The 103,515-nt window shown below is 35.9% G+C and overlaps 6 protein-coding genes across 16 annotated transcripts; 5 read left to right on the top strand and 1 right to left on the bottom strand.

The window, feature by feature from the left end:
• Positions 1–2,388: 2,388 nt before the first annotated feature.
• On the bottom strand, positions 2,389–21,314 carry LOC108996360 (callose synthase 5). Its single transcript, XM_035695447.1, has 44 exons — positions 21,257–21,314; positions 21,020–21,111; positions 20,194–20,437; positions 19,888–19,988; positions 17,050–17,171; positions 16,849–16,945; positions 16,606–16,716; positions 16,384–16,512; positions 16,174–16,266; positions 15,736–15,827; positions 15,512–15,638; positions 15,254–15,391; positions 15,099–15,175; positions 14,914–14,992; positions 14,709–14,834; positions 14,490–14,604; positions 12,237–12,571; positions 11,334–11,386; positions 11,160–11,220; positions 10,984–11,065; positions 10,852–10,901; positions 10,637–10,723; positions 9,700–9,822; positions 9,498–9,592; positions 9,323–9,407; positions 9,088–9,248; positions 8,784–8,907; positions 8,588–8,682; positions 8,350–8,467; positions 8,094–8,245; positions 7,467–7,576; positions 7,223–7,348; positions 7,077–7,145; positions 6,659–6,848; positions 6,434–6,545; positions 6,231–6,350; positions 6,027–6,142; positions 5,847–5,930; positions 5,260–5,372; positions 4,964–5,193; positions 3,952–4,749; positions 3,441–3,491; positions 3,155–3,340; positions 2,389–2,942 (listed from the first exon to the last, which is right to left on the bottom strand). The coding sequence occupies exons 3-44, from the start codon at positions 20,375–20,377 to the stop codon at positions 2,712–2,714; spliced, it is 5,748 nt and encodes a 1,915-aa protein (XP_035551340.1). The 5' UTR covers positions 20,378–20,437; positions 21,020–21,111; positions 21,257–21,314; the 3' UTR covers positions 2,389–2,711.
• An 11,875-nt stretch (positions 21,315–33,189) lies between these two features.
• LOC108996281 (mitogen-activated protein kinase kinase kinase 3-like) lies at positions 33,190–39,712 on the top strand. The gene is made up of 11 exons (XM_018972080.2): positions 33,190–33,884; positions 34,892–35,209; positions 36,138–36,225; positions 36,292–36,354; positions 36,565–36,725; positions 36,802–36,877; positions 37,436–37,495; positions 37,640–37,747; positions 37,856–38,092; positions 38,920–39,023; positions 39,116–39,712. Exons 1-11 carry the CDS (start codon positions 33,442–33,444, stop codon positions 39,381–39,383), a joined length of 1,926 nt encoding a protein of 641 aa, XP_018827625.1. The 5' UTR covers positions 33,190–33,441; the 3' UTR covers positions 39,384–39,712.
• Positions 39,713–42,771: 3,059 nt separating this feature from the next.
• On the top strand, positions 42,772–46,465 carry LOC108996087 (5' exonuclease Apollo). Of its 4 annotated transcripts, none has more exons than XM_018971849.2 (4): positions 42,772–43,070; positions 43,165–43,270; positions 43,797–44,008; positions 44,930–46,433. In XM_018971849.2, the coding sequence occupies exons 1-4, from the start codon at positions 42,882–42,884 to the stop codon at positions 46,064–46,066; spliced, it is 1,644 nt and encodes a 547-aa protein (XP_018827394.1). In that variant the 5' UTR covers positions 42,772–42,881; the 3' UTR covers positions 46,067–46,433. The 4 variants fall into 4 exon arrangements, with proteins under 4 accessions (XP_018827394.1, XP_018827395.1, XP_018827396.1 ...); XM_018971850.2 differs by having other exon boundaries at positions 42,992–43,070; positions 43,760–44,008; positions 44,930–46,465; XM_018971851.2 differs by lacking the exon at positions 42,772–43,070 and having other exon boundaries at positions 43,199–43,270; positions 43,743–44,008.
• A 4,091-nt stretch (positions 46,466–50,556) lies between these two features.
• LOC108996145 (protein FAR1-RELATED SEQUENCE 5-like) lies at positions 50,557–53,251 on the top strand. The gene is made up of 4 exons (XM_018971910.1): positions 50,557–50,868; positions 51,401–52,917; positions 53,003–53,057; positions 53,165–53,251. The coding sequence occupies exons 1-4, from the start codon at positions 50,557–50,559 to the stop codon at positions 53,249–53,251; spliced, it is 1,971 nt and encodes a 656-aa protein (XP_018827455.1).
• Positions 53,252–55,791: 2,540 nt separating this feature from the next.
• On the top strand, positions 55,792–65,727 carry LOC108996286 (GDP-mannose transporter GONST1). 4 transcript variants are annotated; one of them, XM_018972089.2, is made up of 10 exons: positions 55,794–56,116; positions 58,327–58,487; positions 60,091–60,322; positions 60,486–60,625; positions 60,728–60,857; positions 61,842–61,940; positions 62,989–63,143; positions 64,745–64,861; positions 65,084–65,181; positions 65,304–65,727. In XM_018972089.2, the coding sequence occupies exons 3-10, from the start codon at positions 60,104–60,106 to the stop codon at positions 65,360–65,362; spliced, it is 1,017 nt and encodes a 338-aa protein (XP_018827634.1). In that variant the 5' UTR covers positions 55,794–56,116; positions 58,327–58,487; positions 60,091–60,103; the 3' UTR covers positions 65,363–65,727. The 4 variants fall into 4 exon arrangements, with proteins under 4 accessions (XP_018827632.1, XP_018827634.1, XP_018827633.1 ...); XM_018972088.2 differs by having other exon boundaries at positions 58,324–58,487; XM_018972087.2 differs by lacking the exon at positions 58,327–58,487 and having other exon boundaries at positions 55,792–56,116.
• A 639-nt stretch (positions 65,728–66,366) lies between these two features.
• Positions 66,367–68,888, top strand: LOC108996287 (probable gamma-secretase subunit PEN-2). Of its 5 annotated transcripts, none has more exons than XR_001996986.2 (3): positions 66,367–66,779; positions 67,074–68,354; positions 68,496–68,888. XR_001996986.2 is itself a non-coding variant. In XM_018972094.2 (2 exons), exons 1-2 carry the CDS (start codon positions 66,428–66,430, stop codon positions 68,654–68,656), a joined length of 513 nt encoding a protein of 170 aa, XP_018827639.1. In that variant the 5' UTR covers positions 66,367–66,427; the 3' UTR covers positions 68,657–68,888. The 5 variants fall into 5 exon arrangements, 1 of the variants encoding a protein (XP_018827639.1); XR_001996989.1 differs by having other exon boundaries at positions 66,667–66,779; positions 67,074–67,376; positions 68,496–68,578; XR_001996987.2 differs by having other exon boundaries at positions 66,667–66,779; positions 67,074–67,393; positions 68,496–68,551.
• Positions 68,889–103,515: the final 34,627 nt, after the last annotated feature.

Here is a 103,515-nt window from a genome sequence, read left to right as displayed (position 1 = left end):
TAAGGAATTGAAGATGGAATGGCAATTCCTTAAATCAAGGGATTGGATTGGGATGAAGTCAATGATTCCTAAAGTATAAGAATGACCTTAATGGGACTTTGGGATTTCGGCTAGGGTTTATGGGGAATGAAAGAAGGCTAATTATGGTAAGTGGAAATATGGAATATTGGTTTTGGCGTGGGGAAGGATTAATGGTTGTTTGTTTGGTGAGAAAACTCAAGAAAATATAAGAACAATGCAAATAAAAGAAAAATGAATGATGGAAGAACAATAGAAAACAAGAGAATGAATGAATAATACTCAAAAGATTGGATAACTTGAATCACACATATTCAAGAATTGCAAGGTGTAATTCTCTTTTTGGGATTCACGAATTGAACCCAAAAGAGCCCAAATGCAAATGCATCGAAATAGACCTCAAGAACAATCATAAGTGTTCCAAAAGAAAATTTTCAAAAGGTGAAAATGAAATGGCTAAGTGCCTTATTTATAACAAAAGCATAAGAGGAAACCCTAAAGTGGTTCCTTGAAAATGATGGCTTGGGTGGGCCCCACTTGGCCCTTGGTATGCCTTTGCCCATGGTGGCCTAGGTTGGCCCACGACATGGGCAATATGCTGGTTGGCCTAACTTGGACTAGGTTGGCATGGCACTGCCCAGGCTGGGGGGCTGGGCGTTGGCCTGTTGCTGCTGGTGTTGGCCTGGCATGGCCCAAGCAGGGGCCTGGGCATGGGCATGCTGCTGATGGCACTGCATGGCCCGGCATGGTCCTAGGCATTGACACCAGTGTTTTAAATTTCGTATCGTACCGGCCGGTACGGTCAAAAATTTTCGTTTCGGCCGTCCGGTCGGTACAGGTATTATATCTGTTCCGTACCGGTTAAAATACCGGCCGGTACCGGCCATTTTGGACTAATTTCGGCCTGTACCGACCTATATTTCGGCCGATACCGGTCGGTACCGGCCGATATTTCGGCCTGTATGTTTTTTTTTTTTTTTTTCGTTTTTTCAAACTACAAACTTATTTTTTAACCCCTAATTTAGATTAGACTATTTATAATTTATATATATATATGTATTTATATATAATTTATTTATATATAGACTATTATTTTGAAATGAAACGTTATCCTGAAACGCTATTCCGAAACGGTACCGGTACCGAAATATTTCGTTCTAGTGCCTTGACCGGTACGACGTTCGGTACGGTATTCAAAACATTGATTGACACGGTCTGTGTGCCCTGCCTGGGGCGCTAGCATGGCATGCGCATGGGCGTGCACAGGGGCTTGCACATGTTGGGCTATACTAGGCTGTGCATGGTCATTAACCTTGCTAGGCATGCGCATGTTGAGCTGGGCGCAACCAATAGCCTCGTTGGGCACCATGTGCATGTCAAGGCATGGGCCACGACACGCATGTGGGTTGGTCGTGGGGCTATCTAGGTACGTCAATGGCAATGTCAAGGGCTTGTCTTGGCATGTCCTTGACATGGCCAAGACATGGGCTGCTCGGCCATGGGCTACTTTTCTTGGGGTCTTGACACGCTACCACTTGGAGGTTTCATGCAAAGTTACAAGATTGATCTCCCACTACTAATGAATATACAATTACAATCTATAACTAAAGAAGTGGGTCTTCTTGACATCCCTTGCATCATGCCGTAGCAACTGTGACCCATCTAACTGTTACTCAATTTGGGGAGTAAACAAGCCTGACCTGTCTTGCTCTCTAATTGTTAGTGCAAAAATGTAAGTCCCTTTTTATTTTAATTCTCTAATTTGCACCTCTGGGTTTTAGGAAATATAGTGACTTATGAAAATTAGTGTTCGTGGCCATAAGCTTTATTGATGAAGATCAATGAATTTGATAGCGATTTCCAGTTCCCTTTTTTTTTTTTTTTTTTTTTTTTTTACCCTTCCTGAAGTTCTGTCTTGTAATGGTTATAAAGCATTGCTACCATTTTAAAGTCAAATGATTAGCTATGTGAAATGTCGTCAGTTCTTTAATTTTCATTCTCTCCCCAATCTATTTTATGTTATCAAATGATGTTTCATTAGTTACTACATACTGCAAATATGATTCAAATTTGTGTTAAACATAATATCCTCGTTTATGCTTTCATAAAAGAGAAATGTTCATGCTTTCATTTTTTTATTGGCACTAGGTGTCCAGGAACATCATTCCGACTAATCCCGAAGGTGCACAAGCCCTTAGTAAGGTGTTTTCTGCAAGTGTACCTCGGTAATTCAAGGGAAAAATGCCCCTAGAAATTGTTTACACCCAAGAGGATTTGAATTTTAGACTTGGGGGAGCATAACCCAAGCTGCCTTACCACTTGAGCCAACCTAGGGGTTGAAATGTTCATGCTTTCATTTGGATAACGAAAGAAAGAATGATACCAAGTGGATATACATTTTAATTGCATATTGTTCACAATTCACGTACCAAGTAACAAGGATTTGTAAACTTTGGATTGAAGCCTTTATTGTCGAGTGTGAGGACCTCACAAGGACCAAAAAGACAGTTACTTCCCGCAAGATGTAAAGATGTGTCCCGAGCAGGAGATGGAGATACCACACTAGATAAAGCATGCTGCGTTTTCATTTCCTGATTATTCTCTCTAACGGCGAAAACTTCCTGGAAAAAAGCCCCTATCTCCTTTTTTCTCATCTCTTCTGGGGAGATCATGTTGATGCTGCATGGGTGGTTTTACTTGTTCTTCTTGCCACCAGCCAGAATTCGTTGAATCTGAAGGCCTCTGCTGAAAGCTTGGTTGAATAACAGCCTGGTCTGGAACTCTGAGACGAATGGGAACCAGGCCAGCATGGCCACGGGCGCAAAGATTACTAACCCCATAATGTATTCATAACCTCTTGCTAGAGCTTTCACTGATCCCCACATTCCAATGCCCTTTACGAACGGCCTGCATGCCTGTGATATCTGTCGTACAAAGCCAACACTTCAATGACTAGTTAAAAACAGACTGCTTGTTTCTCTAAAATGCTTTCAACTCAGAGAAACTAGAAAGTGCAAAATTCATTCTGACGTGGTTTCAAACCAAAGATGCAAGAATATAGAGAAACTATGCGGACTGCAGAGAATGGTTTATAGGAAAATAAAAGAAAAAGAAAAAAAATAAATGAGTCATGTACCTGCAGAAGTGCCCATCCTGTTGGCAAGAATGCCAGCAGGCTCGCAAAGATGTCTCCGACTGTGAGATTAACCACAGTAAATAGCACAAAAACGGTGAATACGCATCCGATAAAAAGGACTAACTTCATCAGACGGAACATCAGCTGGAAATCTGCACTGAATAGCTTGCTTCCCATCGACACGATCTGCAGTCCAATATTTACCATCCAATGAAATATAAGTCCAAGCCATGACCAGAGACAAACTCTTTTAATTCAGATGAAGTTCTTGGAGGTTGAGACAAACCTTTAAGATGACCACGACTGCTACAATGACCAGCCAGGACAGACCATAAACCTGCAACAACATAAAAATAAGTAAATAAATAAATAAATCGTAGGAAGAAATTTTCTTTACTGGGAAACTATTTTTATGAATTTTCAAATCCTCAAGTTCACAAGATCTTTTAACCCATTCCAAAACAATTTTTTCGTTTGATCTCATCTATGGTGGAGAAAAGCAGATGGCAGCAGTTACTTATTCTATCTATCCAAAGAGTCCGAGTTTTGTCCATGAGCTGTAACCAGGTGCTTCCTCTTTATGTACCGTAGTGCATCTATCATAGCAGCACTTGGATCCTAATTTTATTATTTTACTGGCACTTTACAGACATTGTTGCAAGGAAATTGTCAAAATTTTAAACCAAGAGCAAGAGCTTAGTATACAGAAGGATTGAAGTTTTTAGTGTAACAATCTTGCATCTTTTCGTGGAACAAAATTCATGGAAATATGAACTAAATGTCGATAGCCAACTTACTTTAATGCTTGTGTCTTCTCCTACTGCATGTAGATGATATACAATTCCATACTGAAAGACAAAGAAGCGCAGAGCAAGAACAATATCCCAGAACCGACCAAAAAATCCAGTATACAGCAGATGTTCCTGTTCCTCATCCCACCAGGATTCCCAGCTCTTGTTTGCTGGCACACCAATTCCGCCTCGGCTCGTTATCCACTTTGTCCAATCATCCCAATCTTCCACTATCTTCTGCCATTCAAAGCCTGAAGGGTTGAAGAGGAAAGGAGCAAACAACCAAGAAGCCACTAAAAACCACATGGAAAATGTGAGGAGGGTATAAGATGAAGAATCAGGAGCAGCTGAACCATACATCCTATAAACTATAAGCAATATCATAAGCTCCAACCCTTTCACAAAGTGGCTCCTTGAATACAGCCTATAGTTCTCTGCAAACTTCTCGTGACGAACCACAAAACCACGCCCAGTTGCTCTGTACTTTGCCCCACCATGCAGAATGGTGCGCCCAAAGTAATGGACCTTTGTTCCAAGTGAGAACGTGAAGAAAACTGCAGCTAGCTGCATCTGCATGATTATTATGTCACCTAATGCAGTTCCAAACCCTCTCTCCAGTCCAATCTCCATGACCATGGGCAAGGCCATCAAAAGACCTATTTGAACAAGAGATTGCGAAGCCATTGCTGCCATTAAAGGATCATCTCCCTTTTTCCTGGCAAACCTAACCATTTCCTTCTCCAATCCACTCAATGACAGGTAAAGTTTGCCATATAAGTAAACATAGACTGTAATGACAACCATCTGCATAACAAGAAGAAAGTGTCCTTTTTAGCAGATGAAAAATTGGTTAACTTTCTAAATGAAAATCTAAGCACTTAGCGATGAGTTCTCCTTCATATTCATGCTTGTCCTTTACATATTAAATTGATGTAAATGGTACACAACCTAATTTCACAAAAACAGGACGGATTTGGTCACCTATATCCAATTTAAATTTACTTTCTGTGGTTATTACCATAGCACTGACGTAGAATCCTACTGTCGTGAAGTAAAACGACAGCATGCGAAAAAAGTCAAAACGATGCCCTAATCGATAGATATCCCTGCTCAGCGTCTGCTCTCCATTACCACAGGCCACTTTTGCTTCAAAGAGTGAGATTTGGTTGAGCCCGACATCTCTACCCTTTCCAACTTGGATATATTCATGATGAGTAACATTCCCTCGTCTTAAAGTTGAATTGAAACCTGCATAGGTAAAGCACATGTTAAGAAGTATTATCTCTGAGAAAATGAAAGTTTTGAGGACGCTACCAGCAAATATGTCTTCGCTCAGGTTGATGCCACGAGAAGCCTTGCTGATGCCACCACGAGTAATGTGGAATATTCTATCAAATACGTCCGGATGACCATAGTGGAACCGAACCCTACGAACAACGAATACAGTAAAGCCAAATATAAAATTTTGTTGCACCATATTTATTTAGATGATTTTCATGACAATGGCAACAACAAGTTAGTTTCCCATTCCAATATATCTTGTATACTAAAAACTGTCCAAATATTGATAGTAGCATGGTCTTGGGGGAAAATGTGAATTCCAAACATTGAAAGAGTGAGTGGATGGGTGGGTGTGTGTGTGTGTGTGTGTGTGAGAGAGAGAGAGAGAGAGAGAGAGAGAGAGAGAGAGAATTTTGAGCATCCATGACAAGCTTTTCAAGTAATCTATGGGTATAATATACAATTACAATCACCATTCATTCATCCCAACTCTGTTCTCACTATGGAAAATGTCAAATGAATTCTGGCTTGCTGTTCAAGATGAGGCAAAAACTTTAAAAAGTAATTGCCTTGGGAACCTTAATTAATAAAAAAAAGAAAAGACAAGAGAGAGAACATACTTCAAAGGTCTTGCAAGCACTCTTTGGCCTATGGTAACAAATGACGTTTCTTGGTTTGACATAAACCAAGCCAATGAAGATACACTGCAGTGCAGATGCTAGAATGTTTAGAAATAATGTTGTATTGGATCTAAATATTAAGATTAAAAAAAAGCTCTGGATAAATGGACTTCATCCAACCTTCCAGTAAAGATATGCTCACGAACACCCAAAATCGTAGGTGGACGCACTCCATGGTCCTCATTAAACTCTTCCAGAAGGTTACGCATCTTAAAAGCTTCTTCCAAGTAATTATCCTATGAGAAATTGACAAAGTAAATGATCACAGTTGGCCCAAATAATAGATAGTGGAACCATGATGACTTCAAAATTCTATTGACTAACCTGGTTCATATCGATGGTCTGGACAGCTTCCCCTCTAGTAAAAATTATAGCATGGTTCTGATTTTCAGGCTTCCCTTCTCCTATCTTTGCCGATCCTGGCAATTTTATCCGATAGATTTCCTTTACACAAGATACAACAATGGTCAGTATTGTGATTGTAAATCAAAACAGTGGTTTTGTTCAGTGTTTGAAAGAGTAATCACCTGATCTAGGTGATCAACACCTTTGACCAATACAGAGTAGTAAACCTTCTGTACCTTTCCGCCTTCTCTCTCCTCAACTTCGTCTATATATGCCACACGAAGAGAGGGATTACTGTACAAAGAAGGACCAAGAATCATATTCTTGAACACAATGAATGCAGCATCAAAATCCTCAAAGAATTCAAATTGCATAACACTATCAGCTTCATCAGATGGAGAACATACTTAACCATCAAATTAAGAATATCTGTTGCACGGCGATCTCCACTGCGCTTCTGATTCCCATAATTCTGACATGTAGCAACATATGTGAATTTCATGTCAGCCACAGCCTCTAATTGTGCATATAGCGATCTCTGACTTTTCTTATCTTCCTCTGATGGAATTGTGACAGCCTTGTAGCCTTCAAGTATCTCTGATTGTGAAGAAAAGAAAAAAAGAGTTACATGCCAACATAATTACCTCCAAAAGACAACATACTAAAGTAGACAATATGCTGCATCTGAGGAGAAAAAAATTAAGTTATAAACACACATCAACAAAAAGCAGAGGCCACAGGTACAGGCATCAGGAAGCCCATGCTTCACACATGATTATCACTCTTAGCCAGATGTTAAAAAAGAAAAAGCTAATATACACTAACCTTTTTCACTAGCCATGTCGAGAAAAGCCTGAAGCTTCAAAGCCCGTCGGTAGTACATCATCCCCCTAACTGCAATGCTAAAATATACTTAGACTGAAGACCAAAACCAGTAGATGTAATTAATTGAGAGAATAAAGCATAAATACCTGTTCTGCACAGAGTTTGTCCCCTTAAAGAGACCCAGTGACGAAGATGCAATATGTTCTCTTCATTTTCCCATATCTCACTATTGTTTTTGCAATTCAGTCGCTCCATGAAGTTATTCCACTCATCTAATCAAGTCACAATATGATTTCTAAATTAGTAAGACCAAGCAAAACGAATTCACTTTAAACATAGTTCAGGTACACCATTAAACAGTGTTAGAGTGCATATTCACATATCACAAACCTGGGAAAATCTTTTGAAGGTAATATATGACTGATACACCATCTTCATTTTCCATCTCAAGGTCAGCTTTAGAATAGACAGTTTCCTCGCTATAGTATGGAGTCAAGACACTTTCAATGGCAAGAAAAATGATTTAGCAACCATGTGACAAGGCTAATAATATAATCAAAAGATTAATGGCTTCATCTGCAATTCATGAAACAATTTATTGGAAACTCAAAAGTAATTGCAGTATCATAAAGAATAAGTTATGACACATTCGCTAGGCATTTGTAATTGCATCTAATATGGCAAGCAAAATTTACAGAAACTAACACAGGTGGGTACCAATAATTGATATAGACGCACAAGTAAAACTCATAGGAGTACTAATAATTTTTGGCAAGTATAATTCTGTCCCTTGATAATTAACCCACTAGTTGGTAACTTTCAGCAAGTATACTTCTGTCCCGTAAAAGTTGTTATTTTTCTATGAGCACATGTCTAGAAGCAATACTTCAAATGTCTGATTTTTTCAGAAAGAACCAACCAAGACAGAGTAGCCAAATATTTGAAGCCATCATTTGAAATATATATCAGACCTGAATGACAAATATTTGAAGCCATCATTTGAAATATATACGAGACCTGAATGAGAGCATTTTACGAACTCGTGGAGCACGTGGCATATCCATGAACAATGAATTTGTGAAAAACGCAATCCTTCTGCGTGCTTCAAGATTTGTTGGTACATCAAGGGCTGATTCCTTCACCGTCAATAGTATATAGAGGCGTCTTATCTACAAACAGTGGCATGCAACAAAATTGTGTAATGTCTACAAAAAATCAAATGTAGAATTTATACTTCCATTACTATTAGTAATAGTAACTTTTAATAATTTACCTGTTCTTCCCATTGTGCAGTGACTATAGGAGGGAACACTATAGCAGGTTTGGCATCAGTGCCAGCAAAAAGTTGCCTTCCAGAATCCTTGGTGCTATGACCAACTTCTACCAGTTCACTGAATGACATATATTATATGAGAGAAAGCAAGCACCATAATATACGAATATATCCAGATTTTACCATTAAACTTCTAACATAATTTCCAAACAGACTGATTGCAACAAAGTTAACCAACCGGATCTCATTCACCATCATATCACGAGTAACTACTTCCAGCATATCTTGCAGCAACAACACCACTGTATCTTTCTTGGATGGATCGCTGTCTTTCTGCAAAAGGAAAGGAAGACAGGAGTTTCAATTATATGATGGTCATGCATACACAAACACAACCACAGGCTATGACGAGTAGTTTTTCTCCAAAAACTCACCAAGATCCCCACAAGCTCCACAAATGTCTTGCAAAGAGTAGGCAAAGGGCCCATTCTGAAATTTACAAGAAGTGCATTCTTTGAAATGTTACTTTCAACTTCTTTGAAGATGATGCCCATTATCCTGTTAATTATTATGCATTAGTGTCAGCCAGGTGGAAGAAAATTGGAAATCTTGAAATATAACTAGGATATACACTTTATAGGAATCACATAAATTAAATTTGTTTATTTTGGGTATAGAATCTAGGATTGGTTGAATATATACTTTACAAATTAGTAAACAAGAGGTGGCAATAACAACCTTTTTTCAGTTTCGCCAACCACCAAGGCATTCAGAACATGCTTGAAAGATTCATAGCATTCAATCACAGCACATTTCATATATTCATCCGCACATATGCGCCTCCAAAGATCAGAGTCCTTGGATCGAAATTGAGCAGCCATATCCAATGCTATTGGGATCTTCAATGTAGACAAACAGTCAAAATAAAAAGCAGTGACAGATACAGTATATTTTGAAGAAGGATTACACTAACCTTGCTGGCAAGCAAAAAAGGTGGCCACTGAATTATTTTCAGGCTTGGATCCGATGAATAAGGAACTATCAAAAGATCCATTTCCCTGCATTTAAAAGGAGCCACTCAGTTTAACTGCATGATGAATAAAACGATAGTATAGGTGAAAAACAGAAAACTGGTTCAAGGGCCTTTCCTGTCACTCAGTAGATCTTCCTCACGGAAACTACATATTACTTCATTCCATAACTGAGCAAATTTGGCAGCTTCACTTCTCCTGCTTGTCGTGATCTATAAAAGAATAAGATTTTAATTAAACATGAAGAGTACACACATATGTCTCTACTCAACTTAGGGTAATTAATAATATACAAAAGTTTTGAAGGCACAAGTGCAACCTCAGCAAAACGCTTAGATAAAGAGAATCCCCTTTTCTGTGACCTATCAGAAGGCACCAAATATGTGTTGAATGCGCCAGGTAAGGACTGGAACCTTGACCTTAGCATGCCAAGAGTTCGAATCTGTAAAAAGAAAAAAAGAAAATAACATAAACTGGCCTCAAAGCTCAAGTCAAAATAGTTGGTCACAAGTCTACAAGCCATGGAGTTGTTGCTATGCCACTATCATATTTTATCTCATTGATCACATAAAATTAAATCAATCCAAGGGTTTCCTCAGTAACATAAGTGAGATGCATCAATAGCCAAATGATACGACTGGAAGACTAAGCTATTCACTTGAATTAAAAGAAAATGATGGCCGTATGTTAATATTTCTTAATTCTGGAAAGAGTGTGCCTGTTAAAATTGGAGAGAGAGAGAGAGAGAGAGTTTAATGAAGCCTGGAATACCAACCTAATAATTCACTGACAATGTAGCCATCAAGCAGCATATAGTTTACCAAGATGTAGAGATAAATATAGAATGTCATGTAGTCTTGATATGATACATCTCCCACTTCTAGAAATTCTCTTATGCCTCCTTGACAGTTTAATGTGGGAGGTAAATAACAATGACTTCAGTAAAACTCAAAATGAACAACCCGAAAGTCCACATTTCGATTCTGTAATCCTTGATCCAACTATCAAGAGCACCAATATTGAGTTATGCTACCCAGGTATTGTTGGAAAATAAAAAAGGGCCCAATTAACCTAGCTTTGGCCAATCTTTTGTGCTTACAAACAAAAAATAGAGAAGTATGAACGCAAAACAAAATGGGCAGATAATTCACCTTAAAGGATGCATGATGATCCATCAAGTAATACGATAAAATATGTCATGAATAATTTAGGACAGAAAAAAATACAAAGAAAAAAAGATCATTCTAATGGGTCACCTCTCCTAGACGATCAAAGGCCCCCAGAACACCACCATATAAAGTCGAGCAAATAGCATACCAAAGTTGAGTGTCCATGAAATAGACCTGCATTGAACTTACAATGTGATATGAGATGCATTGCCAAAGGACACTGTAGGACGTGTCATCCCTGACAAACTGAACAAAGTAACAAAATATCAGACTGAAAATCGGAAAGATATAGTAACACATACCAATATCACTGGTACCCAGAGTGCCACAAGTGCTCCATAATTCTTTTTTGCTGCATTGACAACAGAACCTTAGCATAAACTGGCCCCTAAGTTGGAAAACATGAAAAGAATGAAGAAACAGCATATAGATACCTTCAGGGAAAAATTCATGCCAGTCATAGTCAATACGATGAATATTCATTATGTCATGTGTCGGCTTCACCAACGGTTTTATCTAGACAAAAAGAGACAAAGTGCTTAACTTAAAATCCAACCACCTCACATATCTCTTTTACATAGAAAGATTAAGAATCACCGCCGACCAATACCTGGACAAAATAGCTGAATGCAAACTTGGAACTCAGAAGTACCAACCAAAAAATGGTATACCTGAAATCAGAAAATTATCTACACAAATGAAGCAAACTTCTACCCAACAAAAACTGAAAAACCGAACTGTAAATCATTGGATAAAGATTAGTGTGTTTCCACGTCATACGCACTTTATCAGGGCGAATTGACTTTCATGCATTCCCCTCCCAACATATATTCTTGGCTGCATAAAAGTAAGAAAGCGATATAACAGTATTTATTATGGCCTGGGGATGCTGAAAACAAAAGAAAAAGTAAAAGACACACAAACACACACACACATATATATATGGTGCTCTGCAACCAGGATCATTAGAGTAGCTTCAGATTAACTTAGTAAAACTAGATCTGTGTTTTTCCAATTGGTATTCCAAATAAGGGAATTTTTAAGTGAATTTAAGTTCAACCTGTTATGTTTGAAGCCTCAGCCAGGAAAAATTTATTTCTAATCCAATGGTGTCAGTATAAAACATGACAAAAATCTGTGAAAAACAGAGACACAGAAAAAAGAAGGAAAAATTAAATTAAATTGAAAAGAATGCAACATTACTTGATTCTCAATACGTTGCCCTTTGAAGTACGAATTTAACTATAAGAGTACACTCAACAGATTTTAACCCATCTCCTCTATTAGTTATCTTTGTTGACCCGCAACATACAAGAAAACCTAAAGGTCCTATGTTCACGTGCTAAGGACTTTTTTGAATGTGTTTTTAGTCAAACATCTACTTGATGGGGAGCAAGTTAATTGCTTCACAACATAACCAACATAAGCGCATAGATTCCACTCTCCCACGCGCACAAAACTTTTGAAACACTGTCTGCAGTTGTGAACAAGGCAGAATATATTTTTTCCCAATTTCATACAATATTTACTACAGTAGATTTCCCAGCTACTTTCATCTTATAGTCTCTTGCAACTGGCTTGCTTAACAAACGCCCAACCAGTTAAGAACTTGGGCAAGCCTAAGGAATGATGATACAAGACATGCAAGAAAACATAGGATATAAGAAGCGCAGAGCAACAGAATTACCTGTGACCACCACAAGAGGAACCTAATGATATGCCAATCTGAGTTTTCAATCCAACGACGGAACATCGGGAAGACGAACAAAGCAGCTGTCAGTAAATTTGGGAGCAAATAGATGGCTACAGCCATGATATATAGAGGGGAAATGCCTTTCACTTCACCAAGAAATGACAACATATCTTTAATGTTTTTAGGAGCCATTTTAGATGAGTGCAGATAAAAAACCGGAAGAATGATGGCCCATGCAAGACTAACGATTATTTTGAGAATATTTCTCAACACATCAGTGAACCTCCACCTATGATATCCTGGGAAGTTCAGAAAAAGGTCCAAATTACCTAAAACAAAATAAAAGAAACAGATGAGAAAAACTGTCAGCTGCAAAATTGAAGTGGCATAAAATGCTGTAACTTGCTTCAAATACAAATACCATCTCAGCTGAAAACAATAGCAGATATAGGAGTAAAGCAATGATCCAACAGCTACATAGAAACTAAATAATTCTCCCTATAGTGGGAGGTGGTAGTGCATTTGTGAGATTATTATTTTCGTTGGCTCCCATGCTAACAACTTTCTTTTGTGGAGAGTCCTAACTATACAAAGCTCATATCAAGTCCCATGCCTGAGCAATTTGGGATCCTAACCCTCCTCCTTTGTGTCCCAATCAAAAAGAAAAACAAAAACAGGTGAGTTCAACCTTCCCAGTTGATGCAATTAAAGTAGCAAATGGACTTAATGTGAAATCTAAGCACCTATAGATTAAAGAAGGTGATCAACGGAGACTAGTGCTTTTGCTGTTGTCTCTGCCACAGCAGCCTTTGCTGGTTTGTTTGGATGCTTGGAATAAAGAAAAGGGACTAATGTGATTTGGCAACAATGGCTTATCTATAATAGACAGTCTCAGAGGTACATCTTTCTCGTTGGCCAACATGCTATTAGAAAATCGAATATAAATTGATCACATGTTAAATGTATACGTAAGCATATAGATGAGTCCTATAATTTATCCCTATGAACTGACACCATGAATTCCACATATACATCACTCACATGGTCTACCCAAATTGTTTTTCACTTTCCAACAGGATCCAAATAGGTCCAACTTGGAGAAATTAAGGAAAATCTACCTTATTTGAATCTTTACTTTGCAAAAGTTCTCAACTACAACAGATAGCCACAACATCCCATAATTTATAACTCATGAGAAATATATTTGAAAAACAAGGGGAAACCCCAATTTCCACTTTCAAAATATAAAGTATTTTACACTTGGCACCTAAACAACCAAAACGAGCACATTGCACCCTTAAACGAACAAAAAGTTGCAATGCCCACCCTTTGTTAAGATCCAATCATCAAGATTGTGGCACACTGCCTATTTTTACCTATTTTGCATCCACCTTAACAGCCAAAATGGGACAAGGTTGCTATCAGTTTCTAGTAGTTAGAGGGTGTATTGTGTCACATGTGGTAGTTTGGAGTGCGAAGTGTAAAACAACCATGGTTCGAGGGTGGAAACTGTACTTTGTCCAAGAAACAAGAACTGTCAGTTTTGTGAAAAAGACATTATAAGTTCACAAATTTGTCAAAATAAGTGGGAAAGTCTTTGAAAATCAATGAAAGAGGCCAGGTAACTTCCTTTTGAATGCACATTCTGCCTTATCTAAGGATGCATCTTCTTTTACATATTTATCAAAGAAAGTATCTTGTTTTACAAAGTGAGATTAAAATAACAAGGCTCCAGAATAATGCAATAGCCACAAAATGCAGAAATGAAAAATAAATCAGGTTAGTATCCGGTCCTCAAGAGCATTTATTTTATAGATAACATCTAAAACATTTGCAACTATATAAGTACATTTGGAAACTGGATATTATTTGAAAATATTTCTTATGTGGAAATCCTGCTCATAAGTACTGCTACGTATTGAAGAGATCTTATTCCAAGAATCAATTAAATTTCTCTCCTTCCTTCTTTTTGCCAACGTATATTATCTACTTTTAGACGCTGATTCAAACATGATTGACAGAATTATTCATAACCGGAATTCATGTTTATTTTAAAGTACTAGGATAAATTACAGAGTTCTCTCCAAGTTTAAGTAAACGTTGTCGCTAGCACTAACTAACTACTTTACAGTATAAGATGCTTAGAAAGAGAGATACAAGCAGCATATATTCAAAGTGGCTATTTATAATGAATTAATAATAATTGAATATAAATGAGCATTGCATATGTAAGTGAGCATAACATACATTGAAGGAAACGAAGAACGGCTGCAGTGATGAATATCGTGGATAGATCGAATAGGACTTTTGCTTGAAATATATCTGCTAGTTTAATCTTTTTCCAGGCAATGATGATCATTCCCTGTAATACATATCAAAAACATTGAGTATAGATACATGCATACTAAATATGAGCCAACAAAAGAAACTTCAGCCTAGTATTTCCAATCTGTAGCAATAAAGTACCTGTAGAGCCAGAATATAAAAGGTCCACAATCTATCAAAACTTCGAAAAATGTGCCAAAACGTTCTGGTCTCAACAAAGTATGATTTGCCTGTGGTTCCAGCTTTTTCCCTAGAACACTTCATTCCCTGTATAGTAGTTATTCTAAGATGAAGCCACAAACTAATTTCAGAAATGTGGTAGGAACTTCTCAGAGGATTAGAATACCTGTACTATATCACGTGTTGATTTAAAAAAATCACCATCATCACGCATAGGCCAACCAAGAGAGAAGCAATGAGACGACCTAGAAAAATGCAAGGAAAAATAAAATCTTCAAAAAGGAGAGAGACCCAAACAAGCAATAAAATCTCAATATTCAATCAGCAACTTGATATCAAGCCCATACGAACCAGAAGTACTCATTCAAATCATCATAATTGCACCAGGCAGTGTGAGAAGCTCTACCATTTCTGCTCTTCTCGGCTTCCTGGCATCAGCAGCATTCTCATATCAAAAATAAAGAACTGAAGTTTGAACCAGCAGATATGATTTTGCAAGAACATACCTTTTCTATTACACGATACAGGGGTGTTATAACCTTCCGCAGGAATGCCTCATCATCACCACCATAAGAAGGCTTAATATTTTCACCAGTGACAATGCTAACATTTCCAGCCAATAGGCCATGGAGTTCGTAAGCCATCTGAAAGTAAAGTCTCCATCATTATCAAAAATGTAATAATCTATAATGAATACAATGGATGGAAAAATCAGATGAAAAATTACCAAGAAAGGAATTCACACAGATGAGAGCAGTACTCACATTATGAAATATATAGCATAGACATTCTGGCATGAAGCGAATGTTAGCTGCTTCTCCCCAAATAAGAAGATATAATCCCATGTATAGCAACTTTCTCTGCTGAATCTCTTGCTGACCTTGAGGAAGCCTATAGGGAATGGGATTTGTCTATTTTAGCATTAAGTTCCACATCATGCATAAGAGCTCAAGTTGAACCTGTAAAAATGTAGATATGGTTATCTCACCGTAAACTGTGTTTTCGTCCCAAAAACTTGCACCATGTTTTGTAATTCTTGAAGAGCTTGTTCATAACTGCATCAACAGCACGTTCATCAAGCTGCATAAAAATTCAAAGAAATATCAGAAAGGTTTAGCCACGGCCAATATTTTAAAATCATACGTAAGGCAGGCTAGCCATATAAGACAGCGCTCGGGGTTTATGATCGTGAGCCAAAATAAAGCAGAAAATCTCATGAAACACTGTTCAGATTGTCAGTAAAGTAACTAGCAGATGCATACGCACATATCCCACTTCAGTTCTAAACTTCAAAGTTGCTCAAGCGTTTAAATGCACGAACAGCCATATCACCGTCCATCATCAAAGGGACAAAAGAAACTACAATTGCTGGGGCATAAAAAGTGTAGACAAAACTAGAATTCAAAAATGAGAAATTGAGGCATGCCTTGTTAAGAGGTTCAGGCTTGGGATGAAGCCTTATATGAGCATTAGCAAGTAGCAAAATCAAATTCTCCCTCTGGTTCCTGACATTGTCTCTCTGTAGTCAGAAAAAATAAACCAAATGCATTAGACACTTGTTGAAGATCTTAAAGTGACTCCTAGGCCTATCCAACCATCGTATCTATCTTTTTCTCTCTTCTCGGTTAAAACATGCCTGGAACCCGAACATGGCCCTCAGCCAATCAAGTAGGTCTAAATCTCCTGCTTTCTGTCTGTGTTGCTCAAACGCACTGGGCCAGCTCAAGCCACGAGTGTTCCACAGTGCAGCCACAGCAGCCTTAACCTGGTATAAACAGAAAGCAGAAAACTTGAATGCCACCTCAACTAAGCATAAAAAAACAAGACGCTGTCGACATTAATCACAACAGGGGAATACCTCTTCAAGCTGCATGATAGACTGTGAAGCCCCGGCGGAATCCAAAGGAAGAATATTATACGGTGCATAAATTTCTGTCTTTTCTTGGACATCTCTGGCGGCCGCGATAATCTGCTCATAGAGACATTGTTGCAAACAAGCTTATGCCATCGGATAGTGGGCGTTTCAAAAAAGACTGACGCGGGCAGAAAATCACCCGATTTCAGGACAACATCAAAATAAAATGACAATTAATTAGTCTACCTCAGGAGCAACTTCTTCAACTTTCTCAGTTTTATTAACAGCACAAAGCACTTCAAATAGCACTCCAGCTGTCTGGTAAGCTTTTCCGAGTTGAGCTCTGTCGAGAATTGGAATATAATAAGTATATTACAGGAGCTTTCAGTCCTCCACAAACAAACGAGAAAAATAACAAGAGCAGAAGTATAGCAATTGTTTAAATACCTGTCTGCCTGTTCCCCTTGGTCCAGAGCACTAACATAGTGTTTATAGTATTGCTGATAAAAGCTTTCAATTTCCCTTGCATCCGTCTTCTTCACCCGAGAGGCAAGACTAGAAGCATTGTCCTGAGTCAAAAAAGTCGAACCAATTCTCCTTACGCTTCAAATGGACTGTGAGAAAAGATTAACTCCAAATTTCTACATTCAAACTCTTCACTTCTGATGGGATGTAATATTTTCCCAGCTAGTTTGACAAAAAATGGTGTATTGTACTAGATCAAAAAATAAAATGGTATTCATCGTCGAGCTCAGATGAAAAAAATGGTAGTCACCCATAATTATACTAATTGTACTATAACTACGGCCTCAAGACTATACTCCTAACAACCCAATTGAAATCTGCTTTTAGAAAATGTCGAGAGAAAGGAAGGGAGGGTCATTCTGGCAGAAAAATGCACGGTGAAATTATTATTTACCTCCCAGTTATCCTTTTACAAGGTATCAAATTATCGCTTCAATTCGAAACATAGTATAATCATGCCTTCAATCTGGTGGAATAATGAAGTTTACAATTTTCCATAAAATTTCACTCAATAATGAAATAGTATCGGTTAACTGGGAGAAGGGGAAAAAAACATGGTAAAACACTTGTGAACCGAGCCCATTCTCAAACCCATAAGAAAACCACGGACCTGTTATTTTCATGAGAGCGGGTAAAACCGTAAACGTCCCCAGTTTGCCAAAACCCCTTGTTGCAAGTTGCAACAGGTGGATCCGGATGGACGCTTGTTGGATATGGATAGTTCGATGAGATAAAAGAATTTTATAAATAGTAATAAGATAGTTTATGTGTAGTAGTGAAATAGTTTAACATTTTATGAGATTTTGGAATAGAAAAGACAAAAAATTGAATAAAAAATATTATAAAATTAAAATATTGTTAGAAAATAATTTTTTAATATTAGTTTTGTTTGGATATTTAAAAAAGTTGAATTATTATTTATTTTTTGTTTGAAAGTTTAAAAAAGTTGTAAGGATTAATTTGAAAAAAATGTAATAATTAATTTAAAAGTAATTGTATTTGTGTGACGTTTGGAAAGTAGAAGAGATCAGAATTTTGTAGTTGAAACTTTTTCCAAACAAATCCCTAATAGATATGATCATAAAATAGTTTATGATCTGGTAAAAAAAATGAAAAATTATATTTATCATCTCCACATACTATATTTTTTTTTTCTCTTATCAAATGTGTGGTAAATAGATGATTAGTGGAAAATTTTAATTAGTTTAAATAGAATAAAAATTAAAAAATAAGTGTGATATATAGTGTATGAGAATGATAAGTAGCAAAACTCATAAAAGTCCTCATAACTAACTCAAAGATTTAATCTAGTCTATAGTTAACAGCTAATCATCGGCATAAATCTACAGGAAGCTGAAAATTTTCAATAGTTGTGTTTAATATTAAATGAGGAAGAAAGAATAGATTAATCAACTCTCATATAATAGGTTAATTAAGTTTAATACTTAGCTATAGGGGTGTATATCGACCTATCTAACTGGGTAAAAAATAACGGATCATAACTTGAGAATCAAAATCTTTGCTCCTAATGATCTACTGGATGAATGCACGCTCGTCCCTGACCTTCATTCATCAAGTATTTGAAATGGAAAATATTAGTGGACTCTCTTAAAATTATTGTTCAAAACTACCGTTCAAATATTTTAATTTTCTTATTTAATAATTAAAAAAATAACTATTACTAAAGTTGTATATTTTTTTTAATAATTCAAAATATTAAAAAAATTGAAATGAAGTGGTATGCCCAACAGTAACCGCTAGGCGCCCACTAGCATGATACATTTAGAAATTAGAATTAGTAAAAAAATTTATAAAGTATTAGATTTATAAAAATAAATTTATAAAATAGCATGGTGCAGAGATATACTTTATCGTAAAATAAAATTTAAATCTGATATATAATTTTATAAGACGCCATCCCTCTCCCCGGCGTTGAGACGTAGGACCGCTCGCGCTTCGGGTTGCAATCACTGTTGCCTTCATAAACATCACGGTCCTCTTTTCCTAAGCATCCGAACACGTTACATACTCCCAAGTACTAATTTATGAAAAAATCTATTCATCTTTTTTTTTTTTTTAATCTTTTTATTATTTTATAATATAATATTAAATAATAAATATTTTATAATGTAATATTAAATGATAGATTTACAAGTAAAATATAATAAATAGTTTCTAATTATCTAATATCACATTATAAAATTAAAAAAAAATGAGGAGATTTGAAATAATAAATAGCATTACCTACTCTATAGGGCTTATGTTAGATCACTTTCATTGGCTTGGTTAAAATCTAATTTAAATTAAATTTAGCTAATAAGACATTTAAAACACCTCCACATTGAATTAGGCATGTCTATATAAATTTAGACATTAACTACAGTAGCTCACCAGATATGTGGGTGTACATGAGTAACTTAGCCAAACACTATAATATTTATTTTTTACTGTTCTTATCAAATATGTAAGTGTTTTTTATAATTAAGAAATTTGATTTGATTTATTAGTATTAAGTATAAAATGTGATAAAAATAAATTAATAATATTTTATTATTATATAGAAAGTAAATAATAATACAATATTGAAGCTGAATTTAAATAAAATAGCTAAATACAAATTTATATTATATTAGTTAAATTTTAAATATGCATTTGCCAAGGAGGATGCTATTAATTCCGAAAACAGATTTTTTTTAAATGAACTTAACTTTTCAGATCAATCAAATTTAATTTTGAGAAAAAGGCCAGAGAAGTCAGTACCCTTTCTAACCGTTGCAGGAGCCCTGTCTTAAACTGCCTCACGCCACGCCCGCTTGAGCTTTGATCCAACCTGTGCGCCTTCTCAAACGCATAGAATCGACCTTCCACAATAACCAACCAGAAATGTACTTTCAGAAAAGCTGGCAAAAACATACACTTGCAGTCTTGCAGAAATCACTTTCGGCACACTCGCAGTGTCACACAACCGAATTCACAACATCCACATTCACCAAAACCCTAGTTACAAACACGTGCATGCATACATACAGACGTACAGATAGATCAGGGAGATATAGAGAACTTTACAGAGATAAGAAACTCGAGGTCGCTCGCTTTCGATCTCGTTAGCGACTCGGAGGATGGGAGCAATAGAGGCAAGGGACGAGGGGACGACCTCGTTGTCGAAGACCTCCATGGAGAAGGTGGTCATGGCAGCGCTGCGAGATGGCTTCCTCGCCAGGGCCTGTAGGACCGACTCGGAAGTCGACATTGCTGTCACCTCCTCAGTCGGGGAAGGAATTCACGTGTTTCCCTCTGTTTTAATCTCTACCTGCCAAACCACAACAAGAAACAAAATCAGAACTAAAACGTTTATGCGTTTGTATATATAACTCGATAATTGAACCCTAGCTAGCCGCACGAAAAATCAAGCGCTCTCACGATAAATATTTTTGAAAAAATGAGATTCGAAAAATGCTCCATTTGGCAGCAGAGAAACGTAGGAAAGCAGAAGAAAATTTGGACGGTACTGGTTGACAGTAACTCGAAAACGAGGATGTTAACAAGTAATCAGTATAAAAATTAAAAAAACGGTCGTCATATATTTAACTTGGATTTTATAGTACGGGAGAGAAAAAGGAGATGCTCAAGATAACGACCACAATCTAGGTCCCCGAAAATCTTCAGGAGAATTGAAAGAACGAGGTCTATTTTGAGAGATCCTGAACATTACAAAATCATATATAATCCATGATCAGATTCAGGACCGGATCAGATCAATTACACGAAAACGAAAAGCAAAACACGGAACGTCCAATTCTTTCCATGTGCGATAAAGACAGCACGAAAGATGGAGCAAAAACTGAACTGAATATTTTTCCTCAATCGCAGACCGGGTGATAAAGCAGCTTACGTTTGATTAGCAGGTGCAATTAAAATGATGATCCAGCTGATGCTAAATAGTGCCTTCGTCTTTAATCCATGCAGGAGCCATGCATGCATGCACTAAGAAAAGCAGAGTGAGATCAACAAGGAAAATCAAAGACGAAAACTTAGTGGTAATGATGAGTTAATTAATTCTCTTGGACGAGAAATGAAGCGAATTAAGAAAAGCAGAGTGAGATCAGGGGGAGACCGATGGTAAACCTACCGGTGGATGGAGTTTCGACGAGGCAAATTAAAATGTCTTGCTGATCAGCCAAATCAAGTCGTTAGAAAATAAATGGAGAGAGAAATCGAGAGAGAGAGAGAGGTTTTAGTGGGAGTCCGTACGGTTGGCTGGGGGACAGATGGAGGAAGGGGAGAGTTGAAAGAAAGGAAGGAAGGAAGGAAGAAAAAAAGAAAGTGCGAGGGTGGACGGACACCGATATTGGAGGCACGTAAATCGTTTTGAATTTGAACGCTTCTCCGTCTCTCTTGCCTCTGCTAGTTACAGACATACATACATACAGAGATATATATGTGTGTGTGTGATTGGAGGTCCGTTTTTCTCTTACTCTCTCTCTCTCTCTCTCTCTTTTTTAATTTTTAATTTGTTAGGGATCCGTAATTTGCAGATTGCTTGTACGCTGTAAGTTACAACAGTCTGTCTCCCTTGCTTGTACGCTGTAGTTAGGTTATAACAGTCTGGACATACGCACCAATTAAGGTCAATTTTACAAGTACCAGCTTTCTCTTCCATATTATTAACCACCTCGCGCGCGCTTCTACTCAACCGTTTAGGTGCGCGCGGTGCCAAGTGGGCCGGAGGGAAGAGAGCTGGCACGGGACCACCCCGTACGTGTACCCACATCCTCACGTGCAATGCAAGCTGAACGTACAATATCCATCCATCGCTAAATTATTACAATATATGCACATATATATAAGTATAGATTACATAATTATGTAGTGTATACGTTTGGAACTGATAGCTTGAATGTATGCCATATACCATACTATACGAATTATGAGTCGTATTAACGTCTTTTCGTTATAATTTACCAATTTGACATTTTTTAAGTAAATTTTTATGTTAATCATTAATTTTAAATAAAGAATTATTTAAATTTAATTAATTTATAATTACTATTATGAGATTTTAAAAAAAAATTAATCTCTTCCACTCCACGCCAGATTATATGTCGGTTTTTAAAAAAAAAAAAAAATTATTTACCAAACAATAATTAAAAATTATTTCCTTCAGTGGCTTGAAAGTTGGACTCGCTTTGGGCCGTGCCCATCCCTTGTAAGTTCTAATTAAGCTGAACTTGCTTTGGGCCACGCCCATCCATTTTGAGCTATATATATGGACCTACTATCATCAGTTTTACACTCCTCTAAATCTCAATAATTCGTTAAATGGAAATGAGCACACATGATCATTGGGCTTAATTTCATGTAACTAGTTGTAATTGATATATATGGAGCCCATTTAAATATCATATTCGTCGAGAACTAGAGATCAGGTTAGAGAAAAGTACTATATATATATATATATATTAAAAAACATTTTAATAATATTTTATTCAATTTTCATTTAAAATCATCTTATTTCACTATCGAAATCTCAGCTTAATCATGAAGTTAGGGGCAGAGATATTCTTGCGGCCATCATCTGGAATATATTTGCCAAACTTCTCCTCCTTCAACTCCTTGCACCCAAAAGGGGGAAGAAAAGCTCAGGTACCAAATTGATTCCAAGGGAATTGACATGTATATGTGTGTATGTTATATATAAATGCTACTGCCACATAAAAGATTACATAAAGATAAATTTATAAATCGATATGATTTCATATGATACATTAAATTTACTTTACAATAAAATAATTTTACAATCTAATATATTACGTCCAACCACATCAATTTTTAAGTTTGTTTTTGTGAATGTAGCATTATATATATAAACAGATAAACTATTGTAGCGCTCAAATGTACAAGATATATATTATTAATATTTCTAAAGGATATATCACTATTATGTCGTCTAGGTCATTGACATGAGATTTAGGTCTCATTTATTTTTACAAAATTTCATATCTCATATTATATAATTATTATAATTTTTTTAAATTTTTATATAAAATAAAATAAACAATTCAAAATTTTTAAATTTTAAATTTTTAACTTTAATCACAATTCATTTTTATCTCATCTTTGAAAAACAAATGAGGCCAGCTGTATTTTTATCACACGTTAATATTATATTGGGTTGTTAAAGAATTAATATGCTTTCTTTAAACTTTTAGTGTGATGATCAATGCTCATGTACTTACCTCCGATCATTACACGTACGTATCCACGTAATTTAGATTGATTTAAGAATCTACATATATTTGTTTAATAATCCCGTTGGAATTATTCTTATGATCATGAGTTTATTGGTACTTTGCTGCTATCTTCTAATTATTACATCATATATTGAGTCATTCAATTAACTTGAGCTCCCATTTTGGAAGTTTTGAAGAGAAAGCAAACCAAGCAAATTCTATGGAAAAAAGCTCTTTAAGGCAATCGAGTCACCCTAAACAAAGAAATTCTAGACACAGAACCCAAACTCATCACGCACGTTTTTCTTTTCCTCTCTGACCTATAACCAAGTATAGATTATTTATTTGACTCGGAATTTTTGTTTTTCCGAGCAAATTCCGGATATAATGTATAATCGTTGAAAAAAATTAACATTAAATACAGTATTAAGATGTATAAATTTGCCGCACTTATTTTAAAAAAATAAAATTTATTATTAAAAATTAATTTTTTATGTGAATTTTAAATTTATTCATTATTTTTAAAATGAATGAGCGATACTAATTCGATACCTTATGATTATAAAGATAAATTATATTCGATAATCAAACAATACACGTCTACTTTTATATTTTTATTTGTTTTCTCTGTATGGTATAGAGCTGTTGACTAGAAGAATTCATTTACAAATATCATTAAAAATCTCTCGAAGTCTATAAATTAGGACACGAATTAGCTAAATCGGTCACATTCTTGTAAAAGTGCTATCCCGATTTATGAAATGTTCCGTCCAATAAACATTCATAATTTGATGGAGTCTTTTTATTGGAAAGGGTTTGGGCGCGTTAAATCATGTTTGAAATGTTTATTATATTTTATATAAAAATTTAAAATAATTATAATAATAAATTAAATTAAATTAAAATAAATTTTCAATCCAAACCGAAACTAAGGTCCGAGAAATTCTAGGTGCATCATTTGTTCTAGTAATGCCTACTACTGTTCCATTTATTTTATTATTTTCCAATTTTATCCTGTGGAGAAAAAAGAAAGAAGAAATACGTAAGCTTTATAATTTGTTTGACAAGGAAAATATCGAGTAGTCCAAGTTACGACAGTTTCCAAAGCAGCTGCTTGCTCAATGGGACTACGTCAACCATCGGGGTCAATTAATTGCCCCCATGCAAGTGTACGGAAATCATGCCCCCCCTGGTCTCTGAACAAGTCTTTAATTAATTTCCTTGTTCTTACAGACCTGGTTGTAGATAAGAAGACGACTCTTTCTCAGGATTGAACAGTTCATCAGGGTTACAAACTTACATTTTTTCAGATTTTTTTAGATTTTTTGAGAATAAATATGTTCTAAATCTCAAACAAAATATATAAATATAAAAATTAATAAATTTTAAAAATCTAAATTATTCAGTTTCTTCAAAAAAATAATGTTTAATATCAAAATTGACTATTTTGAAGAAATCGATGACTTCGGAAAATAATGAGAAACTGATAATACAGAAGAGATTGGAATTTGGACTGCTCGGCTAGCAATGTTGGCCAGCGAGGGGAAAGGAAAGCCACACGTAAAAAGGGAAAGCCGTCGGTGACTACAAATTCCAATTGGGAAAAGAAAAGATAAAGTCAAACGTCCTCGTCTCCTCGATTCATCCCTTCCTTACAAGTTACAAGTTACAACCAACAATTTTATGGATAACGTTGGATAGTCCGCCTTCTGTTTAGAAAAAAATAATAATGTTGAACAAATCTCGAGATTGTATGATCGAGAGATAAAATTTTTTTTAAAAATTATATATTTATCTATTTTTTTTTGAAGAGGCTACACAGATACAAATCATTTTCCTAATTTTAACACGTACAAGCTTTTATTTACATTTTACGTACCAAGATAATTAAAATAAACATTCAAAAGTCTATCTATCTTAAGTTGTAGTTGAAATTATTATTTGAACCCCTTGAGTAATCGTAGAGTATATGCGTGCAAAATATATGAAGAACAAAATTTAATTAAATTAATAATGAATTTAAGGTCGATGTATATACAAGAGTTTAATTAATTAAGAAGTAATACTATATACAATCATCGGTTATATAAGTTTCACGTTTTTTTTTTGAAAAATAGTGAATAAATTATTATTTTTATTTTTATATAAATATTATATATACTCGCTTTTTTCATAAAGAGTGCACGATACTTACGCTATTTATAACTGTAAATATTATATTTTCTAAGTAGATTTTATATTTTAAAAAAAATATGCGACGCTTACGCTATTTATGATTATAAATATTATTTTTTTAAAATATAGATATTCAGTGAATTAATTTCTAGATCAGGATGTCCACCTCCATCCTCAACAATTTTAGTCCATGAAAACATGGAATTAATGCCATGACGTTTTTGATTGGTGAAAAGGATGCTCCAATTTAATTAGCTAGCTAGCTTGTTCGGAGTTGTAATTTTCTATTTATATTTTTGTCGTGTTTTTGTTGATATTTTGTCTTCTTCCTTGAAAGAACCTTCTTTACATGAACCTAGACATGTTTCTAGAAATCAAATAAAATAATAAAAAAAAGGATGGATTGCGTTGCTCGCAAGGTAGTCGTATAATAATGCTAATACATAATCAAGTGTGCAATAAGGTGTAGCTGACTTTTTTAACCCATGGCTCCTTCCTGGCCCATTCCTAGATACCATGAAATTGACGTTAATTTGCTACATGTAATGTCAATTACATGAATCCAAATCAATTCCGGTAATTAAGACAAAAATGAATGTGCATCAGAATGGCTTGAAAATGACATTTGACAATCCTCTATCTACCTAGGAGAGTTGAACTTGAACTTAAGATCTATATAAGGATCCTTAATTAGAGAGAGAGAGAGAGAGACATCATCGATCTTAATGTTTGGATAGAATTTGAAGATTTCAAATGAAAGAAAAATAAACACATCAAATATATTTTATAACATTTATTACGACCGGTGTTAATTTTTCGATTGTATTTATTTGAGAGAATCTTAACCTATTTTTTGTTTAGATATTATACAATATGCTGAGAACTGAGGACGTATAACTTTCGTGCTTTCCTATTATTTTGTATTGCATGAGTTTATATTATTTATACTTATTCTCAAAATGAATTCATTCTACTTGAGTGAATGGACCTTTCAATAATGAAAAGCCTCTCTTGGTTTAAGTTAAAATAGTATTTGGAGTAGTTATGGTTTCAATTTTATTATACATGATGAAGGCTAGGAAGTATTTATAGCTAGCTAGGATATTATCATTGGATTAATTATATATTTCCTTTAATTAAATTCCGTCGGGCCAATTGTTATTTTTTTTTTTCTAATCAAGCATGCATACTATATATAAAAAAGAAAAACAATAAAGTTTAGAGAGGGTCTTTCCCACTATCAATATACAAAATATTAGAGGAAATATTCGCTACTGGTATGCTACCGAAAATTGAGTTGGTAGCTGCCCATTGCGCCACTGAGTGCGCGAATCGATTTTGAGATCGATCAATTTTTTTAATGCTCCAGTCTCTATGAACTTCCAAGATATTTGCAATATCTTCAATGATGGAGGTGATTTGCCAGTCTGTTAAGACTCCATGGATTGAGGATATCACCAATTGTGCATCTCTTTCTAATAATGTTGACGATGAATTTTGATGTTCAGCCATTTTTATGGCTAGCTTTGCTGCCAAAGCTTCCGCAATCACTGGGATTGTGGTAATGTTTTCTTTTGTCTAGATCTCGATTGCTTGCCCTTCTGAATTTCTACTGACTGTTGAGGCTATAGAAAAGGTGCTTCTTACTGCAGCATCAAAAGAGATGCTGATCTAACCGATGGTGGGATTTTACCATTTCAAGTCTCTTTTTGACAAAGATTTTTCTTTCCAAGCATGCAAATATTCTTGATAAGAGTGATTCAGTTGCTCCTTTGCATTGTGGAAGGAAAGACTAACTTTGTTGTGGACCATATCATTTCTTAGGCGCCAGATAAAATCCAAAATCAGAGTAGCAAAAATTTGGAAATGATGAACCTCAAGAGGAGTAAGGCCTAATTTTGACATTGGATTTATGATGAAAAGTAGCCAATCCTTCATAAAAGATATGGCCAAAGAGGAGAGATTAGTCGTTTGGATTCGCAAGTCATCTCAGCTCATCTCAACTCATCTCACTACTATTCATTACTATTCAGCAACTTTAACTCACAAATCTCACTATTATTCACAACTCATCTCATTACTATTCACAATCCATCTCAACTCATCTCAGCTCATCTCAAGTCATCTTCGAATCCAAACGTCTCCTAGTGGCCAAGTACTTTTGACTCCAGAGTATTCTCGTGACTGGACACTCGATAAAAATGTGGAGAAGAGTTTCTTCTTGCTCTTCACATAGAGGACAGCTGAGAGAAATATTTGGGATGAATCTTCTAATACGATTTTTTGTTGGCAAAATATCCCAAACAATTTTCCAGATGAGGAGCTTGTGGCGATAATGGATTTTTAGCTTCCAAATTTTCTCTATTGGGAAGCCAAAGAGATTTTTCCGAAAAGAACTACCAATATTTGCAGCCAGATGGTAAGCAGTTTTAACAGAGAAATTCCCATTTTGATTTTTGGTCCAGATCATGCTATCCATTCTTTGATTGGAAAAAGGCAAGATGATTTTTTGAATTTCCATTATGCCATCAAACTGGAACAAGGTGTGCAATTTTTGGCGATCCCATGTAAAGAAACCTGAAGCTTCGATAATCAAATCAGAAACTTTGAGCATTGGTGAAAGATTAGTGATATGGTTTAGAGGCTTTGGCTTGAAATTTTCTAAGGTTGGTATCCATGGGTCTAACCAGACTTTCACTGATGAACCATTAGAAATCTAGAAGCACATACCTTTTTCAAGTAGAGGTCTTGTCTTTAGTAAACCTTTCTAGAAGCTTGAGTCTTCCATTTTTACCGTTGCTTGCCAAAAAGAAGTAGATAGCAGGTATTTCTTTGTTAGTAGCTTGTGCCACAAGCTGATAGTTGTATGGCTCATTTCTCATCCTATTTTTGCTAACAAAACTAAATTTATATCTTCCATTAGCCGAAGACCCAGACCTCCTTCTTTTATTGGTTGGCATATGGATTTTTAAGATTTCAGGCACAGCTTGCGCTTCTGATCATTTATCGTTCCCCACCAAAAGTTTTTGAAATTGGTGTTTATAGACTTCCATACTTTTTTTTTGAGTAAACATGTGTCAATCTTCATTAAGAAAGGACTTATAAAGTTGATTTAAAAAACAAATCAGTTACAATCGTTAATGACTCCCCAGTACACTTTCGTGACTGACATGGTCTAGTCCAGACAGTAAATCTCTAAAGACCTAAATCTTTAGAGAAAATATCCTCTCTGTCCACGACAGAGATTACAAAGCCCCATACCCTGACTAAGCAGGGTAGGGTATCCCAAACCCCAACAACTCCGTCAACGCGGAGGGGGGACTAATACTCCATTCGGACCAAAGTTCGAAGGTACTAATTTTTTTGGATTTTTATTTAACCTAGAGACTACATTACATAAAGAAAACTACAAAGAAAAAACACTGCAACAAAACAGAACACAGGGGTTGCTGTGGCTCGTGCAGCACACGCGCCACTCTGGGGAGGGAACCGCCAGTCAACCATGGAGGTCCCGGACTCACAGACTCCAGAAACGCCACACGTGGTGTTGGCAGAGGGCTCCCGGGTGGTGCGTGGAGGCCACGCGCCGGACGTCGCCGAAACTTCGAGCCGCGCGTGCGGGCTACTCGCCGCTCCGTTCGGTGCCGTATTCGGTGGTCTTTAAGATCGGCGGCAGGGCATCACCATGAAGGGGCGCGTGCTGGCTTGTGGCGGCGGGAAGACCCAGAACGGCGATTCACACTTATTTCTCCTGAAAAAACACAAAACAAAAACTACATAGAAGAGAAGGGAATGAGGAGGAGGAGGAGGAAGGGAGCCGAAGCTCCCACCCCTCAAGCCGGATCTATGAACGAGTTCTTGGTTTCGGCAAAACGAGAGAGCGCAGAGCTGGGTTTAGAAACATGTGTATTGTCATTTGATATGTGGGAATTGAGCTTGCTACTGATCTGATAAGCATTATTCTACCTGTTTGTAATAATAATTTGGATCTCCATCCTTCAAGCTTTTTATCTATTCTTTTCGGCAGTTCTTTGTATTCTTTTTTCTTAGATCTATTAAAAGTAGTTGGAATTTTCAAGTATTTTATTTTGGCTGTTGATTCTTTGAAAGGCATCGTGTTCTGGATTATCATCCGTCGTTATCATCCAGCAGGGCAGCAATCCTGTCCCATTTTCCTCCAATGAGACGCCAAAAAAATAAGAGATTATTCCCCATCTTCAATGCTTCTCATCTACATCCATAAACAAGATATTTTTTAGAGATAAAGACGGTGGTCTCTCTCTCCATGCCAGCACAATTAATGCATATATATATTATATTATTTTTTAATATATATATATATATAAGAAGTAATATGGTTTTATTTTAAAAAGATTCTATAAAATTAAATCTATAAATTAATATAATTTAAATTTATTTTATAATAAAAATAATTTTATAATTTAATATATCATATTAAATTATGTTAATTTATAAATTTATTTTTATAAAATTTATTTGTGACTAAAAGACTTATATATATAAGTATAAATTACACGAAATTATAGAAAGTGTGTAAATTTGTTACTTTATTTGTGTTGATTATCTTTCCACTTATACTCAGCATTCAAAATCTTCTATCTTAGCACGTACGCACGTTTTTTAATTGAGTAATACTATTTATTATTTTTATTTTTATTTTATGATATATCATTAAGAGATGTTTAGATTTGAAGATGACTTGAGATGAGCTGAGATGAGTTGAGATGGATTGTGAATAGTAATGAGATGAGTTGTGAATAGTAGTGAGATTTGTGAGTTAAAGTTGCTGAATAGTAATGAATAGTAGTGAGATGAGTTGAGATGAGTTGAGATAACTTGTGAATCCAAACAAAATGAATTGAAAATTATTTATTATATTCTATTTATAAATTTATTATTTAATATCATATCATAAGATGATAAAAAAATAATAAAAATTAAGATGACAAATAAATTTTTTCTTTTCAATTTCCTTCCGACTAACACATGTTTCTGGTCATGTTGAAAGACACTGGCATGCATTTTATTCCCACCAAATATTACAATAAATATAGCAGCAGCAGCAGCAAACACCATTTCATTTCTTCTTAATAGATCATTAATAAAACCTGCTCCTAGCCAGGAGTCTCTTGTTTGCCACGATGGATTGCATTTATGACACAAAGAAATTTGTCAGATTCTTTTTGTTTTTAGACGCATCTGGAAAAAATTGTACGCGAAGTAATAGGACCCACAGATTCTATATTTGTTTACTTGTGACTAACCAAGATGGATGATATTGCAGCCAGACAGATCATCATGGGTATTGTTTTCTTTCATAAACGTGGTCGTTTTAGAATAATGCTGCAGTGGGGCTTTGTTTAGTTAAGTGTACTATCATGCATGGCAATAGTGGGGGAGGTTTAATTAGATTAGTAGTTGATGATCTAATTATAGATGGCAAGGAGATTAATAAATTGCATAAGGAAACTAATCCATCTCCATCAACCTAACCACCCTCCTAAGTACCTGCCAAATGACCTCATTAAACGTGAGCATATTGTCATTAAGAGATAATTATTTTTTTAAAAAATAAATTATATTGCATATAGTTGTTTGTAAATACCATATGGAGTAGTCTCAACCTCAACAACTTAAGACTCCCCACCCATTTCATGTACATTTTCTCTTCATCCATCTCATCATGTGTTGTCCTTAATGAAGTCACTAGTTCCATGTTAATTCTCTCACTATTATGAATTGAGATTGGATTATCTTTAATTCTTTGTAAATTGAATGGCCACATTTCAGAAGAGAAATATTAAGATCTGATTTGGATAGTGAGATGAGATAAAATAATTTATAAATAATAGTGAAATGGTTTGAGTTGAGATGTTTTACGAGATTATAAAAAAATAGAGACAAAAAGTTAAATAAAAATATTATAATTTTAAAATATTGTTAAAAATATAATTTTTTTAATATAATTTTTGTTTTGAAATTTAAAAAAATTGATTTTTTTTTTTTTTTTTTGTTGTGTGTGTTTAGTTGATATACATACATACCATGATATTCTTCTTTTGTTGCTTAATTTTATAATATCGTAAGGATGATAGTGGGGTATGATACGGATTATAAGACTTCAAATCCAAGCTTAGACGCAAGAATTTACAAGTAGCTCTGTATATCATTGTCAACTAGAAGGTTAAAGAGATGCAAGTCCCATCAGAGAAAGAAAGAAAAATAAAATAGAAAACTCTTTAAGGCCAAATAAATATTCTTTTTAAGTAATTATATTTCTAGAATTGTGAATTCTGATGTAAAGCTGGAAATTTAGGATCGTTTAGATAATGATATGAAATGGTTTGAGATTATTTAAATAAAATATTAGTAAAATATTTTTTTTAATATTATTATTATTTTAAAATTAAAAAAAATTAAATTATTTATTATTTTATATGAAAATTTAAGAAAATTATAATGAGAAAAAAAAATTGATTGAGAATGTTTCTGTATACAAATGAGAACTTAAGTGATGATTAGCGATGCACTGCAGGTGATAATAGCAGAATCAAAATTTTTGTTTTGTTTTAACAAGTGTAATATTTAATCAAAATAAATACATAAAATTGATATTTTTTAACCCTTTTAAGAAATCAAATCTCATTTTTTTCTCAAATAAGTGAAAAAATGAGATTTAAAAAAAAATATCATGAAAATTGTGATGATCACATTGAAATAGTATGCACAAGGATATGAGGTATCTCAATGCAAATGTGTTCCTAATTTTAATAGTTTTTTTTTTCTAGGATCATTAATTAAATTGGATATATTTATTAATCTTGTTTATCCTAAGATCTTGTTGAGTTAAAAAGATATAAAATGAAAGTTTTGTCAGGAATTAAATAAAATATTATTATAATATTATTTTTATTTTAAAATTTAAAATTTAAATTATTTATTATATTTTATATAAAACATTTTAAAAAATTATAATAATTATATAAGATAAAATGAAATATTTTTATTTTATATAATTAAACCTTTATACTTATTTTTTTTGATTTTGAATCCATCAAAATTCAATTTATTTAATTATTTATTTTTAATGTTTAGATAACGATTGGACATCTTGAAGACATGAGCCAAAACCCAGGTGGAGGAACTTGAGAAACGAGTAAAAAGCAATCTCGATATCGATCGTTTGTACTGCGCAGGGGCGCTCAAAAGGCCAGCACGACAGGCTCCAGCAGTGCACACTCGCACGGCCCGTAAAAATCACACGGTTTTGTTTGGTTTTCAATCTCTTTCCTTTTCTCTCTCCGCGGCCATGACTCATGAGCGAGAGAGCGTGATGCGTGAGTGCGAGTGCGAGTGCGAGTGCGTGATTGCTGGCTGCTGCCGCACAATCATCAAGGTAGATTCTCTTTTTCTCGTTTTCTTTTTCTTTCTATTCTCTCTCTGTTTTGTTTTTATGAATCATCGTCGACGTTTATCATCTCGACAGCCAAGAAACCGTACAAAAACGCACAGAGACAAAAAAAATTAAAAAAGAATTAAACACGTAAACTGGGGAAGTAATCAGAATACGCACGCACGCAAGCACTCACTGACACAAACACATATATACACAGTTTCTCTCTCTAGCAAAGGAAATATCCACGTCATTTCCAACCACCGCCTGCCGAACCCATTCTCTCTCTTGCTCTATCTCATCCTATCTTACCCCTTCCTCACTGTAGCTCGTTGGCCCCTTCCTTACCCACCCTCTCGATTCTTCTTCTTCTGCTTCTTCTCCGTATAAATTACCTCTACAAACTCCTGATCCGAAGTTTATTCTCTTTTGAGAGTCTTCTCCTCCTCTTCTAGACTCTGTCTTTCTTCTTTGCTAGATCAGCACCTAAACAAAATGCCTGCTTGGTGGGGAAGAAAGGGCAGCAAGAACAAAGGACAGAAACCACAATCGCAGCAGCAGCAGCAGCAGCAGAAAGTTGTATACCAAAACCCAGTCAGCAGCCACCTCAATCTGTCCAAATTGTCGATCAAGAATGAAAACACAAAGGGCAAGGATACGGAAAAGCCCAAGAGCTTCGACGAGTTATTGCCGCGTAATTCGCCGCGTACCAGCAGGGATTTTGGCGGCTTGTCTGGGTTCTCGGGTTTTGATTCGGACAGCGGCGAGAGGAAATGCCATCCGCTGCCTCTGCCGTCGACTTCGTCCGGGAACGATCATATCCATGGGGTTGTGCTGGGGTTGGGATCCGGGTCGGGTTCGGTTTCGAGTGTGAGCTCCTCTGGGTCCTCCGAGGATCAGTCAGTTGCTCAGGAAAATGGTCAATTCGGTAATTTCAGGTTGGTTTTGGGGGCGTCGATTTCTAGTTTTGGAGCTTTGGATGGTTAGGTTTTTCGTTGTATTTGGATTTTTAATTCCAGGCGTTTGATTCATTAAATTGATCGTCTCTGGTGTTATTGATGATGTATTTACTTCGATTGTTTTGAGCAATTTAGCAACTTTAATTCAATTGATTTTGTGACAGAGGCACTCTGTCTCTAGAGGTTTGTCTGCTTGCATATTGGGGGGTTTTTCTGGTTTGTTAAAAAAAAAAAAAGAAAGGGCGTACAGGTTTGCCGTCGGTTATGCTCTGTCAGCCTTTTAAACCGAGTTTTGTTTCTGCTGCTAAAATTTTTCCTTGTCAGATCTTGATAGCTGTGTAATGAGGCTTCGATCTTTACAACTGACATACACCGCGTGGATCTACTGTCGGTTTTTTGCTCTGAGCTTTCGAACTTAGTTCAGTTGTCCATTCCTGTATTTTCTCTGGATGTCATCCCGACAACCTAGCTAAGTATTTGCCTTTTCTTGGTTCCCCGGGTAAACAGATGCGTATCCCTGAAAAATGATTGCGCGTTGTGGCGAGAAATGAGGCTGTAGCTTTTGCAAACTCTTTTTTATGTTGGACAATCTTGATCGCGTGCGTTTTCTGCTTGAAGCCAAGTACTGCCCATTGTTATTCTTCGTTGCTTCTTAAATTATCATTCGTTTCAGTTCGTATCTTCCATGTTACACTGACTCCATTAACTTCTCCCCATGAAGAAAGATGGCCAGAATTTGAAGATAATGGAGTTCACTTTGTCTTAGAATTGGCTTATCAAAAAGCTGTCTCTTAGATTTGAGAAATTAATCAACATTTAACAGTGGCCTTCTATCCTATACATCTTTTCTCTATAAAAGTGAAGGTCTAGGGTTGGCTTGTCATTGATTTGGAATTAGATGGTTAGTGATTATTCTATTGTCTAACTTGAAAGCTGAACAAATAGTTTCAATTATGCTTCTTTAATTAACGCTATTTTGATTGTAGAGGACAAGGTGATACTAAGTTGAACATGAGGTCGAGAAGCCCTGGTCCGGGGTGTAGGGGGCCTACAAGCCCCACGTCGCCTCTTCACCCACGATTACGCAGCTTGAGTCTGGAGTCTCCAACAGGAAAGCAAGAAGACGGGAAGAGTCAATGTCATCGTCTGCCTCTTCCTCCAGGTTCTCCTACTAGCCCTTCTGCCTTGCCTAGCACCAGAACAAGTGGAGGCTTGGAAAACACAGTTTTTACAAAGTCCCAGTGGAAGAAAGGAAGGCTACTAGGAAGGGGGACATTTGGGCATGTATACCTCGGGTTTAATAGGTAATTGAAGTGCTTAGTATATGTCGCTCGGTCCTGAAGTAAAATACAATTACACCTCCTTTGATTAATGCAGTTTTATTGACACCCTTGGTTTTCAAGCTCTCGTGGTAGCTACTTTGCAGCCATCTTCTATCAGATTAGTCACATGTGATGCAAGCAAACCCACAATCTCACTCTCACATCTCTCTCTAACCATATACCTCTGATAATCAACCTATTTTTGTATGATTGATTTTTATTAATGGTTCTAATGGGAAGTGAATGAAATTAGGTAATTAGAACAATTGCATACAACAAGGCTTGTGATTAGAGAAATTGAAAAACCCCAGGGTGTCAATAAAACTTTTTCAATTCTTAGGATGTGTGTATATCTTACCCGACAATAATTGAAGTTAATAATGAGTGTTAAAGGGAAAATGCATGCTTATGGTCAGATTCAAAGTCCCTTGACTTCATAAACTAGGCTAAATTTTTTTATATTATGCTGTAACTGTCAATGTTAGCAGAAACTTTTTTCTTATGGAAACCACACACACATGCCTCTTAGTATGTTTCCTTTATTATGGAAATAAGAAGGGAAAATCTAAGGTGTTATTAACAACAAAAAGAAACCATATCACCGATTCACCAGATAAATAACAGAAGAAGACTTATTTAGCTTTATATATTTTGTCGAACAACTCTATATGTTAAGCATTTTTTGTTCAACAGAAATTCTAGACTCCATGTGAGTTTCTATGCATGTACTGGGGGTGGTCTGTCATGTAACAATCTTTCTTTTTTTGATAAGTTGTAACAATCTTTCTTTTGATATATCCATATGGACATGAAAGGACTCTGCAGCCATGCCAAGGAAAAAAACTCTAGAAAAAGAGTAGCATTTTTACTATTTTCTTACTTCCAATTGATCTGTTTGCAACTATGACAGTGGAAGTGGGCAAATGTGTGCAATAAAAGAAGTTAGGGTTGCCAGTGACGATCACGCATCAAGAGAATGTCTCAAGCAACTGAACCAGGTAACATATTTATTAATTTATTTATTCCTTAGTTCACGTTTTAATCGAATATTTTATTTTCAACAGGAGATAAATTTGCTCAGTCAGCTTTCTCATCCAAACATTGTTCGGTACTATGGAAGCGAAATGGTAAGAGTTGATCTCATAAAGCCGGACACAGTTATGTAAATATATATATATGAGTATATATATATATATATATGTATGTATATGGAGAGAGAGAGAGAGAGAGAGAGAGAGAGAGAGAGAGAGAGAGAGAGATTTCACGTCCAATCTATGTAGTTAATTGTGAATATTGGACCCTACTTTTGTTATAACTCTGGATTATCATGTTCTCAGGGTGAGGAAACACTTTCAGTTTATTTGGAATATGTCTCTGGTGGCTCAATCCACAAATTACTTCAAGAATATGGCCCATTTAAGGAACCTGTTATTCAATATTATACCAGTCAGCTTATATCTGGGCTTGCCTACTTACATGGAAGAAATACAGTACACAGGTACTGGGCGATAATTTAGAAGGTTCAGCTTTGTTAATTTCTTTATGATTATTAAATGATATGTTTTTCCTGGCAGGGACATCAAAGGGGCAAACATTTTAGTGGACCCAAACGGTGAAATCAAGTTGGCAGACTTTGGAATGGCCAAACATGTATATTTATCTTTACCCCCAAACATAAGTTTACTTGTAAAACATTAGGGAGAAAGTCAGACGCCCTTTTATTTCTAAGTCAATTAATCTGTTTTATAATGATCCAATGAAAGCCCAAACCACATTTGGACTCATACTTTGCAAGGACTAGTCAAATTGGAGCCCATTGGAATCATAATAAACCACAAGAATTTCTCCCTCACAAGCAGTGTCGGATATGTTTTATCACACACTCATAATCTAGGGTGTTACATCTCAAAAAATATATTAGTGAAAATTAATCCAAATATTTGAAACTAAAATAGTCATACTATTTAACTGGTCATACTATTTAAGTTCTATGTCTCCCCCCTCCTCTGTGTGTGTGTGTGTGTTTTCTATTGAACCAAGTAGAATGTAGGGAATATAATCTACGATCTGAAGCAAGCATGCAAATTGGTGGGCTACAAACATATTTTTACCGGTGAACTTTAAGAATAGAATGTATTGTGTTCTTTTTGTTATTGCCTTCCACTAGTGGGTAAAAATGATTTCTGATTTTTGGTGGTTCTGATTCAGATGAATACTTGTGCCTCAATGCTTTCTTTCAAGGGAAGTCCTTACTGGATGGCACCTGAGGTATTCTCTTTCTCTCTCTCTCTCTCTCCAAACCCCATCTCTTCTGGTAACAGATGCACATATTATCCAAATTTTTTCCCTTTTAATTTTTTGTGTTACTAAGTCGTGTTCTACTCACGTTCCTATCTTGTTTTCTAATCTCAGGTTGTCATGAATACAAGTGGCTGTGGTCTTGCTGTGGATATTTGGAGCTTGGGATGTACAATTCTTGAAATGGCTACATCCAAACCACCATGGAGCCAGTTCGAAGGGGTGCGGCAAAAGTTATTCAGAAATTACTTTTTTATAGAACTTATTTTGTTACGCCCTTCTTTGAAGTGTTCGTAGGACTGAGCCATTATGTTATGTTGGTTTAAACAGGTGGCTGCAATATTCAAAATCGGAAACAGCAAAGAAATCCCTGAAATTCCTGAATTCCTTTCAAATGATGCAAAGAGTTTTATCAAGCTGTGCTTGCAGCGAGACCCGTCGTTACGGCCAACAGCCTCACAGTTACTTGATCACCCCTTCATTCGAGACCAGGCAACAAGTAGAGTAGCAAATATGAATGTGACCAAGGAGGCCTTCCCTTATATGTTTGATGGAAGCTATACACCGGTAATGGCCTAAGATCCTTTAAATGATGCATGTTTGGAGTTGAATGATTCTCTTTGAATTTATACACCACTGTTGTTAAGAAATTTGTTTAGGAAACTTTCTTTTTTAACTTTGAAATGTGTTTTTATGGTATAAGAGCTGTATTATTGACTCACAAATTAAGCCTCGGTTTGGATTTACAATCCATCTCAACTCATCTCACTACTATTCATCAACTTTAACTCACAAATTTCACTATTATTCACAATCCATCTCACTACTATTCACAACTCATCTCAATTCATCTTCGAATCCAAACGAAATGATTTTTTCAGACTATGGTTTGCAGAGAGAGAGTAGTACATCATCTTCATAATGTTCAGGACTTCCACTGATGAGTGTTTGTGCTTATAAATGGTGTTTATGTCTGTTTAGGCTTTTTGGTAAATTGAACCGGAATGTGCATGCTATGATTGCACTTATATTGAAGACTTTTAACAGTAACTCTTGACGTGTTGGTCTATATGCATATCACCGAAAATCAACAACATTGTTTGTTCAATCTTAGTGCAATTTGTGTGCATGGATCAACATGTAAATTCTATTTGATATGAAACTGAATGCTTTTCGTGATCCTTACGTGATATTGCCATGAGACTTTTAGAGTTATCTTCTGCAATGGACATTTTAGCAAAATAATTTCTAGTTCCACTGTCTTTTCTAAAAGATCAAGAAGTCTTCTGTGGCCACTGACCTCGATGAATACAAGCCTATGCACCTTTAGTTATTTTCATTCATCAAAGTTGGGCTCGAGTTAATCTCTTATTTACTTCAACTTTCATGAGCAGACGGTGTCAGAGCTCCATTCCAATAGGGCAAATACCACTTCGAGTGATAGAAATTATGCGACAATGCCAGTGTTTTCCACTTCAGGAGCTATGAAAAGCCCGAGGTACTAACATCCTCCCGTTTTACCCTCATTCACGCTTCATAATTGAATGGCATTATGAAAATGACATTGCTTTTAAATTTGTGTGTGTGCAGGGATACTATAAAAGCGATTACATCTCTACCTGTGTCCCCCTGTTCAAGCCCCTTACGACAGTATGGACCTGCGCACAAGAGCTGTTTTCTTTCCCCTCCTCATCCATCTTATGCTATGATGGGACAAAGTGGCTATAACTTGAATGAGTACTCCTCGTACACAACGATTAGACCAAACAAAACATTTACTCTTGACCCCTGGCAGGAGATCTCCTTATATAATAGAGTCCGTACCCCTGGTGGATCACCAAGAACAAGACCTCTTTGAATATGTAAATATGAGCAAAAGCATAGAACTTCCCTAGTCTCCCCCGGAATGTTTTATGGATTAGAGCCACACTTTCTGTATTAGGAGGATCTAGTATTCATGCTCCTCTCTTTTTATTCTTTCTGACAGTTCGGCAGTTCAATTTTGCCACCTCTTTTTAGGAGTGAGAGGATGCTTTCAATGTATGGGAAGTTGAAGAAGAGAGCAGTAAGAGCACCAAAATTTCAGTGTATGGGGGGCAGATGATGATGGATGTATTGATGTTGTAACAAATTAACAATATCTTGAAGGTTGTAAATGGACGGTGGTCTCCTTTTTTGTAACATTAATTATATTGTATATATACTTTATTAAAAGAATAACAAATTAACTTAAATGAAATAGAAAGAAAATTATCCTAAATCCAACGGAAGAAATGAAAATAAAAGGAAAAGAAAAACCAACTACATAGAAGAACTTCAAGAAACTAACTATATAAAAAAATAAAAATCTATTTGTAAGCGATTGACGAGGGCCAACCAATCGGCCTACAGCTTGGCCAACTCCATGGTGGCCCTTGGCAAGGCCATCCATAAAGGGGCTCATCGTCAAGGGAGCAACACGGCGTGTTCATCTTCCTTTCGGTTGATATTTTATATTTTGTTAGTTTTTTAACATTATTTTTCTTTTGTATACTTTTTTTATTATAAACTGGTTGACATGATATTGTGCCGTTTGGATTTGAAACTCACATAAACTCATCTCATCTCATCATTACAATTTTTTTAAATTTTCATATAAAATATAATAAACAATTTAACTTTTTTAAATTCTAAAATAATAATAATATTAAAAATAATATTCTAATAATATTTTATTTAACTAATCTAAAATCATCTCAATTTATTTCCGAATCCAAATGAGACCTGAAGAATTTCTCTCTCCTAAACAATAGGGATGTTATACACTTCCAATATACTTCTATAAATAGAATCTCAAGGAAGATTCAAGTCATCCCTAGACATATTTGAAAAAGTCTAGTCTTTTTTTTTTAAAAAAAAAAAAAATTAAGGTCACATATTCAATAATGACCCATTCTCACTTTTATTAAAAAAAATCACTTATGGCTGAGGAATACCCAAAGAACAAGGACCCTGAGATCTTAAACCTCAGGAATAAAAAGTCCCAACATCCCAACAAACAATCTCTCGTAACCAAAATCAAAATCAACATCTAAGAAAAGGAATGCCAAGTTTATCCATATGAATAGTATCCCGAATAGGACCATGCATGAAAGTATCATCACCAAAATCTGAATTAACCCCTCGCGTCCCTTGTTTAGCCAGAAAGTCCGCTGCTATGTTTGCTTCTCTAAAGATGTGTTGAAATCGAATATTGAGCTCCCCAACAATAGTTGTAATTTCCTCTCAAAAATCTCAAAGAAACCAATACTTATACACTCCTGAAGCCAACCACCCAACTATGACCATTGAGTCTGACTCTACCAAAACATCTTTCAACCCCAGTTGCCTGCACAACCGAAGCCAATCAAGGAGAGCTCTACACTCTACAATAGTATTAGTAGCATGACCATAAGAATGAGCAAAACCCGCCACTACTCCACCATGAGAATTTCGAATAATACTCCCCCACCTGAAATACACGGATTCCCGCAAGAACCTCCATCAACGTTCAATTTAACACGTCCTCTCTCCAGTGGTCGCCATGCAATTAATTTAACTTTTCTTGTAACAACCGGAATAATTGGACAACCTAAATCTTCCAAAATCACATGGTCAAGGGAGCCTTGGCACCAAGAATTTTTTATCTTACTTGACATTTCACTAATTAAAATTTTAATAGATCGAATAATAGCAGATGAATTAAAATTCATACCTTCCATTCTAGCTACACATCGAGCTCTCCATAAAGCCCGGGTAATAGCAATAGGTAGAGCTCCCCGAAGCCAGCCAACTTGCGTAGATATGGAAGCTCGCTGCCACCAAAAACTCATCATACCTTCCTAGTTTTGAATCTGTGGAACTCTCATACCACATGTAGTCGCAAAAAATTACTATATTTTTTGAGCTCCTACTCCCTACATAAAATGTGATTCAGTGTCTCCAATTGTGATTGTTCACAACACTCACACTTTGAAAAAGACTAGTAAAAAATACAATTAAATCTTTATTGTTATCATTATAAAAAGTAAGATATTTTATAAGATCCCGTTTAGATAGTGAAAGTATTTTATCTCATCATTACAAATTTCTTAAATTCTCACACAAAATATAATAAACAATTCAACATTTTCAAATATCAAAATAATAATAATATTAAAAAATAGTATTCTAACAATATTTTATTTATTTTTAATTTTTATCTTAACTCATCTCATATCAACTCACTATCTAAATGACATCTACATACCATTTATAAGTAGCCCTTTAATGAAGGTACAAGTCATGTATGAGCCATATTCCAAAAATATTAGTTAAAAGTGTTATTAAAACTATATTAGAATAACTTTTTTTATAAAAGAAAAAGAAACTTCTCCCAAGCAAAGGGAGATCCTACGTACTATTTGTAGTCGTCAAATCAAAAAGAGATTTTCTTTGAAATCAAGGATATAATATGTAAAATCGGAGAAAATAAGAGACTTTTGTAAAAAATTGAAAACTCAAGGACTAAATTACAATTATCTTTTAAGAAGAATTATATTGTTAAGTTGGTATGTAGAGCAAGCCTAGTAAAATATTTATATGATATAATTTGATTTGAAAAATAAATTTTAAAATTTGAATCTTATAAATCAAATATTTTTATGTAAATGATAAGTATGACAAATAGATATGATTTCTAAAAAAGAATTGGAGTCAACTTCAAGCAAATCCTATTGGGACGAACAAACCCTTGAGTCTGTTCGATTATGGGAAAAATGATAAATTAAAAGAGAAATATTTTAGAAAGATTATAAAAAGTAAATTTATAAAATGACGTGATATATTAAATTGTAATATTATTTTTATCATAAAATAAATATAAATATTGTAAATTTATGAATTTGATTTTATATAATAAGTTAACTTTCTTTTTTTTTAGAAGATATGGTCTCGTTTGTATTCGTAACTCATCTCAACCTATCTCAACTCATCTTATCTCATTATTATAACTTTTTTAAATTCTCATATAAAATATAATAAACAATTCAATTTTTTTAAAATTTTAAAATAATTTTTTTAAATTTTTACATAAAATATAATAAATAATTTAACTTTTATTCTACTATCTACATACTATCTCAATCTATGTCAACTCATCTCTAAATTCAAATCACATCATAATTTTGTGTACGTGACTATGCAGGACTTCTCAAATTAGAATTATTGGTTCGGGGACTATGTATCGAACTCCTTTCCCTCGCTCGGATGATATCCAAACCATTTTCCCTCTCGCGAGTCTCCCTTCATCTGCAACCTTTTTAAAGAGCTTTCGAGTCTCCATCGCTAGAAGGGCGAGATGCCGATTGAAATGCCCAAAGGGCTGCCGTTCTCTGTCGACACATGGAGTTATTATTCCCACAGAAAGAGGCACCACTTCTTAACCCATGCCCACAAAGACCACTCCTCCGGGATCTCCACTCACTTCTCTTTTCCTATCTACTCCACCCTTATTACCAAGATCCTCGTCCTTCAGCACTATCCCCAGGTTTCGTTTATCTACCACTTTTTCTCGACATTTCTTTCAGACATGGCCACGTACTTTGTTGTTTGTTTAATTTTGTTTTTTTTTCCTCCCGCAGCTTGATGATTCGCTGTTCGTGCGTATAGAGGTGGGACAATCTGTGGTCGTTTATGATCCTGATGGGGCTTTCACCGTCACGGCATTCGATGCGAATCACTGTCCTGGTAATGATTTTTTTTTTCTAGTTTTGATCATGTGTTTCATTTTTTCGTTTAATTGGTTTGCTAATTGTTTTTGGAAACTTGAGGTTTGTGTCTTATTTTTGCATATTTTTTATCTTGTATGATTTGCTTTATGAGTTTGGTTGATTCAATTTTAGTTTTGAATTTCCATTAGGAGTCTTATTTGAATTTTTCTCCGGGATGGATTTTGTGTAAGTTCCGATTATTCGTTGATATGGTTTGGTAATGGTATCAATTTAAATTATTCACCACAGAGTTATGTTTGTAATTTGAACTAAATTACTCGATCTTTCTCTTGGTGAGAATTAGATTGAAGTTTGATAAGAAGTAGAGAACTTTAATAAAATAGGTAATTGGGATGAAGCTGGGTACTTTTTGTCCTTCTTGTCTGTAGAGAAGGGGGATGATTAGTTTGTTCTTTCTTTAATTTTTATAAAGACTTCAAATGATTCAGGGAAGCTCTATTGACAGATCATCCCTTGTCTGGCATGGATTGTGTATACTTCAGGAGCTGTAATGTTCTTGTTTGAAGGCAATTTTGGTAATATCCTGCATACGGGAGATTGCAGACTCACACCTGAATGTGTACAAAGTTTACCAGAGAAGTATGTTGGCAAGAAAGGAAAAGATCCAAATTGTCGACTTGATTTTGTGTTCCTAGACTGCACATTTGGTAGATGTCATCAAAAATTTCCCAGCAAGCATTCAGCAATCAGACAGGTACCCGTGGTCTTCATTCTGTTATGTTTTTTTTGGTAATCTTTGAGGTGGGCTTTAGTATGCTTCCGTTTGTCTGAATTGTGGCCCCGCTAAGTCCTGTGTACTTATATTTTGATTCTCTTGCTTTAACCCGAAATTTTTCAAAGTGTAAGCTTTTTTCAGCTGTAGATACATATGAGCATTGGGCATAATCAAAATCTATCGTCTATCTTGAAAAAAACTATTCCGGGGTAAAGCAAAAATTCCTGCCTGTAATATTGTCTATCTTGCTCCTATGTAGTTTCTCTGAGAATTTGTGTGAAAACTATTCCGTTGTTTGCATAATCTGTAGTCTTGTGAGTAATGGGCTTTTTGTCCTGTAGGTAACATTCATTTAGGAACCTGATTTTGAATCTCATCAATGATAAAGATTTTCTTGTATAGGCCTATTTTTAGCGAAGTTACTTTATTTCCTCTACACTTTTAACTGTGCAGAAAATCCCCAATTTCATATTGAACTCTGATTAGGTCAATAATAAATTCATGCTGTTCTTCATTCACAATGCATTCTTGTGATGCTTATCAGTCCCTAAAACACCAGTGCCCAGTAAGGTTTAATCAGAATTTGGAAATGCCAGGACACAACATTTATCTAGATTGGCAGTAGCGATCAGTAAGTGCATCTAATTATAAAAGAAAGATTGCTTTTTCAAGTTTCCCTCAATTTATAATCTTGGTTATTTTTAGCCTCACAAAATTGTGTGTTTTATTGTTGTTTCATTTCTTTTTTGGGTTCTTAAAATGTATTTAGGTGTATTCTTTTGTATACTCCCCGTGTACACAGGCGACGCCTATTTCATTTGTATTAATAAAGTTATTTTACCCATAAAAAAATGTTAGCCCCCATTTCATCTGACATTTGTAGTTGTCTCCACAAAACAGGTTATTAATTGTATATGGAAGCATCCAGATGCTCCTGTGGTGTATCTGGCATGTGATCTTCTTGGTCAGGAAGAAATACTGGCAGATGTGTCCCAAACGTTTGGATCCAAGATATATCTTGATAAAGCCAATAATCCAGAATGTTTCCAAAATCTTACACTTACACATCCTGGAATCATCTCTGAAGATCCCTCTTCCCGCTTCCAGGTATTTGATGGATTTCCTAAACTGCATGAAAGGGCAAACGCAAAACTTTTGGAGGCCCGAGCCAACTTTCAACCTGAGCCTCTCATAATCCGGCCATCAACACAGTGGTATGCATGTGAGGACGAGTACTCTGAGAAAGAAAACCAAAAAAAACTGAGATTGAATGGAGCGGTGAGGGACCAGGTTGGTGTTTGGCATGTTTGTTACTCAATTCACTCATCCAAGGAAGAATTAGAATGGGCCCTTCAACTTCTTGCACCAAAGTGGGTTGTTTCAACAACCCCCAGTTGCAGGGCGATGGAGCTGGAATATGTTACAAAACACTGTTTTGCCACTCAATTAGCTTCAAAAGACCCTATCTGGAAGCTTCTCGACATTGCCATGGAAGATTCTGTAGACGTAGATGTATCAATCAAAGCTGTTACTGGTTCTCCAGTGGCTGAAGGGAGCACACAAAATTATGTCGAACCTCAGTTTGAGCCAGTAAAAGTGTCTACTAGCTTGAAAGGACTCATAAAGTTGTCCCCTCAGAGCAACAGTGTGACATTATTTGGAAAGGCAAGACTTTGTCTCCAAGATTTTAGTTTTTCACATGAAGAGCCAAAAGTCGTAACTATTGACAATGGCACTCCACAAATAGCTGCCAACAAATTAGACGAATTCTCTTTCAAAGAGGATGCGGAAGTGAAAAGCCGGAAATCAGAAAACAAGACAGGTATAAATGGAACTGAAGCACAACGTCAGGGGTCAGTGGATAAAGAAACAGAAGATTGTAAGAGTGTTCCATGTTCAACAATTGGATCTTCAAAGAGCTTTAATGAAAGATTTAGAAAGTTGTACAGGTCAATGAATGTCCCTGTGCCTCAGCCTCTTCCCTCCCTAGTGGAACTTATGAAAGCCAACAAGCGAGCCAAGAGGAAGTTCGATTAATGAAACAAACCAATCGACTGTTCTTCACTTTGTCCGGACTGACAGATACAGAATATAAAATACAGAAAGGAAGCCTGAGATTGGTTTACTTTCTCAGTTTCTACCACCCTACAGGCTACAAGGAGGTGGTAAAGGGCAAGAATACATACGACACTAAAAGATTTGGTGCGTAGCCATACGATTAACCCCCATTGTTTTATTCGTGTTGGTAGGGTGAGTGTATTTTAATTTTTTATAGCATTGATTCATCCCCTCTATGAATTAGGATTCATATTGATTGTGGAAAAGGGGCGTCTGGTATTGTACTGTCACAAACGCATACGAAAGCATGTAAGATCTCAACAATAAAAATAATCGGAATAATATACTTTTTGACATTTATTTTTTAACTATGAAAAAGTGTACAATCTATGTTAAATTACGACAATCAAGATGGTTGCTGTCTACTAATTCACCTATTTGTCATTCATCATTACTATAAAAGAAAAAGAAAAAGAAAAAGAAAAGAATCATATGACCTTTTGGATGAACTTACTAAAAGCATCCCTTCATGTCTAGTTTAAGAAAGAAACTACTGAAGATGTCGAACGCTAGCTGGGGAACTGGTAACCAAAGACAATCTGAACTCTAGGACGGACTTTTCACAGCCACCAATAAACCTGAAAAAGCCACTACTTTCCTTTATTGATTGATGTTCTAACTGTGGGTGCCCATTAATAAACATCCACTACACAAACACGTTTCTGATACTTTAGTTGATGGCTAATGCTAACCAAAGTTGTGTGAACAGTCCCATTTAGAAGACCTCTCCAATTTCGTCGACTTTCCTTTTTTTTTTCTTTTTTTTTCATGGCACTGTGGTGGATGTTGGTCTATTTAGTTCTAATGCTGTTCTGACTTTTGTGGGTGGCGAACCATAAATCCATTGAAACCAACTCCAATAATTTTACATCGATCCTTCTCCCCTCGAAGTTGTAAGCTACGCAGGCAACTTGTCAACCACTTTTTTTCTTCCCTTTTTCCCCAGGAATTTTCCCATGACATCTTCTTTTCTCTTCTTTTTTCCTTTCCAACCTCCCAATCACTTTCGGATGCTTATCGTATAGTAAGTACTCCGCAAACAACATTTTTCACAATGCTTGAATGCTTCCAATCACATAAATTAAAAACCTCTCCTTTGGAAATGTCAACACGTACTCTTAATCTCCATCTCTCTTTTCTTTCAAGGGTTGAACTCCGTATCTCTTTAATCTTAAACAATTGAAACTACCACTTGACGATAAAGTATTGTTGTTGTCACCCTCTTTGTAAATTTTCTATTTGAGTTTTGACACCTCAAATAATTAAAATATAACCATCACATAATATTAAATGGTGTGTGGTGGAAAAAATATTACGTTAAATCATATTTGTCTAACAAGCTTAAGCTGATATCTAGAGATGCATTTAGTTTATATTATGATACTGTTAATAAAATGAAATTAGTTATCGATTGACTTGTAATTTAATTAATACCATTTCATTATAATGATAAAGAGAATGGTAAGGTCATAAAATATAAATTTTAATTTCACGGGTACATCTAATTTTTTTTTTTTAAAAAATGAGAAGCTAATATATTATTAATGAAATTAGTGACATTATCAATATTACCTTGCGTGAAGCTACATGTTATAGAAGGAAATGACATATGACTAAAGCAATTTTTAGATAGAGAAAAAGAGTGTTTTTTATTTGAATTATGTTTTCTCTAATCTTATTGTTAGGTCAATACATAATATTTTAAGTAATTTTTAACTTAAAGAGGTTAAAGTATGAAATTATATAAAATAGTTTCTCTATTATTGAAGATAATAAAATCCTGAAAGAAATGTATAATTGCTAAAACAGTTCCTCTTTGGAACAGATCGGGTATTGTTGTCCGTTTAACACCCACCAATCCAAACATGCCACGTTAGCGCATTAGAAGTTAAAGAAATGAGATCGATCACATGGGATTGTTACTGAGAAATCAAAGTGTGAAGCTTATGAATTTCATCTGCTGTTTTTCCCTTCACTCATCTTGTATTAGAAATTTTCCTTGCCTCCAGCCACTGCCAAACGCGGTCGAGCCGCTGCCAGATGCCTCCGATCCTTGCCTAGACGCCGTGCCCGCTGATTCCCTTCCCTTTTGAAATGGTAGATTTAGGAGTGTAAAAAAAAAATAGTAAACTGGTAAACAGGACCGGGATCAAGTTTGGTTTGATCTGGTTCTGATTTTATTTTTCTTAAAATCGGTTAAAATCGATCCGATTTTATTTTATTTTTTTTCTAAAATCCGATTGGATTGGACCGAACCGATTCATATATATTATAATTTTTATATATAATATATAATTATATATAAAATAGTTTTGTATTATATGATAAATTACTAATTAATATAATGTTAAATTTTAAAATCTTATATCATTATAGTCTATTGTATTAATAGTTATATTAATACTATATCACTATATATTATAATATATTATAACATATCACTATATTATATACTATAGTCTATAATACAATTATAATATATTACGATATATAATCACTATAGTATTATATACTATAATATACTATTATATAATGTAGTATATTAAAATCGAAAAATTAGACCGAACCGGACCGGAATCGGTAAAATTGAAAGTACCGGTTTAAGAAATAACCGGTGCGGAATCGATTTTTAAAAATATAAAATCAGTACATATTGATTCGGTTCCAAATTTTATAAAAAACGGAACTAAACTAGACCCGTTATACCTCTAGATTGATTTATTTTATCTCCCTCATTGATTTGTGTAAATTTAAACATCTGTTGAATCTACACCTACCTAGATGGCACATATTGCTCACCAAAAAATTCACGGGGTTGAGTAAAGATGGGGTAGTCGAGGTTCCCGGTGGTCGATGGGATAGAGGGTGAAGAGAGGGGGTCGAGTGCAGGAGAAGACTGATGCGTCGGGATTTCCTTTCGCGTGCGTGTCGCGTTACCACGGTTAGTCTCATGGGTGGCCTACGTGTCAAGACACCATTGGAGGGTGTTATTTGGCCGTAACATTTTCTCATTACTAAATTAGGACAAAAAAACATATTAAATTTCAAATATGATTTCTTGAACAGTTGAACTGAAACCGGTAGCATCAATGTTTAAACAAACAGAGCTTCTTTGGGCAGGTGGCACCGATAATCGGTAATTAACGGAGACGAATCACGAGCTACCACGTATACAGTCAATCAGTAAATCACGGTACACGCATAGCAGGGGATCACTCCCTCTCCCCTTCCCGCTCGACGAAATCGATCAGTCTCGCTCTCTCTGTGCTCTCGCACTCTCTGTGCTCTCTCGGTCTCCGTCACTCTCACTCTCCTTCCCTCTCCGAACTGAGCTTCATAATCTCTCTCTTTCGATCTGTCTTCTCCCTCACGAAAACCCTAAACCGAGCTTTAGAATCTCTGTCTCTCTCCTTCCCTCTCTCCCCTTCAATCTGTCTCACGGAAACCCTAAGAAGAAGTTCAGAATCTCTCTCTCTCTCATTCCCTCTCTCTACCTTCGTTCAAGAACCTGGAACTAAGACCCCGAAACTGTATTGCAACTTCACCGTCGGAAGACCTCACTCAGGTACCAATTTCCTCCAATTTTCTCAGATTCCTAATTTTTTGGCACATGTCTAATTTTTTGTAATCCCTAATTCTAATGGTCTGTGTTTTGTGTGAATTTGTTGTAGGGTTTTTGGCTTTGATTTATCACCATCTGCTCAACGACAAACCAGTCAACCAGTTTTCCATATGGTCTGTGTTTTGTTGTTTTTCTCTAGTTTTCTCTAGTTTCCAATTGTAATCTAGAATGAAATGAAAAATCTGTGTTATGCCTATACACTTTGTCACCATCTGCGCATGCTCCTTTGCCTTGTGCCAATGTATGATGCATGAATCTCGAGCATTACCCATACCCAAAAGCTGCCATTATTGGGCAAAGATAAATATTGGCCGAAATTAAAATCTCATTTGCTAAACATTTAGGTTGATAAATTTGACCATTTCGAACGTTAAAGTTTGTGATTTTAAAGGTAGTGCTTGAAAGAAATGGGAATAGATCACACATGAGTTTCTCAATGATAATCATGAGTCTAAGATAATGTAACTACATGATACGTTAGCTTGGACCCATTATTATTAAGTAATGTGAAAATTGAAGGAAAATAATATGCATGTGATTCGTGATTTTTTTAAAGGTAATGTAAGACTTATTTTTTCAAAATGCATCCCAAGAAACTATCAGATTATCCATGTTAGAGGTCCAATTATAAAAAAAATAAGTTGCAAAACTACTTCCAGTAACACTCTCGGCCACTAGTTGATTGATTACATTGTTTTAGGGATTGATTTAATATTGATTACATTGTTTTATACTCTCTAATTTTTTAGGGATTAATTTAATATTGATTACATTGTTTTATGTTGGGATGAAGGATTTTGGGTGGAGTTCGGATAGTGATGATGTTCAGATGGTAATGACTAGAAACTGTCCACAAGTTGTGAATGAAACTGTTGAGGATGAAACTGTGGATAATCAATGTGATGTGAATTTGGGAGATGGATTGAATATGGGAGATGGCGTGAATTTGGGAGATGGCGTGAATTTGGGAGATGGAGTGAATATGGGAGATGGAGATGGAGTCAATGTCATTTCCACTTCTAGTAGTGGACTTTTTGAACCGTTCATTGGGAAGGAATTTGATGAATTTGAGGATGTCCAAGCATTTTATAAGGCTTATGCAAGACGAAAAAATTTTGCAATTAGGACCAACTATACACAATTATCGAGAGGAGACAAAAAATTAATTGGTGTGCACTATGTTTGTACAAGGGAAGGATTTAGGCGTGAAAGTCTCAAACAAAAAGAAAGACAAATTTCCGAACCAGCTGAAACAAAAATTGGGTTTAAAGCTACCATGTGTATAAAAAAAGATGGTGAAAGGGGGTAGTTTGCAAGTTTTACCCTCAACACAATCATGAGCTACTCACTCCAAGAAGTACCAGTATGCTACGTGGACATAGAGGAGTCACACGCGTGCAAAAAAATCTCATTCAGACATTGAATGAGTCGGGTGTACCGACAAGGAAGATAATGTCGGTGTTAAGCAAAGAAGCAGGTGGTGATTTTAATATTGGTTGTATGGAAAGGACGTCGAAAATTATTTGGGAAATAAAAGAAAAAAATTGTTTGAAGAGGGAGATGCACAAAGGTTGTATGCATACTTTCTTGAACGACAGTGTAAAGAACCTGGGTTTGTGTACTCAATGCAGGTCGATGAGAATGGGTGTATGGGAAGCTGTTTTTGGGCAGATGCTAGATCTAGATCTGCATATCAATATTTCGGAGATGTCTTCACATTTGATGCGACATACCTCACAAATGTTTATAAGATGCCATTTGTGCCGTTCTCAGGAGTTAATCATCATCACCAAACCATAATGTTTGGTTGTGCGTTGTTAGTGAATGAGACAGCTGAATCCTATATATGGTTACTGAGAACATGGCAGGAAGCAATGCTTGGGCGTGCCCCTGCAACCATTATTACTGATGATGACAAAACAATGGCCAAAGCCATTTCAGAGGTACTCCCAAATACAACTCACCGGTTATGCTTGTGGCATATTTTACAAAAATTTTCAGAACATTTGGCACATGTCTATCACAAATTTCTAGACTTTCAAAAAGAGTTTCATCATTGTATCCATGATACTATAACAGCTGATGAGTTCGAGGAGGAATGGGTTTCAATACTAGTGAAGTATGATCTAGTAGGTAATGATTGGCTCCAAAATCTTTACAACCGAAGGGAGAAGTGGGTCCCGGCTTACTTGCGAACGACATTTTGTGTCGGGATGTCAACCACACAAAGGAGCGAGAGCATGAATAAATTCTTCAAGGATTATGTGCGATCAAGCATGATGGTGAGTGACTTTGTGCATCAGTACGAGAAAGCCTTAGATGCACGTTATTTTAAGGAAAAAGAGAAGGATGTGAGAACAAAGTCGAGTAGGCCGGTTTTGAAAACATGTTGGGAAATTGAAGAAGAGGCAGCCAAAGTGTATACAAGGAAGTCCTTCAATATCTTTCAAGACGGGCTATTCAATTGCCAACGATACAAATCAACAAAGGTTCAGCAAGAGGGTGAGAGTAAAATGTATGAGGTGGCACCTAAGGGCAAGGACAAACGTATCTATTATGTGACTTTCAACTGTAAAGAAGCGAAGACAATATGTATATGTCATATGTTTGAGTTTGTGGGTATTCTCTGTAGGCATATTCTATGTGTATTCATGAAGAAATCAAATTTAGATACTTTGTCACATCAATATGTTCTAGATCGATGGACCATCAATGCTAAGAGTCGAGCTATCCTTGAAATACCAAATCCCGAGGGGCATGTTTCAATACAAGAAGATCCGATAATGCGAAAAAGTCATTTGATGATGAAGTTTTATGATATTGCTGAACTTGGGTCACAATCAAGGTTTAAAATGGACCATCTTTCTCTTGCATTGGACAAGGTACACAAGGAGTTGCTTCTCATGGATAGTATTGAAGAACAAAATTTGGAAGGCGGAGATATGTCACGTAACGATCCCCCTGTGTTAAATTCACAAGTAATATCAAATTTTTCGCAAACTATACAAGATCCTCAACGGGTACCAACGAAAGGAAGACCAAAATCTTTGAGAGCAAAAAACCCAAGAGAGACTCAATCAGTGAAGAAAAGGCGTTGTAGCATTTGTAAGATTGAGGGTCATACCAAGAACAGCTGTCCTTTATTGGGGTATGGTACAAATATTCAAATTTTTGTTTGTATTTTAATCTAATAACTTCACTTCATTTTTATGCTTATTTTGTCTTTCATGTAGGGATGTTGGAAATATAAATGACAACATGTCACAAAGGGTGGATCTTGATGAAGAAGTATGAGGTTGGTGTTCTTTTGCTTGTTTGGCAGTTCTGTGTAAACCTCATGATGGTAGTCTTATTGTGGGAAGTTAATTTGTTTTTTATTTTTGTTAATGTTACAGGAAATGGCTGGTTCCGATAAATGCATTGTTTCCATGGGCTTAATGTTGGAGATGTTGAATTTGGAGATGTTGAATTTATGGGCTTAATGTATTTGGAGCCCGAGTAGCATGAATGAGTCGATCTCAAACCTGATCAATATTTATAAATTGATTGTATGCATGAATGAGTTTGATATGCAGTTTCTCTTACTGATTCGGTCGAAAACTTTTGTAATGGTTTTACTTCTAGATATATTTTGGAAAGATTTTACTGCGGTTATGGATTTGGATTTCTTTCTTTTCTTTTATATACTTTGGTTTTGTAGTGATTTGAGTTTGTAGCTTTCAGTAATCCATTTGTTTCTGTTTATGTGATGGCAACTTGCGTTGTAGTATGCTACTCCTTCTAAGATTCGTGATAATGAAAAATTAACAGCAGCAAAGACTATAGTCGGTCCATTGGAATATTTTATATATGGAGATTTTGATGTTTGGCGTACCTTATCAAAGTAATTGATGCGTGCCATGGGAAATGCTATATCGCAGGTGTCCTGTGTAATGCTAATCGCCAGCAGTGTTTTCTGTATCTATTTAACGTGAAATGCATGAAAAGGGGAATATCTTGAGTACTTATTTAAGTCATTTCATATAGATATTCGTGTTGAAGGTAACCAATAGCATTTCAATAGCATTTCATATATCAGCATGCAACCAGCTGCTTATAAATTTATTATCCTGATCAATATTTATCATTATGGTCTGTATATAGCTGAGCTACAGCATGCAACCAGCTGCATGATTTCAAACGCGCTCAGATCATTGACCAGAAAGCAAAACAATACATTAAATCCAATACATTAAACAGAAATCATCACATTGAAAAAATCCATTAAACTGCATAATCATAACTAGATTAAACTGCATAATCCATTACATATACATGACTATCGTTCAAACCATCACAAAAATTACAGCACAAAGCAAAACAATACAAAACCATGACAACAATAGAACTTGTAATATTTCCTTGTACTTCTTTTCCATAGCTTTGAATTTTGCTTCTTCAGCCATTACACGTGCTTGATTGATCCTGTTGTTCCTTCTTTGAGCTAACTCCAATGTAATTTTACAACAACTGTTTTGTTCCATTTCAAAATCAATCCATTGAAAAAACCCGCATTGTTTGTCCATCTTATACTTTGGACAATTGAAAAACCGTCTGCCAAAACTAGTATCTTTGGCAGAAATCCTTAGCTTTGATAGGATCCCATAGTGGCAAAGTGGTATATCCAACTCAGCTTCATCTTTTGATCTTGAACTCAAAGAACTTGAACTAGAACTAGCTGGGTTGTTATACTGCATTTTACACATCAGTTATGGTGGCAAATACCGAATAAAAACAACATTTAGATGAATAATTGTGGGGTTGGACCCCTGACCGTGGCAAAGTGGTTTGGAGGTGAGACACAACAAAACATCCATGAAATATGAGTTATTCTACAAGGAAGCCTTAACATAACTAATCTCACCTCCAAGAATTTTGTAAACAACCAATCTCACCTCACTAATTCTGCAAACAACCAATCTCACCTCCAAGAAATGTATAACTAATTGCTTAACATAAAACTTACACTAATTGCATAACTAATTCTACAAACAACCAATCTCACCTCCAAGAAATGCATAACTAATTGCTTAACATAAAACTTACACTAATTGCATAACTAATTCTGCAAACAACCAATCTCACCTCCAAGAAATGCATAACTAATTGCTTAAAATAAAACTTACACTAATTGATTCAAGATCATAACAGATGGAGCAGTTGATTTATAATAATATTACCATATCGACTTCTCCAATTCTGGTAAATATTCCAGAACTACTAACCCTAATAAAAATTAGTACACTGAAAATTACCTTCATTCCCAGGTTTGCTTGAGGGAGGGTTACGAGTTTTCTGGGAAATATATTGTAAAAAAAACCTACAAAAATAGTCAAACGAAAATTAGGGATACGAAAAAATAAAACCCTAATCTACTGTGACGAGAAGAAAAATTTCAATCCAAATCCAAAATCAATTGAAAATTAGGGATACAAAAAAATAAAACCCTAATCTACTGTGAGGAGAAGAAAAATTTCAATCCAAATCCAAATGGCACTACCTCAACGTCTTTCTTGCAGGTTTCGTGGCGGCACTACCACTTGGGTCATTCCTGGGTCACGAGAGGGAAGGAGAGTGACAGAGATGGAGTAAACTTCGAAATCACAGATTCGGAGAGAGTGAGGTTCCGTCAAGCGAGAGAGCACAGAGAGAGGGAGTGTTTTCGTCTATTATGAAGGTTTTCGGGATCGAGAGAGCGAGAGACGAGAGAGAGGGAGTATTTTCATCTTCGTTTTCATTTTCGTTCGAGAGAGCAGAGAAAGGTTTTCATTCGGGCTTTCGTTCGAGAGAGCAGAGAGAGGTTTTCATTTGGGTTAGGGAGTGTTTTCCCTATAACACGCGTGTCTTCGCGTCTTGATGTGCCGCATACGTGGCAACCGGCCATTGGTTTCCGATAAACGCATGTTATAGGAGACACCTGCGAGAAGGATTTCTGTTAAACAACAAAATGCACACGTTCGCTGACCAAAATGCTATAGTGCGCACCCAAGAAACAGCGCATCCTAGCATTCACTACTTGAAAGGGAGAGGAAGGAATTCAAACGCTTTAAAAAGAGTTTCACTTTGGAATCTAAGAAGCCGGGTCAGTTTTGTTTCACACTTCCTTCTCTCTGACTCCTTTGTTTGTGAGAAATCCAGCTTCTTAGCTCTTCTCTTTCCTCTGTGATCATCCCTCTGTAAAGATTTTCTGTATCTCTCAAATCCCAAAAAGGAAATTCCTTTTTTCGTTCCAAGCTCGATCTTCTCGCTTTTTGTCCGTTACCTTTGTGACCCATTATGGGTTTTGAGGTCTTGCCTTTGGGTTCAAGGTACTGTCTCTTTTCCATCTTTTCTCTATTGTATAATTTGTGCTTAATATGATTACTCGTAACTGAAAATGAAATTGATAATTACTGCTTTTGTTTCTTGCCAACTGATTATCAATAAAATTTTAATTTCACAAATTTGAGATGACCTATGTAGTTGTTTCGATCATTTTTTCTAATGATGTTTATTCTCTTGATCTTTGATTACAAAACGAAATGTCTGAAATCCTGCTGTACTCAATATTTTGCTTCAAAGAATCTATAGAACTTTTTTTTTTATAAGTAAACGGTAGTATAAATAATAATAGGCAAAGCCCAGGTACAAAAGGTGGTATACAAGAGATAAAACCTATCTAGTTTGCTAAGAAAGAAATAAGAAAATCATGTACATTTAGGCCATTAAAATCTACAGCAATAACCCAAAGAAATAAGGTGCGGAAAAATAAAATTCTAAGATCCTCTATAGTCCGCTCCTTATCTTCAAATGTCCGCTCGTTATGCTCCCGCCATATGCACCACATAATGCAAATATGAACCATCTTCCACATAGCTTTGATTTGTGGAGCACCACCCGGCATTACCCAGCTTGCCAATAACTCTACCACTGTTAAGATTGGTGGGATCATTTATTTGGAGAATGATAGCCCGTAGCTGGCATTAATATTGAGACTGACATTGTCAGATTGTACTTTTAACTGCATCAATATGGTTTGTGTTTGGTTAAGCATTCTCTCTTCTTGGCAAACTAGTGAGTTTTTAGTTGTTTTGAGGGAAACTTGTTTTCCTACAAGCTTGCTTTCATGTGATAAAGCATTAATTTTTTAGGCATCCTAATAAAGCTCTCTCTACCGGTTCCATCTCCAAAAGTAAGGCTTACCAAAATCTCTAAATCCTTGACCCACATTTCCTGACAGTTGCCTTTGTCTGCTACAAGAGATAACCCCTTTAAATAAGTAAGTTCCCTTCATTAAAAATGCAGAGGGGCAACCCTAGTACACAAGTTGCATACAAGAGATAACCCCTTTAATGATTGAAAGAACAAAAAACTTTGCCTTTGCAATTTCTAATGATTTTTTTTTTGATCGGTAATCAAGGTATTTTATTCCTAAGAATATGCAAAGTCCAAGTATACAGGGAGTATACATGAGAAATACCTAACTAGAGTTTACAACTGATAGTAAAAAGTCATGGACATTTAGTCCGTTACATACAATGGCCCCCACCCATGAGAACAATGTTTTAAAGAAAAAACTTTCAGCTCCTCCATTGTCTTCTCACGGTTTTTGAAGCTTCTATCATTTCGTTCCCGCCATATACACCAACACATGCAGATAGGGACCATTTTCTAGATTGCTGCGACTTGTGAATTACCATGGAGACCTCTCCAGCTAGCTAGAAAATCTACCAAACTAAAAAGCATGACCCATGATAAACCAAGTCCTGTGAAGAAGTAATCCCACATGTTCCTCGCCACCTCACAATGTAGAAACAGATGATCTACCGATTCCCCATCTTTCTTGCACATGCAACACCAATCCAACACCATTATCCGACGTTTCCTCAAGTTATTTGTGGTGAGAATTCTGCCCAATGCTGCTGTCCAGACAAAAAAAGCAGCTTTGGAAGGAGCTTTTGTCTGCCAAATGCTCTTCTAGGGAAATGTGTGCATGCTTGGGCTTGTTAAAACTTTGTGAAAAGATCTGACAATGAACTTGCCTTTCTTAGATGGACTCCAAATCATCATATCCATGGTGCCCTCAGTCATACGTACATAATACAGTGCCGCATAGAACTTTGTGATCATCTCCAACTCCCAGTCTTGGGCTGCCCTAATGAAATCAACATTCCATTCTAATGATATATATGATGGATAGGTCTGTGGAACATTTAAGTATTGATTCCTCAAAGTTCTTATTGTTAAAAGAACCTGTATTTTCTTGTGATGGTTATGGAAGCTATAGATAAGTAGATTATTCACTTTGCTACCAGCATGTTTGTTTGCAAGTGTTGGAAAATGGAAAGAAATAACTTGTAGAATAATTGAATTGTATTGGTCCTTCAACTCACCAACTATCTACATTTCATAGCTATGTTATGTTACTTTGCTGCTACTATATTTTGATCCTTGATTAAGTAAGATTTATAGTTTCCGGCTGGGACATGGAAAAATATTTATATCCATGTTTAATGTTCAAGTCCTCTCTCTTCAGCAGCTTTTTATGGTCGTGCTTCTAGAAGAAGTATTGCAGAGAAACTAAGTTAGCCGAAGGTTAAACGAGGCCTTAAGTTTTGTGAGTTAAATTGGGTTCTAGATCAGGTCTCCAGTGTCCAGTTAGTTAAGAAGAGAAGTACTTAACAGGTGTGCGGTTCTCAGGTAAGTGTGACTATATTGTACCTGATGTTGGATTTTAGCATTAATAGATTCATATCTTTGTAATCTTCTGATATTTTTTCATTTTGTCAGTTTGAATTTGCTTAAATTGAGCTCTGTTATAGCTTACAAAACTATAATTTTGTTGCACATTGTCATTATTCATTGGCATTATATGTGATTTGGTGTTGAATGCTGCTTAGTGGTGATGTCTTTAATATTATTACAAGTTGGAAGATTGAGCAAATTTGAAGGATGCAAATACTGAAGAGAGAATAATGATAGGAGTATAATCAAAGGATTTATTTTTTCCAATCCCAAATTTGGTATTTAACTTCTAAGAAGTTGATTTTTGTTGGATGTGATAATCTTATCATTGAAAGCTTCTTTTGTCCAGTTGATCACAGTAGCTTGTTTTGGGCGGAAACCAACTTGTCGTCCTATTTGATTTCTGGTATTGTAAGCTACCAGTTTTTTTGGAACTATATTAGAATTTTGTCATTCTATATTACAACCTTATGTTTGAAAGCACAATTAAAAAACGAAGAAGGAAATATAGCTATTTAAAATGGCTATTTAAAAAAAAATAAAAAGGAGATCTTTCTTGTATTGTAAGTTTAGGTTTGAATATTATAAGAAGTGAGTGCATAATGTTTGGTTTGGGGGTGGGTGTGAATATGTGACTGGTAGAACATGTGGGTTTGAACAAGTGTTCTTTGTAGATGAGAATCACGTTCATATGTAGGAGTATTTATGGGGTTTCTTGGAAGGAGAAAAGATCCTAATGGAATTGCTTTATCTCCGTAATCTAGAGGACCTAAAAAGAGGCAGAATTTTTCTAGAGTTGAAGGGCACAAGAAAATAAGCTACTTATATGGTGCCTTTTGCCATCATTACAGGTTTTATCCTATATCTCTTAATTTGATTCTTCGAGCAATGGAAATTGAAAATGTTTTCTGGGCTTTATTCTATGTTAGATTTGAGTTAGGAAGAAACAAGCATACAATATTTCCAAATTAATAATTTTTTTTGACAATTAATAAGAGTTTTATTACCATAAATAGGCATAGCCCAAGTACAGAGAGGAAGTATACAAGAGGAAATACCTACATACAGCGACTAAAAAGAAAGAAAAAACTAGAAAAACTCCAACACTTCATCACTATCCATTACAAAAGCCTTAGCCCATAGACATAGTGTTTTAAGGAAAAATTCCCTAATTTCTTCCATCAATCGTTCTTTGTCTTCAAAACATCTCCCATTCCTTTCTAGCCATAGACACCACATCAAACACGAAGGAATCATTTTCCAAATGGCTGCAATAGGTAGACACTGCCCACCATATTTCCAGCAAGCTAGTAAATTCAAATTAATAAATTTTACTTTCTCAATGGTTGAATTTACAGATTCCATAAATGTTGTCCTTGATCATGTTCTTTTTTTGCCTTTATTTGACCCAAAAGACTCTTTGGGGGCTATGCCGTTCATTGTTGATGTGCTTGGCTTTGATTTTGATTTTTTCCTTTTCCTTTTGCTTGTAGAACAACAAATAAAACTGAGCTTGAAATGTTGGCCATGAACTAATCTCATTCCACTTTTTGTGTAGGTCATTATCTGCAATGAATACTTTTGAAAACAAGGATAATGACTTGGAAACTGGTAAGTTAATCAAAGATGGAGAAAAGACAGCACGAAGTAATAGAGTGCTTAAGATACCTAATCAAGCCTTATTGTCTGGCTTCGCATATTGCATTTCGTCATGCAGCATGATACTCATCAACAAGTTTGTGCTTTCCAGCTATGATTTTAATGCCGGGATATCTTTGATGCTTTACCAGGTAGTTCAATGTGATCTGTTCCTTAGGAACTTGAGTTGCAATGTTTTCACTTTTTATGAAAATTATTTTGTTTGATTTACCTAGTGACCTTTCATAAAATGATCTGAAAACAGTTTCTAAAATCTAACGAGCTGATGACACTTAAATACTTCTATGGATGCAGAATCTTATTTCAGTGATTATTGTGTCTATATTGAGTTTTCTGGGCATAATATCAACAGAACCACTAACATGGAGATTGGTTAAGGTTTGGTTTCCTGTGAATGTTATTTTCGTCGGGATGCTCATTACCAGCATGTTTAGGTATGAAATTTTCTAGTTTGTGTGCTCACCTTCATGCTTCCTTTCGGTAAACTGAACGTTTTTTTAAACTTGTTCCTTAAATATTCTTTATCTTTTCTGCAGCTTGAAATACATTAATGTTGCAATGGTCACTGTCCTGAAGAATGTTACTAACGTGATAACTGCTCTTGGTGAAATGTATTTATTCAGTAAGCATCATGACAGCAGAGTGTGGGCTGCTCTGTTCCTAATGGTATGTTCTGTAGCTCAAAGTGTAATATGGGATTCTGTTTCTAGAATCGTTTATCATGTGGAACAAGATGATCAACTTCTTAGGTGTCATTTGGATTCGAAGATGAGTTGAGATGAGTTGAGATGGGTTGTGAATAGTAGTGAGATGAGTTGTGAATAGTAGTGAGATTTGTGAGTTAAAGTTACTGAATGGTAGTGAATAATAGTGAGATGAGTTGAGATGAATTGAGAATGACTGTGAATACAAACGAGGCCTTACTCTTTTCTGGTTTTAGTTGCTTGCATCTAAGAGTGTCTCGTCCTTTTGTTGAAAAAAAAAAAGTACGCCCACTCTTTGTTTTTTTCTTCCGTCTCCTTCAGGTTTCTAATACATGTCTTAAACAGTGAAGTCCATTTAGATATAGGGTTGGCTTGGTAGTATGCTCCCTCTAGGTCCAAGGCTCGAACCCTTGGGTGCAAACAATTTTTAGGGGCCACGTCCCATTGGTGAAAAGGCAATGATTCACCTGATTTGTGTGATGGGGACGCGCTACACAGAAGGGTTTAACTGGGTAAAAGACATGTTATGTTTGCATGGTCTCCTAGATTCTTCGTCATGAGAAAGTGAAGAATACAATAGTGTGGGGAAGAAGTAAGATTGGTGTGCCTGTTGTGTAGGATGTTCATCTGGTGTTTACGTGCTAGTAGCTGATGTTCTGCAGTAACTCCCTGGGCTAGGCATATGTTTAAAAAGATGTGTTACACAAGTACTGATATGTTTAAATGTGTCATTGGTTGCTTAGATGAACTCTAATATTATTGTGTTGATTGATGTAAATTGTCAGCAACTAATCTTGTTCTGTTTTAACTTCTCGGGAATTCAATGGCTTTACCGGATTTGTGCTTTCCTGAAGTTGTTTTTATCTGTTATATAGATTTGCTTTAAACATTTTCGTGAATTTACAAATGAATAAGTTTGAAATGGTTTTATGTCTGACTTCTGCAGATAATTTCAGCCATTTCCGGAGGGATTACTGATCTATCTTTTCACGCCGTTGGCTATGCATGGCAGATTATTAACTGCTTCTTAACTGCATCATATTCTGTGAGTACACAATTTGGACGCCTTTCTCAATGATATTTCTGTTTTTCTCAGTAACACAATGAAAGCCAGACATACATATTGGTCATTTGGCTAGCTATGCGGTGCAGTGTTGAAAAATTGGGTTGGTGGAACTATTCCCTAAATGGAGTAATTATCATGTCAACTACAATATTACTTATAAAAAAAACTACGATATCATTGTGCTCCCCTGCCCCCCATTTTTCTTCTCTTTTATTCATATATTATTTGGAGTCCATTCTCTTCCCAGACATCTTGTACATCTTTGCACAACTATCATGAGCTCTTTTTTTGTTAGAAAAGGGGCATGCTTCACCTAGATATAAAAAAACTCTGGTGTTCACGAGTACTAAATACCTGTAGTAATGTAAGCTTATCAGGATGTTGTGATAAGTGGAAAGTTGAAGAAACCAGTAACCTTGTGTATTTATTACTTATGCAGGGACCTTATAGAGGAATGAAAATATATGTAATCATTTTAATTGAGTATTAAGTCCTATGGCCTTGTAGAATTTTCTTACTAGACCTTAAACCACAAGTTTGAGGTGCCAATACTAGAGACTTGGTGTAGTGGTGGCTGATCCCATAGGTGCATGGGGTTCTTGTGTTGGCGTATGGATAATCGAGTGGTTCCTTATGTGCTGTTGCCTCTGTCCCATTTTGATTGTCCTCCTTCCCGCTTTTGGATGCTCCTTGTAATGTTCCATATGTTCCATATTAAATACAAAATATAAATAAAGGTTGGGCTATGCCTTTTTAATAAAATCTTCGATTACTTATAACAATACTCAATAATAGGAGCATTTTGGTCACATGCTTTTTCCGTCCAATGAAGGCAAATTCACCAAGTCATAAGTTGAGTAATGTTACCTTAAAAAGTAGGAATTTCTGTAGGTGTCCAACAAGTAGGGAAGGGAGTGTTAGTTTATTGTTCTAAGGGTGCATCTGCTGACCCGCTTGCACATAATTACTTTTTCTTTCTAGTTTTGGTGTAAAGATGTCTTTTATATGTTTTATTTTATTTGTGCAGCTGACTCTACGTAGGCTCATGGATACAGCAAAGCAAGTTACCAAATCTGGAAATCTAAACGAGTTTTCAATGGTCTTGCTTAATAACACCCTATCATTGCCATTAGGGATTCTTCTAATTTTTATTTTCAATGAGGTGGATTACCTCACCAGAACGTGAGTTTTCCCCCCCTTTTCTGAATTTTGTCTTCTATAATGGTATCTACCTAAGATATAATGTCATTGACACCCAATTATTTTGTTACTGACATATTGAATTAATCTTCTCCTAATGGTAATTAAAGATGTGGGATTTGCTTGAGTTAACATTACTATGTCTTTGGAGTTCAAACAAACTCCATCTAGTGTACCGATTCATTTTAAAGCTGAAGATGATATCTTCAGAGGTGGAAGCAGTTTTTACTTTAGGTTTTTCTTTGCATACTGTATTTTTGGTTGTGGAACAAAAATTTTCTTATGATGAACATCTTATTTGGTCCATGCAATCTGAAATTTGTGCTGATATTGTTGAAGTGAGAAAAACTGCATTACCATATAGCAAGGGTACTCAGATGAACTGCTACATTGTATGCCTATTCTTTTTTTAGCGTTAATTATTTTAGTAAAGATTGACTAGAAAACTTGAGTTATGCTATAAACTAGGCTCACATCCCATCCTCATCACACTATATTGATGTGGCATTGTTGATCAGCCTTTAGATCGGTCCTTATTTTTTAAAAGAGTAATGCTACATACTATACTCCCATCTCACTGCACAAAATTTGGCACTTTTATCTCCCTTGGATCATCCTTCATTTTTTAAAAGAAAAACATAAAAGGTTGGTGGGCGATGCCACCTCATCATAGCTGGATGAAAGTAGGACGAGAGTATGATACGTACAATTTTCCTTTTTATAATAATACATTCAAAGGTTGATAAACAATGTCATGTCAACACAATTGGTTAAAAGTAGGGTAAGAGTGTAGTATATAACATTTTCTTAAAAACTTGGATGGTGCCTTTTGGCTATATTGCAAGATTAACCAGAAATCTTGCACCATCTATTATTGCCTCCGTTGTAGTCCCCAACCATTATTTGCTAAATAGTAAAATATTCTGGCTATAGAGTGATACCTTCCTAGTAGTACTTGTCCACAATAAAGAAATCTTGTGTAAGATACTCAAAAGTATAATAGTTCTTTTTATCTGTCGTTCTTGTCCCATTTATTCATTTTTTTTCTTGCTTCTCCCTTCGCTCCTCCCCCCACCCACTTTCTTTCTCCAATACTTGCTCCTTTTGAGAGCGGTAGGTTTGGCTGCTTCTACTTATATATAAAAAAGGTTTGGCTGCTGCTTCTTTTCTCTCATACATTCGAACTGCTTTATGCATATGAGAAACCATTTTGTAATGAGTCCCTATAATTCATCCTTTTTTGCATCGACATTTTTTTCATATTCCTGCTTTCTACGAGAGATCAGATTGCAATATATCTCACACTGAAACATCCCAATGCGTGCGCTTTTATATCCGTCTCCTGAACATGAAAACCTGATGGATCAGCCTTGATTATAGTAATTTATCTCCTAGATAAGCATTGTATGTACTTTGCAAATAACTCGTACAATTCTTTACCTTTTACACGGGAATTTTGGACGTGCTCTTGGGCAGTGTGAGGGACTTGATTAAGCTCTAACTGTATGCAGAGAAAAGTTCTTATCTTTTTATTTTCCTTTTCTATCCTGTTGAATCTTTTGGATGTTGAATTGATTTGGCAGGCCACTATTGAGGTTGCCAACCTTCTGGTTTGTAATGACATTAAGTGGAGTTTTGGGACTAGCAATCAGCTTCACTTCGATGTGGTTTCTTCATCAAACTGGGGCTACAACGTACAGGTAAGACTAATAAATTCCGATGGGTAATATGTTATTTCTGGGTTGAAATTTGTTTTTGTTTTTTTGTTTATTTTAATTGAGGAAAAGAAAAACATTACCGAACCAGGTCATTTCTTTTCTTCTTTAAAAAATATTCGTTTTCATAGTTATTTTAGATAAGATGGCATTAATTATATAAAATGGTATATACAACATCTGTAATCACTGAACTGCTTCCTGCAGCCTTGTGGGGTCGTTGAATAAGATCCCTCTGTCCATTGCTGGCATCCTTATTTTCAAAGTTCCTACCAGCTTAGAAAACTCGGCAAGCATTTTCTTCGGTAAGTTGTGTCCATGTCATTTACTTGAGTATGTCCATATTCTTCCACAAGCCACATGACATGAAGCACGATTCAATCTTGCACTTGAGCATGACCAAAAAATACAATATTGCTCTCTGTAGGTCTCATAGCTGGAGTAATTTTTGCAAGGGCAAAAATGCGGGAAAGATCTCAAACCTGAAAAGTGGCAAAAGTTACATATCTTGAACATGATAACCTGGTTTTGCACTCTGGACTAAATTGCACAAGAGAGCTGCACTTATGTCATGAAGTCATCAGGGAGAGTTAAGTGGTGCAGTTTCCCATCAAAAGAGAGAAATAGGAGTGAACATGGAATGATCTTGGCCTATTTGCAAGTGCTGTTCTGCCCGTTTTATTTTATTTTTTCTTTTCCTTGTTACATGAGAGAACTGCATTCTCTTCTATATGGGAATGGGTTGGGTTGGGTATCTGGATTTGTTGTATCGAGGGAAGATGCTTACACTAATTCTTTCTCATATCTGTATATATACATTTACTGTTCTGATCTAAAATTTCGTAATCCTTACATACTAGTCCTACTTTTATCTAGTCTTCTTCTGCTTGTGTTCTCTCTAAAAAAAAAAAATGTATATATATATATATATAATTTTTTGCGGTTAAAATTATACAGCTACTAAAAAATTGATTAAAAAAAAAAATAGAATGTGCCATGTTCTGTTATATTTGTACCAAAACCGAACGGCGTCATTTTATTTGCCTTGTTACATGTCTATTTTGGATTCCGAAAGTGTTTTGTCTTAACTTTTCTCCTCTAATTATTACAATTTTTTCAAATTTCTACATAATATATAATAAATAATTTAATTTTTTCAAATCCTAAAATAATAATAATATTAAAAAATAATATTCTAATAATTTTTTTTTAAACTTTTATCTTTCATTTAAAATCATCTCATTTTATTTCAGAATCCAAACTAATCCTTAAAAATGAGAACTGTTACATCTACAAAGAAATTACACAAAAATAATCATACAAATTGATGTGACTTCATTTAATTCATTAGATCTATTTTATAATAAAAATAATTTTATAATCTGATAAATCACACATCAAGTCATGTTAATTTATGAAATTATTTTTATATAATCATTTTGTAGTTAGAGTATTTTCTTTTAAAAACCGTTCAGTGTTTTGGTGAATTTCCAAATCCCACGTAGCGACCGTGTGTGGAACGGGACTTGTGTGTATCGTGGAACGCACAAAATGATCATTTTGTGGCGCCCCCAACATCTCCGATCCTCCGTACCTTTGGAATTCTCGGTGGTCATGGAGACTAGCTCACAGACCCAAACCACCGATCTCGGTCCCGACCCCATCCCCAACAATCCAAACAACCGGAACCCTATACCTAACCGGAGCTCAACAATGTCGGGCTCTTCTCCTGTCTGGCCCACCATTGACGGTCCGCTGGGCCTGTTGGAGGAAGACTCGGTCAGCTATGTGAGGAGATTCTATAAGTTTGGATTCGCGATGCTGCCCTGGCTTTGGGCACTCAATTGCTTTTCCTTCTGGCCCGTTCTCCTCCACACTCGCTCCTTTCCCCGCATCCACCACTGTATCTCTCTTTCTCTTCTCAGTTGCTTTTTTTTTGGAATTATTTTTCATTACTGAGCATGAATTTAGGAAGGGATTAAAATAAAAATTTAGACTTTGGGGCTCATTCTTAGAAGGAGTTAGTTTTCAATTTTCAATTTTCAAGTTCTTGTTGACATCTATGGCTATGTGACGTTATGGTTGCTGGCACTGGATCAGGTTGGTGTCTTTGAAAAGTCTTTAGCTTGGTATTGATTATTTAGTCGGCATAGAGATTTTAAAGAAACTTACGGAATATCTATTGCACATTTCACAGGAACTATACTTTTGGTGAGCCAACCTTAGATGAAGGAAATGACTCGTATGGTTTGATCTATTTGGTGAAATGCGGTTTGCCCATCGGGGATTTGATGTGTTTGGTGCTTGTTGGGGACCGACCTATAGTTGAAGTGGATCAAACTTTTGGTTTCAGTAATGGCGTGAAGTTGAAATTCTATAATTTGTTAGTTCAGGAAAATACTTCCAAGGAGGGTGTAGAATTAAGATTTCACTCCTACAATTATTTATTTATTGGGGACCTCAAAGGTGCCAGCTGCATTGTAACACTGAGTCCCGAAAGGTGATGATAATCATTACGTATGTTCCTCTAAATCTGCGTCTCCCCACCCCCACAAAAAAAAAAAAAAAATGAAAACTAAATAGTAATCCCCTCTAGTGCATCAATATGATTTTGAAACTATATATCAACAGTAAGAGTCTTTGACAGTAATACCTTGTCTCAGCCATACCTATCTTCTTGTGTTTTGGACTAGTGATGAATTGCTTTTATCCATTAAGGTGGTTAAGTTATTGCACTTTGGCAAAAAAGAGATTTTCTATCATTATTTGATGAATAGAAAGATTCCATTTACTGTCAATGCTCATTCACATTCATTTAGTTGGGTTTAGATTAGATGTCATGTTGTTAAACCTTTCACCACAGCACAAGTGACCATCCTCTTACATAGAAATTGTAATTGAGCTCATTTTGGCAAAGATAGGACTGATCATTCTATGTGTAGGGTTTTGCATCAAACATTAAAGGAAATGGAATTCCCCACAACTCATTACTTAGCTCTGGCTTGTTTTATTCTACATTAGAGCATCTTGTCCTTTATCCTATTGCAAGCATAAGCTAATCCATAGGAAAGCCGAATTCAGAAAAGCCTTTTTTTTGCGAGCATGTGTTTTCACTCGAATTTTAAATGCTGTGCATGGTTAAATGTTGTGCCCATTATCTTCGTGGTTTAACTGTTTTAAGTATCCATTGCTTGAGGCGACTAGCCTTGGAGTATGTGTTTCTCAGATGGTTGATTCAGAGTGTTTTTCTGTCCCCCTTCTATTGGATCATTTCTTAAGCATGCGCATCTACTGAACTTCAATATAGTTTATGCATTCTTTTTTCCTGTGGGACACGTATGTCCATTACCCGCATCCATCTAACTGAAATATACCTTTCGGCTTTCACAACACATTCCAAGCAACTCAATTATACAAAAACTGCCAAGGTCCTTTAGACCAGATGACTTAAGGCCTGGTCTCCAAATGAGAGAATCAGGTTCGAACCCCCCACCCTCATGTATATAAAAAAAAAGTTATACAAAAAATGCTATTCTCTTTATGTTTCGTTCCTTTTTTTATTGGCACTTCTACGTTATATTTCCTTTTTGGTTGTATTAATAAACATTACATCTTGTAGATGTTGTCAGATCAAAAATTGGGTTTGCTGTATTCACAGCTATTCTTTCGTCATGGGCCCTTACTTTTGCAATTGGAGGGGAGCGTCTCTTCCGACCTGTTTGGGATCAACTTGTAATGTACATTCTCGCTGAGAGATTAGGCTTGACTGGTTGGAGCTAGTCCTATGCCCTCTTCTCGTGAATTTCATCGGTTACACACTTTGCATTAGCCTTTTTTTCACCTTTTTGTTGGGTATTACAATATACAGGTGTTCCTGATCTGCTCTATTTTGAACACATGATTCATGTAGATATGTTCTGATTGAGGCTTTCTAGAACCTTTTTGTTATGTAAGTTGATATTGAAGCCTTGCTTTACCGCAAGTAATGGCCTTATAACTGCACTATCGTATTTGTCGGCACCCAATTTTCAGTTTTCAATTTTTTTTTTTATATATATATAAATATATCACGTTATATTACTTTTAAAATAACATATTAATTATAAACTTCGGTCATATTTACTCGGCTATTGGATATATGTTGATTAAAGTATTTGAAATGCTTGATATTGAGCTCCCAAAGAAAGATAATACATAGAACTTGTAATACAAAGAGCCATAAAAATTCTCATAAAAGGTTTTTTGTTTTGCAGATTTATTCAATTAGAAACTTTTTATCATGCATAACCTTTAATTCTACAGCTGGGATTTTTAGTTGAAGCCAAGACCTGAGACAATCACACTTCAATGTCTCTACTCGATATCAAAATTTATTCTTCATTGCATCCAACAGCCAAACCAGAGACAATCGAGTCATACCCATCGGGGCAGGCAGGGCATGATCACCTTCCAACTCCACAGATTGCTTTCCCAGCGTCCCCAAATTTGCCTAGTTAATTGCCTTAACAAACGTTTTGTTGATCTTCCGCTAGCTGTCCAATCAATAAAGATTAAACAAATTGTCTGACTCTTCTCCTCCGGCCAAGGCCCGAAGATAAAACGTTGCCCTAAGCAAAACTTTCCCTCGCCTCCATCTGGACAACTCTTTAACACTAACATGCTCCTTTTGTGAATGGATGCAGCGTACCCAACTATTCATGAATATTCTCACTATATATTATATACTGGTCATCGTTTTGCACGCACACATTATCAATGCCATTAACAAAGCTAGCATAGAAATTGCTAGAAGTACTTGGAGATGGGATGAGTATCGTTTAATTCAATTATTTCTCCTACTTTTTGAACGTCATGCATGCAAACTCCTTGGAAAGATGCGTACAAAACGTATCACTCCAGTCTCCACATGAAAATGATGCTGGCCCTTTTTTTTTTTATTTACTTCTGTGTGTGTGTGTGTTTTTTTTAAGCTCTACGTCAATTGCGACTTCTTCAACAGCCTCTATATAAATCAAGGGGAGCTATCCAGTTCGGGCAATAAGTTTAGGAGATCTTTTTTTGAGAGAAGAATATGTTGAAGAAAATTGTGCGGATACAATAATTTGAAAAATAATGCGATTTAGAGGCATGTAAAACTATCTTTAAGGTGATAATTGCCCTCATTCGAAAGAGTTTTCTATCGGGTTGCAATCAATTCACCTCCAGGATATAAGTCACCAACTGCAGATAGCAATATTGAAATTTTTCTTTTAGAGTTTCTCTACAAAATTGTGTAAGTGACTGAAAATATAAAAGAATAGAATAAATAAATTCGTGAGTTTCATCTTCTATTTATAGAGAATGAAGTGATACCATGTGAAAAATCACAACTCTTAACTTGTGACTTTTCAACTGATAGTTATAGTTTAAAAGTCATGTTGTTTCTTTTAGAGACCAAGGGCCGGCATGCCATTGTTGGTTCAAAGGGGCTGCAAAAGAGACAATAGTGAGATAATAGTTTGTTTCAAGGCGCGTTATAATGTCGCTTTCTTTAAGACAATATTTGCCTCTACCAATAACGGTATGTACACGAGTTATAAGCGAATTTGCCTCTAAGATACATGAAGTCCAGAACAAGTCTGTTTATCTAACTGCGTTATGTACACACGAAATTAGATCCCGAATACCCTCAGATTTTTCTATTCAACCAAGAAATCAGAAATCTGTTCTCTCGAGAACAAACAGATTTTAACAAGTTCTAACAAGTTTTGAAGAAGTGAAAATTTTGGAAGAGAGAGAATTCGAAATTGAATTCTGGGATGCTCAAATGGCAGGCCAATGTGTCTATTTATAGATGACCAAATGTTGTGAACGAAAAGTTATGATTTTTCGTTTTGCTGAAAACTGTTCAGAATTGGTACATATATTGTGCCTGTTGCCATATGACACAACAATTGGACTTAGTCATGGTTGCCTTGTTACTTCTCCAACTAGTTGGCACCAGTTCGAACCATGGGGTGTGTGCTTTGAAAATTTTATTTTCTCATTTTCCCAAGCATTGCATTGCCCATGCCCCACAACCTTACTTGCCCATGCGTTGCACAACTTCATGGAGCAGCCTCACGCATGCATGCCTCGGTGCTGGCCGCATGCCTCTTGGAGAAGCCTCTTCATAAATCAACAAAACTACTTCATTTGGAAGAAGTGTGATTCAAAACCAGTCCCATGGATTAAATGGGAAGCTTATATCACTAAGCCAATTAAAGGCTTATGGTATGCAAACAAACACAAAACACTATAACCGTCATAAACTTTCCATAACTTCTCTCTTTTCAAAATAATTCACAACTTTCAAAATCAACCCAAAAATATTATTAATAGATATAATATATAATTAATTATTTTGAAAATATTTCCAACAGCCTGGTCAAGTGGTTGGACACCTCCCTTCCCAGAAGAAGGTCACTGGTTTGAAACACACCTATTCAACATTTCAGTTAAATTTATTTTGAAGAATTGGACCCATCTAAGTGGGTCTTCAAACGGGCCGACCCTAGCATTGCATCTCTTATTTAAATTATGTTTGGAAAGAAGGTGAAATGAGATGAGATGAAAATTTTGGGATGAGATAGATTCTAAACAAGCTCATTCCACGATTCAAATTCCAAGGGCAACGGTCATGAATATGTCTGTGTATACATTGATGTGTGATTGGTTTAAGTTTACAGATGCATTCAGAATATCTAGGACTCCCAGATTTACCAGAAGGCTCAGTAAAGGCTCCGTTATTACGGTTGGAGGAGTTGGGTTGAGACTTTGGTCCATGACCAGCAAGCATCTAGCTTACATAGGGGTTGATTAGGAACCCCAACTCCAACTCTAAGTCCTCCTCGATCAGGCATTCATCGAGGCGGCTGCCGCTGGGTCGAAAACTGGCGTTGCTCTTAGCAACGACAACATCACTACAACAATATGCGTTAAGGAGAATCATGATCATCACCAGCAACATTGCTACTAATGAAAGAGTAGCTGTTCTCCCTCTCTTAGGATTACACAACTCCATTTCAGTATTCCTTAGGATATGTTTGAGAAGTGAAATGAGATGATAATTTTGTGAATAGTAATAAGATAGTTTGTTAATAGTAATGAGATAGTTTGAGTTGAGTATTTTTTGAGATTTGGGAAAAGAAAGAGAAAAAATTGAATACAAAATATTATAAAATTAAAATATTGTTAGAATATAATTTTATAATATAATTTTTGTTTTGAAATTTGAAAAAATTGAATTATTTTTTATTTAAAAATTTGAGAAAATTATAATGATTAGTTTGAAAATATTTGTATTTGAATTATGTTTAAAAAAAAAAAAAGAGAATTTTGGTAGCTGAACTATGAAGCTTTCTCCACTCACTCACAGTACACACGGTGGACATGAAGAGTATATATAAAGTAATTGAATAGAGAAGAAAGTGGATGATGAGCAGATCAAGAATTACGAGATGCGTCGCTAAAGCATATTAGTAACTTGATTCTTTCCTCTGCGATGGCTAATCACACCCGACAATCTTAAAATCTTGTTTTTGGTTGAATAATAACAGAAGCTTCCTGTCAAAAAACAAAAAAACAAAAAAACAGAAGCTTAATAGTTTATGGCAGGGCCTTTTCGGAGGAGGAAGCCAATGCCAAATTGTCGGCAAAAAAAGTAGTTGTCACATTGTGCGCTCAGAATTCACTTAGAAATGATAACTACAGTGTAGTGTTTAAGCGTTAATATATATATATATATAATTCATATAAAAATTAATTTTTAATAATAAGTTCTATCTTTTTTTAAAAGAATTATATAATATTTATATATTTCATAACTATATCTAATATTATTATTTTTTAATTATTTAACGAAAAATTAAGAATGTAACTTTTCTTTAGGCATAAATAAAAGAAAACAATCTATTCATTATTTTAATTTTTATCATCTTTTTATCAGTTTATAATGTGATATTAGATGATAAATTTAGAAGTAAAATATAATAAATAATTTTTAATTATTTAATGACATATCATAAGATGATTAGAAGATGATAAAAATTGAGATGATAAGTAGAGTAAAAAAGCCGGACCCATTTGTCAGAAGTAAATTATTGGTGCTAGAGACCTTACCCACGTTCACTTTCTAATTAGCTAGAGACCTTATCCACGTTGTTTTATAATTTCTCTTCTAATTAAAGTGAGACCTTAACCACGTTTACTTCTGATAAATGGGTCCGGCTTGACCCCTTTATTTCTGCCAAAAGAAAAAGTTATATTCTTAATTCTTTAACCTATTATCACGTCAAATGATTAAAAAAAATATTTATGAATTTTATTTAGAAACAGTGTCCAAACCAATTTATTTACAAATTGGAACGAAACTTTCTTTTAAGGTACATTGCCAACAATTTGATTTGTAGACTTGGAATATCTAAAAAATTTTATAAATAATAATAAACAGTTTGATTTAAAATATTTTATTGAGTTTTTTTTTTTAAAAAGAGAAAAAATTGAATTAAAATATTATAAAATTAAAAATTTATTTAAATATAATTTTGTTTTAAAATTTAAAAAAGTTATATTGATTTTTACATACGTTTTGTTTGGAAAATCATAAAAATTAGGTAATGATTAGATAAAAAAAATAAAAGATTTAAAATTAAAAAATATTAAATATTTGAAAAAAAATTTATGAGAAGTTTTTTTTTTTTTTTTCCTCCTTCTTCTTCTCATTATCCAAACGGAACTAATTTTCCGTGACTTGGTCTTGGTCTTATTTGTTAGGAATGATCATACTGAAAAGAAAATAGTAATGAAGGGAGGGAAGGAGAGTGAGTACTTATAATGTACCTGAGAGATTAGGCTTGAGTCGCTTGACTAGTTGGAGCTAGTCCTATGCCCTCTTCTCGTGAATTTCATGGGTCACACGTATACTTTGCGCGCATTAGCCTTTTTTTTTCTCATTTTTGTTGGGTATTACAATATACAGGTGTTCCTCTACCCTATTTTGAACACATGATTCATGTAGATATGTTCTGATTGAGGCTTTTTCTAGAACTTTTTTGTTATGTAAGTTGGTATTGAAGCCTTGCTTTACCGCAAGTAATATCCTTAATTATAACTGCACTATCGTATTTGTCGGCACCCAATTTTCAGTTTTCAAATAACTTCAGTAGATCTTTTTTCGAGTATATTAATTTGTAAGATATATTTGTAGTTATAGGCATATACCAACTTCAAAGTCGTCGTGGAAATAACAGGAACTTCTCCGAACGATCGAAAGTAATACATCAATTCAAACACATAAACGTAACCCTATCATATAAAAATTTAAAAAAAAATCAAATAAAAAAAAAAGTAGAAAATAGGTAGTAATAGGATAGTAACCCTATTATTATTCTACAAATAAATCTACGCACCGCGGTGTTTATAGCCGTTACCAACCACCCTGAAATTTTAATCGTGGAATAAGTGTGTTTCCTTTCAGTTCTAGTACGCTTCGTTCTCCTAGCTATATCATATGTGTATTACTGCCTTGAATGATTGTGAAACCCTGTTACGTTTAGAATAATGATAGGGTTACCACTCTATTACTACCCATTTATTAATATTTTTTTATTTGATTTTTTTTTTAATTTTACTTAATGATTAAGATAGTGAGTATTAGTAAAGTTCTATATTTTTTTAATTTTTTCTTAATGATTAAGGATGTTAAAAAAATACTTAAAAAAATTATAAGAAAATAAAAAATCTTAAAATACACTTGGATAGTAAATGAGTAGTAATATGGTAGTAAGTAGGGCTATGCATCCGGATCTGGATTCTGGATCCAGATTTGGCTTCTTAAAAGCGGGTGGATATCGCTCGGGTAAACCTGGGCAAAACCCGAGCGGATACCTGGATTTAGACTTGGATATCTGGTTGAAGATATCCAGGTTTTATACCCAATTTTTTTTTTTTTTTTTTAACAAATCTTTTCAACACTTTCAAAACCTTTTTTTTAAAACACTTTTTTGTATACTTTTGAAAAGGCTTTTTTAAAGGCATGATATTCGGATTTTATACCCAGTTTTTTTTTTTTTTACAAATAAATCTTGTTAACACTTTTAAAACTATTTAAAAAATAAATAAAAACAAAAAAACTTTTCAACACTTTTTAAAAGGCTTTTTTTAGGCCTTTATGTTTATTATTTTTTATAGGCATTTTTTATATAATGAATATTTTTATATGCATTTTTTATACTTTTTTTTATTTCCTTTTCAAATTTTTATAAAATAAAATAAATAATAATAGACATCAACATACATAATACACTACATACTTTACATTGTTGCTTACATCATAATGCAAAACATCAACTTTACAAGGAACAAATAGTGAAAAATTTAAAAGTAGTAACAAAGAACTGTGGAAGAACCTTTGAGGTCAAGCCCCCTATCGTCTCCATTGTGAGCTGTGGGAAATAAAGAACTGAAAATTAGGAAGATTAGTAAAAAAAAATTATAACCCAACTGATATGCATATATATAGAGAGAAAATGAAATACTTATGGAGTGTGTCGATAAGGAATGAAAGGTTAGAGAAATGGCTTCAGTGAAGTCCTTGTTGCCATGTGCTACTGTTCATTCTACTCCATTGTTCTTCTCTTTCTTTTTTTTTTTTAATATTTTCTACTCCATTGTTAAGTTAGCATATACAATGGAGTGAACTTCAACACAAAATAATCATGTTAGCAGGCAACGAAAAACCAATACTTAGCAGGTCAAGAAGTTCACTAAAAATACTAAAATTTTTCATGGTTTGGACATAAGAGAAACGAAAGAAACCTGAATGAGACTAGAGACCAAGTGAGGCCTATTAAATTGGAGTATGTGTTAGGATTTCTGATGGGATTTCTCCATACCCAAATCTAAACCAAAAGGAAGGGAAAAAAGTTTATTGAACACAGTCACAACATTCATAGAGATATCTAGCAAGCAAAAATCGAAAACAAACTAGAGATTAGAGAAGAGAGCAAAACCAAACCAAAACCAGATCCAAACCAAAAAGGAAGGAAAAAAGTTTAATGAGCACAGTGGAGAAATTGGAGAATTTCAGATTCTTGACATACAACATTAAGAGAAATGAATAGCAAGAAAGAAAAAAATCAAAAATAGACTAGAGGTTAGAAAAAAAAAAACAAATCAAACCCAATTCCAAATAAAAAAGGAAGGAAAAAATATTTAATCAACACAGTTACAACATCCAAAGAGATAACTAGCAAGAAAAAAAAATCGAAAATAGAATAAAGATTAGAAAAAAAAATAAAAATAAATCTCAAACCTAGATCCAAACCAAAAAGAAGGGAAAAAAAAGTTCAATAAACGCAATGGAGAAATAGAGAACTTCATATTCTTGACATACAACATTCAGAGAAATGAATAGTAAGAAAAAAAAAATTCTGACAAATAGACCAGAGATTAGAAAAAGAAAAAGAAATCAAACCCAGATCCAAACAAAAAAGAAGGGAAAAACATTTAATCAACACAATCACAACATCCAAAGAGATGACTAGCAAGAAAAAAAATCGAAAATAGAATAGAGATTAGAAAAAAAAAAAAAAAAATCCCAACCCAGATCCAAACCAAAAGGAAGGGAAAAAAAAGTTCAATAAACACAGTAGAGAAATATAGAACTTCAGATTCTTGACATACAACATCTAATAACAAGCCTCAACTAACCTAAAGCCCCACCTCTAAAGACGAATCAACGACTAATCAATGCCCAGATCAGCAAATACAAGAAATTTTGCATATATTAATGGAGATTTTTAGAGTTCGTCGACGAACCAGGACACCATGCCATGATGGGTGATGGGTCTGTGTTGATGACTCTAAGGAGAGGGAGAGACGATCGAGACTGAGGAGAGAAAGAGAATGGCTTAGGGTGGGCGATACAAAATAGAAGAAACGAAAATAAAACAAAAGAACTAGATGTGAAATAGGAGTCCCATACCTTTGACGGTAACCGGCGACGACGTTCTCTGCTTTTGATTTAGGGTTTTGGCCAAAGAGAGCAAGGGACTGAGGGAGAGAGCGAGGCAATCACCTCATTTGGAATGAAAAGATTTTTCAACCTAATGCGATTTTTTTTAAAAGGAAAAATATTTGCATCAGCCTACTATTTATCACACACTCAACACACTTAGTGTATTGAGTTAAAAAAAAAATAAAAATTTGAATGCATGGTGTGTGGAGAGTGTAGGCTGATATATAGAATTGCTCTTTTTAAAATAGTGAGGTTCGGTAACCTCATGGCCTAATCGGATCCGGGTGGTTAACAGCCCGGGACCTACTGGATATCCAGTTTTCAAACCGGATCGAAAAAAAACCCGGTCCGGATGCATAACCTTAGTGGTAAGCCTATCACTACCCGTTTGTAGATTTAGATATGCATTCAAAATATGAAGGGTTGTCCTTGGGTTTCCCACAAGGCTTAACGGTTGGTTTATCAGGATTGCTGGGGTCAAGCCTAGAAGTTGGACCACCAGTAAGGATCCAGCTTACATAAGGGTTGATCAGGAACCTAGCTCCAACTCTAAGTCCTTCTCGATCAGGCATTCATTGAGGCGGTCGTCACTGCATCGGAAACTAGTGTTGTTATTAGCAAAGATAGTAGCGCCACAAAAAATTGTCCGCAAAAAAGTAGTTGTCATTGTCTGTTCAAAATTCACTTAGCAAGGATATTTTTATGGAAAACTCTAAAGTCAGGCGATTTGGTGTACCGATTGTGCACCAAATGCTGACGTGGTTGTACCATTTAATGAAACATAGAGCTCGATCCTTGCAATTTTATGCGAGTGGTCTGTAGTGGAAGTGACTGAGAAAAAAGAAGGCAATTGAGAGCATGGCAGCGTCATCTCAACTACTCCACCACCTCTTTCGACCACCTCAATCGCAGCCACCACCTCCTCCCTCCTTTTTTGCTCTTTTTCTCAGATTCAAACTCTTATTCCGCTCTACAGCCTCCACCATAACCATTACAATCACACTATCCAAATCCTCCCTCCCCCAAATCCCACTCTACAGTACAACTCATTTCACTAATTTTCTTCCAACTCCTCTATTCTCTCAATCTTTTGCCACTCTCACTCCCTCCCCTCTTCATACTCTTGGTGCATCTTCAGCCTTACAAGAAGGAGAAACAACAGAAGAAGATGATGATGATGAAGAGGATTTTGACAACAAGATTGAAGAATATGACGGTGAGGTTGAGAGTGGAAGTAAAGACCCGGAATTGGGAGAGACTGGTGGAGAGACTTCCCAAGTGATGATTGTGAGTTCTTCGTCTTCGTGAAGAAGAAGAAGGAGCTAGCCTTGTATGCACATAGCTTGGGGAAGAAGCTCAAGTGTCAATTGGTGGGCAAGTCTAGTGTTACTACTAGCGTTGCTAGGTCGTTCATTGAGAACCTTGAAGCCAATGAACTTCTAAAGTTACCCATTAATTAAAAAACAATATTTTCTTTCTCTCGTGGATTGGATGGTAGTTTGGTTATCTGCGTGAAGATAACTTTGAGTTTTCTATTCCTCATGATGATGGAAATGAAAATGAAAGAAAATTTCGTTTGTTTCAATCTTTCCATCTGAAATTTTTTGAAATATCTGACCTGCCCGTTAGCTGCCCAGAAAAATGAATGAAATTGAAGAATGTTTTGAATCTAATGGTTTCTATGTGGTTTTCGTCTTTATAAAATAATGTCTAGATAATCTTTTTTGTTTTTTGAAAGGAATGTCTAGATAATCTTGATTGGGGTTTGGGATTTTGTTTTCTCTTATTTTCTCGGCAAAAGTGCAGGCCATCACTCACATTTGCATTTGGACAGTGATATAACATCTTATAAAAACAATAAAATAACAATTAATACGCAGGTTGGCGCACCAACTCACTTGTACTTAGAAGAGCTATATTTTATACATGTGCAGCGCACAAACTTTACGTAATTTAAAAAAAAAAATAAATATAAATTTATATAAAAAAGATTAATTTTTTTAATAATAAATTTTAATTTTTTTTTAAAAAAATTACTCTACAACTATATTTAACCTTACTATATTTTAATCGTTTGACGTGATAATAGAATAAAGAATTAAGAATAGAACTTTTCTTTAAGCATAAATAAAGGGGTCCAACCAAAAGCTAGTAACCAAGCCGGACCCATTTGTCAGAAGTAAACGTGGGTAAGGTCTCACTTTAATTAGAAATTGAACGTGGGTAAGGTTTCTAACTCCAATAATTTACTTCTGACCAATGGGTCCGGCTTGACCTCTTTATTTATGCCAAAAGAAAAAAGTTATATTCTTAATTCTTTAACCCAAAAAAAAAAGAAAAAAATTAAATAAAATATTATAAAATAAAATATTATAAAACAAATTATTTAAATAAAAAATTATTTTAAAATTTGAAAAAGTTATATTGATTTTTATATACATTTTGTTTTGAAGTCCATAAAATTTTTATTAATTAGATAAAATAATTAAAGATTTAAAATTAAAAAGTGTTAGATGTTTGAATAGAAAATTGTGAAAAGTTTTAAATTTTTTTTTATCTCAATCTCATTATCCAAACCCAACTAATTCTCCATGACTTGGTCTTGTTTGGTAGGAATGATCATACTGAAAAGAAATAGTAATGAAGAGAGGAAAGCAGAGTGAGTACTGGCACAAAGCCTATATAATAATGGCAGGAGGAGTCGACGACCTTAAAACAATATTCCGGAGTCTAAAGCCAAGATTTTTGGTCAGGAGAATGAAATCGGCCTATATATATATATATATATATATATATATATATATATATATATGCAAAGGAGGTAGGTAGGTTGATCATCAGATGGGATGCATGTAATTGAAGCTAGCATTAATTTCTCCAAGACTGCAGTGTGAGATCGAGGATGCATGGCAAGTTGAAGTTTGGTCCAGGTTACATACAGTATACATGATGAGAAGCAGGCTGCAGGAGCATAAATTAATCCTAATTTTAAAGTAGCGGCACTAATTAACTACGTACACTCCACACAGCTTTAGTAGTTTAGGGATGGAAATGCCAAAGATAATGGTCACGATTAGTGTTGAAAAACTGACAAATTGTTTAGCTGTCTGCGAAGGGAAAAGGTATAATTAGATAATGCAGGTAGTGTACGTAGGAGTATTGAATAAAAAAGAGATTTTATTTTTTGTTTGTGTTTGTGTGTTTTCATTCACTTGTGACTTCTTCAACAGGCTGATCTAATTAAATAAATACAGGGTGGCCGTCTTGAGCTTAAGGAATATAGACGTACGTACGAGCTGATTTGTTCCAACCATATCATGCCTTTACAATCGATCGTTCTGGAAATTGCAGGTATATATTCTCCAACAAACATATATAGATATATATATATATAAATCCAAACATATCAACATATCAACATAACAGGCCAGATTAGTTTCACAATCATTAATTGAAGGCACTACTATGGCATAACTTGAAAAGAAACCAACAAAAAGAAAATGGCTAAAAAAAGAAATAAGCATAGGATATTATAGAAGAACGAAGTTGAATGCCGCCATTCAAATTTCAACCTTCAGCAACGCTTGTAAGAATTTGTAGAACGCACACATTCACTTGGTTTTGGTTTATATTTAGCAATGCATTTAGAATATGCAGGGTTGTCGTGGAGTAAATTCCCACAAGTCTTAACGGATGGTTCATCAGGATTCTCGGTCTGAACTGGAGCACTAGTACCAAGGATCCGGCTTACGTAGGGGTTGATCAGGAACCCCAGCTCCAATTCCAAGTCCTCCTCGATCAGGCATTCATGGAGGCGGCCGTCACTGCATCGGAAACTGGTGTTACTCTTAGCCAGGACAGCAGCATTACAACAATATGTGTTAAGGAGCATCGTGATCATCATCATCAGCAGCAGCATTGCTGGGAATGCAAGAGCAGCTGTTCTCCCTCCCTTAGGATTACACACCTCCATTCCAGTATTCCTTAATCTTTACTCACTCCTGCAGGTAGCTGATCTCCCTCCCTAGCCTTCTCCACTCATTCACAGAACACGCTGTGTGTACATGGAGAGGCCAGGTAGAGTACTCGTATATATAGTGTTGAATAAAGAAGAAAGTGGATGATGAGCAGATATCAGGAATCACGAGATGCGTCACAAAAGCATATTATATATTAGTAAATTATATTCTTTCCTTTACGATGGCTAATCACATCCCACGCTCTTAAAATCTTGTTTTCGGAGGAAGAGGCAACAGCAAATTGTCGGCCAAAAAGGTTATTGTCATTTGTGCGTTCAGAATTCAGATTAGTTACTTTAAGTGAAAGCTGATAATTAAGGTCTCTCGCTTCAATAATTTAGTTCTGACAAATGGGTCCGGCTTGGGTAGAGTGCCAATATGTAAATATCGGTCATTTTTTAATCTTATTAGAAAATAAAAATAAAAATAAAGAGTACGATACATTTATAAAGCCTTTTTTTCCCTCTTGGCTATTTAAAAAGTAATTCCTAAACTGTTAGGGTTTATTTGGAAAAACTTTCCGTCTCAAATTTTTCATTTAATTTCCTTTTCTTTTTGTACATTACAAAATATTAATATTTTTAAATTAATTATTATATATATTTTTAAACTGATTATTACAATTTTTTAAAATTTTTAAATAAAAATAATTTAATTTTTTCAAATTATCAAACAAAAATTATATTAAAAAATTATATCATAATAATATTTTAATTTTATAATATTTTCTATTCAATTTTTTTTTATTTTTTTTTAAATTTCATAAAATATTATCAAATTATCTAATCATTATTCATAAATTATTTTGTTATTATTTATAAAATTTTCAGTACATTTTATTTCTAAACTTATCCTACCGAAAAAAGAGATTACTTTTAAATTTATGGTACTATTAATGTTTTATTTATATATTTAATTTTGTCTTTTTATTTGTACTAGTCTGACTAGTCTGGTCATGTTCATACTTTTTCTAACACTGAAATCTATCAGAAGATATTATGGCACCTAAGACTATGTATAGATAGTGAATTTAATATTTTATCTTTACTTTTAAAGTTATATTTGGATAATTAGATAATTTCAAATCTGTGCATAATGATAAATATATGGTGAAAAAAAAATTAAAAAAAAATTATTTTAAAATTTGAAAAAATTATATTGATTTTTATATACATTTTGTCTTGAAGTCCATAAAATTTTTATTAATTAGATAAAATAATTAAAAATTAAAAATTAAAAAGTGTTAGATGTTTGAATAGAAAATTATGAAAAGTTTTAAATTTTTTTTTTAATCTCAATCTCATTATCCAGACACAACTAACTCTCCATGACTTAGTCTTGTTTGATAGGAATGATCATACTGAAAAGAAATAGTAATGAAGAGAGGGAAGCAGAGTGAGTACTGGCACAAAGCCTAGATAATAATGGCAGGAGGAGTCGACAACCTTAAAACAATACTCCGGAGTCTAAAGCCAAGATTTTTGGTCAGGAGAATGAAATCGGCCTATATATATATATATATATATATATATATATGCAAAGGAGGTAGGTAGGTTGATCATCAGATGGGATGCATGTAATTGAAGCTAGCATTAATTTCTCCAAGACTGCAGTGTGAGATCGAGGATGCATGGCAAGTTGAAGTTTGGTCCAGGTTACATACAGTATACATGATGAGAAGCAGGCTGCAGGAGCATAAATTAATCCTAATTTTAAAGTAGCGGCACTAATTAACTACGTACACTCCACACAGCTTTAGTAGTTTAGGGATGGAAATGCCAAAGATAATGGTCATGAATGATTAGTGTTGAAAAACTGACAAATTATTTAGCAGTCTGCGAAGGGAAAAGGTATAATTAGATAATGCAGGTAGTGTACGTAGGAGTTATTGAATAAAAAAGAGATTTTGTTTTTTGTTTGTGTTTGTGTGTTTTCATTCACTTGTGACTTCTTCAACAGGCTGATCTAATTAAGTAAATACAGGGTGCCGTCATGATCTTAAGGAATATAGACGTACGTACGAGTTGATTTGTTCCAACCATATCATGCCTTTACAGTCGATCGTTCACGTGGAAATTGCAGATATTCTCCAACAAAAATACACACATATATAAATCCAAACATATCAACATAACAGGCCAGATTAATTTCGCAATCATTAATTGAAGGCACTACTATGGCATAACTTGAAAAGAAACCAACAAAAAGAAAATGGCTAAAAAAAGAAATAAGCATAGGATCATATTAATTATAGAAGAACGAAGTTGCATGCCACCATTCAAATTTCAACGGCATCAGCATGAACGCTGGAAAACACCTCTACGCACACATGCACCTGGTTTTCCTTTATATTTCTCAATGCATGAAGCATATTGAGGGTTGTCACTATTGGGTTGCCCACAAGTCTTAGTATCAAAGGCTGGTTTTTCCGGATTGGAGGGGTTGGGAGGTGGGGTTGGATCAGAATCAGCAAGGATCCGACTTACATAGGGGTTCATCAGGAACCCCAGCTCCAACTCCAAGTATTCCTCGATCAGGCATTCATCGAGGCGGCTGTCGCTGCATCGAAAACTGGTGTTGCTCTTAGCAAGGATAGAAGCACCACAACAATATGCGTTAAGGAGCATCATGATCGTCATCAGCATCGCTAGGATTGATGCCGGAGCAACTATTCTCCCTCCCTTAGAACTACACACCTCCATTTCAATTTTCCTTAATCTTTACTCACTCCTGCATGTAGCTGATCAATCTCCCTCCCTAGCCTTCTCCACTCATTCACAGAACACGCTCTGTGTACATGGAGAGGCCAGGTAGGGTACTCATATATATAGTGTTGAATAAAGAAGAAAGTGGATGATGAACAGATCAGGAATTACGAGATGCGTCACAAAAGCATATTATATATTAGTAATTTTATTCTTTCCTTTACAATGGCTAATCCCATCCCACGCTCTTAAAGTCTTGTTTTCGGAGGAAGAGCCAACAGCAAATTGTCGGCCAAAAAGATTATTTGTCATTTGTGCGTTCAGAATTCAGATTAGTTACAAAGTGAAAGCTGATAATTAAGGTTTCTCGCTTCAATAATTTAGTGTTGAATAAAGAAGAAAGTGGATGATGAGCAGATCAGGAATTATGAGATGCGTCAGAAAAGCATATTATATATTAGTATCCTAGAGGGTTTCTTTCTCTAAGTTTCTTTGTAAACCTAGAGGGTTTCATCCTTCGGGACTGCTGTCTGTGAAGGCCAGAGAATGGAAGGGGAAATCTCAAAACTGTGTGAAGATCTGAAGCTGACAGAAGAGGAACAGAAGGAAGTGGCGATAAGTGCGGAAGATGTGAGACTCTCAGAAACAAAAAGTAAACACTGTTTTGTGATATTGGTAGTGGCTGAAAAGGAGGCTAACAGAGTTGCGCTCAGGAGCACATTATCCCGAATGTGGCAGGTTGAGAGGAAGGTTCTCTTCAAAGAAATAGGCAGGAATAAGTTCCTGGTGGAGTGTAAACAGATAGAAGACAAGAGGAGAATAATGAAGGGCCGTCCTTGGTCTTTTGACAAGAACTTAGTTTGCATGCAAGATTGTGAAGAATCAAAGTCTTGGATGGAGATGAAGTTTCAGAAAGAGCCATTCTGGATTCAATGCCATGACTTGCCTTTCGCAAGTATGAACTCTAATACTGGAGCTAACTTATGCAAAGGGGTGGGAGAGATTATTATGGTTGACACTGATAGCAGTGGGCTTTGTTGGGGTAGCTTTTTAAGGGTTAAAGTCCTCTTAAACATCACTAAACCTTTGGTGAGAGGGAAGTTTATCAGTTTGGAGGAAACCAAGTACTGGATTCCGTTCAAATACGAGAGGCTACCAAATTTTTGTTACCATTGTGGAGTGATTAAACATGATATGGGCATTTGCAAGAGCATGGAAAGAGGAAAGTCGAGCAAGGAGAGCTTTGGACAACAATATGGTCCATGGCTAAGGGCAAAGCTAAGATCAACCTCGACGGGCAGTAACCAAGAAAGGAAAGTACAGGGCAATGGCAGGAGTTTGGGGAGTGACAACAGGAAGGAAGATGACGGAAACCAGCTAGGGAAAGAGTCACAAGGAAGGGAGGTTCTCGAGGCAGAATATGTGGACGAGGCTCAGGGTGTAATAAATGCAGAAGGAAGTCCGGGATTGTGTCCCAGCAAAAGAGATCCCATTGGCTTGAAAGGGCAGCCTGACCCTGCGAACGAGGAAGGACAGGAAGTGGTTTCCAAGTTGGTAGGGGTAGATACATTCCTAGGAGGAAAAGAGCTTGTATTGGGATCAGAAGAGCAGAACCTTTCTTTTTTAAGAGAGGTCCCCTTTACTTATTTAGTGAAGCACGTGGGGTATAACACAGATGGTGGACCCATCGTGCCACCTACCAAATCAGCCTCCCTAGAAGACAAAGCACGGACTGAATTGAGAGGCTCTTCTGTTACATCCCGTTGGAAGAGAAGGGCACGTGAAGGAATAGATACGGGGAGTAAGAACATCACGTGTGATATGGATATTGACAAAGCAAAGACTGGACAAAAGAGGAAAAAACCAAATGATCAATCTGGAGAGGTGGGCAAGAAACTCAAACACGAAGCCGATGGAGAAGCAAAAGAGGGGTATAGCAAGGCAGTGGCTACTAAGCAACACTGCCAATCTCCATGAAGTTCTTATGCTGGAACTGCCGAGGGCTTGGGAACCCTCGGACAGTTAATGAACTTCACTTTCTGGTGAAGGAAAGAGGCTCGTCAATAGTATTTTTGTCTGAAACCAAGAGTAACAGGTTCAAAACAGAAAAGATAAGGAACAAGCTGGGTTTTACTAATAGCTTCATAGTGGATAGCATTGGAAGGAGTGGTGGACTGGCATTATTTTGGAAAGAAGAGGTGGGGGCTCAACTACAATCATATTCAAATAATCACATCTTTGTAAAGATTACATCTCTGGTTGTTTTCAGGTTTTTATGGAAACCCAGCCACAGAAAAGAGGAAAGAGAGCTGGAGACTTTTGAAAATGATGAAACCTGAGGACCATAAGGCATGGATCTGTATGGGGGATTTTAATGAAATATTAAGTAATGAGGAGAAAGTGGGGGCAGCCAACAGATCTTTTTCCCAGATGGAAGCTTTTAGAATGGCACTTGATGAATCCGAGTTAAGTGATCTGGGGTATATTGGCTCAAAGTACACTTGGTGCAATAATAGAGAAGGAAGAGGATTCATTAAAGAAAGGTTAGATAGAGTGCTAGTTAATGGTCATTGGCCTATGCAATTTTGGAACAATGAAGTTCATGTTTTACCTGTGATGAATTCAGACCACACCCCACTACTAGTTCTCTGCGAAAATGAAGAAGGAGAATCTAGTAAAAGGGCTAGATTATTCAGGTATGAGGCGTGTTGGTCATCGAGACAGGGCTGTAAGGAGCTAATTAAAAATGTCTGGCAGTCTAGTATTAGAGGGGACAGCTCAGTGGACAGCCTCAAGAATGTTTTGAACAAAAGTAGAAGGAGCTTAGTGGAATGGGATAAACACTCGGGGGGTAACAAAAGGAACCAACTAAGGGGAAAAAGGCTAAGAATTCAGGAAATGATGAGAATCAACAAAGGTGACTTCAATGAGACCATTAAGGAAGTACAAGACGAAGTGAATATGCTGCTAGAAGAGGAAGAGATAAAATGGAGGCAAAGATCAAAACAAAACTGGCTGAAGGGTGGTGATAAAAACACAAGCTTCTTTCACAAATGTGCTTCCGAGAGAAGAAAAGCTCAGAAGATATCCAGGATCACCAATGAGGAGGGGGTCTGTGCAATCGATCCAGAAGGGATTTGTGAGACGTTCCAAAAGTTTTATAAAGACTTATTCAAGACTTCAAACCTGAGAGATATTCCTGAAATTCTGAGAGAACTAAACCCAGTGGTGACCCCCGAGATGAACTTCCAACTCACAAAAACATGCATATGGGAAGAGGTAAAACAAGCATTATTCGAGATGAACCCATTGAGCTCCTCAGGTCCTGACGGATTCTCAGCAGGTTTTTACCAAGACCATTGGGAAACAGTAGGTGAGGGGGTTGTCTCGGCTATAAAAGAAGTCCTTGGAGCCAGCAGGAGGATGCAAGATCTAAACGAGACATACAGTGTGCTGATTCCCAAGAAAAGAAACCCAACAAAGGTGGTGGAATACCGACCCATTAGCCTCTGTAATGTAGTGTATAAAGTAGCCTCAAAAGTCTTGGCAAACAGATTAAAGGCCTTCCTACCAACATTGATTTCACCTTCGCAGAGTGCATTTGTTCCCGGTCGATTAATCTCCGACAACATAATAGTAGCCTATGAAGTTATGCACTCTATGAAGCATAGAATGAAAAACAGAAAAGAGAGCTATATGGCAATGAAGCTGGACATGAGTAAGGCGTACGATCGGATAGAATGGCCTTTCTTGGAAGCTGTCCTTCTTAAGATGGGTTTTGAAAAGAAGTGAGTTGATTTAATTATGCAATGTGTGTCCTCAGTCAAGTATTCCTTATTGATCAATGGCACACCTCAGAACTTCTTCTCACCAACGAGAGGCTTGAGACAAGGGGATCCTCTATCCCCTTATCTCTTTATCCTATGCACTGAAGCACTCGGGATTAATTTGGATGCAGTTGAGAGAAAGGGCTTTATTTCGGGTTTCCCTTTTGCAAGAGGCTCCTTGTTGGTAAATCACCTTTTTTTTGCAGACGATAGTCTGTTATTCTGCAAAGCTAACGCCCTGGAGTGGAGTAGAATGCATGGGATTCTCAACTCTTATGAGGTAGCATCTGGCCAGAGGTTAAATTTGGAGAAATCTGCCATTTATTTTAGCAAAAATGCCCCTGCACTAGCTAAGCAGGTGATCCTGTCGACAACCAAAATGAAGGAGGCAAGCCAATTTGAGAAGTATCTCGGCTTACCTTCTTATGTGGGGAAGAACAAACTCTCCTCTTTTAGACCAATCCTGGACTCCATCAGATCCAAAATGAATAATTGGAAGGTGAAGTTTATCTCTAATGCAGGAAAAGAAGTACTTACAAAGTCAATAGTGCAAGCCATTCCATCGTACTGCATGAGTATATTCAAACTCCCCAAGGCTATCATCAAGGCAATTAATTCTCTAATGCAGAAATTTTGGTGGGGTAGCAGAGGAGAAAAAACAATGGTTGCCATGGAAACTGTTAGGGAAGAGCAAAACAGAAGGGGGTCTCGGTTACAGGGAGTTTAATCTATTCAATCGAGCTCTTTTAGGAAAACAAGGTTGGAGACTGATTCAACAGAAGGATTCTCTAGTGGCTCAAGTCTTAAAAGCCAAGTATTTTCACAGAACCGATTTTTTGCATGCAAGAATTGGTAGCTGTCCCTCTTATGTCTGGAGAAGTATGATGGAGGCCAGACCAGTCCTTGAAGAGGGTTTGATATGGCGAATTGGGAATGGAAAGGAAGTCAACATGTGGAGGGACAAGTGGATCCAGCAACCAACCTCTTACAAAGTTCAGACTCCTCCGGCTGAAGGTATGGAACACTGGATAGTAAACAAACTGATAGATGACCAGAAGAAAAATTGGAAGTTGGACCTCATGAAGAACATACTCAGTGAAGAAGATATCAACAATATATCTAAGATTCCTATCAGCTGGAGGGGTATCGCGGACAAACAAGTATGGAGGTGCACCAAAGATGGGATATACACTGTGAGGAGTGCATACCATCTCCTCGGGGATATGGAGAAACAAGTAAAAGGACAAGCTTCTCAATGTGTAAATCGCAGAGAGAGCTAGACCCATATGTGGAAGTTAAAGGTCCCTAATGCAGTAAAAATGTTTTTGTAGCGAGCCTGTCACAATTCGCTGCCGATAAATCTTAATCTCAGCAAAAGGAAGATCACGGAATCAAATATTTGTCCAGTGTGCAAAAGGGAACCCGAAAGTGTAATTCATGCATTATGGTCATGTGTTGCGGCACAGGATATATGGGGAAACTGCTCAAGGAAGCTTCAGAAAATGAAAGTCAGATTCTACTCTTTCAATGACTTATTGAGCCACCTAGAATCAGAAGCAAGCGTGGAAGATTTCGAAGTTTTCGCAACCACAGTGTACCTAGTCTGGAAGAGAAGGAACGAATTGGTGTTTGAGAAGAAATTCGAGAACCCCTCCAAGCTCATCTATAACAGCTATCATAAATTAAGGGATTATAAAGATGCAAACGCAAGCTGTCCCTCCAGACACAGTGAAAGGACTCGAGCAGTAGAATGGACTCCTTTGCTAGTGAATGGCTTCAAGGCAAACTGGGATGAGGCTGTTGACAGATCAAGGTGCAAAATAGGCATAGGGGTGGTGGTGAGGAACTGGGAAGGGAAGGTAATTGCTACCATGAGATCTCAAAGGACTTTGTTTCCGGAAGCAAAGCTGGCCGAGGCTTTGGCGGCTCTAAAGGCAGTAACCTTATGTAAACAACTACAGCTTCAAAACCTCATATCGGAAGGTGACTCACTCAGTGTGGTTCAAGACATTAACGCAGAGAGGAGAGTTTGGAGCATAGTTGGTCTGATGATTCAAGATATTAAAGTAGAAATCAGAGAATTGAAATCCTGGTCATTTCATCATGTATCTAGATCATCAAATTGTATAGCCCATAGTTTAGCAAAGGATGCTGTAAAACTCTCTGAGGAGAGCATCACTCTGGAGGAAGCCCCTCTATGTATCCATCATTTGCTGTAGTAATGAAAAACAAGTTCGGTTTAAAAAAAAAATATTAGTAATTTTATTCTTTCCTTTACTAAGGCTAATCACATCCCACGCTCTTAAAGTCTTGTTTTTGGTTGAATAATAACAGAAGGATAGCTGTTTATGGATGCCTTTTCGGAGGAAGAGCCAACAGCAAATTGTCGGCCAAAAAGGTTATTGTCATTTGTGTGTTCAGAATTCAGATTAGTTGTTGCAAAGTGAAAGCAGATATTAAAGGTCTCTCGCTCCAATAATTTATTGTTCTAACAAATGGGTCCGGCTTGGGTACCACCGCTTCTGGTTGGACCCCTTTATTTATGCCGAAAGAAAAAGTTATATCCTCAGTTATTTAACCTATTATCACCTCAAATGAAAAATTTATGATCTTTATTTAGGAATAGCGTCCAATAAAATTTTGAATTCCCTTTAAATAATCATTTTAATTGAGATTGAAATATTTTAATATCGATGTACCATTTCAAAATAATCATCTTATAAAAGTTTAGAATGCTCAAGTCTATTGTAAGTTTTTTTAAAAAAAATTAAGTGAATCCATTTAAAAAAGTGAAATGATTATAAATATTTAACATATAATTATATATATATTTTCTGCCGTCGTACCATTCAAGAAGAGAAAAGCTATTCTGCCGTCTCAATGGTACCATTCAAGTGTATTATTTAGAAATTTTTTATTTATTTATTTTTTATTGAATGATTCATGAAGTAATTTTAAATATATTGATATATTTTTTTTATTTTTTAAAAATATTTAAAAATATTAAAAAAAAAAAAAACTCAAATATAAGGGAGTAGCCCGACTGATTCAAGAAAGCATTTTATAGATGCGTAAGAGTGCCAATATGTAAAGTTTGGTCATTTTTTAATCTTATTTGAAAATAAAAATAAAGAGTAGGATACATTTATAAAGCCTTTTCTCCCTCTTGGCTATTTAAAAAGTATTTCAAAATAATAATTTTTTTCATTTTACTTTTTACTTTTTCCAATCCAGATCATGATTGGTATACGGAAGTAATAGCTAGACTGTTAGGGTTTATTTGAAAAAACTTTCCGCCTCAAATTTTCCATTTAATTTCCTTTTCTTTTTGTACATTACTAAATATAAATACTTTTAAATTTATTATTATACTTTCTTAAATTAATCATTATAAATTTTCAAAATTTTCAAATAAAAAATATTTCAATTTTTTCAAATTGTCAAATAAAAATAATATTAAAAATTATAATCTAATAATATTTTAATTTTATAATATTTTTATTTAATTTTTTTACTTTTTTAAAATTTTATTTATAAAATTTTATAAATAAAATTTTAATTTGATGTTATTTCTAAACTTTTTCTATCGAAAAAAGAGATTACTTTTAAATTATTTTATTTATATATTTTGTTTTGTGATTTTATTTATATTAGTCCGGTCCTGTTTATGCTTTTTCTGACACTGAAATCTATGAGAAGATATTACGGGGTAAAATAGGAAATGAAGATGGAGAAACGTACGGAAACCACAAACTTTGGAATGAGAGTCGATGACTGCATTTAACTACTTTAATATCATTTTATTTAATTATTATAATTTTTTTTAAAATTTTTATATAAATAATAAAATTTAATAAAAAATTAATTTTTTTAAAATTTAAAATAATAATAATATTCAAAAATAATTTTTAACAATATTTTATTCAACTTTAAACTTTTATTTTAACTTATCTCAACTCAACTCAACTCAACTCAACTCAGTATTTAAACGACACCTAAGAGTATGTATAGACAGTGGATTCAGTATTTTATCTTTATTTTAAAGCTACATTTGGGTAATTAGATCATTTCAGATGAAATGTGAATAATAATAAAAATATAATAAAAAAATAATAATAAAAAATACGTAAAAAATAATAATAAAATATTAAATAATAATAGAGTGATATCATATCATTACACTATCTAAACACAACCTAAGACTCCAGAGCTCTGTAAGCAGAAAGCAAAAACAATTTTGAGACTGGCCGGAATCTGATCAAAGTATCAAAATCCGTCTGGAATAGAACAAAACAAGTCGAAATGGCTGGTAATTAACCTGGAAAGGAATTCCCACCTAAGCCGTGCCGATTACTGTTCTGGCACAGTAAATTTCAGACGGAACAAACTAAAATAAAAACAGAACCAATCTCTTTACAAATTGGGACCATACTTTCTTTAAGCTACAGTGCGTATTAGAATATCTGAACCTATGGCACATATTGACAAATAGAAGGTGAGCATCACTCATGCCACGTAGCTACGGAAGAAGTAGAGGATTGCACATGCAATACATAACAGCAGTCTACCACATCTTCTAGAAAGAAACAGTAGGAAAATCAATTATCATTCTCTACGGTTGTTGTAACAAACCAAATATTCTTTTATTCTCCTTTATCGTGTATAAATATACACATCATGTACAGAAACAAATCAATGAAAAATATTTCGGAAATTCATTCTCTCTAATATGGTATTAAGAGCCATTCGACTACCATCACCTTGATCAATGGCCAACTCTTCTTCACCTCCTTCTCCTCCCTCCACCCTCTCCTATCCTCCCTCTCCCATATCCCATATCGTTACCACCAAATTAACCACATACAATTATCTTCTATGGAAAGTTCAAATCTCAGCCTATCTACGAGGTCAATGGCTCTTTAACTATGTTGATGGTTCTCTTCCCCCCCTCCGAAACCATCTCTGCATTTGAAGATGCTTTACCCAAACAGAATCCATTATTCATTACATGGCGACGCACAGACCAATTGGTCTTAAGCACCCTCTTCTCTTCCTTATCCGAATCTATTTTAGGCCATGTACTCTCCTTTGCTACAGCCCGAGATCTCTGGGTCTCTATAAAATCCATGTTTTCTTCTCACTCCCATGCTAAGGAATTCCAAATACGCTTTCAGCTCACGAATATATCCAGAGGAGAACAATCTATTTCAGACTATTTTGCAAAAAGTGCGTCTTCTTGCCAACTCCCTTGCAACCATAGGGAACCCTCTCCCTGATAAAGAGCTTGTTACTTACTTACTCAATGGCTTAGGTTCAGCTTATGAGTCATTTATGACGTCAGTCACCACTAGAGCTGTCCCTCTCTCCTCCACTGAGCTATATCAGCTCTTGCTCATTCAAGAGGCTCGCGCCTCTCATTTCACATGAAGTTCTATCTCTTCTGTTGAACCTACTACTAATTTCAGTGCTACGAGTGGGTGTGATCAACTTGGGCGTGGATCTGCCCGAAGTGGACGGCAAGGCAGAGGTCGTGGGCGTTCCTCCTTTAATTCTCGTGGTGGCAGTTCTTACTCTCCTAATAGCTCTGCACCTCATTACACGGCTCAATGTCTCATTTGTCAAGTATGCAACAAGTCAGGGCATGTTGCTCTGCAGTGTAGACACATGTTTGATCATTCCTATCAATTTGATGCTCCAAAGTCTTTTTCAGCTAACTATACTACTCCTGGCTCGATCTCTGACTCTTCATGGTACCCGAACTCAGCAGCCACTCATCACATAACCAACGGTTTGAGTAACTTGAATATTTCATATGAGCAGTATAGTGGTGATAACACAATCTGAGTTGGAGATGGTATTGGTTTACACATCCAGAACTTCAGTGACTCCTCCTTTTCTCCTAGCTCTTATTCTATTTCATTTTGTCTTCGCAATATACTTCATGTTCCATCCATCACTAAGAATCTAGTTTCAGTTCTCCAATTTTGCATTGATAACTCTTGCTTTTTGGAATTTCACTCCTCCAATTTTTTTGTGAAGGAAAAACACAAGGGGACACTCCTCCTCACTGGTCCCACGCATAATGGTCTATACGTCTTTCCTCCCAACTTGTCTTCATCCTCCTCTCCATCCACTCATGTTGGTGAAAGAACAAGTATAGCACAATGACACTGAAGGCTAGGACATCCATCCTTAGCACTAGTCTCTCGTGTCCTACATTCCAAGTGTTTGTTGTTTTCTCACAAGATTATCAAGTTTTAGTGTCCTGAGTGTCCCCTCGCAAAAAGTCACCAATTACCTATTTGTAATAGTCAAGCCCAGTATTTAAGGCCTTTAGAGTTGCTTTGTGCAGATTTGTGGGGTCCGACCCCTTATGTTTCCAGACTCGGTTTTAAATACTATATTTCTTTTGTTGATCGCTACTCATGTTACACTTGGTTCTTCCCACTCAAACTCAAGTCTGATGTCTCTCATATTTTCTCTAATTTTCTGCCGTATATTGAACGTTTATTCAGCACTAAACTTCTTACTTTACAAACTTATGGAGGTGGCGAGTTTAAACCATTAACTCAAATATGTCAAAAAATGGGTATTACACACCATCTTTCATGCCCTCACACGCATCAACAAAATGACCTAGTTGAAAGAAAACATAGGCACATAGTTGAAACAGGACTCGCTTATTGGCCCACTCATCTCTTCCCTTTTCCTATTGGGCTAATGCTTTTGAGACTGCCATTTATTTAATTAATATTATTCATTCTCCTACTCTTAAAAATAAATCACCTCATTTTCTTGTTTACAACTTTAATCCAGATTTCAAATTTCTCAAAGTTTTGGGGTGCACATGTTGGCCCAATCTCAGGCCCTATCTCTCTAATAAATTAAAATTTCGTTCTACACCGTGTCTCTTTTTTGGTTACAATACTTCTCATAAGGGGTATAAGTATCTGGATCTCACTAATAACAGACTCTATATTTCTAGAGATGTTGTGTTTAATGAGGCATCTTTTCCTATTCAAAAAGCTCGACCCACTTCACCTAACCTTTCCTCAAACCCAGAAACGGTCTCTCTACCCGTAGTCATGCCATCTCTTCTCGGGCCTGGCCCAAGTCCAAACTTCTTTAATCCATCTTTGTCCTCCTCAAGACCCGAGTCTTCCACTTCTTCCTCTCGACAACCAGTCCTCTTTGGAACTTCTCACTGAACTCCACAGCTCCTCTCCTTCCTTCACCTCCACCTGTTTTAATCCCCCTGAGATCAACCATCATCACTTGTGCCCATACAAATTCCTCTTGATCCCGACAGTTTACGGATGGTACCGTACCTTACTCTTCTCGGATCTGTCTCACAACCACTGTGTCTGTCCCAGATGAACCATCGAGTTATTTCGTAGCTGCCAAGTTCTCTAAATGGAGAGAAGCAATGTCACAAGAATTATACTGCTCTACAACAAAACCAGACTTGGAGTTTGGTCCCTCCTACCTCTGCTACTAATATTCTTGGTTGCAGGTGGGTCTTTCGGACTAAGACAAATTCTGATGGTTCCTTCCAACGCAGGAAAGCACGGCTTGTAGCCAAGGGGTATCATCAAATGCATGGTTTGGACTATAATGAGACCTTTAGTCCAGTGGTGAAGCCGTTGACTATACAGCTTGTTTCATCCATTGCAGTAACTCGTTCATGGCCGTTGCGCCAATTAGACATCCAAAATGCCTTTTTGCATGGGTCATTGACTGATGATGTGTTTATGCAACAACCCTAGGGATTTCTTGATCCTCTTCATCCCACGTATGTATGCAAATTGCATAAGTCTATATACGGCCTCAAACAAGCACCAAGAGCTTGGTTTGCTCAACTCAGCTCTTGGTTGCTTGCATATGGCTTCTCTGCATCCAAAGCCGATCCCTCTCTTTTTATATTACAGCATGGTGATGTTCTTATATTTTTTCTAGTTTATGTGGATGACATAGTCATCACCTCTTTTAAAGTTTCGGCAATTGATTTACTCATTTTTGACTTGGGCCGTGCCTTTCCTGTTAAAGACTTTGGCAAGCACTCTTACTTTCTTGGCTTAGAAGCAGAGCACACTACTCAGGGACTCCTACTTTCTCAACGGCACTACATACATACTTTGCTTCAACGAAGTCAAATGCTTCATGCCAAGCCAATCACATCTCCTATGGCATCTTCACTCAAATTGTCCAAGTTTGACTCCCCTGATTTTGACGATCCCACCTTGTATCGGAGTATAGTAGGTGGCTTACAATATCTTTCCCTAACAAGACCGGACATTTCTTTTGGTGTGAATAGGATCTGCCAGTTCATGCACTCGCCCAAGGTCTCTCACTGGAGTGCTGTCAAACGGATCCTAAGGTCTCTTAAAGCCACTATCAACCATGGCTTGTTGTTTAAAAAGCAGTCCACTCTTACTCTTCAAACTTATTTTGATGCCGATTGGGAGGAGGTCCTGATGATCGACGATCAACGGGAGGGTTCTGTATTTATCTTGGACATCATCTCATCTCTTGGAGCTCAAAGAAGCAAAGAACGGTGGCTCAGTCTTCAACTGAAGTAGAATACAAATCCTTAGCCTCTTTAGCTGCTGAGACAATTTCGCTCCAAACAGTTCTTCGAGAGTTGGGTATTCTGCTTGCCAAAGATCCCATTTTGTGGTGCGAACATCGGTGCGACCTATCTATCAGTCAACCTAGTTTATCACTCCAAAACCAAATACATGGATATCGATTTTCACTTCGTCAGGGATCGTGTTGCTGCTCGCACTTTACAAGTTCGGTTTTGTAGCTCCAAAGATCAAATAGCAGATGTGTTGACCAAGCTATTGGTTTCAGAGAAATTTGTCAATCTCAGATCGAGTCTCAATGCGGTAGATACTCCGTTGGACTTGAGGGGACGTATTAGAATATCTGAACCTATGGCACATATTGACAAATAGAAGGTGAGCATCACTTGTGCCCATGCAGCAACGAAAGAAGCAGAGGATCGCACATGCAATACATAATAGCAGTCTACCGCATCTTCTAGAAAGTAACAGTAGGAAAATCAGTTATCATTCTCTACGGTTTTTGTAACAAACCAAATATTCTTTTATTCTCCTTTATCGTGTATAAATATACAAATCATGTACATAAACAAATCAATGAAGAGTATTCCAGAAATTCATTCTCTCTAATGGTGCGAGCAACTTGATTTGAACATTTGAAATATTTTAAAATTCTATGAATAATAGTAAAATGATATGTAAATAATAGTAAAATAATTTGAGTTAAGATGTTTTATTAAATTTTAGAAAATGAGAGAGAAAAATTTGAATAAAAATATTATAAACTTGAAAAATAATTTAAATATAATTTTTATTTTAAAATTTAAAAAAAGTTGTATTGATTTTTATATATATTTTGTTTTGAAGTTTGTAAAAATTGTAATGATTAGATAATAATTATATAAAAAAGTTAAAGATTTGAAATAAAAAAATGTGTAGGTGTTTGAAAAGATTTAGAAAATTGTGAGAGGTTTTGAATTTTTTTTTTATCTCTATGGTATTAATTCTCCATGACTTAGGTCACGCTTGGTATGAATTATCATACCGAAAAGAAATAATAATGAAGGGCGGGAAGGAGAGTGAGGACTGGCACAAAGCCTGGATAATAATGACAGGAGGAGCCGAGAACCATAAAATAATCAGAGCATACCATGCAATCTTCACCATCATCTCTGTTATTAAACAGAGGGAAGGCGCCAACTAATGCTGGTAATTAGTTTGTTATTCTTTATTTTGTTTTATGCTGAGTTATACATAAGGGCAACATTGTATTTTCATTTTATATAGGTTGTTAGAATATTCTTTTTATGTACTTATATACACGGGTTGATGTAAAGCAAGAGATATAACAGAAATTCATTCCTTTCCTTTTTCCTCTCCAATTTCTGGGTTCCCTGCTCTGCATTTCTTTTCGTTACATGGTACCAGAGCTTCCTTCGATCCCAAATCCACGCCATGTCAAGCAACTTTGATACAGAAGTTCCTAAACCTTCTTTTCCACCCAAACCTTCGAATGAAAGGTATCTCAACTTTTCAGATCCTTTCAACCCCTTTCGCATAGACAATGGTGATAACCCAGCCACTGCTTTGGTCTCGGACCTCTTAAACGCCGATAACTACGTTAGTTGGTCTCGCGCCATCAGCCGTGCCCTTCACGCCAAGAACAAGCTTGGTTTTATCAATGGTAATCTTCCAAAACCAACTGATGTTGCAGATCCTCTCCTTGAAGCTTGGGAACGCTGCAACGACCTCGTAGTCTCTTGGCTTCAAAATTCGGTACGTGCATCTGTTAAATCCAGCCTTGCTCTAGTCGATGATTCCAGAATTCTTTGGCTTGAACTTCAGGACCGTTTTACTCAGCAAAATGGTCCTCGTATTTTCCAATTGAAACGCGACCTTGCTAGCCTATCTCAAGGTCAGGATTCTGTTAGCATTTATTTTGGTCGTTTGAAAGCCTTTTGGGATGAATTAGCTGTTTATGACCCTTTACCTGATTGTGATTGTGGCAAGCTAAAAATTCTTCACGCTAGCTATGACCGAGACTGTGTTATACAATTTCTCATGGGCCTCAACGATCCTTATTCCTCCTCACTAGATCAGATTATGCTTATTGAGCCCCTACCCCCTCTTAATCGGGTTTTCTCCATGATTCAACAACAAGAACGTCAACACCTCATGCTTCACCAATCCCCCACCCCTAACCTTATGGCTATGTTGGCTAAAAATACTTTTTCATCCTCCAAACCAAATTAGAAATTAGTCCGCCCCTACTGCACTCATTGTAAAATTCAGGGCCACTCCTTTGAGAATTGTTTTAAGGTAGGAAATGCTACCCCACCTCTGTGTTCCCACTGCAACATGACTGGTCATTCCATTGACAAGTGTTATAAACTACACGGGTATCCACCTGGTCATAAACTCCATGGCAAGACTAAGAGCTCTACTGCTGCTGTCGCTTTATCTCTGCCTTGTTCCAATGAAGATCTTGATGAGGAACCTACTGAGCCCATGGCTCTCACCAAGAGCCAATACAATCAACTCCTTGCGTTGCTGCATTCTAAGGACTCCAGTTCAGCTATGGCCTCCATCTCGGTTGCTTAACCCTCAACACTTCTCATCCTATTCACAACTCCAAAGTTTCTGGTATGGTCACTTGTTTATCCACTCACACACACACACACACACACACACACCTGTTTCATCACAAACTACCCCTTGGATTATCGATACTGGAGCAACAGATCACATGATCTGTTGCCCATCTCTTTATACATCTATCACTGCCAGTATTTCCTCTTTGGTTAAATTACCTAATGGTGCGGCTGTCCCTGCTACTCACACTGGTGTTGTGCGTCTCTCGCCAACTCTAGTACTTCAAAATGTGCTTTGTGTTCCCTTCTTTCAATTCAATTTAATTTCTACCAAAAAGCTTGCTCTTAACTCAGCTTGCTGTCTTCTTTTCTTTTCTCATTCATGTTTCATACAGGACTTAGCTTCATGGACAACGATTGGGATTGGTGAAGTGAGAGGAGGCTTATATCATCTGCTGCGATTTGGTGTGTCACCCTCAGCTTTGGTTGATATTTTTCCAGCTTTTCCTCATCAAGACTAGCCTCTTAGTGGTTCTGTCACTTGCAAGGATTCCAATTCTGATTTGTGGCATTATAGGCTTGGTCATATTTCATTTTCTAGACTTCTTTTAATCACTGATCCCCTTGTACGGCAGACCATGAATTTTATTAATCAATCACCTTGTTGTGTTTGCCCTTTGGCCAAGCAACATCGTCTTCCTTTTCCAACTTCCACAACTAAATCTATTCATGCTTTTGATATTTTTCACTGTGACATATGGGGCCATCACCCCACTGTTGCAATTGATGGTTCTCGTTTTTTCCTAACTCTTGTTGATGATTTCTCAAGAACCACATGGGTCTACATGCTCAAAACCAAGTCTGAAGTAAGACAATGTATTGAGAGTTTTTTCTCCTTAATTGAAACACAATTTGACAAAAGAATCAAAGTGCTTCGAAGTGATAATGGCAAGGAATTCTCTATGATAGATTTCTTCAAATCCAAGGGCATTATTCATCACACAAGTTGTGTTGAAACACCCCAACAAAATGGGATAGTTGAGCGTAAACATCAACACATCATGAATGTAGCTCGTGCACTAAAATTTCAATCTAATGTTCCTATCAAATACTGGAATGATTGTATCCTAACTGCAGTTTACATCATAAACAGGACCCCCACACCATTACTTCACAATAAAACCCCCTTTGAAACCATTTTCAACAAACCCCCCACTTATCATCACATGAGAGTCTTTGGTTGCCTTAGTTTTGCTTGCACTTTATCTCATGGACGAAAGAAATTTGATCCAAGAGGTAGAAGATGTGTGTTCCTCGGTTATCCATTTGGAGTGAAAGGATACAAGCTGTTAGAGATACAAACCAACCAGTTTTTCTATTCTCAGGATGTTGTGTTTCATGAAGGAGTTTTTCCATTCAATACCATGTCTTCCGAGCATGACACATCTCCTCCCTCCACCATCCCCCTCACCACACCTACTCCTTTCAATTTTCTTTCCCAAAACCCCACTTCAAACACTCCAACCCCCCATCCCACCAATGCTGATCAATTTTTAATTTCTGTCACACCACATTCTGACAATCCCCCACCAGTTTCTTCTCCATCTATCCTACCAACTTCTCCCTCTACCTCCCTTTCATCTCCTCCTCCCCTTCCTTCACTCCCATCTCTTCCTCGTAGGTCAACCTGACATAGGAGTGCACCCAAATTTCTGCAGGATTTTCATTGTCAACAGGCTACTCTCATTCCTTCCAATCAATTGTTGACCACGAAGCTTGGACCTCCACCAGGTAAGTCTTTTCCTCTTGAAAATACTTTATCTTATCATGCTTTTTCACCCTCTTATCAAGCTTTTTCCACTTCTATCTCTACACATTTTGAGCCAAAAACCTATAGACAAGCCCTTAGTGACCCGGGATGGTGTCAGGCCATGGACACTGAATTGGCTGCTTTAGAAGCCAACAACACTTGGATTCTTACAGATTTGCCTCCCGGCAAAATCCCAATTGATTGTAAATACGTTTATAAAATTAAATATCACTCCGATGGCTCAGTTGAGAGATTAAAGGCCCGTTTAGTAGCCAAGGGCTACACCCAGCTTGAAGGAGTTGATTTTCATGAGACATTCTCACCTGTTACTAAATTGGTAACCGTGAGATGTCTCCTTGCCATTGCTTCAGTTAAGGGCTGGCATTTACATCAATTTCATGTAAATAATGCTTTTCTGCATGGAGACTTAAATGAGGACATTTACATGAAGAAACCTCCTGGTTACACCAAGGGAAAACCCACTCAAGTTTGTAAATTACTCAAAAGTTTGTATGGCCTCAAACAAGCTTCGAGGCAATGGTATTCTAAGTTTTCCACCTCCTTAATTGAATCTGGTTTCTCTCAATCTAAAGCTGATTACAACCTTTTCACCAAAGAGGTTGATGGTTCTTTCATAGCTCTACTTGTCTACGTTGATGACATACTTGTGGCTAGTAATGATATTGCTTGTGTGAATGCCTTGAAGGATTTTCTTGACAGCAAATTCAGAATAAAGGATCTCGGCTCATTGAGATACTTCCTTGGAATTGAAATTGCTCGATCCTCCAAGGGCATTCATTTGTGCCAAAGAAAATATCTTTTGGACATTCTAGCAGATTCTGGAAATTTGGGCAGCAAGCCAACTAAAGTTCCCATGGAACAAAATCTCAAGTTCAGTCAATGTTCAGGGCCAACCATTATCAGACCCGAGTGTGTATAGGAGATTAATTGGTCGTCTTCTCTATCTCACAATCACTCGACCCGACATTTGTTATAGTGTACAAACATTGAGTCAATTTATGGCTCATCCTACTGATTTCCACTTGTTAGTAGCTCAAAAAATTTTGAAGTATCTTAAGGCTGCACCTGGATAGGGATTACTTCTCTCTAGTTCCTCCTCTCTTCACCTCAATGCCTATTGCGACTCCGATTGTGCCTCCTGCCCCGACACCAGGCGCTCGGTAACAGGTTACTTCATATTCCTTGGCTCCTCTTTGATTTCCTGGAAATCAAAGAAGCAATCTATTGTGTCTCGCTTCTCAGCTGAGGCTGAGTATCGTTCCATGGCAGCAACATGCTCGGAACTCACATGGCTGCGCCACATACTCTCTGCCCTTCAGGTATCTCATCCTCAAGCTGCCTTCTTGCACTGTGACAACAAAGCTGCCATCCACATCGCTGCCAACCCTGTTTTCCACGAGTGGACGAAACATATCGAACTCGATTGCCACTTGATACGTGACAAGATTCAAGAGGGTAGCATCCAAACCTGTCATGTTTCAAGTACCCATCAATTGGCTGATATTTTAACTAAGGCTCTACCCTCTACTGTCCTTTGTGATCACTTATCCAAGATGGGATTTCTTAATCTGCACTCTCCATCTTGCGGGGGGTATTGGAGCATACCATGCAATCTTCACCATCATCTCTGTTATTAAACAGAGGGAAGGCGCCAACTAATGCTGGTAGTTAGTTTGTTATTATATAACAGAAATTCATTCATTTCCTTTTTCCTCTCCAATTTCTGGGTTTCCTGCTCTGCATTTCTTTTCGCTACAGGGTCTAAATTCTAAGAATTTTGGTCAGCAGAATGAAATCCTATATATAATATATTATATATAATATATAGTATGGAGGAGGTAAGTTGATCAGATGGAACGCATGGAATTGGAGCTAGTATTAATTTCTCCATGACTGCAGTCTGAGATTGAGGATGCATGGCAAGTTGAAGTTTGGTCGAGGATGGCTCAAGTTTACCGGTAGGTTAAAAATATTTTTTTTTAATTTTTTTGTCAGATTTTTTTATTATTTTAAAATATTTTTAAAAAATATAAAAAAATATATCAATATATTAATAATGACTTCTTTAACTATTAAATAAAGAAAAAAAATTAAAATATATGTAGTATCAAAATGAATAGACAAATTAAATGAATAAAATAATATTTTTCATTCATAATATAGTTGAAGATAAGGATGAAAGTGAGGACCTGATGAGGAGAGGAATTAACAATAGAGATGCGTCACTAGGAGACGTTTGGATTTGAAGATGACTTGAGATGAGTTGAGTTGGATTGTGAATAGTAACGAGATGAGTTGTGAATAGTAGTGAGATTTGTGAATTAAAGTTGCTGAATAGTAATAAATAATAGTGAGATGAGTTGAGATGAGCTGAGATGTCTTACGAATCCAAACGTCACCTTAATTAATCCATTTGCGATGACCAATCACATGCCACCCATTGAAGATAATAATTGCCAGATTGATAGCGTATAGTGGCCTTTTTGGAGGAGAAGCCAATAGCAAATTGTTGGCAGAAAAGGTGTTTGTCGCCGTGCATGTATACGCGATTAGGTGTAAGGTGGTCGTGTAAAAGGTCTCTCGCTCCAATAATTCCTACTCCAGGGACGTAGAATCACCCTTATTTATATATTTAGGATGGGTTTAACAAGTGAAAGTATTTCAAGTACTTTCATTATTATTTTTTATTTTATTATTATTTTTATTTATTTTTTTACTATTCATTATTTTTTATCTATTTTTTATTACTATTCAAATATTTTATTATTATTTTTTCACTACTATTTACAAACATTTTCAATACTTCTCAACACTTTTCAGTGTCAAAACGTACTCTTAATCTTATCTTTTTATCTATACTTGTCTGATTTGTCCGGTCATGTCTATGCTTTTTCTGACACCAAAATCTATCATGATATCACGGGATAAAGTAAGAACGACCTGAGAGCAGATTTATCCTATGTTTCAAAACAAAAAATCTTCAAAATCTCTTAATACTCCATACTTCACATTATTTTTAATTTTTATTATTTTTTTATTAAATATTTATTATATGAATAATGAAT

This window comes from Juglans regia, chromosome 1, assembly GCF_001411555.2.
Source record: "Juglans regia cultivar Chandler chromosome 1, Walnut 2.0, whole genome shotgun sequence".
NCBI lineage: Eukaryota > Viridiplantae > Streptophyta > Magnoliopsida > Fagales > Juglandaceae > Juglans > Juglans regia.
This window is presented reverse-complemented; position numbering and strand designations above follow the sequence as displayed.

What these genes read in the sequence shown, in the direction of transcription:
- LOC108996287 (XM_018972094.2), top strand. Translation starts at nt 66,428, where the DNA reads ATGATCATTTTGTGGCGCCCCCAACATCTCCGATCCTCCGTACCTTTG. An exon ending in CTTTCCCCGCATCCACCACT is followed by an intron (nt 66,780 to 68,495) that starts GTATCTCTCTTT and finishes TACATCTTGTAG; the next exon opens with ATGTTGTCAGATCAAAAATT.
- LOC108996360 (XM_035695447.1), bottom strand. Translation starts at nt 20,377, where the DNA reads ATGTCGACTTCCGAGTCGGTCCTACAGGCCCTGGCGAGGAAGCCATCT. An exon ending in ACAAACTCTGTGCAGAACAG is followed by an intron (nt 7,146 to 7,222) that starts GTATTTATGCTT and finishes TTAGCATTGCAG; the next exon opens with TTAGGGGGATGATGTACTAC. An exon ending in GTGTTGATCACCTAGATCAG is followed by an intron (nt 6,351 to 6,433) that starts GTGATTACTCTT and finishes TCTTGTGTAAAG; the next exon opens with GAAATCTATCGGATAAAATT.
- LOC108996145 (XM_018971910.1), top strand. Translation starts at nt 50,557, where the DNA reads ATGAAGGATTTTGGGTGGAGTTCGGATAGTGATGATGTTCAGATGGTA. An exon ending in AAGCATTTTATAAGGCTTAT is followed by an intron (nt 50,869 to 51,400) that starts GCAAGACGAAAA and finishes TACTCAATGCAG; the next exon opens with GTCGATGAGAATGGGTGTAT. An exon ending in AACAGCTGTCCTTTATTGGG is followed by an intron (nt 52,918 to 53,002) that starts GTATGGTACAAA and finishes TCTTTCATGTAG; the next exon opens with GGATGTTGGAAATATAAATG.
- LOC108996281 (XM_018972080.2), top strand. Translation starts at nt 33,442, where the DNA reads ATGCCTGCTTGGTGGGGAAGAAAGGGCAGCAAGAACAAAGGACAGAAA. An exon ending in ACTTTGGAATGGCCAAACAT is followed by an intron (nt 36,878 to 37,435) that starts GTATATTTATCT and finishes GTTCTGATTCAG; the next exon opens with ATGAATACTTGTGCCTCAAT. An exon ending in CTTACTGGATGGCACCTGAG is followed by an intron (nt 37,496 to 37,639) that starts GTATTCTCTTTC and finishes TTCTAATCTCAG; the next exon opens with GTTGTCATGAATACAAGTGG.
- LOC108996087 (XM_018971849.2), top strand. Translation starts at nt 42,882, where the DNA reads ATGCCGATTGAAATGCCCAAAGGGCTGCCGTTCTCTGTCGACACATGG. An exon ending in CGATGCGAATCACTGTCCTG is followed by an intron (nt 43,271 to 43,796) that starts GTAATGATTTTT and finishes TGTATACTTCAG; the next exon opens with GAGCTGTAATGTTCTTGTTT. An exon ending in AGCATTCAGCAATCAGACAG is followed by an intron (nt 44,009 to 44,929) that starts GTACCCGTGGTC and finishes TCCACAAAACAG; the next exon opens with GTTATTAATTGTATATGGAA.
- LOC108996286 (XM_018972087.2), top strand. Translation starts at nt 56,085, where the DNA reads ATGGGTTTTGAGGTCTTGCCTTTGGGTTCAAG. An exon ending in TATCTTTGATGCTTTACCAG is followed by an intron (nt 60,323 to 60,485) that starts GTAGTTCAATGT and finishes CTATGGATGCAG; the next exon opens with AATCTTATTTCAGTGATTAT. An exon ending in CTCGGCAAGCATTTTCTTCG is followed by an intron (nt 65,182 to 65,303) that starts GTAAGTTGTGTC and finishes TGCTCTCTGTAG; the next exon opens with GTCTCATAGCTGGAGTAATT.